The sequence below is a fragment of the Nyctereutes procyonoides genome, unplaced genomic scaffold (genome assembly GCF_905146905.1).
Source record: "Nyctereutes procyonoides isolate TBG_1078 unplaced genomic scaffold, NYPRO_anot_genome, whole genome shotgun sequence".
NCBI lineage: Eukaryota > Metazoa > Chordata > Mammalia > Carnivora > Canidae > Nyctereutes > Nyctereutes procyonoides.
In genome coordinates, this window is record NW_026575052.1 from 16,624,359 (window position 1) to 16,737,414 (window position 113,056).

General features: G+C 49.3%; 9 protein-coding genes and 1 pseudogene across 12 annotated transcripts in view; 5 read left to right on the forward strand and 5 right to left on the reverse strand.

Annotated features, from left to right (window-relative positions):
* Positions 1–675, forward strand: part of DCDC2B (doublecortin domain containing 2B) — a 5,239-nt gene extending 4,564 nt beyond the window's left edge. Inside the window, 2 exon segments of the mRNA XM_055331590.1 lie at positions 18–121; positions 377–675. Coding sequence (XP_055187565.1) covers positions 18–121; positions 377–475 — 203 coding nt within the window. The 3' untranslated portion in view covers positions 476–675.
* A 106-nt stretch (positions 676–781) lies between these two features.
* TMEM234 (transmembrane protein 234) lies at positions 782–6,418 on the reverse strand. 2 transcript variants are annotated; one of them, XM_055331588.1, is made up of 5 exons: positions 6,342–6,418; positions 5,901–6,052; positions 5,071–5,137; positions 1,733–1,825; positions 782–1,487 (listed from the first exon to the last, which is right to left on the reverse strand). In XM_055331588.1, the coding sequence occupies exons 1-5, from the start codon at positions 6,355–6,357 to the stop codon at positions 1,393–1,395; spliced, it is 423 nt and encodes a 140-aa protein (XP_055187563.1). In that variant the 5' UTR covers positions 6,358–6,418; the 3' UTR covers positions 782–1,392. The 2 variants fall into 2 exon arrangements, with proteins under 2 accessions (XP_055187563.1, XP_055187564.1); XM_055331589.1 differs by having other exon boundaries at positions 782–1,587; positions 6,342–6,404.
* On the forward strand, positions 6,416–14,588 carry EIF3I (eukaryotic translation initiation factor 3 subunit I). The gene is made up of 11 exons (XM_055331584.1): positions 6,416–6,479; positions 6,570–6,662; positions 7,990–8,077; positions 8,388–8,453; positions 9,516–9,665; positions 9,748–9,875; positions 12,910–13,020; positions 13,145–13,234; positions 13,537–13,610; positions 14,109–14,201; positions 14,359–14,588. Exons 1-11 carry the CDS (start codon positions 6,477–6,479, stop codon positions 14,438–14,440), a joined length of 978 nt encoding a protein of 325 aa, XP_055187559.1. The 5' UTR covers positions 6,416–6,476; the 3' UTR covers positions 14,441–14,588.
* A 16-nt stretch (positions 14,589–14,604) lies between these two features.
* Positions 14,605–20,948, reverse strand: LOC129514068 (myotubularin-related protein 9-like). The gene is given in 11 exon segments (XM_055332641.1): positions 14,605–15,306; positions 16,873–17,090; positions 17,173–17,314; positions 17,487–17,590; positions 17,592–17,649; positions 19,035–19,226; positions 19,668–19,854; positions 19,857–19,929; positions 20,047–20,112; positions 20,407–20,515; positions 20,694–20,948. Coding segments are annotated over 11 exon segments (1,356 nt in total). The 5' UTR covers positions 20,882–20,948; the 3' UTR covers positions 14,605–15,287.
* A 3,086-nt stretch (positions 20,949–24,034) lies between these two features.
* Positions 24,035–25,629, forward strand: FAM167B (family with sequence similarity 167 member B). Of its 2 annotated transcripts, none has more exons than XM_055332368.1 (2): positions 24,035–24,511; positions 25,171–25,629. In XM_055332368.1, exons 1-2 carry the CDS (start codon positions 24,251–24,253, stop codon positions 25,396–25,398), a joined length of 489 nt encoding a protein of 162 aa, XP_055188343.1. In that variant the 5' UTR covers positions 24,035–24,250; the 3' UTR covers positions 25,399–25,629. The 2 variants fall into 2 exon arrangements, with proteins under 2 accessions (XP_055188343.1, XP_055188342.1); XM_055332367.1 differs by having other exon boundaries at positions 24,036–24,511; positions 25,168–25,629.
* Positions 25,630–27,628: 1,999 nt separating this feature from the next.
* On the forward strand, positions 27,629–52,044 carry LCK (LCK proto-oncogene, Src family tyrosine kinase). The gene is made up of 13 exons (XM_055332061.1): positions 27,629–27,725; positions 43,126–43,235; positions 43,501–43,582; positions 43,777–43,867; positions 44,317–44,415; positions 44,544–44,647; positions 44,839–44,988; positions 45,285–45,437; positions 45,589–45,768; positions 47,921–47,997; positions 48,090–48,243; positions 48,325–48,456; positions 51,421–52,044. The coding sequence occupies exons 2-13, from the start codon at positions 43,131–43,133 to the stop codon at positions 51,621–51,623; spliced, it is 1,530 nt and encodes a 509-aa protein (XP_055188036.1). The 5' UTR covers positions 27,629–27,725; positions 43,126–43,130; the 3' UTR covers positions 51,624–52,044.
* LOC129514342 (U4 spliceosomal RNA) lies at positions 49,474–49,534 on the reverse strand (annotated as a pseudogene).
* Positions 52,045–56,593: 4,549 nt separating the features above from the next.
* Positions 56,594–90,013, forward strand: HDAC1 (histone deacetylase 1). Its single transcript, XM_055331975.1, has 14 exons — positions 56,594–56,737; positions 63,376–63,488; positions 75,623–75,740; positions 82,518–82,592; positions 83,945–84,083; positions 84,544–84,685; positions 85,715–85,807; positions 86,932–87,040; positions 87,123–87,263; positions 87,811–87,919; positions 88,014–88,144; positions 88,420–88,572; positions 89,086–89,134; positions 89,408–90,013. The coding sequence occupies exons 1-14, from the start codon at positions 56,689–56,691 to the stop codon at positions 89,433–89,435; spliced, it is 1,449 nt and encodes a 482-aa protein (XP_055187950.1). The 5' UTR covers positions 56,594–56,688; the 3' UTR covers positions 89,436–90,013.
* Positions 90,014–90,220: 207 nt separating this feature from the next.
* MARCKSL1 (MARCKS like 1) lies at positions 90,221–92,620 on the reverse strand. Its single transcript, XM_055331977.1, has 2 exons — positions 92,332–92,620; positions 90,221–91,493 (listed from the first exon to the last, which is right to left on the reverse strand). The coding sequence occupies exons 1-2, from the start codon at positions 92,416–92,418 to the stop codon at positions 90,984–90,986; spliced, it is 597 nt and encodes a 198-aa protein (XP_055187952.1). The 5' UTR covers positions 92,419–92,620; the 3' UTR covers positions 90,221–90,983.
* Positions 92,621–101,831: 9,211 nt separating this feature from the next.
* On the reverse strand, positions 101,832–105,399 carry LOC129513862 (uncharacterized). 2 transcript variants are annotated; one of them, XR_008665313.1, is made up of 4 exons: positions 105,297–105,399; positions 104,838–105,092; positions 104,505–104,589; positions 101,832–102,035 (listed from the first exon to the last, which is right to left on the reverse strand). XR_008665313.1 is itself a non-coding variant. In XM_055332247.1 (4 exons), the coding sequence occupies exons 1-3, from the start codon at positions 105,324–105,326 to the stop codon at positions 104,511–104,513; spliced, it is 384 nt and encodes a 127-aa protein (XP_055188222.1). In that variant the 5' UTR covers positions 105,327–105,399; the 3' UTR covers positions 101,832–102,035; positions 104,505–104,510. The 2 variants fall into 2 exon arrangements, 1 of the variants encoding a protein (XP_055188222.1); XM_055332247.1 differs by having other exon boundaries at positions 105,277–105,399.
* Positions 105,400–113,056: the final 7,657 nt, after the last annotated feature.

A 113,056-nucleotide genomic window follows, 5' to 3' on the forward strand; every position in this document is an offset into this window, starting at 1 on the left:
ACTGCCTCTTTCATCAGAAGTAAAGGGAGTGTATGAGGCTCCCCACCCAAGGAAGGAGACAGCAGGGGCCCAGGAAGTGGCAGATGACCAAGACACCTGCATAGAGGACCCCTTGGATCAGGTAAGCAGGAGCTGGAAGCAATATGTTGGTTCAGGAGTTCTGAGCTGGAATGGCAGCCCTGGGTCCCTGGAGAGTTCCCCGTTAGGACTGTGAGCAGATCTAACTCTGCAAGCCTGACCTTCTACCTTGTTAAATGAGAGGGCAGATCCAAATGTATAAATTCTCTTCCTTTCCTGGGGTCAGAAACTTCAGCTGAGGGCAGGAGGCGACAAGGGATGCTAATGTTCCTTCCGTATGGCCTTCCGCCTCCTCCAGAGGGCAGCGCAGATGGTGGATGAGGCCCTGTGCCCAGAAAAGCAGCCTGGGGCTGAGGCAGCAATCTCAGCCTGTCTTGGGATTCGGCAGCGCCAGTGAGGAACTGGAGTGGCCACTCAGCAGCCACCTTTCATCCTCCTCTCCAGCAGCCTGTTCCAGAGGACCCACAGCCTCCTCTGGGCTCACAGGATACTCTGTAGCCCCCTCAGCCCTGCCCCACTCTTCTGCTCCTAAACCTACAGCCCAGTCTTCTTTTCCTTCTGAGTAGAACAGCCCTACCCTTGGAAGCCATGTTCCTATGGGGTTCTCTGGCCAGAGACAGGAGGAGCCAACCAAGCTTGGGGGAGAAGCTATAAACTTGGGAGCAGGTCTGTCGCAATAAAAGAATACTTACTGTCCTCCATCTGTTTAGTGCAGATTTATTTGAGGCTACTACTCTCCCAGCACCGTGCCACTTGACTGAAGTGACCTGGTGGTGGGACCCCAGGCTGTCTATTTGATAGGGGCAGGCAGGTGAGGATTTCCACCCATCTCACAAGTGGAACAGGCAAGGCTCCTAGACTGTTCATCTCTACACCTGCCATTCTGGTGTACCTTCTTCCCCTCAGGTCCTCACCTCAGCCAGCCAAGGCCTCTGACAGCCCTAGAGACCTTCTGTTTGCATTTCTGGCTCAGGCTGCAGCTGGCCATCTCCATGCCGTCCATGGCCCCTGCTTCTGTGACAGTCTAGATCAGGCCATGATGACAGTGGCTGGCCTGGGGGCCCGATATGACAGCACAAAGAGAGCTGCTGGGGCAGAAAGGTTGCTGGGGAGGTATGAAGTCTCTCATGCTAAATCCTAGCAGTTGAACTGCAGTTCTCCTGTGTGAGCCACCATGAGGTAGCTAATGCACCCTAAGAGATGAGGGTGTTGAGGCTCAGAGGGGGAAGTGCTAGGTCCATCTGCTCACTGGCTGCACCTCACAGCTCAGGGAGTTCCTGGAGGTAGAAGGGCTGGAGGGTGGCATCGGCCCACTCACAGGGCAGATAGTTGCCCCTGGGTCTTGCTCACGGAGCTTGTGACGCAGAGTGCAATTCCTGTCACGGTGAGCACCATGCCTGTGAGTGCTCCTGGGAGAACGGGCAGAAATTGAGGGGCTGATTCCAGCTATGCTAGGAGGAGCTGGTGCAGGGCTGAGGGATCAGGGCAGAAGGGCTTTCCCCAGAATACCTGGAAGAAGGAAACTCTGATGGCTGTAAGGAAGCAGGAGAGCTGCAGAGGCAAGGGGAGGGATGGGAGCTGGCTTTGGGAAAGCACTAAGCAGGGTGGCAAGGCCCAAGTAGCAGCTTCCTGCACTTGCAGTGGCCTGACTTACCTTTTCCACCAATATCTTCTCCAAGGACCTTCCCAACAATCAGTGTGAAGACAATGGCCAGAGAGTTACTGATGGGCACAGCTAGGGTCAGATCTGAGTAGTTGGAATGAAAAAAAAATCTCTGAGTTGCCAAAAACTGTCTTTCTAGGCACAAAACACATTTTATCAAGACAGCCAGTTAAAAAAGAAAAGAAAAAAAAAGGCGGCAGGGGAGGGGGGAAATCTCATTTTCCAGATGAAATCACAGCACAGCTCAGGATTCAACCCAGGTTTCCTGAGTCTAAATTCAGTGCTCCCTCAACTCCAGCACAAAGACCTGAACTATAAGGTGATCTGGGAACACCCTGGTTTGCTGATAAGGAAGAGCTCCTGAGATCTCAAGGATGTGGAGACAGGCCCCAACACCAAAAGGACACAGTAGGATGAGTGCAACGGCACAGTCCCCCTTTATTAAGTGCCCACTGTGTGCTAAGTGCTCTGTGTACGCCTCTCCTTCAATCTTCATAGCACTGCGAGATGAGCATTATCACTTCACAGAGATAAGGGAAACAAAAGCTCAAAGAAGACACAGACACTGAGGCAAGTTGAGGACTTAAACCCCGGTTGACCTGATGCCAAAGCCTGTATCCTGACTGAACTGAATGGATATGGACAAACCAAACAGCAAGTGAAGCATACCTGATGGTTTCAGCTCAGGCTCAGGCCTTATGGAGTTAAAGGACAGAAATAAATGTCAGAAGCCGGGAGCCAAGGATAACTGGGTGGCTCAGTGGTTGAGCATCTGCCTTCTGCTCAGGGCGTGATCCTGGAGTCCCGGGATCGAGTCCCACATCAGGCTCCCTGTGAGGAGCCTGCTTCTCTCTCTGCCTGTCTCTGCCTTCTCTCTGCATGTCTCATGAATAAATAAAATCTTGAAGAAAAAAAAAAAAGAAGCAGAGACTCAGGTACCTGTTCAGGATGGGCCCCACAGGGCTGGGCCTTGGGTAGAGGACACAACGGTCCAGCATCTGTCCCCTAATTTTGAAGTTCCAAGGGACTGACACCCAATAAACAAACTTGAAAGGCTAAACCAGTCAATATTGTTACCTTAAAATGTGTTACATAGGAACATCTGGGTGGCTCAGAAGTTAAGTGTCTGCCTTCGACCCAGGACATGATCCTGCAGTCCCCGGATTGAATCCCACATCGGGCTCCCTGCATGGAGCCTGCTTCTCTCTCTGCCTGTGTCTCTATCTCTCTCTGTGTGTGTCTCTCATGAATAAATAAATAAAATCTTAAATAAAATGTGTTACATATAAGTTTTGTACACTTAAAACCTTTTAAGACAGGCGGGCACCTGGCTGAGCATGGTCAAGAGCATGTGACTCTTGACCACAGGGTTATGAGTTCAGGCCCCACGCTGGGCATAAAACTTACTTAAAAAAAAAAAAAAGAAAACTTTTTAAGAAAACAGATCTCAGGATGTGTGGGGGGCTCAGCGGTTGAACATCTGCCTTCAGCTCAGGGCGTAATCCTGGAGTTCCGGGATCAAGTCCCACATGGGGCTCCCTACGAGGAGCCTGCTTCTCCCTCTGCCTATGTCTCTGCCTTCTCGCTGTGTCTCTCATGAGAAATAAATAAAATCTTAAAAAAAAAAAAAAGAAGACAGATTTCACATTGTGTTCTTACTACACACACAGAGAGAGAGAGAGGAGAGAGAGAGAGAGAGAGAGAGAACGATACATCAGAAACTGACTTACTTGATTATAAGACTTATAACTGCCAGGCTGACTGCTCACATTGGCCCCTTAGCTCATTCCTTTCCAAGCATTCCTGGTTTATCTGCTTCTCCTCCCAAGAGTCCCCACCATGGTTGGCATTCCCCATCCAAGAAAATGACCACAACTCCTACCTACTCAGAGCTGCTGCTTCCCTGGGCTTACGCACCTTCCCAGGAATTCCATGACTGCTAAAGACTACTCTGCAACAGTAGATAGGAAAGGGGAGCGGCAGGGAGCAGTGGAAGAGCAAGGGTGGTGGAGTGAGACCGACCCAGGTTTCTCTGTGCAATCTTGGTTAGGTCCTTGTTCACTGGGCCCTACAATAGTGATAGCAAGGGGACAGCATCTCCATACCACAGGGCTGGTGTAAGATGAAACAGGGTAACGTGTCTAGCCCCTGGCTGAATATACACATCCTTGATCTAGTGACCGTTGCTGCTGATTATTACACGGGCAGATGCTAAAGAATAGAGGTAGGGCAGGTGATGACAAAACAGGACCCTAAGATTGCCATTTGCTCAAAACTTGGTAAAGGGCTAACCATAGTATAGGAAAAGGGTTCAGCATTCTTGGGCAGCAGGATGTGTGTGCCACAAGCTTTCAAACTTTCTTTTCTTTACTTTTTTTTTCAAACTTTATTTTTTTCAAGTTTTATTTAAGCAATCTCCACATCCAAAATGAAGCTTGAACTCATGACCCTGAGATCAAGAGTCACACGGTCTACTGACTGAGCCAGCCAGGCACCCCTCAAACTAATGCAGGGCTCGATCTGACAACCATGAGATCACAACCTGAGCCGAAACCAAGGGTGAGATGCTTAACCGACTATGCCACCCAGGTGCCTCTGTTTGCTTTTTTATTTTTAATTTTATTTTTAGGTAAACACTACACCCAAACTTACAATCCTGAGATCAGTAGCCACATGCTCCACTGAATGAGCCAGCTGGGTGCCCCTAAACATAACTTTTATGCACTGGGAAACCAAAAAATTCATTTGCTCTGCTCTGCAACATTTGTTGTATTTAGTAATCTGGAACCAAACTTGCAATATCTCTGAGGTATGGCTGTAAAATGGGTAAAACTAGTATAGAATCTAATGCAGTAGAAGACAGTCAACAATCAGTAGGAGAAAGGAAATATGTATTTATTGAGCTCCTACAGTGTTCACCAGGTATTCCGCTAGATGCTTCCCATACACTGAATTTAATCCTCTCAATGCTACAAAGACCATCATATAAAACCAATGCTCAAATAAGAGACTTGCTCAAGGTCAGCCAGGTAGCAACACAGTAGAAGCAAGAGTGTCACGGCCAGCCACTGGCATAGCAAAATGAACCTTCTCTCTTCCTCTGCTGCTGCACAAGACTGACAGGCTTCAAACTAACCCAAGTGCCCGGCAGCATACTCCTAATCAGCCCACTGTGCCCCAGCTGCTCAGAAAAGAGGGTGCAAAGAGGGAACCAGAGATGATAGGCTCTGCCTCACTCACGGAAGCAAGGTGTTTCAGGTGCCCTCCCCAAGTGACTCTTCCGGGTAGCCCCCACCACCGAGCATAGCAGTTCTAAGTCAGAGACCCACCTGTCGATGCCAAGGTGAGGTAGTAGAGAAGGGAGCCACACTGGTTGAGGAAAAAGGGCATCAAATACTGGAAACAGAAGAAATCTGCAGTCACTGTGATGCTTGATTGAGCAGCCCTGCCTTCTTTGAGCTTCTAAATATGTCCTTCCTTGGAGGAAGGGATAGCTATAAGGGTCCAGAGAGTGGTTAGCCTTCTGAAAAGGACCCTTCCAACAAGTTACTAACAAGTTACTGACTGAACTCCGTGCTTTTGCTTTGAAGGCTTCTCCCTCAGCCCATGCAAGTCCCTGAATGCCAATGTCACTCCCTCCAAGAAGCATTCCCGGAGGCCCCTACTCCAGCCTCCCTCCTGTGAACTCATGAAGCACTTAATCTGTACCTCTCTCATAGGCCTTAGCTCTATGCCGTGGTTGTGTCTATGTCTTGTCTTTCCCACTAGCCTAGACTGGCAGCACTGGAGTCAGAGGTAGTTCTCTGGATAGGGGTTATCAGAGGATAACCTTCCCTATCCTCCCTCCCCAGGGTCCATTTGAGCCCCAAGTCCTCCCTCAGTGAGGTCTGTTTGACAGATTACCATAATAAAATACTAGTCATCTCAACCATAGATTGAACCCTAATTATGTCCTAGACCCAATGTTAAGTGCTCTATGTGCCTCACCTCGTTGAATCCTCACAACTGCCCTCATAAGATGGTTACCACTATCATTTCCATTTTACAGATGATGAAACTGAGGCTCAAGGAGGACCTAGCGACTAAGCTGGTGGAGAGCCAGATTCTGCTCCAGACTTGGATCAGCTATGCACGAGAAAGGGGCCATTCAGAGACACACCTCAGTATTCAAGAAGAGGGTCTTCATCTCCTGCAGCAACTGCCGGGCCCACGTCCGCTCATGGACCTGCTGCAGGCGGGCGGAGGCCCGCTTCAGCAGCGGCTGTGTGCCACCCCACAGGGCGGCCACCAGCACCAGAGCCAGCACCTGCCCTGGAGGGAGATGCGAGTGACCCTCATCCCCGACAAAGGGCCACCCGCCGGGCCCAGCCCTTCTCGGGCCTCTTTTCCCCCGTCAGCCACCCCCACATCCCTCCCTCGCTCTCCGACGCCCCGGGTGCGACTGGTGGGTAGGAAAGGCCCCGGGAGGCGGGTGGATGGATCCGGCGGCCCGGAGATTGGGGATCGGGCGGAGGTCAAGTTCAGGGAGGGGAGGTGAAGCGGCAGAGGAACCCCGGGTAGGGTCTGGGAAGCCCCGAAAGGGGTGGGACCGCCTACCCACCAAGGGACGCCGCCATGGCAACGCCGCTCTGGCCCACTTCCGGGGGCGAAGGGGCGGAGACCCATAATCCGGAAGTGGCGCCAAAGCCTCTTCCGGTCCTACTCACGTTGCCGCTTCTCTCGCGTCAACGCCAGGATGGTGAGTTCTGAGTTGAGGTGCTAGTCTGGGGGTCTGGGACTGGGGCAGGGGCCGGTCCGGGGCGCTGACACTCCTGTCCTGTCCCCACAGAAGCCGATCCTGCTGCAGGGCCATGAACGATCCATTACGCAGATTAAGTACAACCGCGAGGGAGACCTCCTCTTCACGGTGGCCAAGGACCCTGTGAGCGCCGGCGGCCCGGCGGGACCCTGCGAGCGTGGGGGGCGTCGAGAGGGGGAGACTTCTTTCGGCCGCGGTGAGGGGTGGACAGGCCGTTTTTGCCGTGAGAGGGGAGCCAAAGAGCTCCCCATTCTGAGAAGTAGGGAGAGGCCATCCCTGGAGTAGGTGGGCGAGACATTATTCCGGGATAGAACGCAGTAGTTGGTAGGAGGAGGGAGTGGCCAGGAGGAAAAAAAAGCAAGAGACCAGAGTCAGACTATTCTTCCAGGGGAGGGGAGCAGGCCACCCCTAGAAGGGGAAAGCTGCTCCTTGGGCGGTGAGGGACAACAGAGGACTTCCTGGAGCTGTCCCGGGTCTCATTTCAGTAGGTCCTTGTGGGTGTCTTTCACTGAGTGCAAACAGCCCCTCACAGCAATGCCCTTTGAGGCACCTCCATATGGAAGATGTGTTAACTGTGAAGTGGCCAAAAGTGGGAGTTCAGAGGCCAGCAGACCTGATTTGAATCCTGACCCCTGCATCCAGTAGCAGTGTGACTTGGAGCGTGTCATTTAACCTTGATAAACTTGGTTTCCCTTTTTTTTTTTTTTATGAATTATGGGTACTAATAATTCTTCCCTTGTGAGAGTTGTCTTCAGGGTTAAATGAGGCTATTTGGGGAAGGAGTTTAGCACAGTAAATACCTCGTGTATGTTACTGGAGAATTGTTACTGTATTTTAAATTCCTTAGACATTATTTTTATTGAAGCCTCACAGCTACTCTTTGAAGAAGGCATTATTGTTGTGGCCATTTTACAGACAAGACAATATGCTCAGAAGAGAGAAGCACTGTATTTGAGAGTTTCAGGAAAGACCGGAATAATGGCCTGGAGATTTTGTTTGTTTTGTTTTAAGATTTTTTATTTTATTTGTTTATTCATGAGAGACACAGAGAGACAGAGACACAGGCAGAGGGAGAAGCAGGCTCCATGCAGGGAGCCTGATTGTGGGACTTGATCCCGGGTCTCCAGGATCACACCCTGGGCTGAAGGCAGGCGTTAAACCACTGAGCCACCCGGGGATCCCCAATGGAGATGTTTTTACAGGCCTCCTGACTCCCCTGCCACTTACCTGAAGGAAGGAGGAGAATCCAGGAATTGGTTTTTTTTTTTTGTTTGTTTGTTTTTGTTTTTGTTTTTTTACCAGCAGCCTACTGTTTCCCAAGAGATGAGCAGGAAAGGGGAGAATCTGGCCTGGTTAGAGGTTGCTGTGGTTCCTGGGGAACCTCTAAGTAGGAGACCATTGCTCTGCCTGGGATGTTTACTATGTGTCACACTGTCATTGACTCCTCCAGATTGTCAATGTGTGGTACTCCGTGAATGGTGAGAGGCTGGGCACTTACATGGGCCATAGTGGAGCTGTGTGGTGTGTAGACGCTGACTGTATCCTTGTCTGCTCTGAGTGTGGGATCCCAGGGTCTGCCAGCGATGGAGAGGTTGCCCATGTGGAGTTGGGAGTTTGGGGTGCTATTGTGGGTCTAGGGAATGATATCTCCCTCCTAATCCCTGGTCTTTTCACTGGTTGGGGGAATATTCAGGACAAGTTCAAGTTCTATATGAGAAGGTTAGAAAGTTCTGAGGTAAGAGAGGAAGAAAGGCTGTCTAGGGCTGAAGAGGGAGGTGATTCCGTTGGTTTTCCAAGAGGACAGGGGCTCAGGTGAACTCGATCATGTTTCTTTAACACCTTCTTCAGGGGATACCAAACATGTCCTTACCGGCTCAGCTGATAATAGCTGTCGTCTCTGGGACTGTGAAACAGGTAAGCCTGAATCATTTACTTTTCCATCAGACAGTGACGACCTACAGTGTATCTGTTGAGGTGAACAGGTTTTGGGGAAACAGATAATCCAGAGATGGCTCCTGTTCTAAGGAAAAGAAGACAAGAAAAGAAGCACTACAGTAAGATATAAGCCGTATTAGAGAAAGCACAAAGCACTGTGGAAGGCCAGAGGGGTGAGGGGGCAACTGACTGCCTGGAATGGGGAGGGGAGCCGGCAAGGTTTCCCAAGGTGAATGTCATACGAGCTGGGGCTTTACGGATGAAAAAGAGGTCATCACTTTGGCACATACTGGAATGAAAACATGGCAGGTGTCCTGTCCAAGTCATTTGATCTGATGGGAGCTTCTGCCTCTTGGGGAGTAAGAAATAGGAGAGAAGATGAGGCGGACTAGGGCAGAATAGGCTCCAGGCTCAGGAGCTTGAAGGTCGTGCCGTGAAGGTCCCTGAGCGTGGAGGTGCCGTGAAGGTGCCTGAGCAGTGGAGAGTATGTTTCATTTTAGCAAACTCAGGTAGCAGTGGGGAGTATTGGAAGACAGACCAAATACATGGGAGCCTATTAAGCTGCTCCGTTTAGTAAATATTTACTGGGCACCCAATTCTATGCCAGGTCTCTGCTGGGTTCCTTTTTTTTTTTTTTTTTTTTTTTTTTTAGCAAAGTGATAGAAGTTTATTAAGCAGAGATACGGAGATACAGAGGAAGCTCTCAGAAGTGAGAGGGGTCCCGACAAGGTTCCCCTCTCTGCTGGGTTCTGGGGACATGCAGAGAAATTAGAGCAGATCCTTGTTCTAGAGGAGTGCATTCTGAGCAGACATATGTATTGCAATTCACTATGAGCAGTGCCATAGGAACAGGATGTCTGGGGAGAGATGGTGGGGAGCAAGTTAAAAATCTTGAGCCAAAGCCTAGCAGTGAGGAGGAAGTAGGGGTGGGTTTTGGTCACTAGAGCAGGAGAAATAGTAGACAGGAGGATAGGCGTATGGAGAGTGTCCTCCCCTTGATGGCATTAGGCAAGGGGTAGCCCAAACTCTGCTTGTCTCCAGGGAAGCAGCTGGCCCTACTCAAGACCAATTCAGCTGTCCGGACGTGTGGCTTTGATTTTGGGGGCAACATCATCATGTTCTCCACAGACAAACAGATGGGCTACCAGTGCTTTGTGAGCTTCTTTGACCTGCGGGATCCAAGCCAAATTGGTGAGCCAGCACTAGGGCATTAGGACCAGGGTGAAGGGTGTGGCTCCAGAGCCCAAGGCCTGACATCTTCTACCCCACACAGACAACAATGAGCCCTACATGAAGATCCCTTGCAACGACTCCAAGATCACCAGTGCTGTTTGGGGACCCCTGGGGGAGTGCATCATCGCGGGTCATGAAGGCGGGGAGCTCAACCAGTATAGTGCCAAGGTGAGGAAGTGGGTGGAACCCAAGCCCACCAGAATGATTCCCTTCAAGAGTCAGGATAGCACAGTAGTGAAGAGCAAAGATTGGGTTCAAATACAGATTTTACTACTTTTTGGTTATGTGAACTTGGCCAAATTACTTCACTGAGCCTGTATATATATGCAAAATGTTCCGAGGATCAAATGACATAAGGCATTTTAAAAACTTGTCACAGAATACTCTGGATATATGGGTTGTTTTTTGTTTTAAGATTTTATTTATTTATTCATGAAAGACACAGATCAGCAGAGACATAAGCAGAGGGAGAAACAGGCTGCCTGCAGGGAGCCCAGTGTGGGACTTGATCCCAGGGCCCTGGGATCACAACCTGAGGCAAAAGCAGAGGCTCAGACACTGGGCCACCTAGGTGCCCCTACTCTGGATATGTTAATAGTGATCATAAATAAGCATTTTCCTGCCACCACTGAGTGCCAGGCCTTGTGTTGGGCTCTAAGGAAAAAGACCTGAATCAGACGTGGGCCCTGCCCCCAGGGAGACAGACTGGCAAACAGCTAGCATGAGTCAGGTTGGAAGTTGTGCCAACATAGAGGTCTCAGCCAATTACATTAAGTGCCCTCTGTCATAGAGAAGGTGGCACATACGTTAACCCGTGAAGAATAAATGGAGCTTTAAGCAAGAAGGGAAGGCCATTCCACAGGTGGGAAAAACAGTACACACAAAAGCGGAATTAAGGGAATTAGGGGATTGTTCAGGGAAGGGTCTGGGGTTTTTGGGACATGGCATTGGAGAAAGTGGATAGCAACTAGATTTTTTTTTTTTTTTTTTGAGTGTCAGGAGGTAAGGAACTGATTTTTCTGTAGGCAGTAGGGAATCTCTCTCTCTCTCTCTCTCTTTTTAAGGTTATTATTTGTTTGTTTGTTTGTTTGTTTGTTTGAGAGGCAGAGAGAGAATACAAGCAGGGTGGGGAGGAGCAGAGGGAGGGGGAAGCGGACTCCCCACGGAACAGGGAGCCCAACATGGGGCTTGAACCCAGGACCCTGAAATCATGATCTGAGCCAAAGGCAGATGCTTAACTGCCTGAGCCGTCCAGGTGTCCCAGTGGGGAATCTTTAAATGGTTATTGGTGATCAGATTTTCTCTTTATAAGGCTTTTGCAGGCTCAGTTCAGAGAATGGACCTGAATGAGGCCATAGCTTTCGGGATGTGGAGCACCTGACAGAGTCAAGAGATATTTAGGAGTGACTTGATGAGATGGGGAGTAAGGAAAGGGTCAAGCCTGGGCTGCCCTGGATTTCTCTTGGGTACCTGGGTTCCTGGACAATGCTGGCATGTACTATGATAAAGTTTAGTCGTTCAGCAAACACTGACTATAGTCCACCAGGCCCCAGACCTACCCACAGGCAGGTAATGGGAACCAAGGTCAAAGGCATACATAAAGCTTGTTGCCAGCAAATAGTGAAGCTGTTCTGTGTTGTTAGATAGGCCTGACTGCAAGACTCGTGCTTGTTCCCCAAAATACAGGAGCTGGATCTGACTCTACCATGTGTCCTCACTGATGGAGGAAAGCAAAAATACATCCTTCTCACACAATAGATAAAAATAATTCAAGGGGGACTCCTGGGTGGCTCAGTGGTTGAGCGTCTGCCTTTGGCTCGGGGCGTGATCCCAGAGTCCCAGGACCGAGTCCCACATCAGGCTCCTTGCATGGAGCCTGCTTCTCCTGTCACTACCTCTCTCTCTGCCTCTCTTGTATCTCCTGAATAAATAAAATCTTTAAAAAAAAATTTTTTTTTTTTCAGGAAAGGGACACTTGGCTGGCTTACTCAATAGAGCATGCGACTCTTGATTTCAGGGGTTTTAAGTTCAAGCCCCACAATGGGCACAGAGCTTACTTAAAAACAACAATAAAAGTAATTCAGGAAAGGAAAGGAAAGTTCTCTGAGGGCCCACTCTGTGTGAGGCACAGTGCTCACAAGGCCTTTTAATCATCTGACCAATGTCTGCAGAACATAGGCCAGGTTCCTGTCACAACAAAGTCAAATAAGACAGTCTCAGTATCCCTCTGGTGACCCGGGTGGTGTACTTTTAGTAATCTTGTTTTCTAGATAGAGAAATTGAGGCAGAGAGAGGTGCTTCTGAGGGCAGACTCTAAAGCTCTGCCCTTTGTACTCTACAGGCTAGCAGGTTGCTGAATGGGAAGGGAAGTAAGGAGATGAAACGGCCCTTTGAAAGATCTAAAAAAAAGTTAGACATGCAGCAGTACTGGTGGATTGTGGCTCCAAACTAGCTGGGAAGGGGGTGAGCACAGGCTCTCTACATCTTACATGTGGCAGGACCTCCAGCGAGTCATATCATCCCTATGAACCTTACTTTCTTCCTTTGAAAATGTCCTTTAAGGGGTGAGCCTGGGTGGCTCAGTCAGTTAAGCCTCTGCCTTCAGCTCAGGTCATGATCCGAAGGTCCTGGGATTGAACCCAGCAGCCGAGCAAGGAGCCTGTTTCTCCCTTTGCCTGCCGCTCCCTCTGCTTGTGCTCTCTCTGTCAAATAAATAAATAAAATCCTAAAAAAGGAAAAAGAAAAAGAAAATGTCCTTTAAAATACCCACTTCGTAGGATGGTTGTGAGGATGAAGTCAGCTGACTTCATTCATTATGTAGCACAATATTTGGCAAATGTGACTATTCACACAGTTCAGTGACTTATTTGTTAAAAGAAGGAGTGAATGAAGGATGTCTCTACCATTGCAATGTGCTGATTCATTAATAGGTCCGTAGATTTGTCACCATGAGCATGTGTTTTCCTAGATGAACTAGCTGTGTTTATGAAATGTGTATGCATGGGTGAGGTTTAGGATGTGGGCTTGGGGGCAGTGGCGGAGGTGAATGTTGGTTCAGGGGATACTTAGGACCACCCGACCCAGGCCTCCCCCCCCCCCACCGGCCCAGCCCAGACAGGGAGCAGTATAGAACAACCCTGGTGGAACAGTGGTGCTGGTGGAGTTCAGGCCACCCAGAGCCTCACTCTTCTGCTTTCCCCAGTCTGGAGAAGTACTGGTGAATGTTAAGGAGCACTCCCGGCAGATCAATGATATCCAGTTATCCAGGGACATGACCATGTTTGTCACTGCTTCCAAGGACAACACAGCTAAGGTGAGCCTGGGCAAGGAGTCTGGTGGGGCTGCTCCTACTCCCCTACAAAACTTTCAACTTGACCAACTTTCCCTCAAGGAAACTCCTTTTATAGATTCCCCTCCCCCCCATCTTCTCTTTCTAGCTCTTTGACTCCACAACTCTTGAACATCAGAAGACTTTCCGGACAGAACGTCCAGTCAACTCAGCTGCCCTCTCTCCCAACTATGACCATGTAAGGGAACCCCACCCAGGCTTCCTGCTGCAGCCTCAGAATACTTCCAAGATCTAAGTGTTCACCAAGCAATTGAGATAGGAACTCTTTGGGAAATAGTGTCAGGCAGAGAGGAGATTCCCAGAGCAATAAGAAGGCTGAATTCTTGGAAAGCCCCAGGGGGCAGGGTAGGAGGTGGCTGAAGTAGCTGTTTGGGTCCTGCCCTTAGCATCCTCTCAGTCTGATGTGGGGGCTAGGGGTGAAACACGGAAGATGGACTTGGCTGCCCTTTTGGGCTGTCTAGAGTTTCTTTTTCCCTTCAGGTGGTGCTGGGTGGTGGTCAGGAAGCCATGGATGTAACCACCACCTCCACCAGGATTGGCAAGTTTGAAGCCAGGTAAAGAGGGAGGGGGCTCTTCCACATTGAAACCCCACAGAGTGTCTTTCATGATGGACACAAACCATACTTGTGGAGACTTCCCTTATTTCCTTGCCTGCTAGGCGGTACACCCAGATTTTGGGCCTTCCTGGGACACGTGTATAATGTAGCAGTTATGAACATGACCTTGGGCTCACTCTGAGGTCCTGGACCCTTCCTCCTATTTATCTGTGCCTGGTTTCCTCCACTGTAAATGGAGACAACGATAATATACTTACCTTATAAAATTGTGCAGATCAAATGCATGAGTTACTACTTGTTGCCCAGTAAGGAAATGTTAGCTGGGTATGCAGGCAGACACTTGGGTCCAGTCTTTGCCTCCTCTTATTTTGTTCACATTTATTCCCCCTCATCCCCATTTCCCCACTTTCTTCTTTCCCTTTGGGGAGTGGTACGTCCATTGTGTTTTGAGAGGAGATGGAGAGTGACTTGTCCCTTCCCACCATCCCCTTCCAGGTTTTTCCACTTGGCCTTTGAAGAAGAGTTTGGAAGAGTCAAGGGTCACTTCGGACCCATCAACAGCGTTGCCTTCCATCCGGATGGCAAGAGGTAAGGAGGGCTTCGTGCAGGAAACTGATCTCAGCCCAGATCTGGCCTCTGGCCCTTTCCCGTGCCCTGCCCTCCCTCTCCCTTCCCCCTCCAGTGGGGCCAGCCCCCCCCCCAGAGGGGACACCTGACTGGTCCCTGGCTCTCTCTCCCTCTCCAGCTATAGCAGCGGCGGTGAAGATGGTTATGTCCGCATCCACTACTTCGACCCACAGTACTTTGAATTTGAGTTTGAGGCTTAAGAAGCTTGGATCTCCATCAGGACCAGGGGAAATTTCTGGGCCAGGGCTCACAAAGTTTTGGACTCTGAGAAGTAAATTAGTTTGGAAATAAGTGGTTTCTGGTCAGAAATTTTGTGGGGACTATTTCATTCATTTCCCTTCTTAGTGACACCCCAGAAAATGTATACTAGTCGTGGAGATCTTTATTATTTAGACCTTCTCCTGACACTATAAGATGCGTCAAACCTGGAGTTTCTGTATGTTTTAGATTAGGCTGGGTTGCAGACGCCCTGATCCAAGGTCCAATGGTGCTGAGGGACCCTGCAGGGTGGGGGGTGTCTCAGGAACATTTCAGCCATCATCCAAGGAGCCAGCACTTAAAGTTGGAGCTCAGAGGTTGTAACTGTTGGCTGACAGCCCTTTGTTTTCTCCTTATCTGTCACTATTTGCCACACCTTCTCCCATGCCACCTCTGAAGGTTCAGGCAGGCAGATCCAGTCCAGAAACAGGCCTGTGGAGGAGGACAGATGAAGCTGGGCAGAGGGGCTAGCTTCACAGGGGAGAAGGTGGGATTGGGGGTTACCTTGCCACAGTCGCAGGCTCTGGGGCTCCACAGAGGGCCAGATGGCCAAGGGATTTGGGATGTAGAGTGAGTTCCGGAGCTTCCGTTGCTCATTTGGCTGGTTGAGCCCAGACCACAAGGAGTGGGTTCAAGTCCTTACTTTACACAGGCATCTCTAGGGAGTGAGTTTCCAGACTCCGATTATGCCTTCTGGGATTCGGGACTGGGGACCCTGGTGAGTAGGGTGACAGCCATCTCCTGGGGCAGTGATGACCTGTCCTTTTCTCCTGCCAATGTTCTTGCCAGTCAGATACTGTACTGGGCACTGGAATAAAGTAAGACAAGACAAAGTCCTAGTTGTTCAGGAGTTAATTCCATTAGTTCTGCCTGGAAGTGTCAGGGAAGGCTGAGAATGTGCCAGTTGGGCAGAAACTCACCAGGTGTGCAAAAGCATAGGAATATTTAGGAGGAGAGACTACAGGGCCAAGACCAAGAAAGTGGGAACAGGCCCAACTGAATGTTGGTGGATTGTTTTTTTAGAGAGGACGCACACAAGCAGGGGATTGGGGCAAGAGGGAGAAGGAGAACAAGAGAATCAAGCAGGCTCTACTTCTGGCACAGACCCTGACATAGGGCTCAACACCGGGCTCCGTCTCATGAGCCTGAGATCATGACCCTAACATCAGGACGTGAGCTGAAGTCAAGAGTCAGATGCTTACTGACTGAGCCACCCATCAGTCTGTGTTTTTTAAACTGGTGGCAGAGCTAGAACAGGGAGGCAGCTGTTCCAACAGCCCAAATAGGAAGAAGAGTCTGGACTGGGGTTAGTAGGAGGGGCCTTTTACAGGAAAAGACATGGTAAGAAGGTTTCAGGAGAAAGGCTGTATATGAAGGATGGGTGGATGGGGGAGGTACATAAAGATAACAGGTTTTTTTGTTTTGTTTTGTTTTTTAATTAATGAGAGACACAGAGGCAGAGACACAGGCAGAGGGAGAGGCACACATGCAGGGAGCCCGATGTGGGACTTGATCCTGGGTCTCCAGGATCAGTCCCTGGGCTGAAGGTGGCGCTAAACCGCTGAGCCACCCAGGCCACCCAAGATAACCGTTTCTAACCTGGGTGACCCAGCAGTGGAGTCCGTGAAAAGTGTGTGTGTGTGTGTGTGTGTGTGTGTGTGTGTGTGTGTGTGCGCGCGCGCGCGCACGAGCACACGCACACAGGGCACATCAGACAACAAAAGGGAGGAGTGTGAGCCCTCCCTCCCCTCAGGCTGATGAGAGAAAGATGGCTTTGGGGGGCTTGGGAACATATCTAACAAGTCAACCAGATAACGACCACTGCATGTGTGCCCACTGCGCCCACTGTGCCAGGCCCTTCCCATCCTTTAACTCAGCTAATCCAATTCAGCCCCACCCCACAGAGATGGCTGTTACTGGAAGCCTTCTTGCTACTGACAGGAAACAGGTTTCCTGTGATCACCCAGCAGGTGAGTGATGGAGCTGGAAGTTAAGCCCAAACCACTGGACTCAGTTTTCAACCTCTATTCCATTGCTTCACTAGAATTAGCCCCGCAAAGTGGTGGAAAGCCCCAGAAATGATTTTGCAGCAACTTTCCCCTTCAGTCCTTATTTTTAAGCTGGAGTGTCCTTGGTCTTTGTTGTGGACAGAGTGGGTAGGTCTAAAGGATTGGCCTTGGACCCATCCAAATCTGGGTTTGCAGAAGTTCTGGGGAAAGGTGAGATTTGGAGGCAGGGGAGGAGAGAACACTCAAAAGTTTTTCCCAAAGAAAAACTCATCCAAAAGGGAAAGATGTCTTCTCGTGCTGACAGCAGGTACCTGACCCTGGCCTGTGCCTGGCCCCTGACCCACTTTGACTCCCCCCTCACTCACCTCTCCTTTCTGCTGTTGCAGAGGAAGGTGCCAAAAGGGGAGGCATAGGCGTGCTCAAACAGAGCCAACAGCAGCCCCTCCCAAAACTCCAGCAACAGCGGGAACTGGCAGCCCAGCTGCCACACACAGTGCAGGACGAGAAAGATGGGTGCCTCATGCTTGGGGCAGGTATGGGAGAAGGCCAAGGTGGCACAGTGCAGCTGGAAGGAGTGGCCGGCCTGGGGAGGGGGCAGAGTGATGGGCACAAGGAAGCAGTGTTTCTGGATGGAGGGGGAGGGCTGGGGCTCAGCGGCCAGTTACCTGAATCCATTCACGCTCCACCAGTTCCTGGAATCCAGCCATGGTCCGGCTCAAGGGGTTCAGGATGAGTTGGGCCAGCGAAGTCACAAACCGGGTGCTGTCCATGCTTTCAGTCCCATGCACCAGGATGCAGGCCCCTTCCCTGTGGGCCAGGGCTTATTAACAGTGGCCAGTCCTCCCCAGCCCAGGGTGCCCTGGCCAGGAATCAAATGGGCCCGTTTCTAGGCTGTATGTGCTTACTGAGACATGGCTATGTGCCCAGGGGTAGAGAGCCCTGCCTGTCCACCCTGTTCTCTGCCTCGGTGGGTGCTTACCTTTCCATGCCCTGGGCAGCTAGGCAGGTGGTGCTCAGTGCCTCCTTCACGTGTACCAGCCAGCGGCAGCCCTCTAGTCAACTGAGCCAGCTGTCCATGCTCTCTATCCAGGTCCCCAAAGGCTTCCACCAGGCACACAAAACTCTCCTGTAGGGGGCGACCCCTGCACAAGTGGGAATCTGGTCATCCCGTCCCCAACCAAGCTCTGGTGAGCACAGACCTGGGAACAAGTGCTCTAGACCAATGAAAGAGACAAAGAACCCTCAGAGGAACCCTTTGACAAAAGGGACACCGGACCCTTTGGGGGAGCCCACCTAAACTGATGGAAATGATTCAGTATCTTTGAGGATTTCCCAATCTGATGGAGGAGACCCAAGACCCCTTGGGGGAGACCTAGTCTATTAGGGGTGCCTGGGGAGTGGTGACACAACCCTCTCTGGATATAAGAGGAAGCCCCCAATTTGATGGAAATGTCACAGTACCCGTGAAGTGGCCCAATGTGATAGGAGCAGCATGGTACTACCTGGGGGAGTCCCATCTGACAAGAGAGACACAACACTTAGGATTCTGGTATCTCTCTTGCTTCCCAGGAACTGCTCCGCTCAGGATCACCACTGCAACCTCCTGCTGGAAAATCTAATGAAGGCTTTTCCAGGCCTGTTTAATAAAAGCCTTCAATGGCTCCCCTCTCTATCTCTTTACGAGACAGAGTCTAAGATCATAATCATGGCATTCAAGGCTTTTGCTCAGGTCCTGTCACCCCGTTAGCCCCATCTCTCTCTGCCTTTCACACTCGACACTTCCACCGTTCTGAAATACTTGTAGCTCCCCAAACAGGACAAATGACAAGGAGTTCTGCTCCTATACACCTGTAGTTCCTCCCTTCCATCTGGAATGTCCTTTTGCTCTCTGGCTAACTCCTCTTTCAGGTGTCAGCAAATGCCTCCAATTCTCAGGGAAACTTTCTTTGCACTGCCTACACACAAGAGAGGGGAGCCTGCTCTGTGCTGCTGCTCATCACACTGAATCCCAACTGCCTAATTACTACTGATCTCCCAACCATGTCTGGGATGGCCACCATCTCAGCCTCTGTGCTCAATCAACATAGGTTGAATTAAGGAATAAACAGTTATGTATTCTGGAAAGGGGAGCAGTCCTCTCTCCTCAAAGCACAAAAACTCCCTGAGGACCTCCTTCTAGTACTACCATCACCTGGATGGATACAGCTGTGTAGGTAGAGCCCCCAGGGGAGGGCTGGGTCCAATGGGGAGAAAAGGGTGTTTGGTGAGGTTGTTCTTAGAAATCAAATTTCAGTTTAATGTAAAGAGAGGCTTTTTCTTTCCAGACAGAATTGGGGTGCCGAGAGGAATGAGCTCTCAGTGGGCGGTGTGCAAGTGAGGACGCTCACCCGGTAGGATGGCTACCTGGAAATGCTTAACAGTCCCCAAGGTCTGTGGAGGACATTCCCAACTCCTACCCCCTCCCTGAGGAGTCCTGTAGGAGAGCCCCTAGGAGAAGATCTGAAGACCTCTCACCTCTGCAAGGGGCCAATGCAGCCGTTCCCAGCCAGGGCAGGCGCCTCTGGCCTGGGTGCCGCCGCCGGTCACACGGGCCTGTTTGGCGGCCTGAGCCCCGCGGGTGTCCAAGATGAAGCCCCGGGCCCCAGGGCCAGCGCCTGCAGCTCGCAGCAGCTCCTCGTCCTCAGCGCAGCACCTTTTCTGGGGACCAGTCAGGGGCTCGCTGGAACGTAGCAGAACCTGCGAACCGGGACGCCACTCCGGAAGCTGTAGCCACCTGGCCCTGGCTCGGGGATTTCGCTCTGGGAGCCCCGTGGTGGTGGTGGGGGGGGGGGTGGCCTAGACCCTCGGGCTGGTCTAGAGCTGGGGGGGGGGGCGGGCTGGAGCTAAAGGACCCTAGCGGCGGAACTCGCAAGGCGTGGGGCCCAGCTGGAGTGGGGTGTAGCGGGGGTAAAGCGACCCGAAGAGTAGAACGTGGGTGGGTCCAGGGTTGAGGAAGACGACTGGGCTCCAGGGACCCCACGGGCCGGGGGCGGGGCCCGAGGTGGATGGAGACTTCGAAGCCCGGCAGAGGGGCGGGGGCGGGGGGAGGGGAGGGCGCAGGGGGCGGGGCCCGTTGGAGGCCGGTTGGGGTTCGGCTAGAAAGGGCAGGAGCTCGGGCTACAGGCGCGCGACGAATTGGCCCGGCCGTGCAGGAAAGGGCCGAGAAGGGCCGCAGTTGGTCTTAGTAGCGGAGTCTGGGTGGGTGGGCTCACGGTTCGCTGGGGCGTGGTGGTGGCTGAGCACCGGGCAGCGGCCTCCCGGGCGGAAGCGGGAGCTGAGCGCCAGGGCCCGGTCCTTTACAGCGCGCCCACGATCACGGCGCGGGGGTAACTGGGGCACAAGCTGAAGTTCTCGTTCACCTCTCTCAGCCGCCACGCGTTGGTCTGCCGCGCAGGGAAAGGCGAAGGCCAGGTTAGGGCGGTCGGGGAGCGCCGGGGCCTCACGCCCCTTGCAGGTGCGGCGGCGCTCGCACGACCACAGGCCCGCGCGACCGCACCCACCTCGCGGGCTACTCGCTCGTAGCGTTCGGGTGGGTGGAAGTGCCAGGCGTCGCCCAATCTCAAGCCCTTGGGACGGTAGAAGAATGGAAAGGAAGTGATGACCGATTCCAAAGGCGACAGCGCCAGGGGAAGGAAGTCGGGGGATCCGGGCAAAGTCGGAATCGTCTCGCCCGCGCCCTCCCAGCCCTCCGCTCCGCAGCCCCTGCTCTGCACATCCTGCAGAGCACCCCGCGTCCCCTGCCATTAGCTGTGTTCCAGGGTAACACTGGATGCCGGGTCGCCTTGCGCAGTAGGCCTTGTTTACTCCCCTCCTAACGAAATAGGGGTAGCTTAAGGGCCTCGGGAGCGCGGCTTGCGTACCTCCATGGAGCGGGCGATGTCCAGCGTCGCTCCCAAGCCCTCTATGTCCAGCTGCAACACTCGCAGGTCCTTACAGCTCCACGTGATGGTGCCGAAGCCACCCGAGACCCTGGGGATAGACGGGCTTGAACTTAGTGTCCCCTGCCCCCCTACCAGGGGAGGAGAAACGAGTTTATTAGGATTGGACGTAATGCAAGGGGGCACCAGCTCCAACTGTGCTTGCCCTTCCCCCTCCCCCGCGGAGCAGAAAGCTCTGCAACTACGGGGACGCCCCCGCCACGTCTCACCGCTTCTCGATGGAGTCTACACTACTACGCAACAGCAGCAGCCACAGGTCTGAAGTGACCTGGGGCCCTGGCGACAGCAGCAGGTGGTGGCCGGTGACGCATAGCGCGCCACGCAGTGGGGGCGCCTCCGGACCCCGCAGGAGCTTGGCTTGGGCCTGGCCCGTACGGATCAGCTCCGAGAACTCCATTCCGCCTGTCGTGGGCCTGGAGCCCAGCAGGACAGACTCCAGGAGCGTCAGGCGGGGCGAGCGCGGGCTCGGGCTCCTAAAGGGACGGGAACTGGCTGGGCAGCTGGCGACGCCGGCTGGACAGCTGTTAAGGAGGCCCCTTGGAGGAAGTGATCGATCGATCGGTTTCACAGGAATGTTCCCCTCCTACTGCCAGCACCTCTGAGCCAGGACCCCGGGCCCGAACCTTTTTAAGGAAACCTCAATTTCATCCATCTGTGAAATGGGGAGAATAATCTTGCTTAAAGCCCTTTACCTCGTGCCTTGGTCGCAGGTGGCACTCAACATTTTTTTTTTAACAGGTGCTGGCACTCTCACTGACTTAAAAAAGAAAAATACCTTCTCTTCTTGTGTACCCTGGTAGAAGGGTGGAAAGGGTAGGTGTGAAACTGGGAACTATCTACTTCCTCCCCTTATAGCGGAGGCTGGGTGGGGGAAATCCCTTAGTCCACCTTAAGTGCAAGCAGCTATGTAGCTGGTGCCCCTCCCCCACCGCAGCTGGAAGTCCCTGCCTGAGGGCGCCCTCTACGGAGACCACTTCTGGCTTAGTCCTGCCCTCCAAAGCCCAGTCTCCTATCACTTCATCCTTCAACCAAATTTGAATGGCCCATACACTAAACTGGACACTGTATTTAGTGAGGGACCCAAGGATGATGGAGGAAGGTTCTGTTCACTAGACCAGAGTGTGGTCTGGCAAGAGATACAGCTAAACTGATAAATTTCAAGAGTTGCAAGGATTTACTAGAGGACTCATCCATTTATCCATCCATCCAATTATTCTTTCACTTTAAAAAAATTCTTTCATTTCTTAAACACTAATGCCTACATCGTGTTAAGTGTTGATTATCAAGAAGAATAAAAAAGGGATCCCTGGGTGGTGCAGCGGTTTGGCGCCTGCCTTTGGCCCAGGGCGCGATCCTGGAGACCCGGGATGGAATCCCACGTCGGGCTCGGGCTCCCGGTGCATGGAGCCTGCTTCTCCCTCTGCCTATGTCTCTGCCTCTCTCTCTTTCTCTCTCTGTGACTATCATAAATAAATAAAAATTTAAAAAAAAAAGAAGAAGAATAAAAAAGACCATACCTTTAAAGAGCCTTTTGGACCACTGGGTTCCAGGCTTGGTGTAGGTGCACATGTATGCAAAACCTTTTATTTTATTTTTTTTAAAGATTTTGATATTTATTCATAGAAATGAAGAGAGAGGGGCAGAGACACAGGCAGAGGGAGAAGCAGTCTCCATACAAAGAGCCTGACATGGGACTCGATCCAGGGTCTCCAGGATCATGCCCCGGGCTACAGGCGGCGCTAAACCGCTGCACCACCAGGGCTGCCCGAAAACCTTTTAAAACACACACACAGGGATCCCTGGGTGGCGCAGCGGTTTGGCGCTTGCCTTTGGCCCTGGGCGCGATCCTGGAGACTCGGGATCGAGTCCCATGTCGAGCTCCCTGCATGGAGCCTGCTTCTCCCTCTGCCAGTGTCTCTGCCTCTCTCTCTGTGTGTGTGTGACTATCATGAATAAATAAATAAATAATCTTTAAAAAAAAAAAAAAAACAACCACACACACACACAGAGGGACACCTGGGTGGCTCAGCGGTTGAGCGTCTACCTTCTTCGGCTCAGGGCCTGATCCCCGGGTCCTGGGATGGAGTCCCGCATCGGGCTCCCTGGGCTCCCTGCGAGGAGCCTGCTTCTCCCTTTGCCTCTGTCTCTGCCTCTCTCTTTGTGTGTCTCTCTTGAATAATAAACAAACAAACAACAACAACAAAAAACCATACACAAAGAAAAGAAATCAGGTGGATACCCATAGTATAAACATAAAATCGAAGTAGTCTGTGAAAAGAACTAGAGGTAAAAGAGTGTAAATTGTAAAAATCCAAACCAAATGGGCTGGGAGGGCAGCCCAGGTGGCGCAGCGGTTTAGCGCCGCCTGGAGCCCAGGGTGTGATCCTGGAGTCCCTGGATCGAGTCCCACATCAGGCTCCCTGCGTGGTGCCTGCTTCTCCCTCTGCCTGTCTCTGCCTCTGTGTGTGTGTCTCTATGAATAAATAAATAAAATCTTAAAAAAAAAAAAGGTCTGGGAATTCGTTAGAAATGTGCCCCAACCCACGTGTCTCTTTAAGCAAGTTTTTCAGGAGATTCTCTTGCACAAGAAAGTGTGAGAACCATTGGAAAGTACATAAAAAAGGACAAAACTAGGAGTACCTGGGTGGTTCAGTCAGTCAAATGTCTGCCTTTGGCTCAGGTCATGATACAAGGGTCCTGGGATAGAGCCCTCCCCTAAGCAGGGAGCCTGCTTCTGCTTCTCCCTCTCTCTTTGCTGTTTCCCCTGCTTGTGCTCTCTCTCAAATAAATAAATAAAATCTTAAAAAAAAATAGGCAAACTAATCTTCACTGTCAGAAATTGGGAGAGAAAAAAGAAAGAAGAAAGAAAGAAAAAAAGAAAGAAAGAAAAGAAAGAAAGAAAGAAAGAAAGAAAGAAAGAAAGAAAGAAAGAAAAAAGAAAGAAAGAAATTGGGAGAGTAGTCACAGACCAGGAGCACCTCCTGGATGCTGGTAATGCTCAGTTGTTCTATCTGGGTGCTGGGTACATAAGTGGGTTCAGTTGGGGAGAATTCAGCAAGGCTTGTCCTTAATTATGATGTGTGAAATTTTCTGCGTGTATATTATAGATCAATACAAAATTTAAAAAAGGGAACAGCTCTGGTTGAAGCCCTGGGAGGGGCAGGGATAGGCGGGTCTAGGAACCAGCCACAGCTCTGTCTTTATCACATACAGACCTCCTGAGAGATTTCCAAGGGAACCTAAAGTTCCTGAGGCTGAAATCATTGATCTGTCCCCATAGAATCAGTGACTTATCTAAGTGTCATGAGTGAGGAGAGAGGGCACCTCACCAAACTTCAATCCACTCCCACCCCCTTAACTTGGGTCTTGGGAAGAAGGCCAAGACTTTAGTGTGGATGATGCTTTTCTCATCCTGGAGCAACTTCCTTTCTGGGAACAGGGTGTCTCCTTCTGGGCAAAGACAATAAAATTCATCCAAGGGGCAGGAGGAGCCCTGCCCCTCCGCCATCCGGATGGGCATCACGTGGCTCCCCAGAGTTGCAGGCCAGGAAAATCCCAGCTCTTGCACACTCAGCCTTCCATACCCCTCTATTCGCCCTCCCTGACACACTCAGCCTCTCTGACCCACCTTGAACATTCACCATCACACACTCCCTGGAACAGCTCTGTCACTCTCAGCTCCTGCCACCACTCCCCAGCAATACTGCCAGCCTTTCCCAAATTCCCAGGGCTGCAGCCTTGCCCTGTCACCCACTCCAAACCCACCATGTCCCTGGGGCCACTGAAATTCCAGGCACTAGGTGAAGAAAATGAAGAGGATGAGGAGGAAGAGAGCCTGGACTCTGTGAAGGCGCTGACGGCCAAGCTGCAGCTGCAGACACGGCGGCCCTCATATCTGGAGTGGACAGCCCGAGTTCAGAGCCAGGCCTGGCGCAGGACCCAAACCAGACCTGGGCTGGGGGGCCCTGGGGCCCTCTGCGGATTCGACTCAATGGACTCTGCCCTTGAATGGCTCCGACGGGAGCTGGTGAGTTGGGTAGGGTGGGCAGTCATCCTTAGGACCCAAGAAACATGGGTTTGGGGAGGGCATGAGAATGGGCATCACCTCTAGCAACTGCCTACTCCTTGGCTTTCTCCTGGGGCTGAGGAGCCGTGAATGGACTCCTCCAGTGATTTATTCAGCGATACTTGCTGAAGCAGGATTCCATCCAATCTACCTACTACTGACTACTCCCGTGACTCTGGGGACAGAGCCCTGCCCTTTGGGGCCACGGGTCTTAAGTGGGGAAGGCATAGCCTCCCCTACTCTGGGAATGGCCGTACCTCAAAGTTGCAGGGAGGGACAAAATGACTCATTGACCACACTGTAGGCAGAATCTGAGGAAGCCAGCATTATGCAGGTGGCTCTTAACCCAACATGTGCAAACAAAAAAATGTCTAGGCTCCAAATTGGAGATTGCACTTAGTTGACCTGGGGTGGGGCACCGGACACCTGTGTTTGTGTAACAACTGCTCCTTAGCTTAGTTTGAGAGCCAGATCTGGACGTTGGGGAGGGCTCAAGCTGGGGCGATGGGGGGTGGGGAGGACACAGCCTGTGCAAAGACCCAGGGTGTTGACAGGAAGGGAAGACTGATGCGAGTGGCTGAGGACCCAGGCAGCCTCACGCCCCCTCTCTGCTGCAGCAGGAGATGCAGGCTCAGGACCGGCAGCTGGCCGGGCAGCTGCTACGCCTGCGCGCCCAGCTGCACCAGCTGAAGGTGGACCAAGCCTGTCACCTGCACCAAGAGCTGCTGGACGAGGCTGAGCTGGAGCTGGAGCTGGAGCCTGGGGCCGGCCTCGCCTTGGCCCCGCCGCTGCGGCACCTCGGCCTCACCCGCATGAACATCAGTGCCCGGCGCTTCACCCTCTGCTGAGGGGCACCTGCTTGCCTCCTGGGACCTCCTGGGAAGGGGGAAGGGAGGGGTTCCTCAAAGGTGCCAACACCTGGCAAGGGGTGGTGGGAGGGTTGCTAGGGGCGGGGCTCCCTCAGTTCTCTGGGAGCATAAAGCCCCAGCATCCTGTTACCCTTGCTGCCCTAGATTGGGGAGGGGAGGTTAGAGGAAGGGGAGAAACTCACAGACCTCCAAGCTCTTCAATAAAGGCCCTCTCTGTTTCCCAACAAGGTCTCTGCAGTCATTTATTCAGGCCCAAGGTCACTGTGTGTCATCTGTAGCTAGGGCCAGGACTTCCACTGTGGGAAAGAAGGCCTGGGTTGGGGGTAGAGATGAACAGATGAACCCCCATCTCTCCCCCAGCTCCAGCTCTGTCTCTCTATCTTATCAAGCTCAGAACTGGGCAAGAGCTTGAAATCCTGAATCACCCCTATGGAAGGTGACAGGTCAATGGGCAGCTGAAGAATGCAGGACCTAGTAGACCTGGGTTCAAAGCCAGCTCCACCTTGCATTTCTTTTCTTTTCGCTTTTTTTTTTTTTTAATTTATTTATTTGAGAGAGAGATAGAACAAGTAGGGTGGGGTGGAGGGAGAGGGAGAAGCAGACTCCCTCTGAACAGGGAGCTGGAGGTGGGGCTCAATCCCAGGATCCTGAGATCATGACCTGCCCTGAAGGCAGACGCCCACCCAGGCGCCCCTCCACCATGCATTTCTAGCAGACCTTGAGGATGTCCCTAAGCTTGCAGCTGTTTCTTTACCTCTAAACTGGAAATGCTATTTCTTACTCCACAAGTAGTTGGGGATGTCTGAAGTGGGACAACACTTAAACACTCAAAAAACATGAACTCTCTCTTGCTGATCCTTGCTTCCGCCAGTGGTATGAATGCTGTTGTGCTGAAGGCCAGAGACGGGCCTGTGCAGGGCTCTGGGTCACCGTAGGTTTTTTTTACAACATATCTCCTCAGCCTTTGTTTCTGTGTTACCCTCTTTGTCTGACTTTCCAGCTCAGGCTTCCTCTTCCCCCCACCCATTTCCTGTCTCCCCCTTCCCTCTGCAGCTGAGGTGTACACAGCATCAGCTTCCACCTCACAAACCCCAACAATGCTCTGTGGGCTCCCCTCCCCCAAACTTCTCGCTAAGTGTGGGCTCCAGCAGTGGTGACTGTGACACATTTATACTTTCCTATGGGTGGGGCCAAGGCCCAGCTCTTGTGCCTCATAGACACCGTCCAGAGTTCCTCATAACACTGATAACCTGGCACTTAACCTATAATGGGTGCCTGGCACTTAACCTATGATGGGTGCCACCCTCAGCTTGGCCCCAGGGGGAAGGGAGATTCTCAGCCTGCTTGCTGCTCCTGACAAGGCTTCTCTGTCCTGCCTCTAACAGAAAAGACCTGCCAGTCAGCGGCTGGCACCTGGGTGCCTGGGCAGGAGTGTTTGTCCGCCTTCCACCTGTTGCAGGAGATGGTGGCAGACCCTACATGTCTAACAGGGGCTGTGACCTTGCCTCTTCCTGAATTAGAAGTGTCGCCCTGATGAGTGGGTGTTAGCCTGTCCTCTGCCCCCAGCAGAAGCTGTTAATCTGTCATTCTAAAGATGAGGTGGTCTGGCCTGCTTGCTTAAACAGCTTGCTGTCCAGCCTTCTGTCTGTAAGAAGCTTACCCTCTGACTCTAGTAAAGTTGTTGTCCCTTGCCCTGAGATGGCATGACAGTTGCTAGGCAGCCATATTAGCCTGACATCTGACTGTAGCATAGGATGTTTGGCTCCCCAACTATTTAACAGGGCTAGTGTTCTCTCCTCTGACTTGGAAATGGGGTCACCTTTGCCATCTCTAGACTGCAATGAAACGTTCACTCAGCTCTCAGACTGTGACAGCCGTGCCGCTCGCCTTTCACTGAAAGCTAAGTGTGTGTCTGCTCACCCTTTGCTCACTGGGGTATAAAGACTGCCCTTGACTCTCTTGTCCAGGTGCTCCCTGGGGGGCAGGAGAGAGGTTCCATCAAGTGTCCTCTCTTCAGCTCCAAGTGCCACCCTCGGGAGGGCCTGGAGATGGTTAGGACCCCCAGGGGCCGAGGAGTGGGGGGCTCTAACAGCAGGAAGCTTGGGGTGCCGGAGGCTTGTGGTTGGGCTGCTGGGGCCCGGTTGGCTGCGGAGCCCTTAGGAGGAGGCAGGAAGTCAGGGTGGGACGTGGGCGCGCTAAGACAGGCGGTGGCCACCTTAGCAAGGGGAGCCAAAACCATGTGTAAGCAGCCAGGCCAAGCCAGGAGGACCATGTGAATGGGACCAGAGGGCTCCCGGGCCGGGCAGGTAAGGAACACTGGGAACAGGGGTCTCAGGGCTGTGCTGGGAGCCTGACAGTGGGGGCTACACCTGGGCATGGGCATGGGGCTGGGCTCCCTGGGCATCCAGCAGCCCTACAGGCTGGGGAATAGAAAAATCTTGCTAGAGGTCAGGTGGGCCTCATACAGTTCAGCTGGATCACCTCTTGCCCCTGCCACACCGTCAGTTACTGGTCCCTACCTCACTGGGAGCATTTTCTTAGAGATCTGGCACATGGACTGTCAGGTATTTTAAAAAGGCCTCAGAAATCCCTGAGTTCAAGGGCACCTGGGTGGCTCAGTTGGTTAAGCCTCTGCCTTCAGCTCAGGTCATCATCTCAGGGTCCTGGGATCGAACCCCACATTGGGCTCCTTTGTTCAGCAAGGAGTCTGCTTCCCCCTCTCCCTCTGCCCCTAACCCCACTCATGCTCACTCACTCTCTCTCTCAAATAAATAAATAAATAAATAAATAAATAAATAAATAAATAAAATATTGAAGAAAGAAAGAAAGAAAGAAATCCCTAAGTTCAGCCCCTGATCCGATGATGGGTGAACATCTTGAGGCCCAGAGAAGGCAAGACCTCCCTCCCCACAGTACTCAGCAAGGCAGTGGCAGGGCCAGTCTCTGGGAGAGGGTGGTGGCCTAGGCTAGTACTACCCCCCACCCATGGAGCAGGGTGATAGTCAGGCTTGAGTCAGGGGATCCAAGAATCCTGTTGATTGCTGGGGCAGACCCCAGGGACAGGAATCTTCTGAGAGAGACAGAGTGAGATTGAGAGAGAGAGAGAGAGAGAGAGAGAGAGGAATCCCTCGGAACATCCGGATGGACACGTGAGAAGTGATTTTAGCCTCAGTGACCAGCAGCGCTGGAGAGGCAGAGGTGTCTTTTTGGAAGCTGCTGGATACCTGAGGGTATGTTTATCATCTGGGATGGGCCTCCAGGGCGGAAGTGTCTGACTGGAGGTCAGGGAGTCAAGGACAGAGAATGGGAAGGGAAGAGCAGAGGAAGGGCTATTTTTATCCGAGACAGGGGTGCAGTTGGCCCTGGGCAGAGAACGTCTGCATTTCCATCTGGAAAGTTGCCATTCCTGCCCCTGCTGAGTGTCATGGGATGCCCACCCCCTTCCTCTGGTTTCACCCCCTACCCCCCACTGCATGTGTAGGACCAGTTGGTCCTGCTGATTGCTGCTTCAAACCCCTGGGAAGTGGAGACCCAGGAAGGCATAGTCAGCTACCTGCCCACCCCCTCACTTTCTTCTGAACCTTCAGTTTATGGGGGGCATCCCCATGTGAGCCAGACTTTCCAGGTTTCCCTCACCCTACCCTCCACCATTGGAATTTTTTTGACACATAGTTTCCACCTAGTCAGCAGCTATCCCAGCCTTTCTCTTGTCCCCAAGCCCAAGGCCGGTAGCCTTTTGTGGGGACTCTCCCTGTGCTTCAGAGGGGCTCATCTGCACCCTGGACTTGCACCCCTCTCATCCAGCATGTGCTGATAGATCACTCAGGGTCCCTAGCCTTCATGGCTCAGGGACAGAGGTTCTCCTCAAAGGGTTAAGGACCAAGTGATGGGCAAGAGAATAAGGTGAGGTTCTCAGAGAACAGCCTTCCCTCAGGTGATCTGGAAGACTCCCTGGAAGAGTCAACACAGTTCTGAGAAGGACAAAGGCCCATTTTGGAAAGCAGTTATGACATAGCCAAGGGCACTGTCCTTGGTTTCTGTTTCTTGAGAAGCAAGAGAATAGAGCAAGACCAAACACCAGACAGTTAATGGACATGGTGTAGTGCAAAGAACATGGGTTTCAGGGTTAGGCCAACCCAGATACAGTTTTGGTCCTGGCATTTTCCTGAACAATATTGACTTCATCCTCCAGACTCCCAACTCCAGATCACTAATCTGTGAAGAGGCAATAATAAATCTCTCCCTTACAGAATGCTTGTGGGGACCTGTGATATGCCCCGGGTTGTACCTGACACATTGTAGGTACTTAACAGAGGTTAGGTAGTCCCTCCCCTGTAAATAGTGCATCAAAGGGAAGACTGTTCACACCCAGAATTACACCTATTCAGCACCTTGGCTGGCCAGTGCACCACCATTCCCTCACACTTGTGGTGTGGCTTTGCAAATGAGCTTGTTTCCTGTGTTTAGTAGGAGTGAGAACTCTAAGCTGAGCCACAGAGTCTGCTCAGCATTAGATGAGAGTTCCCCACACACAACTTCACACTCACCCTATCCTAAACACGAGACATATGACCAGAAAATATATGTGTGCACGAATGGGCAGAGGCAGAAGCAGGTTCTATACACACAACATACACTGGATCTTACAAATCTATATACACCCCCACAGGTCGGTGACTTCAAGGCCAAGCTCAGTTCAGTGAAAGCAATGCTGAGGGGAGCTGGGGGTGGGGGTGGGATGGGGGCCGGGAGGACCAACATACCATCCAGAGAGGTGGCCTCCAATAACAAACTTTGGTGTTGGCTTTAATGTAGCTGGCGCTGCATTTCCAATGCTTGTTCTTTTTTTCTTTTTTTAAGATTTTATTAATTTATTTGAGAGAGAACGAGCAGGGAGGAGGGGCAGAGAGAGAGGGAGAGAGAGAGAAGTAGACTCCCCGCTGAGCAGTAAGCCTGGATCTGGGGCTTGATCCCAGGACTAGAGATCATGACCTGAGCCAAAGACAGATGCCCAACCGCCTGAGCCACCCAGGTGCCCTTCCAATGCTTGTTCTGAAGAATACCAGTTCCATGAGGCACCTAAAAGGGAATCATTCTGGGGCCAAATCAACATGACCTCAGCTACAGACTGGCCCATATTAACTTCTCAGTCCAAGTCGGCTTGTTAGCACTCTGAGAGTTCCCCCAGAGAAGGGGCCTGATCCATTCTGTCTAACTTAGCGTTTCCCAAACTACTTTGGACATAGAACCCTTTTTTTCCTGGATGACCCATTCCACGCCTACCTTTGAGACAAGGAGAAGAATGGAAGGGTAGGCTATGCAGTGAATCCTCCTCAAATGGTTGTGTCTCTTGGCAGAGTTTCTGCGTTGGCGGTGCTTTGTTGTTTTTTGTTTTTCAATTACAAAATTAGCACATGGCTGTCGTTAAAAACTCAAACAGTACAGAGGCATAAAAAGAAATATAAAAAAAAAAAAAACCAGCCCCCTCTGATTTCACTTCTGGGATGTGTTCACTGAGAACGATTTGGTGTGCATTCTTCCAGATTTTCCTATGAACAGCTGCTGAAAAGGGTAGTGGTTCAAAGCTTAGTCTCTGGAGGCAAGTAGACCAAGGTTCAGCTCACTACTCCACCACTTATTTGTTTGTTATGAGGCCTCAGACAAATAGCTTCACGCTGTTTGTGCCTCAGTTTTTGCATGTGTAAAATGGGTATAATAATAGCCTTTACGTCACATCGTAGGATTATAATGAGAATTACATGAAAACATGCAAATAAAAGCTTAGCACAGAACCTGGCTTAAAAGAATCCCTTATAAGAAAAAAAAAAAAGAATCCCATATATATATATATATTTTTTTTTTAAATGCAAATAGGCTTCTATTCTACATTCTGTTTTGTAACTTGCTTGCCATATTTTTTGTTTTTTTGGTTTTTAGCTTGCCATGTTATGTCTGGGATATCTTTCCAGGTCAATATATGGATATCGACCTCATTTTCAGTGATTTTAGCTAAATGTCAACTTGGTAAATGGGTAGTGGTGGTGATTTTGCAATGCTACTTCCTGACAAGTATTGCTGTTTTGTGTTGCCAGTGTCCTGAGCCATAGACATTACCAATCACTGAGCTGAAGATAGGCCTATGGCCTCCTATGAAAATGGAGTGACCTGCTAGAGGGGCACTCACTCACCTCTGTCAGAGAGAGCAGGGCTAAATGGACAGGAACTTCTCTATCTGCTCACCTCTGTGTCCCCAGCACTAGATCAGAGCCTGGTACATAGAGGTACCCATTAAATTTTTGTCAGTAGACTGGCCAGTTAAGAAAATTGTGCCTCTTCCAACCCACTAACAGAGGTCTAAGCCCAAAGTTCTGTCTCACACTGCAGCATTTCCCAAAATATCCTGTGTACTTCTGATGTGGAGTCATTTTAGGGGGTAATGAATGTGAATTAACATATGATATTATGTGTTTTTTATAATGTATATTGATTTCTATCTATGGCTGGTAATACTGGTTTTCCATTTTTACTAGTGAAGTTTCCATTTTAGGTAAATATATTAAAGGTGAAAAGGTGGTTTGTGGAAGTGCCCAAAATCACAAAGGAAAATGAAATGAGGGCACCTGAGTGGCTCAGTGATTGATCGTCTGCCTTTGGCTCAGATCATGAACCTGGGGTCCTGGGATCAAGTCCCACATCAGGCTCCCCACGTGAGGAGCCTACTTCTTCTTTTGTCTATGCCTCTGCCTCTCTCTCTCTCTGTCTCTCATGAATAAATAAAAATAAAATATTTTTAAAAAAGAAAATGAAATGAAAATGAAAATGATTGATAATAGCTAATGTTAGGATTTAGACTGGAAAATGGGGATCCCTGGGTGGCGCAGCGGTTTTGCGCCTGCCTTTGGCCCAGGGCGCAATCCTGGAGATCTGGTATCGAATCCCACGTTGGGCTCCCGGTGCATGGAGCTTGCTTCTCCCTCTGCCTCTGTCTCTGCGCCTCTCTCTCTCTCTCTCTCTGTGACTATCATAAATTAAATAAATAAATAAATAAATAAATAAATAAATAAATAAATAAATAAAAATTAAAAAAAAACAAAACGCTAGACTGGAAAATGTTCAAGCCTGGTGTAATGACATGCTCGTGCTAGCCTCAATAACAATTAGAGTTGACCTTTAAACAATAGTGGGGTTTGTGTTCTGACCGCATGTAGCTGAAAATCCACATATAACCTTTGACTGCCCAGAAGCTTTAACTACAGTTGATCCTTGATCAACGTGAGGGTTTAGAGGTGTTGACTATCAATGGGGTCAAAAATCCACGTATAACTTTGATTCCCCCCAAAATTTTACTAATAGCATACTATTACCAGAGCCTTATTCATAATGTAAATAGTTGTTTAACAAATATTTTGTATATGTCTTATATACTATATCCTTACAGTAGAGTAAGCTAGAGAAAAGAAAATGTTAAGAAAATCATGGGGGAGGCACCTGGGTGGCTCAGTGATTGAGCGCATGCCTTCCACTCAGGGTGTGATCCCCAGGTCCTGGGATTGAGTCCCACATTGGAGTCCCCACAGGGAGCCTGCTTATCCCTCTGCCTATGTCTCTGTCCCTCTCTCTATGTCTCTCGTGAATAAATACATAAAATCGTAAAAAAAAAATCATGAGGAAAGGGCACCCGGGTGGCTCAGTCGGTAAGATGTCTGCCTTTGGCTCAGGCAGTCATCCTGGGGTCCTGGAATTGAGCCTCATGTCAGGCTCCCTGTTCAGCAGGGAGCCTGCTTCTCCCTCTCCTCCCTGCTTGTGCTCTCTCTCACTATCTCTGTCTGTCTCTCCCTCTCTCTCTTTCAAATAAATAAATAGAATCTTAAAAAAAAAAAAAAAAGGGATGCCTGGGTGACTCAGCAGTTGAGCATCTGCCTTTGGATCTGAGCGTGATCCCGGATGCAGGGATCAAGTCCGCATTGGGCTCCCTGCAAGGAGCCTGCTTCTCCCTCTGCCTATGTCTCTGCCTTTCTCTCTGTGTCTCTCATGAATAAACAAATAAAATCTTTTTTTAAATTATAAAAAAAAGAAAGAAAAGAAAAGAAAATCATGACGAAGATGAAGTATTTGGCTGGCTCAGTCAGTAGAGCACGTGCTCTTGATCTTGGGGTTATAGGTTCAAGCCCCATGTTGGGTGTAGAAATTACATAAAAACAAAATCTTTAAAAAAAAAAAGAAAAGAAAAAAGGAAAGACAAAGAAAATCACGAGGAAGAAAAAATGTATTCATAGTACTCTACCGTAAAATATCCAGTATAAGAGGAGCCACACAGTGGAAACTTGTGTTATTCAAGTGTCAACCGTATTCACATTTATTTAGTTTTACTATGTGCCGAGCACATGATAAGCACTTTATGGGATCATCTGTATCTCACATGTAATGCTTACAACAGCCCTACACACAGGTCCCACTTTAATTCCCATTTTGCTGATGAAGAAATAGAGAGGCTCCAAAAGGTTTAGTAACCTGCCCAGAGGCCCTCTGCCAGTGAGTGACTAGGCTTTGGGATTGACTGTGCATCCCTATGACATGGATACGGTAAGCTGAGACTCTATGACCTGCAGACTCCCAAAGACTAATAAAACAGCATGGTTTGTCAAGTAAGTAAGGCTCCAGGCAGCCCAGGTGGCCCAGCGGTTAGCGCCGCCTTCGGCCCAGGACCTGATCCTGGAGACCCAGAATGGAGTCCCATGTCAGGCTCCCTGCGTGGAGCCTGCTTCTCCCTCTTCCTGTGTCTGCCTCTCTCTCTCTCTCTCTCTCATGAATAAATAAATAAAATCTTAAAAAAAAAAAGTAAGCTCCGTCCATCCTGATAAAACCCTTATGTCACAAAATGTGCACAGAGGTACACAGGGAGTGGACTTGCTGAAAGGGATTTCTAGGTACGTACAAGTTACTAGTTGGTGGGCCTCTACCAAAAATAGCAACTTTATTTTTTTTTAATTTTATTTATTTATTCAAGAGAGACAAAGAGAGGCAGAGAGAGGCAGAGACACAGGCAGAGGAGAAGCATGCTCCCCACGGGGAGCCTGACGTGGCACTTGATCCCAGGATCTCGGGATCATGACCTGAACCAAAGGCAGACCACTGAGCCACCCAGGCACCCAAATACCAGCTTTGGTATATAGAATCATTGCTCTGTAGCCCATATTTATGGCAATAATTAATAGAATCAGTCTTATGGTCAAGCCACTTCCAGCTCTTGCTTGCATTTAAGAGAAACTTATCTTTTTGTTCTTTATGGATAAGAAACAAAGGGTATTATATCACAAAGGAACACATGAAAAAGGAGGGAACTCAGGACACATCCTTCTTTTGTTTTATTTTATTTTATTTTTAAAGATTTTATTTATTTATTCATGAGATACACACAGAGAGAGGAAGAGACATATAGGCAGAGGGAGAAGTAGGCTCCCCATAGGGAGCCCGATTTGGGACTCAATCCCGGTACCAGGATCACATCCTGAGCCAAAGGCAGATGCTCAACTGCTGAGCCACCCAAGTGTCCCTATTTTATTTTATTTTTAAAGATTTTATTCATTTATTCATGAGAGACACACACAGAGAGGCAGAGCCATAGGCAGAGGGAGAAGCAGGCTCTCTGTGGGGAGCCAGATTTGGGACTTGATCCTAGGATCCAGGGATCAGGACCAGAGCCAAAGGTGGATGCTCAATCATTGAGCCACCCAGGCACCCTCTTTTAACCATTAGAAATTATTTACCATGCCCACCAATCTTGATTCTTGAGTACTGGTGGTGAAGGAACTGGGTGGGCCTCTATAGCCAAGGCTTTACATTGAATATATACAACTTTGCTAATAACCAAATCTCGGCCAAAGAAAAAGGCCAAGAAAGTGTTTTAAATGATTCCTGACAGATTTTGCCACAAAGTGGCCCAGAGAACCACAATGGTCTGCCATAATATAGCCACTTGACTAAGAAACCCCGGCAAGAAACCTGCACACATTATGGACAGAATGTTCAATACGTGAATAGGTTTATAGTGTAGGGAAGGAAAAATGTTGCGCCCCCCCCTTTTTAAGGGGACAGAACACATTCTAGGCCCAGCCAGGTGAGATAATGTCTATGGAGTTGATAAAAGTAAATGGGTTGGCAAAAATCAGAACTCATGATGATATGATTCCTAAACAGGTCTGGGTTCAGACAATCCAGTCCAGGAGCTGCACATAGCATGGGATTTTTGGTCAGTTCTACACAGTGAACAGGGCCACTCTTGTGTTTGGTGCTATGCTGAAGGGCATGAAGGGGTGGGGAGTGAGGTCTCCTCCACTCTCCAAGTTTGAAATCCCAGGGAGGAGTGGTTCTTTATAATTGGCACAGAGTACTCTGTGGACCATGGGCAGCTTTGAATTTGACCAAGAACAGTATAGACCCTGGTCAGAGGAGGTCTAGATCTATAAAATTCCTGCTATTGACCTTGAATTCTGAGTTAGGAGAAGAGAACGTCCTGTTTCAGTCACCCCAGAATCTGCCCTCGTTGCTGGTTCTGAGAACCCTGTAGATTCTCTGGATCTGCTTTTTCTTCCTTTCAAACAATGAGCATTAACTAATTTTTAAAATATTTTATTTATCTATTTGAGAGAGAGTGAGAGAGAATGAGTAGTGAGGATGGGCATAGGGAAAGGGAGAAGCAGACTCCCCGCTGAGCAGGGAGCCTACCCACAGGGCTTGATCCCAGGACCCCGAGATCATGACCTAAGCCGTTTGAGCCACTCAGACGGCCCTGACAATGAGACATTTATATTAAGCTTTATTTTTGATTTTCTTTTTACTGACCTCATTTATTAACCTGGTTAGATCATTTTGGCTTCCCAATAATCTCTGTCAAACTAAGACCCGAAGGAGGGGACCCACATTTTGTATAGATAGATGTATCAGTACATGACCTCACAATTATATAGGGACAGGCACAAACCATACATAGTCTCATTCTGTTACACATCCATCTACACTCACAGCCTGGGACAAATCCATAGGTATGCACACAAAAGCAGGATGCTCACTGAATCATGTGCCTTCATATACACGAGCTGCTTTCACCAGTCAGGTACACTTAGAAACATGCATTCCAGGTGGAAGGAGAATTTTCTTGGAGAAAAAGGCCTTTGTCAACAGCACAATGATCAAATTTTTGATGAAGAGTGCTCCCTACCCTGCCTCCCTGCCCTGTTTCCTCCAAGACCTCTCAGGATCCTCCACCCTCCTCTTTTAGACTTCCCAGGGAGTGAAGAGTAGAGGAGAAAACCCCCCCAAAAAGGAGGCAGGGACCTGATTTGTGTTGTGCTGCTGCCTAGAGCCCTCCTGTGCGGCTGGGAAAATCATGTAAACTCTCTGATCTTTAAAACAAGGCTGGTAAAGTACTCTTGTGTTTCTAAACTCTTCCCTCTCAGACTCCATGGCCCTTTCTCTGTTGTACTCCCTACCCCTCTTGGTCATGGGTCCCATGATTTTGAAGTTTTTGCCTTCTAAACTATTTCACTTAGGTACTCATTTTCATGTTTTCTCTCTTTCTTTTTAAATATTTTATTTATTTATTTGACAGAGAGAAAGGGAGACAGCAAGCACAAGCAGGGGGAGCCAGGCAGAGGGTGATGGAGAAGCAGGCTCCCCACTGAGCAGGGAGCCTGATGCAGGGCTCAATCCCAGGACCCTGGAATCATGACCCAAGCTGAAGGCAGATCCTTAACTGACTGAGCACTCAAGGGCCCCTCATTTTCATGTTTCCTTTTTTTTTAATTTTTTTTTATTTATTTATGATAGTCACACACAGAGAGAGAGAGAGGCAGAGACATAGGCAGAGGGAGAAGCAGGCTCCATGCACCGGGAGCCCGACGTGGGATTCGATCCCGGGTCTCCAGGATCGCGCCCTGGGCCAAAGGCAGGCGCTAAATCGCTGTGCCACCCAGTGATCCCTATTTTCATGTTTCCTAATTCAAATTTTAATCAGAGACTTCATCAAGTATGCACTGAAGAAACAATAATATAATTTGTCAAACCTTCACAAATGATAGTATAATTTTCCTTCAGGTTTTGCAATACTGAAATAACCTGGTGCCTCCCAGGAGCATGGAGCGTCCAGTAGCTGGGAGCCATTGAGCAAAATCATCTCTGGTATTGGCGGAGCCTAGGGTCTCATGACTACTGCCAGGCCCTACACTCTACAACTCACGCTTTTGTAGAGGGCAGGATACATCCACTCCCTGCAGTTGGACAGCTCCAGGAACACACAGCAAGCCACAGAGGAAACACTAGGGGTCAGATTCCCAGAAGAGTTAGAGTTCCTTTTGGCTTAATCAAGGCACAGCTTGACATTTTCCTCATTCCTGGCTCTAGTCTTTAGGGACATCAGGTCTTCTCTGGTAGGCCCAGACATAGGTCCAGGACATAGGTCTTGTCTTCATGCTGTCCTGGTTCCTGGCTCTATGCCTTGGGGTTCTTCCCTGTGCGGTCCCCCAGCCCCCTGCCCCCGCATGACCCAGTACCAGCTTCCAGCCCTGTGATCTGCAGCCTAGCTTCCTTCCAGCACTTTCCCTGGCCTCTCCTCACTGCTGTATTCATATTCATTCCGTTACCTCAACTCTAAACTTTTCTCATCTCTCTCTTACTCTTTGCTGCAACCTTTGAGAATGTTAGCCTGGAAGGGACTTTACAGATCTAAGTCCAATTCCATCTAATGTTGGCATTCTCTCTGCAGTACCACCAGTCTGTGATCTTCCAAGGCCCACTTGAGTGTCACAAACAGGATGCTCAAGGCCTCACTAGATAGTTCATCTTAGGCTGCTTCCAGATTGTTATCAGTGCTTCTCTGGAGGCTTTTGCTGCTCATTAGTCCCTAGCCATAATAAAATTAGCTGTCAAAAAGCCATTTGCAGGGGATCCCTGGGTGGCTCAGCGGTTTAGCACCGGCTTTTGGCCCAGGGCGCGATCCTGGAATCCTGGGATCGAATCCCATGTCAGGCTCCCGGCATGGAGCCTGCTTCTCCCTCCTCCTGTGTCTCTGCCTCTCTATGTTTATCATAAATAAATAAATCTTTTTTTTTTTAAAGCCATTTGCAGGGGTGCCTGGGTGGCTCAGTCAGTTAAGCGACCTATTTTTTTTTCTTTTCTTTTTTTTTTTTTTTTTTAAGCGTCCTATTCTTGATTTCGGCTCAGGTCATGATCTCAGGGTCCTGGGATTGAGCCCCAAGCCATGCTCCACCCTGAGCAAAGAGTTGGCTTGTCCCTCTCCTTCTGCTCCTCCCTTGCTCACTCTCTCTCTCTCCCTGTCTCAAATAAGTAAATAAATAAATAGATTAAAATCTTTAAAAAAATAAGCCACTTGCAGCCATAAATGGCTGGTTGAGCAGGATTTCTCAAATGTCTTTCCCCCACACTCCAGGATTCTTAACAGTAGGGAGGAGAGTGAATTGTACCCTTTTCCTTGAAAGTCTCTTGATTTGGCCTAAAATTCCATCTGTGGGCACCCTGGGTGGCTCAGCGGTTTGGCGCCGCCTTCCGCCCAGGGCCTGATCCTGGAGATCCTGGATCAACACCCACGTTGGGCTCCCTACATGGAGCCTGCTTCTCTCCCTCTGCCTGTGTCTCTGCCTCTCTCTCTCTCTCTCTCTCTGTCTCTCGTGAATAAATAAATAAAATCTTAAAAAATGATAAAAAATAAAATTCCATCCGTGTATATTTTGCATTTTCCTCCATAATAGATCTATGCTTAACTATATGAATAAGGTCAGATAACATTCATGTTCTGGGAAGATGCACTCCCATGACTCCTGGTACTCATGAAGGCTTCTGAGTATTTCAGTTTAAGAAACATGAGTTTCAAGGGTGCCTGGCTGGTCCAGTGGTTGAGTGTCTGCCTTTGCCTCAGGGCGTGATCCCCAGGTCCTAGAATCAAGTCCAACATCAGGCTCCCTGCACAGAACCTGTTTCTCCCTCTGCCTATGTTTCTGCCTCTCTCTGTGTGTCTCTCATGAATAAATAAATAAAATCTTTTAAAAAATTAAGAAACATGAGTTTCTACCAAGAAGGATTATTTACCAATCCCATTCTTCCACCCTCCAAAGTAGGTGCTGGGAGGATGGAATGAGCAGTGGTGGAAGTCTTTCTAAGCTCTAAACTAAGCTAATGGGATGCCTGGGTGGCTCAGCGGTTGAGCGTCTCTGCCTCTGGCTCAGGGTGTGATCCCAGAGTCCCGGGATCGAGCCCCACATCGGGCTCCCTGCATGGAGCCTGCTTCTCCCTCTGCCTGTGTCTCTGCCTCTCTCTGTGTATCTCTCATGAATAAATAAATAAAATCTTTTTATTTTTTTTATTTTTATTATTATTATTTTTTATGATAGGCACACAGAGAGAGAGAGAGAGAGAGAGAGAGAGAGAGAGGCAGAGACACAGGCAGAGGGAGAAGCAGGCTCCATACACCGGGAGCCTGACGTGGGATTTGATCCCGGGTCTCCAGGATCGCGCCCTGGGCCAAAGGCAGGCGCCAAACCGCTGTGCCACCCAGGGATCCCAATAAAATCTTTTTAAAAATTTAACTAAGCTAACATTTGTGTAAACTTATGAAAAAGGGATGATCATCCCCATTAGACAGGAAAGGAAAAGGAAGAACAATTTCAGCAAAGCCATACAGTAAGTATCAGAATAGGGGTTAGAACTTAGGTCTCTCTGACTCTGAGGCCTGTCCTTGAGTCTTTTTTCTTTCTTAAGATATAATTGACATGTGTCCTTCAGTCCTGCAAACCAAAATATCTCCACTACTCCCCAGTTTCACTTGATCCCAGCATGGATTAGCTTCTCTGACTTTGTTCTGTCCCAAATAGGTTGTGTGAGTTTAACTTTTTAAAAGATTTATTTATTTTACAAAGAAAGCATGCCTAAGCCAAGGGAGGGACAGAAAGAGAGAGAATTCTAAGCTGGTTCCCTACTGAGCGCAGAGCCCTAGGGCAGGCGTGGGGGAGCCTTGATCTCAGGACCCTGAGACCATGATGTGAGCTGAAACCAAGAATCAGATATTCAATTGACTAAGCAATTCAGGCATCCCATATGAGTTTATTTATTTTAAGATATATTTAATTTTTTTAAAAAAATTATTTAATTCAGCTCAGGTCAGGATCCCAGGGTCCTGGGATCAAGCCCCACATGGGGTTCCCTGCTCAGCAGGGAACCTGCTTCTCCCTCTCACTCTGCCCCTCCCTGCATCAAATAAATAAATAAAATCTTCAAAAAAAAAACCCCAATATTTATTTATTAATTCATTTGAGAGATTGGGGGAGGAAGAGAAGGAGAGAAAGAAAAAACTCAAGCACACTGTGCTGAGTGGGGAGCCCGACACAAGGCTCAATCTCATAACAGCAAGGTTTTGGACCTAAACCAAAACCAAATGTCAGTTGCTCAACTGATTGCACCACCCAGGCCTCCTTAAAGCAGCCCTCTTTGGGCCTCCATTTGCTCATCTAAAATCAGAAGTTAGGGGACACCTGGGTGGCTCAGCAGTTGAGCATCTGCCTTCGGCTCAGAGCGTGATCCTGGAGTCTTGGGATTGAATCTCACATGGGGCTCCTTGCATGGAGCCTGCTTCTCCCTCTGCCTATGTCTCTGCCTCTCTCATGAATAAATAAAATCTTAAAAAAAAAAAAAAAAAGAAACACTTCTGTTCTGGATGAACCCCCTCCCATCTCATTAAAGGGATGGGAAAATCAGTGGGACTGACCTATAAATCAGTCTAGTCACAGCACTCAGTGCTAAGGGGACGACTGTGCCTGTGTTGTAGGAGCAGGGTATTTGGAGGGCTTCACAGAACAGGTAATATTTGAGCTGAGCCTTAAAGGTTGAGTTAGTTCAGTAGGCGGACAAGAAAACATTCAAGGCAAGGGAACCACGTGTGCAAAGGCATGGAGTAAGAAAATAGTATGGGGTGTTTGGGAAAGGCAAGGGTAGCTCAGAATAAAGGCTCTGTGAGTGTGTGTGAGTGTATGCATGTGTGTGTAGCAGAATTGAGTGTGGAGGTAGATTTGGTCTTGATATTAAAGCCTCCTGTGTTGGGACGCCTCAGTGGCTCAGCAGTTGAGTGTCTGCCTTTGGCCCAGGGCGTGATCCTGGAGTCCTGGGATCGAGTCTTACATCAGGCTCCCTGCATGGACCCTGCTTCTCCCTCTGCCTGTGTCTCTGCCTCTCTCTCTGTCTCTCATGAATAAATAAAATCTATAAAAAATAAATAAAGGTTTGTGGGGGAATGCCTGTGTGGCTCTGTCGATTGAGCGGCCGACTCTCGGTTTCAGCACCGGTGTTGATCTCAGGGTTGTGGGGTTGAGCCCTGGAGGGCTCTGAGCTTGGTAGGGAGTCTACTTGGGATTCTTGCCTCTCCTTCTCTGCCACCTGGGTGCGAGCTCTCTCTCCAGAATGAATAAATAGATCCTTATTTTTTATTATTTTATTTTTAAAGATTTTATTTACTTGTTTATGAGCATGTGCACACAGGAAAGAGAGCATGATTGGGAGAGGGCAGAGGGAGAAGAGACTCCCCGCTAAGCAGGGAGCCCAAGCGGGCATGGGGGGAGGTGGGTGGGTGCTCCATCCCAGAACCCCAAGATCAAGACCTAAGCCGAAGGCAGAAACTTAACCGAGTCACCGAGGCACCCCAATAATTTTTAGGGGTCATGGGGCACCTGGGTGGCTCTGTCGATTAGGCATCTAACTCTTGATCTTGGCTCCAGTCTTGATCTCATGGTGGTGTTTAAGGCTCACGTTGGAGCCATTGGAACTGTGCCTAGCGTGGAGCCTACTTAAAAAGGGGGTCTTGAATGGTAAATTGAATTGTATCTGAGGACTAGTGCTTTCCAAGAAGTCCGGAGGAGCAGCCCTAGGGCAGGAGGGGTCTCAGGACTCCTAGGGGCTTCACAATGACATCTCCACTCTGTTTCAGGCAGAACAGTCTCATTTTTACCTGCCTTATCTGTGAGGTTCTGCTTGATTTTCAGCTGACAGAAAGTTTCCACTGCTTAAGCAAACAAATAAAAAAGTTATGGCCAATAGCATCACTGAAGGGTTTTCAGCTGGTGAGAATGAGAACTCTCTGAAGGAAACTTGTTCTGGGGGAGGCTGGGGCCTGACCTCTGACATTACAGAGCAGGAACCTCTTACTCTGCTTCCTTGGCCAGAGAGGGGAGTTGTAATTAGCAGGTAGGGCACACACACTTCTCTGGTAGGGGAGTACCAAATTTAGGGCTCCCCCAGAGCCTGGGGAAGTGTGTGTGATCTCTAGTAGGTAGTCCTCCAACGTGGGGGATGGGAGGAGAGAGAGGGGTGGGGGAGAGGCAGGAAGTGGGCAACTAGGCTAACAAAGGTATCTGTGGCGGTTTGCCCATCCCAGGTGGGAGGGCGGGGCCTAGGGTTCAGTGGGGGCCCATGTGTGACTTTACTTGTGGCCTGGGGGTTCAGAGGGAGCAACAGTAGGGAGCTCCCACTGACCCAGCCTGGCCCTGCACCACCAGACCCATTTCAGCTTTTCTGTGGCTGGTGAATGGGGGTTGGGAGGCCTGACAATCTCAGGTACTTCTGGAAATTCCCAGGGCAGGTCTTAGGATGTCTGATGTTGGGGACGTAGATCTTGGGGGAGCCCCTTCAGCCCCCTCTCCATTCGCCCAGGGACCATGGGCTGTAGCTGCAGCTCAAACCCTGAAGATGACTGGATGGAAAACATCGATGTATGTGAAAACTGCCATTACCCCATAGTCCCACTGGATGGCAAGGCCACGGTAAGAGGCAAGATGGGGGACTTGGTGAGGGAGATGGGTGGAGTATACCAGCCAGGAGAAAGAAATGGATCATCACTGAAAAAAGAGTGGCCCTCTGACCATGGAAAACAGAAAGGAAAGGAGGGCCAGATAGGAGAAGGGACTCTCCAAAGTAGTTGGCAAATGCAGGGAGAAGATCCAGGCAAGCTGGAGAAGTGGGAAGGGGAGCTAGGATCTGACTCAGGTCTCTTGCTCTCTGACCCCACTTTTGAACCTCACCCCACAGCTGCCCATGCGGAATGGCTCTGACGTGCGGGATCCACTGGTTATCTACGAAGGCTCCAATCCCCCAGCCTCACCACTGCAAGGTGACCTCACAACCAGAAGGGCCTGAAAGTTAAGGGCCAGGGATAGATCCTTGGCTGTCCACCTCCATCTCCGTATCCACTCTCTATCCTGTCTTGCCTCTCTTGCCCCCGGTCTCTGCTGCCCTGGAACTCCTAAACTCTGTACTGCCAGCACAGTCCAAGCTAGTTCTCCCTGACATCTCCTGTCTTTCCAGACAACCTGGTTATCGCTCTGCACAGCTATGAGCCCTCTCACGATGGAGACTTGGGTTTCGAGAAGGGTGAACAGCTCCGTATCCTGGAGCGGTGAGTGCACCCTCCGCACGACCATCCTTGCCCGACGGGAGCATGGGACCGAGCAGTGATTCCCCAGGACTGCGGTCCCTGGGACGGAGCAGTGATTCCCAGGACCGCGCTCCCTGGGAGAGGGAGCAGGGATCCCCGGTACCGCGGTCGCTGGGGGGGGGGGGCAGCCGGGATCCCCGGTACCGCGGTCCCTGGGGGGGGCTGGGATCCCCGGTACCGCGATCTCTGGGGAGGGAGCCGGGATCCCCGGTACCGCGGTCTCTGGGAGGGAGCCGGGATCCCCGGTACCGCGGTCCCTGACGGGCTTGCAGAGGGCGCCTTTGGGACAAAATGGGAGGCTCCAGAGTGCTGAGCTGGAGGGTGGGGTGGCATGGCATAACTGGGGGCTCTGAAGGTTTCCAGCCGAATCCAAGGCCAAGCCGACCCCACTGACTGCCTCTGTCGCACAGGAACGGTGAGTGGTGGAAGGCGCAGTCCTTGACCACGGGCCAGGAAGGCTTCATCCCTTTCAATTTCGTGGCCAAAGCGAACAGCCTGGAGCCCGAACCGTAAGTGGGCACTCCTCGCGGCGCAGGGTGGGAGCAGAGGTGGGGGGCTAGGCTGGCGGTGGATGCTTGAGGGCGATGGAGGAGGAACAGGCCAAACAGACGACGGCCTTCGCTTCTGCCCTGTGCAGCTGGTTCTTCAAGAACCTGAGCCGCAAGGACGCGGAACGGCAGCTCCTGGCGCCCGGGAACACTCACGGCTCCTTCCTGATTCGGGAGAGCGAGAGCACCGCGGGTGAGCGGCGGGGCGGGGCCTCGGGGCCTCGGGGGCGGGGCCTCGGGGCGGGGCCTCGGGGCGGGGCCGCGGCGCCGAGGTGCCGAGGTGGGGGCCAGGCGGTCCCAGGGAAGGGACGCGGGCCAGGGTCTCCCCTCGCAGGAAGCTACCTTCCCCCGCTCTTGCATTCGTTCACCCATTCTTTCGTCCAGGATCGTTTTCATTGTCTGTGCGGGACTTCGACCAGAACCAGGGAGAGGTGGTGAAACATTACAAGATCCGTAACCTGGACAAAGGCGGCTTCTACATCTCCCCTCGCATCACTTTTCCTGACCTGCACGAGCTGGTCCGCTATTACACCAGTGAGCGCCAGCGGGAGCCCCTCACACGTGCCCCTGAGGCTCTTTCACCCGTGCCCTACCAGCCTGCCTTCCCTAAGCCCCTCTCAGGGTACCCTCCACCCATCTCCGTATGCTTCTTCGTTACTCGCAGTGGGTGAGCTGCCTGCGGTACCGATAGCCCGGGTGTCGGGTGACAGCCCCACACACCCCCTCCCAGTCCATTTCCCCTGGGGACGGGGACTTGGCCCAGTGGGGACTGATGGGGACACCCGAGTCCACCGTATTGACGGCCCTAACCCCCTCGCTTGTGCTCGCAGATTCTTCGGACGGGCTGTGTACACGGTTGAGTCGCCCCTGCCAGACCCAGAAGCCCCAGAAGCCTTGGTGGGAGGATGAGTGGGAGGTTCCCAGGGAGACGCTGAAGCTGGTGGAGCGGCTAGGGGCCGGCCAGTTCGGGGAGGTGTGGATGGGTGAGTGAGGCCCTCCGGGGCTGCCGGGAAGAGGGGATGGGGACGCGTCCGCTGAGGTCGTGAGAGGCCTGAGACAACGTCCTGATTCTGGCAGCCACCTGGCTCTGGGTGCTAGGGCTCCGAGTGATTCCCCAATCCCTCCCCGCCTCAGGGTACTACAACGGGCACACAAAGGTGGCAGTGAAGAGCCTGAAGCAGGGCAGCATGTCCCCTGACGCCTTCCTGGCCGAGGCTAATCTCATGAAGCAGCTGCAGCACCAGAGGCTGGTCCGGCTCTATGCGGTGGTCACCCAGGAGCCCATCTACATCATCACGGAATACATGGAGAACGGTGGGTGCCGCCACTGTGATCGACCGCTGGGGGGCGTTGTCATCCCCTCTGCCGCTGATAGAAGATGGAGGAGATCTACCTTTTGGCCTGGTTTGGCACCAAGAGTTCTAGTTTTCCCGGGCCCCTAAAGACTCACCACCACACCAGGGATGGGAAGAGGAGAGGGTGTGGTGTCGGAGCCTGTCTGGGAGCCCAGGGTAGGGTGGCAGGCTCTGGAATAGCTTTCACTTCTCATCTTCCCTGATCTGGAGTCTTGTTTGCCTTTTTCAAAGCCCTACCTTGATCTTGGGATGCTTGATTTCAAATGAGTGGATCTCTTGCCACGTTTCTTTATTCCTTTTGACCCTGACTCTTGGGAGGCCAGATCTGCCTCAAATCTCTTTTTCAGTTCTAGGTGGGCTCCTTGCCCTCCCTTGGGCAGATTGAGAGTCCCTAAGAAGATGGATAGAAGTTTCTAGGCCTTGCTTTGTCACTGATTTGCTGTGTGACACAGGCCAAGTCTGTCCCATTACTGGTGCTCATTTTCCCCAATTATAACATCAGAAATCTAGAACGGTCCCGTTCTAGAAAGAATTCAGATTAGTCATTAAGGACTCTAGAATCTGACTGCCTGTGTTAGAATCTTGCCTTCACAATTGTGTGGCCTTGGGCCAATCACTTCACTGCTCTCTGCTATGGTTTCTTCATCTGTGAAATGGTGATAATAGTACTGTAGTAACTTTCTCATAGGGTCTTCGTGAGGATGAAAGAGTCAGTGTCTATAGAGCAGTTAAAATAATGTCTTCAATATATTAACTGCTCAGTAAGTTTGTTCTTGTCATCTGGTTCTGATTTTTTGGGGGGTATAAGATCTGTCCCTCTTTCAGAAAGGGAAAAAAAGCTCTAATTGGCTAATGGATTCTGGGAGTAGCAAAAGGTTTTACCATGTGGGCCAACTTCAGTTGGTAGCTGTTTGGAGTTCTTTGTTGAGGATGCTGAGGCTCATTGGAAATGAGTGCTGGGATTGATCAGAAGCATCTGCCATGGCCCCAATGCAGGAATGGCAGTACATGCCCACATATTGCCTGTGTCTGAGGGACCATTTTATCTTTGGCAACTAATTCAGCACTTGTAGTGGGGATACTTAGGCTAATGCCTTTACACAGGGTTTTTTTTTTTTTTTTAGATTTTATTTATTTACTCATGAGAGACACACAGAGAGAGGCAGAGACAGAAGCAGGCTCCATGCAAGGAGCCCGATGTGCAACTTGATCCTGGGACTCCAGGATCACACCCTGGGCCAAAGGCAGGCAGGCACTAAACCGCTGAGCCACCCAGGCGTCCCTACACAGGGTTCTAACCTCTTGAGAAGGGCTAGCAGTCACTAGCTCCATTCTAGCAACTCCCATTCCTGGTCTTCTCTCCTAGTCATCCTCTGCTACCAGATGTGGCCTCCCAGGTCCCCAGGCATCTCTTTCCATACTCCATTCAATACACTCAGCACACATTTATCACTGCTTACTTTGGGCTGGGCACTTTTAGTATGAATGGACAAAATAAGGTTCCAGATTTCAGGAAAAGTTCATTTTAGTTATGTGGCACAAACCCCAGGAAAACCAGAGTCTTTGTACAGGAAAAAATTCCAGCATGCCATGGGGAATGTAGATTATGATGCAATTTATTAGACCTGGTAACATCTAGAGAAGCTTCATAGAGGAATAATCTAGCTGGGCCATGAAAGAAAGAAAAGTAGAATTTTTAGCAGGCAGAGATGGGACAAAGAAACTTGGGGTGAGAGCCCAGTGGTGTATGTGGAAAAAAAAAAAATCTCAAAATTGTCTAGGGTGGGTTAAGAGGCAGGAGTGGGGGAATGAGAAGAAACTACAATATGGCCTATGCAGGGCTTTGGACACCTGGCTAAGGAGTTTGGGCTCTACCGTATTGGTGACAAGAAGCTTACAGACTTCTCCAAGCATGCTCCATCCTAGTCCCCAGGAAAAGACTTTATATATCCTGGGCATCCTCACCCTAAATGTACCCTTCTCCATTCTCACCCCTTATTATTCTTTCTTCCACTTGTCAGAGAGCTTCTAGATAGCCAGTTAGGGGAGGAGGGTCTGAGAGCTTTCTGCTAAGGGCAGCTTGAGTCAGCAACTTTTGCTTTCATTTGCAGGGAGCCTGGTGGATTTCCTCAAGACCCCCCCAGGCATCAAGCTGACTATCAACAAACTCTTGGACATGGCAGCCCAAGTAAGCAGATTGGGGAGGGGCTGGGCATGTGCATAGCCCACTGGGGTGAGGATGTCTGGCCCAGGACTGCTGACCTCTTACCTGGCCTGCAGATTGCAGAGGGCATGGCATTCATTGAAGAGCGGAATTATATCCACCGTGACCTGAGGGCTGCCAATATCCTGGTGTCTGACACCCTGAGCTGCAAGATCGCAGACTTTGGCCTGGCACGCCTTATCGAGGACAACGAGTACACAGCAAGGGAGGGTAGGTGTGGGATATAAGGGAAGTCTGGGGGCTGTAGGGTCTGGCCAAGCAGACCCAGGTGACCTCATTGCCTCCCTGCAGGAGCCAAGTTTCCCATTAAGTGGACAGCACCAGAAGCCATTAACTACGGGACATTCACCATCAAGTCGGACGTGTGGTCTTTTGGGATCCTGCTGACAGAGATTGTCACCCATGGCCGCATCCCTTACCCAGGTCAGGGCCAAGGGCAGGAACTGAAAGAGTGATGGGGAAGAGCAGCAAATCCATGTCTGTCTACTCACTTCATCTGTCCCTGATTCAGATTCTGAATCTTTCTAGCTGCTTTTCCTGTATTCACGCAGGACTCCAGCATGCCCAGTCAGGTGCTACATTTCCCAGGGCTGGCTTCCATCTCTGTCTCAAATTCCTTCCTCCTTCAATAATCCCAGCTCTTTACTTTTGACATGGGCAGCCTAGGATGGTAGAAGAGGATCTGGCTAGGGAGGCAAAAGGCCTGCCTTTATTACCAGATCTGCCACTGATGCTAACTTTCTGTTGGGTTTGATCAGATCACTCTTTCTTTCCCCATCTGTAAATTATGAGATTAGAACAGTACCTGGTCCATACAAAGCACTCAAGAGTGTTAGGGTTTATTATGATTATTTTTAAAAGATTTATTTATTTCAGAGAAAGAAAGAGAGCAGGGTTGGAGGGGAGAGGGAGAAGGAGAGAGAATCTCAAGTAGACTCCCCTCTGAGCATGGGGCTCAATCTCGTGACCCTGAGATCATGGCCTGTGCCAAAATCAAGAGTCAGACACTTCACAGACTGAGCCACCCAGGTGCCCCTAGGTTTTATTATTAATCATCACTTTGGGCAAGTGACTTTACCTCTCTGAGCCCCAGTTTCCTGATATGAACAAACAAGACTGTGAAAGATCTTGACTTCTAGTGGGTACTCACTAAACACTGACTTGCTTTCCCTCTGAAACTCACCATCTAAAGAATGTGAGAGACATATAAACTAATTCCTACCCTCTCCTATCCCTTCCTCCAGTCTCTGGACAGAGTCCTTTACCCCTGAATTCAGCCCAGATGGATGGAATTTTTTGAAAGGAACTTCTAGGATACTCTAGGGAAAGGAAATAGGACACAAAGACAGAGTAGAGAGGTTATGGAGCAGATTTGCAGAAGCTTCCCACATCCCCAGAGCAGTGTATATAGAACTTTGCTCCTAGGAAGGTAACGGCACCTTAGCAATAATCGCACCTCGGATAAACCTCATTGGCTACGATACTGCCACTGCGCAAAGCTAGGTAAAGGTACTTTAGAACCAGGTGAGAGCCTTAAGGCCTTCTCTGCCTGAGATTGGCCCCACCACAGAGTTCAAGGGCAGCACAAGGACTAGAACTTTAGTCAGCCTGCCAAGGGTCATTACTGCTCCTCTACTGTGCCCATAGAGGTAAACCCATAAAGAATCTCTCTGTTAGGAAAAAAAAAAAAGCATGGAGCACCTAGCTGGTTTAGTCAGTATTACATGCAACTTGTGATCCCATTGGTCATAGTTCAAGCCCCACATTGGGCATGGAGCCCACTTAAAATTAATAATAATTTAAAAAAAAAAAGAAAGCATTGAAAGCATGATGATAATTGGCAACTGACAAATGGCTTCAGGGTCAGAGAGACAATGGGGAATAAAGGGGACCTGGGTGAACTTGCCTCTGTTCAGAAGATGGTTGCTACTTAAAAAAAAAAAAAAAAAAAGGTTGCTACTAAGATATAGATAGGAACCTCCAAAATAGATATTTTCTTTTTTAAGAGAAGCCAAAACTTGGAATTTTAGGAAAATTTGCCTATATCCAAGTATTGATGATTGATTCAAATTATTTAAAGACATTGAAGAGGGGGGCATTTGGGTGGCTCAGTTGATTAAGTGTTCAACTCTTTTTTTTTAATTTTTATTTATTTATGATAGTCACAGAGAGAGAGAGAGAGAGAGAGAGAGGCGCAGAGACATAGGCAGAGGGAGAAGCAGGCTCCATGCATTGGGAGCCTGATGTGGGATTCGATCCTGGGTCTCCAGGATCGCGCCCTGGGCCAAAAGCAGGCGCCAAACCGCTGCGCCACCCAGGGATCCCAAGTGTTCAACTCTTGATCTCAGCTCAGGTCTTGATCTTGGGTCTTGGGTTCAAGCCCTGCATTGGGCTCCATGCTGGGTATGGAGCCTACTTAGAATAAATAGATAGATAGATGATAGATAGATAACACTATAGGGGTCAAACCAAAGTATGTCTATGGGCTATATTTAGTTTGGGTGCAGACTATGACTTTGCACCCTTGACTCTAGCCACGGGCATTTAGTTCCCTTGTCTGTGTCCTCTAATATCCTGATTTTAAGGGATATCCCGAAATTATTTAATCTGGGTCATGAAGGTGCCTGGTGAATCTACCTTATGCAGGGTCTGCTCTGCTGGGGTCCAGGACCCATCTGGCTTCTTGATGCAGCATCTCATGTGCCTAGTCCCCAAACCCAAGAAGCTTCACCACTGTGCTGTCTGTGGCTCCCATACTGCCCTGAGCCCTGACCACCTCATCTTTCCCACCAAATCATAATAATCACAGATATTTTTCATGAAGCATCTCCTCTCCAGCCACTATACTTGGTGCCATATATGTACTGTCTCATTCAATTTTCGTAACAGCCGTATAAGGTTGGAGATACTGTTTAATCCATTTTCCAGATGAGAAAACTGAGGCTCAAAGAGGAGACATGGCTTACCCAAGGTCTCACAGTGAACATATAGGTGTTATTGATTGCTTGAGCCATAGCAGACACTCCAGTGGCATGACTGACATTTGGCAGGTACCTGAAGTATATGGTCTTACTTTTTTTTTTTTTAACATTTTATTTATTTATTCATGAAAGACACAGAGAGAGGCAGAGACATAGGCAGAGGGAGAAGCAGGCTCCCTGAGAGGAGCCCAATGTGGGACTCGATCCCAGGACCCCAGGATCACGACCTGAGCTGAACCACTAAGCCACCCAGGTGCCCTAGCATATGGTCTTACTACTGATGAAGACCAAGATCCTTTTGGATTGGTGCTCACGTGGTACCAGTTAAATATTCTGAGCATCACCCCTGCTGTGGGTTTCCAAAGCCTGGACCCTTGATACTGTTTCTGAACCCATCAACCTCTAGGGATGACCAATCCTGAGGTGATTCAGAACCTGGAACGAGGCTACCGCATGGTGCGACCTGACAACTGTCCAGAGGAGCTATACCAACTCATGATGCTGTGTTGGAAGGAGCGCCCAGAGGATCGGCCCACCTTTGACTACCTGCGTAGTGTGCTGGAGGACTTCTTCACAGCCACAGAGGGCCAGTACCAGCCCCAGCCCTGAGAGACTTAGGGGCCTGGACCCTTCCCTCCATCTAGCAAACCTGGTTGGGGGAGAATCAGTTCTTGTGTCATACCCATGTAGCCTATGCACATCTGGACTCTGTGTGTGAATTCCACTCACGGGTGGCACGTACACTTCTTGTGTCTTATACAGGGGTTCTATAGTTGTATGGGCTTTGCACGTGTCCTATAGATGTGTTGCATGTGTATATATGTCTTGGACACCTGTTCAAGTTTTCCCCTTATGGGCCCTTCTACTTCCTAAGACCACCAGAGAGAAGAGAGACACCTGTGATTGACACCAGCTTCTGCCCGCCCCCTTTTCCCTTTCCATCAAGAAGTTCCTTGAGGCTGGGGCCTTATCTGATACCTCTGTGTGCTCCTCCTTGGTGCCTGGCACACATTAGGAGCTCAATAAATGACTCTGTTGATGAGGACTGTACATCTCTCAGTTCTCCACTCCCATCTCCTCTTCCTTGGGAGGGGGGAGTAGGGGTTCAGAAGACGGAAAATAAGTCACCATGAATTGGGGTGAAAGATGGGATGAGGGGAGAATGTCTGAACTTTTTCCAGTTCTGCTGATTTGGGGTTCCAAAAGGAAACTTCTATAGTTTCCTGAATGGGTTCTTTGAACTCCTTCATACCCCTACCCCAAAGGATTAAGGGTGACCTTTTCAGAATCTCCTAAGGAATGGGTGTGTCCCAGGATCCTCCCCTCTCATTATGTAAGGGCAATAGCATTTTTTACAGCTACTGATTCTGGGGCTATATTTGTACTCAGGTATGTTTTGATTCGCCTTCAAGATGTTTTTAAATATTTTAAAGTAATCTCTACTCCCAGTGTGGGGCTCAAACCCACAATCGTGAGATCAAGAGTCACATACTCTAATGACTTAGAGAGCCAGGTGACCCTAAGATGTGTAGTTAGTTTTGTTTTGTTTTGTTTTGAGAGCGGAGGAGAGAACAAGCAGAGGGAGGGACAGAGGGAGAGGGAGAAACAGACTCCCCACTCAGCAGGGAGCCTGATGCTGGTCTCATTCCCAAGACTCTGAGATCATGACCTGAGCCATAGGCAGATGCTTAACCAACTGACCGCCCCCAAGATGTTTTTAAACATTGAATTAATCCATTCTTTGGCAAATACTTATTTGTGATATATTTATTTATTTGAGAGAGAGGGCAAGTGCAGGGGAAGGGAGAAGGAGAGGTCATCTCAAGCAGACTCCATGCTGAGTGCAGAGCCTGACATGAGGCTTCATGCCAGGACCTCCCTGAGGTCACAAACTGAGCCAAAACCAAAAGTCAGACGCTTAACCAACTGTGCCACCCAGGCATGCCTTGGCAAATATTTATTGAACATCTACCATGTGTTAGGGATGGTTCTGGGTTCATAAAATATATAATAGATTAAAAAAAATCTCTGTCCTTATGGAGCTTACATACAATAGGACAGACAATAAATGTAGTTAGGGAATACAGACAATAAATGTTACAGAGAAGTAAATGATACAGTACACAACAAGGTGCTGAGTGCTAAGGGGAAAATAAAGCAGGGTAAGGGGAATTAGGAATGTCGTATTTGGGGGAGGTTTGCAATTTTAAGCAGGGTGGTCTGGGAAGGTCTTATTGAGAAGGTGACTTAAGCAAATATTTGAATGAGATGAAGGAGCAAGCCACGTGGTATGGGGGAGGAGAGGCCAGGCCTGAGGGAACCGCCTGAGGCAGAGCTCCTTTGGCAGCACAGAGACATAAGGTCTTGATGGGGGGCCTAAGGGGTAGAGATCCTGTGGTGCCTTGTGGCCTTTGCAGAAACCATTTCAAGAAGACTTTGTGGAGATTTTTGCAGAGCCATGACAAGACCCGACTTACTTTTCTTAAGCCTTTTTTTTTTTTTTTTTTTTTTGAAAGAAGAAGAGAGCATGTGCTGGCACAGGAGTGGGGCAGGGGTGGAGGGCGAGGGAGAATCTTTTTTTTTTTTTAAGATTTTATTTATTCATAGAGATGCAGAGAGAGAGAGAGAGAGAGAGAGAGAGAGAGAGAGAGAGAGGCAGAGACACAGGCAGAGGGATAAGCAGCCTCCATGCAGAGAGCGTAACGTGGGACTCGATCCAAGGTGTCCAGATCATGCCCTGGGCTGCAGGCGGCGCTAAACCGCTGCGCCACCGGGGCTGCCCGGGAGAGAGAATCTTAAGGCTCCCCGCCCAACGCAGAGGCCGACACAGGGCTCTATCTCACAATCCTGAGATCATGACCTGATCAGAAATCGAGTCAAAAGCTTAACGGACAGAGCCACCCAGGCACCCTATGACCTGACTTTGATTTTATTTTATTATTATTTTTTAAGGATTTTATTTACTTATTTACTCATGAGAGGCGGAGAGAGAGACAGAGAGGCAGAGACACAAGCAGAGGGAGAAGCAGGCTCTCGACGTGGGACTCGATCCCAGGTCTCCAGGATCACACCCCAGGCTGCAGGTGGCATTAAACCACTGCGCCAGGGGGGCTGCCCCCTTGACTTACATTTTAAAACAATACCTCTTATTACCGTCTTGAATGTGAACAGAGTGAGTTAGCAGTCAATTTATAAAACTGGGGAGATTTTGGATAAAACTACAGGTTTCTGTCTTATCTTGGAAAAAAAGTCTTGAAGATTTGGTTTCATTGGGCTTACCTGTCCTCATGGAGCTGATTAGTGGCCACCACCTTCACGTAGGGCTTAAGCTCTTCCTTTGCCAGGGTCTTCTTTTGCTAGAGTCCCTTTTCCAAACAGTTGAAACTGAGTGTCAGTGGTTATCATCATGCTTGCACTGTTGTTCTCATAATGAAGAGGAAAATGAAATGTTTTTCACCTCTATTTCCAATAAAAAGTGAGAAAATGAAAGGTACCTGCAGATGGCAGTGTGTTTGAGGAAAGATGGGGGAAAGTCATTTTGCTTTATGAAAGTGAAAAGAATCCAATTTTAGAAATATGCAAAGCACCTGAATCAAACTAATATAAATCCACTTATTTTTACACCACCTGCCTCACCTCTATAAGGATCTGAGGTTCTGATTCTTGTTCTGCATTTTATAAAATGCTGCCACACCCATGACCTCATCTGATCCCCACCCTCTTCTTCTTTTGGATACCTTGTGCAGCATAGAGTTAGTGAACTTTGAATTCTTATCCTCTGCATTTTACAAAGAGGTAAGTGAGGGCCAGAAAGGTTCTAGCCAGGAAGCAGCAACACAGAGCTGGAAAAAGGGATTCCCTGGCTCTTTAGCTGTTTTTTCTTTCTCTCTCTCTCTCTCCCCCCCCCTCCTTCTCTCTCCCTCCCTCTCTCTTCCTTTAGCTGTTTCTATAAATCTTAAATTTTCTGTTACTTTTATTTTTTTAAGATTTTATTTATTTATTCATGAGAGACACACAGAGAGAGGCAGAGACATAGGCAGAGGGAAAAGCAGGCTCCCTGCGCAGAGCTGGATGCAGGACTTGATTCCAGGACCTGGGGATCACCACCTGAGCCAAAGGCAGATGCTCAACCACTGAGCCACCCAGGCGCCCCTCTTCTATTACTTTTATAATTAGTGGCCCAAATGCAGTTCTCAAATGAGGAACACAAGTGTCTAAGTGCCCAAGCACTCTTTAAATTGTACAGGCATAGGGTTACCTGGGTGACTCAGTTGGTTAAACATCCAACGCTTGATCTCAGTTCAGGTCTTCATCTCAGGATCATGAGTTCAAGCCTCCAGATGGGCTCCACTCTGGGTGTGGAGCCTACTTAATAAATAAATAAATTGTAGAGGCATAAAAATGTATCTTATCAACTATAGGACCATGAGTTTGTAACTTAATTGGCACACAAATAGTAAGTACTCACTAAATATTAATACTGTTGTATTTTATTATTTTAATAGCCCATCACAGTGCTTTTCAGTTTTTCAGATTTCAATAATGAACAGTTGATGATTGATAAATAAGTTCAGTGGTCCTCAAAGTTAGGGTGGGGGCAATTTTACACTCCTGTCTTGCCCTGGAAACAGTTATGCAATGTCTGGAAACAATTTTGGTGACCACAGCTGGGGGTGGGAGTGGAGGGTGCTATTGTCATCTAATGAGTAAAGGCCAAAGATGCTGCTAAACATCCTACACAATGCACAAGAGAGCCCCTTACAGTAAGGAATTATCCAGTTCCAAATGTCAATAGCTTCAGTAGGTTCAGAAACCCTGCCCTAGTATAAGGGGACAATCAGTGTCCTCCTGTGTAAAGGCACTCTTCAGTGCTTGCGGGTGACAGCATCAGGGAGGCCCGCTTTGGAAGTAAGAAAGGCTGGATTCCGCCCCTTCCCTACAGTGTCTCCAGTGCACAGCAGGCATTTAGAAAATCTGTACTAGTGAAAGGTGAATTTAATTCCTAATTGTGTGACTCTGCGCAAGTCACAAAGGTCTGAAGTTCATTATCCTTATCCATAAAACGGGAATAAAAAGCCTCTTCCAAAGCTTTTGTGAGCAATCGTTGAGATAAACGTGGGTAAAGGGGTTGCACAGCACTTGGTCCACAGCAGCTTTCTTTCCTTTGTCAAGTTGATTTCTCCCTCTTCCAAACTCAGGCTCAAAGCCAGGTTCAGCCCGGTCCTTAGCTGAGTGACCTTGTGCAAGTCACTTTCCTCCCCGCAGGCTTCAGTTGATTCTCTATAAAACGACAAAGTTGGTTTCTGGTCTCCCAGCGCACTTCCAACACCGAAACGGGACGGCGAAGTGTACGGATCCGTTTTCTTCCCCCGGGACTAATGGTACGGTCCCCGGGCAGCTCCCCCACCCCCCTGTCGCAGACCTTGGTACAGGCCCAGGGGGCCCTCGGCTGCCTCTCAGGGCTGCCCTTGCCCCCTGCCGAGTTCCGGGCCGTCCCTGCGCGAGCTGATTGGCTGGAGCCGTGCCCGGGCTGCGCGGCTATAGGTGAGCCCGGGAGGGGACGGGCGGAGCGGGCGGGAGGCCCGCCCCCTCCCCCCCTGGGTCGGACGCCGAGCGGAGCCGCGGGCGGGAGGCCGGACGGACCGACTGACGGGAGGGACGGGAGGCGAGCAAGATGGCGCAGACTCAGGGCACCAGGAGGAAAGTCTGTTACTACTACGACGGTGAGCACCGTGCGCGCGGCGGGGGCGGGGCCGGGCCGGGGCCGGGCCGGGGCCGGGAGAGGGAGGCTGAGGAGATGCGAGTGGGGAGGCTGGGAGAGGCTGAGGCGTTGGGGAAAGCGTGAGAAGTGGAGGCTGCGAGGAGGACGAGGCTGAGAGAGGAGGCTCAGAGGGAAGAGGCTGAGAGGAAAGAGGTCGAGGCTGAGGGAGGAGGCTCAGGAAAGAGGGCAGGGGGAGGGAGGAGGCAGGGGGAGGAGGCTGAGAGCAGGAGGTGGAGGCTGAGGGAGGAGGCTCAGAGGAAAGGAAAGGAAGTCGAGGCTGAGGGAAGAGACTGAGGCCGAGTGGGGGTCTTCTGAGGAAGCCTGCGGTAACTTGGCTGGAGGGGGGTGGTTCTCAGGAAGCCTGATGGAGAGAGTTTGAGTGGGACCCCAGGAGAGGAGGCTGAGTCTGAGGGCGAGGCAGGATCTGGTGGAGAAGGGTGCAAGGATGTGTTTTCCTGCCGAGAATACAGAAGTCTTCCTCTGCCCCTTTGCTTCCTCATCCTTTTTGGTGAGAGTCCTGCAAGAGTCCCCACCTCCTGTCACCAGCCTCTCCCCCGCCCCCTCCGTCTCTCAGCTGGGCCTACACTTTGCTGCTGGAAATGGGGCCCCTGGGCTTGGAAGGAGAAAGATACAACCTGTTAAAACAGACTTTTTCATGTAACAGAAGCCTGTGGAATGGCTTACTCTGTACTAGGGACATTTAGGTGCTGAGGCGGTGGGGCTGATCAGGTCACTTCTCATCTTCCTCTCAGCCTGGATGGGAAGATAGATGGACAGTGACACAGAATTGCCTTCCAGGATCATGCTGGGATAAAGGAGAGCTCAGAGTGTTTGGGGAGCACAGAGGAGAGGCACCCAACTGAGACTGCCCACTTGGGGCAGGAGGTGCCATCTCAGTTAGGACCTGAAGAACAGGAGTTAATAGCCGAACCCAGGGAAGGCAAAGAGGATCGTAAATTTAGAAGAGAGAGGACAGCATTTTTTTTTTTTTAAGGACAGCATTTTTGAAAGACCACAGGTGTGTGTACAGTATAGGTTTGAGGGCAGAGTGTAGGAGGTCAGGGAATAGGGTGGAGGGAAAAGTTGAAAGTCATGAGGCTGGAGAAGTAATCGGAGACTAGATCCTGAAGGGCTGGACACACTGGCTTACGGAAGTTGGACTTTATTCTGAGTGCACTTGTGAATCATTGAAGTTTTGTGCAAGGTTAGTGACATCATCAGATTTATACCTTAGACCTATCACTCTGAGAAAGAAATTAAGTTTATGAATGTAGGGGTAAGGAAAAAGGTAAGGATCCCAAACTCCTGGGTTGGGCAGTTTAATGTGTTTGGAGAAGGCTATATCAGTTGATAACTTTGGGTTTTGTATTTCTACTCTAAAAAATACTTACTGAGGGATACCCCTAATGGGGGATATCCGCTTAGAGGTATCCAGTAGGCAATTGGCTATTCAGGTCTGCAGTTTATTTTTTATTTTTTTTAAATATTTTATTTATTTATTTATTTATTTATTTATTTATTTATTTATTTATTTATGAGAGACAGAGAGAGAGAGGCAGAGACATAGGCAGAAGGAGATGCAGGCTCTCCTACAGGGAGCCTGATGTGGGACTCCATCCCAGGACTCTGGATATCAGGGCCTGAACTGAAGGCAGACGCTCAACCACGGAGCCACCCAAGCATCCCAGGTCTGCAGTTTAGAAGATAGAAATGAGAAGGTAGAGATTTTTGGTAGTTATCAGCATACAGATGGTAATTTTAGTTACAGAAGAGGATGTGATCATGGGGATCCCTGGGTGGCTCAGCGGTTTGGCGCCTGCCTTCAGCCCAGGGTGTGATCCTTGGAGACCCGGCATCGAGTCCCACATCAGGCTCCCTGCATGGAGCCTGCTTCTCCCTTTGCCTGTCTCTGCCTCTCTCTCTCTCTCTGTGGGTCTCTCATGAATAAATAAATAAATCTTAAAAAAAAAAAAAAGAGGATGTGATCACCCAAGAAGTTTTTTTTTTTTTTTTTTTAATATTTTACTTATTTATTCATGAGAGACCCAGACATAGGCAGAGGTAGAAGCAGGCTCCCTGCGCGGAGTCTGATGCGGAACTTGATTCCAGGACCCCAGAATCACAACCTGAACTGAAGGCAGATGCTCAACCACTTAGCTGCCCAGGTGTCCCTCACCAGAGAAGTTGTATACAACGTGGAAAGAAAAGAGGATCCCGGGTGAAATTCTAAGGAAGTGGACTGAGGAAAAGTCTAGTGTATTCTTTATGCTCTGTACTCTTCTGTCCTAGTGCTTGTCACTGTGTATTGGAATTGCCTGTTTACTTGTTCATTCTTCTTAGATGGTAATCTCCTTAGGGAATGGGATCGTGTCTTATCTAGCTCTGTATGCTCAGCCCCCAGAACAGTGCCTCTTTCATAGTGGGCTCTCAATAAATACTTGCTGATTAAATTGTACAGAGGGAATGTAAATGAACCAGAAAGTCTTTTCTTTGTTGTTTTTAAGTAGCTCCACTCTCAGCATGGAGCCCACCATGAGGCTGGAACTCACTACGGTGAGTCAGATACTTAACCAGCTGAGCCACCCAGGCACCTCATGAACCAGAAGTCTTTGTTACAGTAGCCAAAAGAAGGAGGGAGTGGCCAGGTGTTGGCAAGAACTATTTCTTATGCAGGTTTGCAGTGAAACTAGATTGCAGTAGATTGGAGAATGAATGGATGGGTGAAGAGAAGACGTCAGATTGAACCCTTTTCAAAGGAAGTTTGGTTGAGGCAGAGAGAAAGAGTTGTTTATAAAGAGGGACATTAAAAAAAAAAAGGGACATAGTGGCTAAGGGTTGAGCATATTCAAAATCCAAATGGAGGGGTGCCTGGGTGGCTCAGTGGTTGAGCATCTGCTTTTGGCTCAGGTCATGAACCTGAGCTGTTAAGTAGCTGTTGTGAAAGAGGGAGCTGAGGAAATAAGTTTGGAAGAGTCCTTCCATTACTGCTGGGCAGCAGTGAGGGTCCGTTCAAGGCTGGAGCCTTTGACTTTGTAGCCATATGAGTTTGCACAGTTTTGTGATCTCTACACCATTAGTTTAAAATGAGAAAAAGTAGAAAGACCTTAGTTTTTAGACGAAGGAGAGTTACTTTTTGAGAAACCATTTGTGAGTTTTACAGAGGTGAGCATGGGACTCAGAAGCTTTGCAGTATTGGGCAAGTTACTTTACCTTTGTAGGCCTCAGGTCACTCCTATAAAACCAAAAAACCTTGAGGGGCACCTGTGTGGCTCAGTTGGTTAAGTGTCTGCTTTTGGCTCATGTCATGATCCCAGTATCCTGGGATTGAGCCCCTCATTGGGCTCCCTGCTCTGTGGGGAGTCTGCTCCTCCCTCTTCCTCAGCCTCCCCCCACCATCTCTTTCTCTCTCTCTCTCAAAAAAAATAAATATAAATTTAAAAAAAAAACCCTGAAAAACATTGAGAAGAGTGGGAAAAGCTCTCTAACTATAAAGGTAGTATCTAAATAAAAAGGACTATTTCTTTTAAAAAGTCTCTCAGCAACTGGATTAAAAGCTGTTAAGAAAAGGATGGTGCCTCTGGGCCCCACGTCAGGTACTCCCCTAGCCTTCTAGATAAGCTATCTTAGTTCTCCAAGTCTAAGCCTTGGCTGAATTCAGGTTTGATAGGCAGGGGACTTGCTGGGGATTAAGGCCCTGGGTAAGCCAGGAATCAGTTACATAACAGTATTGGTCATGTTACTATCCATCTTCAAATTGGGTCTGCATCTGGATGTCTCCACCAATCCCTAGGGAACCTGTTCTACCAATCGCCATGGCTGATAAGGTGGTCTGAGGGTCCCTGGAAACAAAATTTTCCACGTGCCTTCTCTGCTACTTCATCTCAAAGTCTGTGTCTATATGGGACAAGGGTCCCAATTGACTGCCACCAAATACTATACTCTGGCTTTTGTCTCTTTCAGCACAGTTCTTGCCCTCACAGGCCTTACTAAGATTAACAGAATAGGGTAAAAGGATGTTAATAAAAACTAAGGGAATTTGAATAAAGCATGGGCTTTTAGTCAAAGATAGCGTATCAATATTGGTTCATTAATTGTAGCAAATGTTTTATCATGTAGAATGCTGATAATAGGGGAAACTGGGGTGTCTGAGAACTCTCTCTACTATCTTTGCAATTTTTTTTATAAATCTAAAATTGTTCTAAAAAATAAAATATATTAAAAAGACAGGTAAGAGGGCAACCTGGGTGGCTCAGCAGTTTGGCGCCGCCTTCAGCCCAGGGTGCAATCCTGGAGACCCAGGATCGAGTCCCGTGTCGGGCTCCCTGCATGGAGCCTGCTTCTCCCTCTGCCTGTGTCTCTGCCTCTCTCTCTGTGTCTCTCATGAATAAATAAAATCTTAAAAAAAAAAAAAAAAAAAGACAGGTAAGAGAGTGAGATCCTAAACATCTAGCTGTTTAGAATTTTTCCATTGTCCCTGGCCATGTATATGGCAAAGAGAATTGGGAGTGTGGTTTGGATGCTATTGGTGACATTCCCCACAGTGCATTAGTCGGTGGAATAAGCCTGTTACTGACACCACCCAACCATGATGCATAAGAGGTTGAGACCTTTTTATTGGTGCTCAAAAATCTGCCTCAATCTGATGGACTTCTAAGTAGGGATCCTTGGGTGTGCAATTCACTTCATTCTTGTTTGTTTTTGTTTTTTTGTTGTTTCTTTTTTCTTTTTTTTTTTTTTTTAAGTAAGCTCTGGGTCCAAGGTGGGGCTCAGACTCATGGCTCTGAGATCAAGAGTTACATGCTCTAGTGGCTGAGCCAGCTGGGCACCCCCACTTGATTTTTGGAATATTTGTGCCAGGAACTTTGTGCCAAGGAGTTTCACAGAGCTCCCTAGATTAAGGGCAAACTGAAGTAGGTACTTGGGAAACCCAATGCAACTTTTTAGGGTACTAGATTTGGAGTCAGAAGAGTTGACCCCTGCCTGCATCATTTGTTGTGTGATCTTAAATAGGCACTTAACTTCTCTGAGTCATTCAGTTCAATTCCTTGAATCTTTATTCAGCCTTTATGATGTACAGAATGCATTTGTCCTGGCATTCAAGGAGCTTCCAATCTTATGTATATAAATAGATAAAGTAATTCAGATACAAAACAAAATTTATTAAGTGATGTATACAAATTGCATGGAGAGGAAATGGCCATTTATTTTAATTTTAATTTTTTTATATTTAATCAGGAATATGTTTGGCACTTAAGCTGGGCTTTGTAGTATGAGGGTCATCAGAAAAGGAAGGACATTCTGGGTCAAAGGAACAGTCTTAACAAAGACTACTTGGGTGTGAAGGTGAATGCCATATTCAGGATGCTGATAATCATCCAGTGTGTTTAGAACAGAGATTAGCAGATTTTCTGTAAAGGGCCAGATAATATTTTTGGCCTCTGTGCTATATGGGTGGGTCTCTGTGGCAACTGTTTACTCAACTCTGCTATTATAATGTGAAAGCAGCCATAGACAATATTTAAGCTAATGGGCTTGGCTGTGTTCCAATAAAATTTTATTTACAAAAAAACAGGCAGCTAGTTGTATTTGGCCCAAGGGCCATAGTTTGCCTTTTCCGTTTAGAGTCGAGAGCTGGGAGAGGGAGAGAGCGGGAGAGGGAGTGTTGTGAGTTGAATGCCAGGCTAGTGAAGTTGTTCTTTATCCTGTAGAAGATGGGGAGTCATTAAGGGTTTTTGAGCAGGGGAATGGTCTTATTAAAGCTGTGTGTTAGAAAAATAACTGGTCAGTGTGGCAGATAGTTTTGAGTTGAAGACAGAGGAACCAATTAGAAGTCTATTGCTATAGAGGAAGCTAGAGATGATAAGAGTTTAGTTTTCTTATCTATACAATGGGAATAATACTCCTGTTTTACCAGGTTATTGTGAGGATCCATTAATTTTTTTTAAGATTTTATTTATTTATTCATAGACACAGAGAGAGAGAGGCAAAGACACAGGCAGAGGGAGAAGCAGGCTCTGTGCAGGGAGCCTCATGTGGGACTCGATCCTGGGTCTCCAGGATCACACCCCAGGCTGCAGGCTGCGCCAAACCGCTGCACCACCAGGGCTGCCACTGAGGATCCATTAAGAAAGTAAATGTAAATGTGCTTTAACCCCATAAAGTGTTTTAATATGAAAGAGGTGAACTGTGACTTATAATAATTCTGAATAGTAATGGTTATTTTTCTGTTGTGGGAGTGAATTCTTTGCAGATACGGTGAGGTGAATCACCTCGTTGCCTGCTATTCTCCAGTAGCTTTGGAATGAACCGTTTTTACACTGTGTAGTGCCTGTCGGCTAGGCTTATATCTTTAAGTGCTGGACTCACCAGAGTCCCCTGCTTTTTTTGTTTGTTATTCCTGTTTTGTTTTATTTTTATTTTGCTTTTTTTGTTTGTTTTATTTTTATTTTGGAGTTAACTCTTCCTCAAGGTGGGTGAGAATCTTGGGGACTAGAACAAAAGAGAAAGAATTTGATTAGGAGATGGTTATAAAAATTCCTGGATTCTCCTGGGAGTGTATGTCTAACTGTGTCACTGAAACTGTCACTCTTTCTTCTTCAGGGGATGTTGGAAATTACTATTATGGACAAGGCCACCCAATGAAGCCTCACCGAATCCGTATGACTCACAATTTGCTACTTAACTATGGTCTCTACCGAAAAATGGAAATCTATGTGAGTTACTGGGACCCCCACCACTCCCTAACCCCATCAGCTCTAGTTATGTTATCTCATTTTCTCAACTACTCATTCATCAGATGTGTCGAATGGGCTGTTATGTGGCAGACATTGATAGAGATTTCTGTTTTTAAAGGGTTCACTCCAGTGCTGGAGACTGACAGGTACACAAATAAATTGTACTACAGTCTGAGAACGCACAATTAAATAATGTACAAGATACAGAGATAATGAAAAGTGAAGGAGGAAGGGAGCCTTGGAATGTTTCCTGGAGGTACTATCTGAGCAGAATTTTAAATATTGAATAGAATTTAGCCAGGAGTTCAGGAGGGGACTGACATTCTAGACCAAGGGAAGAGTGTAAACAAAAAGGCAAAGAGGTGAGAACAGTATGGTGTGTTTGGGGAAACTATGAGTAGTTTCTAGGTAGTGCTATAGTGTAAAGGTCTCACGGGTGTGAGTAAAGGGACCTACAGTTGGAGAGGTCAGCAAGGATTGGATATGCTGTACTATGTAATAAGCAACTCTGATGGGCCAAGATTAAAAAAAAAAAAAATTCAATGCCTAAAAAAAGAGCAATTGGGACTATGTTGAGCTAGACAAGTCCCTAATGACTAGAGAGCATAGTCTCTAAACTGCTTGACTCAGTTCCGTCTTATTTTTGCCCACCTACCAGTTTTTATTTTATTTATTTTTTAAAGATTTTATTTATTTGAGAGAGAGCACGAGCAGATGGAGAGGGATGCCTCCACTGGTGGTGCCCCCACCATCAGTTTTTAAAGAGAAAATAGGGATCCATATTATTCTGTAATGTGGGGCCTGATCTCAAGACCTTGAGATTGTATTCTGAGCTGAAACTGAGAGTTGGACAGTTAATTGATTATGCCACCCAGGTGCTCCAAAGATTTTTTTTTAAGTAATCTCCACACCCAGTGTGGGGCTGGAACTTCAACCCCAAGATGGTGAGTTGCATGCTCTACTGACTGAGCCAGCCAGGCATCCCCAAGTAATGGATTTTAAATCAAGGAGAGATAAAACAGGTATGCATTTTATTTTTATTTATTCTTAAAATATTTTATTTATTTATTGGGGGGGCGGGTTGCAGCTGGGTGGCTCAGTCGGTTAGGTGTCTACCTTCGGCTTAGGTCATGATCTCACTCAGGATTCTGGGATCGAGCCCCACATGAGGCTCCCTGCTTCTCCCTCTGAGCCTACTTGTGCTTTCTCTCTCTGTCAAATACATTAAAAAAATGAATTAAATTTCAAAAAATAGAGTTAGTGGGTGGGAGGAAAAGGGAGAGAGAATTTGAAGCAGACCGCACTGAGTGCAGAGCCACACATGGGGCTTGATCCTGCAACCGTGAGACTATGACTTGAGCTGAAACCAAGAGTTGGATGCTTAAACCGACTGAGCCACCCAGGTGCTAAGTAATCTGCCCGGTATGGGGTGAAAACTCTCAGCCTCGAGATCAAGAGTCACATGCTCCACCAACTGAGCCAGTCAGGAGCCTCCAGGCATGCATTTTAGTAGGGAAGCCAGTTAGGCTGTTGCAAAGGTCCAAATGAGAAAATAAAGAAGGGCTGGGGCCTATGTTGCCTTATGGTTAGAGCCTAAGAGTCTGTGGTTAAAGTCTGTGCCGGCAGCTTAAGTAACCTAGCAACTGCAGTATCCTTCCTCACCATTCCAGAGACTGAAAGGAGATGAGTCTTCTGTCTCAGATGGCCCTGTTATGTCCCTAGAGCCACTGGAGGCAGCTGGGGAAGCAAGGAGGGAAGGTAGAGGAGCAGGCAGATGTGGGACCAGAGACCTTTGTCAGGTGTGAAAGGCATCTGAGAATGAAAAACATAAAAGGTAGCAGACAGAGGTTTTGAGGGACTCTAGGGAGTAGACTAGCATTTAGATAAAAAGAGGATACCTGAATGTGGAATAGCGAGCGCCGAGACCTTCCAGAGTTCCCTCTTACACATCTATACCTTGCTAATCTGGCTCTAGCTTGCCTCCTTTTCTGTCACTCCCTTCTCAGAACCCTCAGATCAGATTCTGCCTCTTTCTATCCCATCCTGCCCAGTCATATTTTACTCATCTTCAAAAGTTACCTCAAGCTCTCTTTCTCTCTTTCATTCAGTGTGTGTATATTTATTTATTTATTTATTTATTTATTTATTTATTTATTTATTTATTTATTTATTTATTTATGAATGATAGTCACACAGAGAGAGAGAGAGAGAGGCAGAGAGACACAGGCAGAGGGAGAAGCAGGCTCCATGCACTGGGAGCCCGACGTGGGACTCGATCCCGGGTCTCCAGGATCGCGCCCTGGGCCAAAGGCAGGCGCTAAACCGCTGCGCCACCCAGGAATCCCCTCATTCAGTATGTTTTTGTTGAATACTTGTCATATCCCAGGGACTATATTAAACTCCATGAGTGATACTGAAGTATTAAAAAACGGATCCTATCTTCAAGTAAAGAAAAATAAATGAACATTTATTGAAGATTGCTTGGGTGGTAGGCCAGGGCTACCTGTTATTTCATATAATCCTTATAGCAACCTTAATTTATAGCTAAAGAAACAAGGTCAGAGAAGATGATTGACATGAACCTAAGACTCCAACCCATATCTTTTTGGTTCCAGAGTCTTTATGTGTCCATTTGTCCTCCTCCTACTCCCTCATCCTAAGATATATATATTTTTTAAGTAGACTCCACATCTAGTGTGGAGCCCAGTGTGGGGCTTGAATTCAAAACCCTGAGATCAGGGCAGCCTGGGTGGCTCAGTGGTTTAGCGCCGCCTTCAGCCCAGGACATGATCCTGGAGACCTGGGATTGAGTCCCACATTGGGCTCCCTGCATGGAGCCTGCTTCTCTCTCTGCCTCTCTCTCTGTATCTCTCATGAATAAATAAATAAAATCTTAAAAAAAAAAAAAAAAAAACCCTGAGATCATGACCTGAGCTGAGATCAAGAGTCAGATGCCTAACCAACTAAGCCACCAGGCAACCCGCCCTAAGCAATATTTTTTTTTCCTAAGCAATATTTTAACAAGAAGTCTAGAAGTAGATGGTCTCAGAATTTTTTGATGATATCATCAGAGACCCAGGCTTATTCTCTCCTGCTCAGTCATCCTTAGCTTATTTGATTGTTTTTGTTTGTTTGTTTTAAAGATTTTTTATTTACTCATGAGAGCCAGAGAGAGAGAGAGAGAGAGAGAGAAAGAGGTAGAGACATAGGCAGAGGGAGAGGCAGGTTCCCCACAGGGAGCCCAATGTGGAGACTTGATCCCAGGATTCGGAGATTCATGATCATTTGTAAAGGCAGATGCTCAACCACTGAGCCACCCCAGGTGCCCCTGATTTTTTTTTTTAAGTTTTATTTATTTTGTGTGTGTGTGTGTGTGTGTGTGTGTGTGTGTATGTAGAGAGAGTGCACGCATGCACGTGTGCAAGTGGGGGGAAGGGAAAGGCAAAGGGAGAGGGAGAGAGAATAAAACAAAACAACCTGCTGAGTACCGTGGAACCTGATGCGGGGCTGATCTTGTGACCCATGAAATTATGACCTGAGCTGAAATAAAGAGGTAAACACTTAACTGACTGCGCCACCCAGATGCCCCAGCTTATTTGATTTTATCCTTTTGTTTTTTGCCTTGAAATCCCATGATGGGTGTCTCAGCTCCAAGTGTTAAGAGTCTGTACAACAGAATACAAAGAAGAAGGGAAGTGGTGGCAAATGGATCATTTTCCACTATCCCCATCCCACACTGTCTTCTTTATTAGAGAGGAAAACCCTTCCTAGAAGTTTCCTAACAGATTTCCCCTTAAATCTCACTGGGTCATTTGCCATCCTTAGATCATTCACCAGCAATTGGCTTAGACTAATCACATTTGATTCCTTTGGCTGAGTGCATTAACACCCAACCAAATTGAGATCTGTTAACAAGAAGAGAGAAAATGGTTCTTTGGGAAGCATCTAACAGTGGTTATTGTAGTGATAATACCACCTCTTGGCAAGACGCCTGGGTGGCTCAGTGGTTGAACATCTGCCTTCAGCCCAGGGTGTGATCCTGGAGTTCTGGGATCAAGTACTGCATCAGGCTCTCTGCATGGAGCCTGCTTCTCTCTCTGCCTATGTCTCTGCCTTCTCTCTGTGTCTCTCATGAATGAATAAATAAAATCTTTAAAAAAAATAATACCTTGGCAATTTCTTTATCTGTAGGTATTATTGTAAACTTCTAAAGTGAAATTCCAGTATACTCTCTTAAATCTTTAAACTGGTTCTATTTAGAGATCCCTGGGTGGCACAGAGGTTTGGCGCCTGCCTTTGGCCCAGGGCGCGATCCTGGAGACCCGGGATCGAATCCCATGTCGGGCTCCCGGTGCATGGAGCCTGCTTCTCCCTCTGCCTGTGTCTCTGCCTCTCTCTCTCTCTCTCTCTCTCTCTCTCTCTCTCTCTGTGACTATCATAAATAAATAAGTAAAAATTTATAAAAAAAATAAATAAAACTTTAAAAAAAATAAAAAAATAAAAAAAATAAACTGGTTCTATTTAATGTGATCTGTTTCCTTCTCTTGAGTATGAATCTTTGATCCTCTTCCCCCAACAGTGTTTCTGTGCATTCATTCTATCTTCTCCTTTCTCTGGGCTGTGATCCTAATATTCCTTTCCCAAAACACAGATAGCTATTTTAATATCTTTCCTAAAATTGATGGCTTTTGAGAGTCAGACCTGGAAGAAGCTCCGTAGATTTCTTATAGAAGTGCTGTATTCTGGGGCACCTGGCTGCCTCAGTCAGTAGAGCATGGGACTGTTGATCTCAGGGTTGTAAGTTTGAGCCCTATGTTGAATGTGGAGATTACTTAAAAATCAAATCTTAAAAAAAAAAAGAAGTTGTTGTATTCTGTCTCTATACCTGAAGGAGACATATTGAAGTCTTTCACACAGTTGGTCCCTCCCCCAATTCTGCCTCCACACATCTAATTAATCTCTCCCAGAATCTATATCCTCATTTTTCATCCAGGAACCCTCCTATTTACATAATCAACAATTCTGCTCTCTTTCTTGCCTTGGATGCTAATTTTGTATATTCCCAGGCTTCTTATTCATCGCCTTCTGTTCTTTTGTGCTTTTTTTAAAAAATGTTTTTATACAATATTGAGTAGATATGAAAGAATTTTTATAAAATATGTGGAAGGTATAAAGAATCACAATACAATTAATACCATCTAGTTTAAGCAAACAAACATTGCCATGACTGCTAAAGCCCCTATATACCCTTCCCTGATCCTCTTTGCTCTCTTCTTCCCCAGAGTTAATCTCTGCCCTGTATTTAGGGTGTGTTATTTCCTTGCCTTTTTTTTTTTTTAAGATTTTATTTATTTATTTTTAACTTTTTTTTTTTTTTAGATTTTATTTATTTATTTATTCATAGAGACAGAGAGAGAGAGAGAGAGGCAGAGACCCAGGCAGAGGGAGAAGCAGGCTCCCCATTCAGGGAACCCGACGTGGGACTCGATCCTGGGTCTCCAGGATTATACCTTGGGCTGTAGGCGGCGCTAAACCGCTGCGCCACTGGGACTGCCCTAAAGATCTTATTTATTTATTCATGAGAGACACAGAGAGAGAGAGGCAGAGATATAGGCAAAGGGAGAAGGAAGCTCCCTGTGGGGAGCCCAATGCGGGATTCGATCCCAGGACTCTGGGATCATGCCTGGAGTCAAAGGCAGACGCTCAACCGCTGAGCCACCCAGGTCTCCCTATTTCCTAGCTTTTTAAAGATAATTTTACCAGTATATATTCTTAAACAATACATGTTCTAGTTTTACATGTTTGAATGTTATGTGAATGGAGTCATACAGTACTGATTATGTGACCTACCTTTTTTGCTCAACATGTTCTTGAGAATCATACATGTTGATGCACACAGCTGGATTTATTTTCACTGTATTTCATTGAAAGAATATACTACAGGACGTATGTACATATTTACCCTTATTAGGGAGTCAAAATGGTTTCCAGTTGCCAGCAATGTAGAAGAATTGCAGTTGCTTTAAGTCTTTGCCAACACTTGATTTTGTCATATTTAATTTTTTTGTCAGTTTAGCTTAACGTGAAATGATATTTTAACTATTTTTTTTTATTTATGTTTTCCTTGATTTCAACCTAGGGAGAGTAAGGATCTTTTTGTATGTTTATTGACCATTCAAGTTTCCTTATCCAAGTCCCTTTTCAAGCCTTTTACCCATTTTCCTACCTGATTGTCTGTTTTTGTTTTAATTGGACCTTGGATATACAGAATTGAGATAAATGTTATCCTTGGCTCATAAGCATCAAAGGAAGGTCATTTTTGGTCTTTTGAAAATATATATCTGGGATGCCTGGGTGGCTCAGGGCATGATCCTGGAGTCCCGGGATTGAGCCCCACATCAGGCTCCCTGCATGGAGCCTGCTTCTCCTTCTGCCTGTATCTCTGCTTTCTCTCTGTGTCTCTCATGAATAAATAAACAAAATCTTAAAAAAAAAAAAAAGAAAAAAAGTAAAGAATATATTTTACTGCTTATTCAATATTTTAATGGGTGTTGAGACATCAATATTCCTACACCCTGATCACCTCTAAATTTTGTTTATTATTTCTGACTTTTAAAAAAATGTTTATCCTGTGTGTATGCCTAAACAATATATAGTAATTATTTACTTATTTTTGAACTTTTAAAAAAAGGTGTCCTACATGTAATCTTTTTTTTTTTTTTTTTTTTTTTTTTTTTTTAAGTTTCTTTATTTAGGGATGCCTGGGTGGCTCAGCAATTGAGCATCTGCCTTTGGCTTAGGGTGTGATACCAGGATCTGGGATCCAGTCCTGCATTGGGCTCCCTCTGAGCAGCCTATACTCCCTCTGCCTATGTCTCTGTCTCTCTCGAATAAATAAATATATCTTTTATTTAAAAAGTTTATTTATTTTTAATAATCTCCACACCCAACATAGGGCTCAAACTCATGACTCTCTGATCAAAAGTTACATGCTCTTCTGGGGGAACCGGGATGGCTTAGTTGGATAAGTGTCTGATGTCAGCTCAAGTCATGAACTCAAGGTCCTGGGCTCTGAGTGCAGGGAAGAGTCTGCTTCCCCTCTCCTTTCCCTTTGCTCCTCCCCTGACTTCTCTCTCAAATAACTAAATAAAATCTTAAAAAAGCAAGCAAGCAAGTAAGCTGCATACTCTTCCAACTGAGCCAGCCAGGTGCCTCTTGTGACTTTTTTTTTTATCTCACAATATTATGTTAGTAAAATCCAACTACCTTGCTGCATGTAGCTATAGTTTTTCAATTTTTCTCTGCTGAAAAATATTTTGTCATTATTGTCATTATCTTTCAATTTATCCATTCTCCCATGATCTTAATTTGTATTTCACTTTTTAATGTTAGGAACCGTGCTTTGGATATTCTTGTACATATCTCTTAGTGCATGTATGCAAAAGTTTCTTTTGACTGTTTTTCTGGTACTAGAACTGCTGGACTGTAGGGTATGTGAATAACAAATGCTACGTTGCTTTTCATTGTAGTCAAATGAATTTATACTCCCACTGGCAATGTATAAGTGATAGCTTGAGAGGTGTCTGGCTGGCTTAGTCAGTGAAGTGTATGACTCTCAATCCCAAGGGTGAGTTTTTTCCCTTACCAATTTGTAGTAGTACTTTATTTTAGTAGAGGTAGTCCAGTGTCAGTTTATTGCTCTAAATATCTTTTTTTTTTTAAGATTATTTATTTGAGAGAAAGAGAGAGTACACGGCAGGAAGGAGCAGAGGGAGAGAAAGAATCTTTAAGCAAACTGCTGAGAATGGAGCCCAGTGTGGGTCTGGATCCCACAACCCCCTGAGATCACTACCTGAGTCAAAGCTAAGAGATGCTTAACCAACTGTGCTACCTAGGCGCCCTGCTCTAAATATCTTCTACTCTGGTTTTGTCTTTTCACTCTATCTTAATGAACAGAAATTACTGATTTTAATATAGTCATATTTATTAATTGTTTCCGTTATAAGTGCATTTGTGTCTCTAGAAATCCTTCCCTTGGGGCACCTGACTAGTTTAGTCAGAAGAGCATGCAACTCTTTATCTCCAGATCGTGAGTTTGAGCCCCATGTTAGCTGTGAAGATTACTAAAAAAGAGAGAAAGAAAGAAAAGAGAAAAGAAAGAAAGAAAGAAAGAAAGAAAAGAGAAAAGAAAATAAAATCCTCAACCCTTAGGGTCTTCTCCTAAGTTCATCCTTTAAAAGCTTTATGGGGGGATGCCTGGGTGGCTCAGCGATTGAGCATCTGCCTTTGGCTCAGGGCATGATCCTGGCGCTCCAGGATCAAGTCCCACATCAGGCTCCCTGCAGGGAGCCTGCTTCTCCCTCTGCCTGTTTTTTTATCTGCTTGCTTCTCACAGAGAGCCTGATGTGGGACTCGATCCCAGAACCCCGGGATCACGCCCTGAGCCAAAGACAGACGCTCAAACGCTAAGCCACCCATGTGTCCCGCAAGTCACTTTTTTTTTTTTTTAAAGAACAAAGTGGAAGGACTTGTGCTACTAGGTATCAAGAAGGAACCGAAGAACCATTATAATTAAGCCACTCGGTATTGGCATATGGGGTAATAAACAGACCAAGTCAACAGAACACAGAGCCCAGAAACAGACCCATACACACTGCTTGGCATAAAGCTGGTGCTTACTAAGTATTTGTGGAATGAATGAACAAATATGGACCTCTCATACATAAAAGAGCTGGCACTTAGATCAATGGGGAAACAACAGACTTTTCAGTAAATCAGCTAGGACAATACAAGGGAAAAATTTCAGTGGATTCCTACCTCAAACCATATTGACAAATCAATTCTAAATATAGTAAATACATATACGTGAAAGCAAACCTATAAAGCTTTTATCTTTTTAAACTGTTTTTATTTTTTAAGTAAACTCTATGCCCAACATGGAACCTGAACTCACGACCCCAAGACCAAGAGCCACATGCTCTACTGACAGAGTCAGCTAGGCGCCCCCCCATAAAGCCTTTTTTTTAAAAAAAAATATTTTATTTATTTATTCATGAGAGACACAGAAAGAGGCAGAGACACAGCAGAGAGAGAAGCAGGTTCCTCACAGGGAACCCAATGTGGGACTCAATCCTGAGACAGGGATCATGCCCTGAGCCAAAGGCAGATGCTCAACCGCTGAGCCACCCAGGCATTCCCCCTATAAAGCTTTTAATTTTTTAAAAGATTTTATTTATTTATTCATGAGAGACACAGAGAGAGAGAGAGGCAGAGACACAGGCAGAGGGAAAAGCAGGCTCCACGCAGGGAGTCCGACGTGGGACTCGATCCCGGGTCCCCAGGATCAGGCTCTGGACTGAAGGCGGCGCTAAACCGCTGAGCCACCCAGGCTGCCCTTAATTAAGTCTTTTAAAATGTCTTCTATAAACACTTCTTTTAACTTTGTTATTGTAAAATATAATACATGTACAGAAGTGTATAAAACAAATGTGCAATTTAACAAATATACAGTAAACATGCATGTAAACAACAATTAGTGCAAGAAGTAGAACATTGACAGTACTTCAGAACCTTGCCTTTGTCCTTTCCTTATCACAGCTTCTTTTGCTGCAGAATATAACCAGAATCCTGACTTTTCTATTAATTGCTGCTCACTCATCATTTAATTACCTAAATATGTATTCCTAAACAGTATAGTTCAATTTTGCCAAACTTTATATAAGGGGAATTATACGATATCTCTTTATTGTAGTTTGTTCATATTAATTGTTTTGTAGTATTTTATTGTAAAGTATACCACAGTTTATCCATTCAACTGTTGATGAATAGTTGAGATTTTGACTATCAGTCTAAAGTTTTATAAATTTCTCCTTATAGCGCAGCCAGGGTGGCTCAGTGGTTTAAGCACTGCCTTCAGCCCAGGGCCTGATCCTGGGGACCTGGGATCAAGTCCCACGTCGGACTCCCTGCGTGGAGCCTGCTGCTCCCTCTGCCTGTGTCTCTGCCTCTCTCTCTCTCTGTGTCTCTCATGAATAAACAAAAAAAAATCTTTAAAAAAAAAAACCTTAAAAAATAATAAAAGTAAAAATAAAATTTTATACTTAGATTTATTTGCATATAGAAATGTTATGCATTTTTTTAATTAATCATATATCCAAGTTATCTGTAAATCTTTTTCTGCTATTTGTTGTTTCTATTAGCTCTCACTCTTAGTGCTTTGTTTCCTTGCATGTTTTGTGATTTTTGGCTGTGTGGTCACATTTCTTGGAACTTTGTGGCCTGGGATGAAGATAGGTTCTTAGAGCAAGATTTGTTTTTACTTCATAAAAGGGGCAGCTTTTGAAATGGGCTTTGTCCTTGTTGAATGTAGTAGATGAGGAATGCAAAATTAAGGGTGGCTTCTGTCTTGAGCAACTGGGTGGATGGTAGTGAGGATGGGAACACTGGGAAAGAAGAGCATAGGAGAAATAAGGTGCTGGATGCAGTCAAGATTATGGAGTACCTATAATGAAGGGGATAGGCAGTGGATTGAAATGGAAGTCAAAGAGGGTGGAATTAAGGATTACATTTAGTTTTGCAGCCTGAGTGGACGTTGGTGTCATTAACAAAAATAGTAAAAGAGAAGTCTGGAAGTGAAGTTAAATTTGAATGCCTTTGGGCTCTCTATAAGTTGTTAGATCCAGTTGAATTTGAAGTGCCGCTAGGATTCACAAGTGGGGCTGGCTGAGAAGCTGTTGGAATTGTGAATCTGGAGCTCAGAGCAGAAAGCAAGATGGAGTGAGTCTGGGCAGGTATCTATGTAGAAGGGATAATCAAAGCTCTGTCCGCAACATTGCTGTGAGGGTAAAAGGCTTAATATAGAAAAAGCAATTTAGTATTTGGGGCCATGTCTTGCTGCTTTCACTATGACTGTGTTCTATAGAACAGTATCCATCTTTTATTCTTACATTCCTCCTTATATTAAGTGAGGATTAAACAAGAGTCAGGTAGTGCCTGCAGCCAGACCTCTGGGTTCCTAGTCAATTTTCCAGCGGTGTAACCTTGGACAAATTACTTAACTTCCCTGGGGGCAAAGTGAGGTTAATAATAGTATGGAGTTTAAGAAGTTGTGGTAAGGATCACAAAATAGCATACAATGCCTGACTTAGGGTAAACAATGTTAGATATGTATTGAAAATGCTTTATGGGGTCCCTGGGTGACCTCAGCGGTTTAGCACCTGCCTTTGGCCCAGGGCATGGTCCTGGAGTCTCAGGATCAAGTCCCACATCAGGCTCCCTGCATGGAGTCTGCTTCTGCCTCTGCCTGTCTCTGCCTTTCTTTCTCTCTCTGTGTCACTCATAAATAAATAAATGAAATCTTAAAAAAAAAAAGAAAGAAAATGTTTTTTATAAACTAGAAAGGTATTGGTAGCTAGAAAAGAAAAGCAGAGGGTCATCTTAGAAGAAGACCTACCTTTAAGAGATGGGAGGAAGAAAAGAGGTTTTTAAAAAGGGAAAGATGAAAAAATAAAAATAAAAAAGGGAAAGATGAATCAGAATGTTAGGATAACATTCTGGAAATTACCATGTCAAGGAAGTTTCAATGGGGAGGGTACAATCAGAATTGTTGGTGTGATGGTGATTTATAAAAGATTTCATATTTCAATTATTATTAGTCACCCTTTTTCCTCAAACTCTTAGAGCCATTTGGCCCATAACTATGTATTGTATTATTTGGAATTAAAAAGAATGAAGAGTTTGTAAAGCACTTCACAGTTTACAAAGAGATTCAACATCTCATCCAATTCTCGTGATCCCTGTGAGGTAGAAGTTGTTCCTGTTTAGTAAATGAGAAAATTGAGGCTCACTAGATAGACTTATCTAAGCAACAGAGCTTGAGTTGCAGTCAGGGTCTTCTGATACTGAATCTCATTTGATAATCTTATGTGCCTAATTAGACTGTAAATTTCCTGAGGCTTTAATCTAATCAGTGTCTTTGTTTGTTTGTTTTTTTCCCTCCCCTCACCTTTACAGCACCTAGCTCAGTGCTAGGCTGATACAGGTGTTCAGAGTAGACTGGGTGAAGACTGGCCACGGTCAGGAATAACACGTCCTTTCTCCCCTCTGCCCTCTAGCGCCCTCACAAAGCCAATGCCGAGGAGATGACCAAGTACCACAGTGATGACTACATTAAATTCTTGCGCTCCATCCGCCCAGATAACATGTCTGAGTACAGTAAGCAGATGCAGAGATGTAAGTCCATTCTGTTCCCTCCTTACTCTCAAGGCCCCAGTCAGGTCTGCCTTTGATTTTTTTTTTTTTTTAAGATTTTATTTATTTATTTGTGAGAGAGCGAATGAGTGAGCATGAGCTGTCAGGAGGGACAGAGGCAGAAGGAGAAGCAGACTTCGCTGAGCAGGGAACTGGATGTAGGCTTACTCCCAGGACCCTGAGATCATGACCTGAGCCAAAGGCAGACACTTGACCAATTGAGCCACCCAGGTGCCCCTGGATCTACCTTTGAATTGTAGAAGTCTACCCTGTCTTCCCTAGTATCTCCTATTCAGCTGACGCTTAATTTCCCCTGCCTCTGAAGGATGCCAAAGTGCTGCTTTTTTCTCAAGTCTGGTTTTCCTTGTATCTTGATTATAAGGAATAGAGTTTGATCTTTGTCTAGTTAGATTCACAATACTATGCCAAGGAAACTGTAAATGTTGTTATGGAAAAAGCACTGATGTGGTAGAGAGACATAGGAGATAGAAGCCCCAGCTCTGACACTTAACTGACCAGGCAAGTCACTTTCCCTCAGATTTCTGTAAAATGGACTGGGTGTCATCCCATACAAGTTTAACTGTTCTCATTTTTGTGAGTGTTAATTGAAAATTGAGTGGCCACTTAGACTCTAGATGATATGTTGTTTTTTTTTTTAAGATTTATTTATTTATTCATTCAGAGAGAGCGAAGAGAGAGGCAGAGACACAGGCAGAGGGAGAAGCAGGCTCCATGCAGGAAGCCCGATGTGGGACTCGATCCTGGGTCTCCAGGATCACACCCGAGGCTGCAGGCGGTGCTAAACCGCTGCACCACCGGGGCTGCTGCTGATGTGATCTTTGAGTTGAAGTGATTTTGCTCCTGCTTCCTGAGACTTGAAGCTCAGAACAGGTGGCATCTCAGAAGCTACACTCGGTTTATAGGAATCATGGGGATTGTTTCAGCTAAGGGAGAAAATGTGTTGAAATTCGGGAGAAAAACTGTTATGTGACTTCTCCCTTGTGTTATATTAGAAATTTTCTCTCAGCACCTGATATCTCATATAATAAAACAATGAAGCAACATTGTCCAGAAGAAATTTTTTTTTTCCAGTAGTTTTGGTCAGCTTATAACAGCTTATTTTGAAATATCAGCAAATCTTTTTTTTTTCTTCACATAACAACACTTTATTGAACTTGTAATATCAGCAAATCTGTGGCACTTGTTGCTACTGGCCACAAGGTAGTCTGATTCCCAAGGCAGAAAGTTTATTTGTTACAATAATTGTGTAGTTGTAATGATTACAGAGCCACAGAGACTTTTTTTAAAGCATCAAGCTTCTTTACCACCTACAACAATACTGTCCCCTCTTTTTTTTTTTTTTTTTTTAAGATTTTATTTATTTATTCATGAGAGACACAGAGAGAGAAGGAGAGGCAGAGACACAGGCAGAGGGAGAAGCAGGCTCCATGCAGGAAGCCTGATGTGGGACTCCATCCCCAGACCCGGGATTATGCCCCAAGCTGAAGGCAGACACTTAACCGCTGAGCCACCCAGGCATCCCAGTACTGTCCCCTCTAAGTGCAGTATTTGCTCTTTGAATTGACAAGATCTTATTTGCTTTCAAGATGAGACAAATTCCTTCCTTTGCTCTGGATGGCTTTAGGGCTTCTCATAACCTATTTAGGCCACTGATCAGGCTCCACTGTCAGCAGAGAGGATTCTCATTAGAGAAGGAGCTTGGTGTTGAAGAGAGAAAATGAGCTTTGATGTCGTGGTTTGAATTCTTTAGCTCTACTACTTAGCTGCTGTGTGTTCTTAAGCAAGCACCTAGCCTCTCTGAGCCTATTTTCTTTTCTTTATTTAGTTTTTAAAGATTTTTTTATTTAAGAGAGAGTGTGCTTATGTAGGGGTAGAGGCAGAGGGAGATGGAGAGTGAATCTCATGCAGACTGTGCTGCTGAGCCCAGAGCCCGATATAGGGCCTGATCTCATGATCCTGAGATCATGACACAAGCCCAAACCAAGAGCCAGGTGCTAAACTGACTGTACCATCCAGGCACACTTGTTTTCTTTTCTTTAAAAGAAAGACAGGGGCACATGGGTGGGTGGCTCAGTCATTTAAGTGTCTGTCTTTGGCTTAGGTCCCTGAGTTGGGCTCCAGCCCTGAGTTGGGCTTCTTGCTCAGTGGGGAGTCTGCTTGTCCTTCTCCTTCTCCCTCTGCCCCCTACCTCACACATGCTCTCTCTCAATTAAATAAATAAAATCTTTTTTTTTTTTTTTTTTAAAGGAAGGGACACCTGGGTGGTTCAGTGGTTGAGCATCTGCCTTTGGGTCAGGGTGTGATCCCAGGGTCCTGGGATCCAGTTCCTCATCAGGTTCCCCATGGGGAACTTGCTTCTCCCTCTGCCTATGTCTCTGTCTCTCTCTCTGTGTCTCTCATGAATAAATAAATAAAATCCTGAAAAAAAGAAAGACAGTAATGACTATTTCATAGTGGAGGTTGGGGGGATATAAGTGAGAGCACGGACTGTCAATGAATAGTAACTTTTGCTCTGATGACATATTACTTTCATTATTTTCAAATCTGTCAAAGCAGACATAAAATATTAGGCCCTGAGGAATGCCCAGGTTTGGGTCTGGCTCCCAGTTTGCTCCAGTTTTCCTGAAACTAGCATTCTAAGGTTGTGTATTAAAAGATTAGGTCTGGGGACGGCTGGGTGGTTCAGTGGTTGGGCGTCTGCCTTCAGCTCAGCGCATGATCCTGGAGTCCTGGGATCGAGTCCCACATTGAGCTCCCTACAAGGAGCCTGCTTCTCCCTCTGCCTGTGTCTCTCCCTCTCTGTGTGTGTCTCTCATGAATAAATAAATAAATAAATAAAATTGAGTCCCTCCCACAAATAAGTAAGTAGATAGATAGATCGATCGATCGATCGATCTGGGGGGCACCTGGGTGGCTCAGTGGGTTAAGCGTCTGCCTTTAGCTCAGGTCATGATCCTGGAGTCCCGGGATCAAGCTTCACGCCGGGGTCCCTGCTTAGTGGGGAATCTGCTTCTCTCTCCCTCTGCCCCTCCCCCTGCTCTTTCTCTCTCTTGCTTGCTCTCTCTCAAATAAATAAATAAAATCTTTTAAAAAAAAATTAGGTCTGGGATTTTCTATCATTGAGGATGGATTTGGAAGGATGAAACTCTCTAAGGACTTTAAGGCACCTTACTGACTTGATCCATAGGGTTATAGAAAGATGTCATTTAGTGAAGTGCTGTATAACCAGGGGTATCTACAGAGACAATAACAGGGATGTGAGAGCCAAGCTCTTTTATTATATTACCAATATCTAACCTAGCAAGGTATATGTGTAATAAGACTAAAAGTAAGTTAGGTTTCCTTGCTCTTGGCTAGAATGTAATAGACATTTTGTGGTCATTTTGAGACCTTGAGAATCTTGATCAGAAGTTCTGACCTAGGACGCTTGGGTGGCTTAGTGGTTGAGCATCTGCCTTTGGCTCAGGTCATGATCCCAGGGTCCTGGGATTGAGTCCTACATTGGGCTCCCCGCGGGGAGCCTGCTTCTCCCTCTGCCTATTATCTCAGTCTCTCTATCTCTCATGAATAAAGAAATAAAATCTTTAAAAAAAAAAGTTCTGACCTAATATTTTAATTAGTTAAAATGGGACCATGATGTACAGTGAGCTCCCTGACAGCCTGGCTCGATCTGCCCATTTGCACTTGGTCCCCTATCAGCCAGCCTTTGCCTGCCAGGGAGCTCATGGCCTGTTGGGCTCAGGCCTTCTTAAAAATAGTAATAAATAAATAAAATGGGTTCAAACATCAATAAATGCAGTTTTGGGTTTTTTGGCCAGATAGTTTATCAGAATGTGAAACATGGTGGAAAAATGATAAAGGGGAATTATGGTGGTAGAATTTAGAGATATTGTTGTCTATTTTATAGATACATAAACTGAAGTGAAATGACTTTCCCAGAATCACCCAGCAAGGTAGTGGTAGAATGGAGAATGGAATGTTTCCACACAAAAGTATAAAAAGTAATAGAATGAACATCCAACTACCCACTCCCAGCCTAATAAAGAAAACATTACCAATATAGTTGAAGCACCCTTGGTCGCCTCCCCTTGATCACACACCCTTCTCTCTTACCCTCCACTCCCCGCCCCCCATTATAGCACCACAGTGGTACAAGCCCTCTCCTGAAGTCCCTGTTAATCCCATGCATCTCTTTCTGCAGTGTGCTTTTTACCGCCTTCCCCATCTCCCTCTGCTCTCCCATCTCTCACCCACTGTTGCTCCCTTCATTCTAACACCAGCCTAAGAGTAAGAAACATATTTGTAGTGGGAAGAGAGAAACCCATAGAAAAGTCCTCCCTAATTTCACAGATGAGCACAAGTGAGGGTCTTCAGTCCCTTCCCCCCTTTCCATCTCCAGTCACACAGCTTGTTGAGCTGAGAATAATGGGCTGGCTCTTTGAGCCACATGTTGGTTTGGGGCCTGAAGGAAAATATTTTTTTCTCCTATCTAAACCATTTCCTGGGCCATCTGGCTGGCCTAGTCCATAGAGTACGCAACTCTCAGTCTGAGAGTCGTGAGTTCCAGCCTCATGTTGGGTATAGAGCTTACTTAAAAATAATAATAAAGGGACGCCTGGGTGGCTCAGCAGTTTAGCGCCTGCCTTCGGCCCAGGGAATGATCCTGGAATCCCAGGATCGAGTCCCACGTCAGTCTCCCTGCATGGAGCCTGCTTCTCCCTCTACCTGTGTCTCTGCCTCTTTCTTTCTCTCTTTCTCTCTGTGTCTCTCATGAATAAATAAATAAAATATTTTAAAAAATAATAATAATAATAAAAATAAAACGTAAATAAAACAACCATTTCCTCCCATGGTGGCTCCATATCCCAGATGGGAGTATAAGCAAAACTCTGGAAACCTAGGCAGGCCAAACCCAATGAAGGAGGAAGCAGCTGGAAGGGGCAGTCGGTTGCCAGTGGATAAGGATACTGGCCCCAGGGACCAAAGTTCTTATTGACACAGCCTCCTGGTGCTCAACTGGGGAGTGAGGGTGATAGCTACCAACTACTGCTCACCCCCTTCTGCAGGCCACACTTCCCCAGAGCGCTTGTCTTGGCAGGGAGCCCTCTCAGTCTAGGCCAGTGCCAGAGTGGGTAGCGTGTGTAGTTACTGCAGACTGAGCTTCAGCCGTCTCAGTGGGTTACCACAGTCTGAGCTGGGCTCTGCTACCCTCCTCCTAGGGCTCCTCCTTGCTCTATGTGGGGAACCCCAGTTGACAGCAAGTGCAATAGGAAGGCCAGAGCAAGGGATAAGGGTCTAGCCTACCCTGCCTGTAATTTCCTGTGTATCATTCATGTCTCAATAGTTTCCTTTTTTTTTGGTTGTTTTTTTAAAGATTTTGTTTATGTGAGAGAGACTGCTTGAGGAGAGTGGACTGAGGGGGAGAGAGAGGGAGAGAATCTTGAGCAGCCTCTGTGCTGAGCCTCAGAGCCTCATCTGGCCCTGAGGTGAAACCAAGAGTCGGATGCTCAACTGACTGAGCCCCCCAGGCACCCCTCATAGCTTCCTTTTCTAGGAGAGGAGACTCGGAGCCCTGAGGTTCCTCCCTAGCTCTGTGACTCTACAGCCCTCAGGTGTGCTTCCTTTCCTGCCTCTCAGCTTCTCGGTTCATTTGCATCACTGTTTGCATGTGTTTCCTCATTATGTGTTAGTTTGGACTTTTGCCCCTTTAGGCCGGAAATAACTTGACTCCAGTTGTTACTTGGGTGTAGTAGCAAGAGCCCTGGACTTGGGAGTCGAGACACCTGGACTCTCATTCTGGCTCTGCCACTGCCTCCTTATGTAACTATGGGCAGGTCGCTTAATTCTCTGGATCTGTTTGTTCCTCTGGACAGCGGGGTTGATGTGTCTTGTCCAACTCATGGGGTTGTGATGAGGATCAAATGAGATTGTATATGAAATTATTGGGGAGAAGGCCTGAGTATATTTTCATGGGCTTTTAGGGCAGGCAGACCAATGTTTAAGATCGCCTCTGCTATTTATTAGGAGTTCACGTCTCTGAGCTGGTTTCCTCATTTATAAAATAGGACCAAATCTCACCTTAGAAGGTTGTGCGAGGTATCTAAAGCCTTTAGCACAGTGTCTGGCACATTGTTAAGCATTCAGTGGATGATAGTTATATAGGTCTCAGTTTTTCTCTGCCTTGTTAGTCAGCTGGAGTGAGATCTGAACCAACCCAGGAATAAGTAGCTCAATTTTCTCCCTCGAGGAAAGAGCTAACATTTTCCAAGTACTTACTTGCTGTATTCTTCCCCAGTAAGACTTCTGTTAATCTTCTCAACATTTAGGTGAGGCAGATATCATGGTTGCTACTTAAAGGTAATGAGCCAAAGCTCTGAGAAGTTAAATGACTTGATCCAGTCACAGAATCAGTAAGTAGGGCAGCCCTGGTGGCTCAGCGGTTTAGTGCTGCCTTCGGCCCAGGGTGTGACCCTGGAGACCTGGGATTGAGTCCCACATCGGGCTCCTTTCATGGAGCCTGCTTCTCCCTCTGCCTGTGTCTCTGCCTCTCTCTCTGTGTCTCTCATGAATAAATAAATAAAGTCTTAAAAAAAAAAAAAAGAATCAGTAAGTAGAGCCTGAACTAGACCAAGCCTTCTGAATCCAAATTCTGTGGGTTCCCCCCGCCCTATAGGCTCATATGTGTAAACAAAAACTAAAGGAATTGTGGAAACTAACCTTTCCCTTATGTCTTTCAAGTCAACGTCGGTGAGGACTGTCCAGTATTTGATGGCCTGTTTGAATTCTGTCAGTTATCTACTGGTGGCTCTGTGGGTAAGGAATATACCTCCCTCCTCACGGGCTGTGCTGGGTTGTACTAGTGAGGCCTGCCTTTTAGGCCGCTGTCCCAGTGGGGCTGATCTGGGACCCTTTAAATGGTCCTATGAGTTTTTACCTTACGTCTTTAAAATATCCTTCTGGTTCAGTCCAAGCCTAGGTTCAGTCTCTGACATGGTACTGACAGGTGTCCTTGACTGTCCTCTCCTATCAAGAGATCTTAAATACTGGAATTCCCTGCGGACCTCATGGGGTTGTGAAGATGCTGTACATAGAAGCAATTTGCAGACTGCAAAGTGCTATAAAAATGGGAAGTGTCACCATCTGTGTCTTACAAAAGACCATAGTAATTACCTTTAGAGGTCAGAAATAGTCCCCACATATCTCCCACTTCCATTATTAACTTCTAGATTACCTCTATGATTACTCTAAACCCTTTCTTAACAAATATTTATTTTCCTATGATCCTTATTTCCTCTCCTCTCCCCTTTGGCTCCCAATATAATCTCAGAGAGAACAAAGATGTGCACAGGAAAAAGTTGCCCACAATCACGCTGTCCACAGATAATCGCTATTACCATTTAGGTGTTTATATATCCATTCTTTTTTCTGTGTGTATATATGTGGATAAAACATATACATCTGTATTTTGCAAAAATGTGTCACATGTGTATAGTTTTGTGTCTGCATCTTTTACTTAGTAAATCTTTAAAATTTCTTTAGTTCTAGTAGACTATAGCATGATTTCTAGTGGCTACATGATTATTCCATGTTATGGACCAACTTTGTTGGTCAGTCCCCTCTTGTTGGATCACTTGACTTGTTCCATGTTTTTATTGCTGTTAGAATTACACTGCCACAAATGCACCTGATTACACAAGTGTCTATTTCTCTAGCTTCTGGGGCCAGTTTGTACTTGGAGCTTCTGATACCTTCAGTCAGTATCTTCATCATTTTTTGACCATGAACCCCAGTAATAAATACATTTACACGCAGTTGAGGTTCTGCATGCACATTCTTGCTCAGAAGCCAGTTTCACAGAAGAGCATTTACCTTTACTGTTATTTTATCCTAGTCTGTTTTGTTTAGTACACACATACTAATCATGACCCATTAAACCAATTTTAAGGTTTACTGATGGGTTACCACCCTCAGTTTGGAAAAAAGTTGTTTAGAGTAGCCAGGGTCATATTTACTCTCTGTTGGAATAGGGAAGGAGGGAGAGGACTGGCCTCTGGATCGTACAGTCCAGTTGTCTGATAGGTCCTACCTCTCACTGGTTCTCTGGGCTTCTTGGGGAAAGGGAGAAGATGGTTTGCTAACAGTCTTGTGTTTGCTCTCATACCCAGCGAGTGCTGTGAAATTGAATAAGCAGCAGACAGACATCGCTGTGAATTGGGCCGGGGGGCTGCACCATGCAAAGAAGTCTGAGGCATCTGGCTTCTGTTACGTCAATGATATCGTCTTGGCCATCCTGGAACTGCTAAAGTATGCCTGCCTGGCCTTGTCTCTTGGAGGAGCACCTTAGGCCAGGTTCCCACTTCCCTCTCCCCATGGGCTTGCCTCCCTAGTTTACTTTTCCTAGCAGTGTGTTGGCTAGGATTGTGTTCAGTGAGTGTCTCTGGCCATCCTCTCCTTGACGGGGTCCTGGTTTGATCTGAGCCCACGGCAAGATCAGGGGCAGGCGCTGCTCAGATCCTGCCTCCAAAGTGTCCCTGTGTGGCTGGAGTTGACCCTGGCTGTAGAGTAGGAAGATCGGACTTGGTCGGCTTGGTCAGGCCTCTGGAGACACCCTGCCGCTCTTCCACCTTCCTTCAGCCAGTTTCCACGTCTCTGGTGCTTAGAGATACCTGAGGGAGGCAGCCAGCCCGGTAAGCTGGGACCTGGCGCCCTTGGCGCGTCCCATTCCCAGAGAGCCCCCAGACCCCTGACCCCCTTCTGATCCTAGGTATCACCAGAGGGTGCTGTATATTGACATTGATATTCACCACGGCGATGGCGTGGAAGAGGCCTTCTATACCACAGACCGGGTCATGACTGTGTCCTTTCATAAATACGGAGAGTACTTCCCAGGAACTGGGGACCTACGGGTGAGAACTCCCTTCAGGGGCCTACCAGCTCACCCTCAGCTGCCAGCTCTAACTCTCCTATCTCATGTCACCAGAAACCACTCCTGCCTCTTTAGCCATTCAGGACATCATACCCCAGCCTAGGGTACCTGCCCTGATCGCCTTCCTTCCTTATTCTGGAGGAAGAGAGGGATAGGGCTCTCATGAGAGGTCCCTCCTGGCCATAGCTAAGTTACGTTACACTACTCAGATGTCCCATAGGACTTGAATTTTAGGCTAGAAACATCAGGTTCACTCCAGTGGGCTAGGAATTGGGATTCTTATGGACCATCTCAAGGGTTCTTAACCTTTCCCCTTGATCATCTGACTGCAAGCTATGGACTCTGTCCTCAAGAAAGTATAGGAAACCTTTTGTGTCTGATAGTGAATAGTTAATAACAGACACCTCCCCTTACAGAAGCCCATCAGTAGATCTCAGGATAAGAGTCCTTGGAAGCCAACTCATCAAACTCTTGTATCTGCTTCTATTATCATGAATATGAAACAAGCCCTTTTCCATGTAGCCCTCTGGTGAAAGAGTGGCACTAGTTCATTTGTTTGCTGTGGCAAGCACTAGAGTAAGTGGGTATTTCCTTTTTTTTTTTCTTTCTTTCTTTTTTTTTAAGTGGGCATTTCCAATTCTAAAGAACTCTTCTGCCTTCTCTGGGGAGGAAAAGGTTGTCCCAGGGTGAGTGTTAGTTCTGTGACCCAGCCAACCAGCAGCTCTAACCCAATCCAAAGGTGAGGTCTTGTGCTATGGGGTAGGGTATTCCATCTCTGGCTCCATAAATAGTTCTCAGCCTGGGCGCAGGCTCAGTGGTGTGTCCAGAGGTGTGAGCCTGTGTGAGGGATGGTATTAGCCAAGATGCCCCTGTTCTGTCCCTGGCTCATCTCCTGGGCCCCACCTGTCTCTCTCAGAACCACTGCCTCTTTCCTTAGCCTTCCAGTCCCCATCTTGAACTTCTTCCTAGCTTCATCTTTCACTATTACTTTAATGTCCTTCTTGATTAGGATATTGGGGCTGGCAAAGGCAAGTATTATGCTGTTAACTACCCGCTCCGAGATGGGATCGATGACGAGTCCTATGAGGCCATTTTCAAGCCGGTAAGTGGCTTATCCACCACCCGGGCTGCAATCAGACTTAGTCTGAGGGAGGGGTAGCAAAGTACCTCCAGCATACCTAGGGACTTCTCCCCCAACCCCGAGAAGCTGGTTGGGAAATGAGATGTGTTTTGACCCTGGATTGTATGCTGTGTGGTCAGCTAGGGGAATGAAATTCATGCAAATATTTATTGATGCCTTCTGTAGGTCAGGCCCTCTGTTGGATACAAGAATATCTAAGACATGAATCATACCCTTGAAGACCTCACAGTCTACATTGCGGGAGGCAGGCATATACACGACAGCGTGTGGTCATTACTGTTTTTGCAAGATGAACAGAAGGGTGGGAGACAAATGGCTGCCTGGGCTGGGGGGAGGGTAGTCAGAGATGACTTCACAGAGGTGGTGATATTTGAGCTGGACTTTGAAAAATGAGTTGCCTATGTAAAGGAGGTGGAGGCTGGAGAGCAGGGGTGGCATTCAGCAGGGGGAACAGCACCAGCAGAAGTACAGAGGTGCCAGTATGTAGCTGCATCTAGACTAGTTCAAATATGGGAGGACCATTGAAGGATGTGATGGGAAACATATGTTGGGGTCAGGATTTCAAAGGGGGCCTTGAATGCTGAGCTGAGGAGTTAAATCTTTGTCTATAAGCCACAAGGAACCATTACTGGCTTATTAACCTAATAGGGTCAGGTAGTGAAGTGCTTCTTATATGCCTTATAGTAAGGGTAGCAGCGAAGCCCAACATATGGTCTTTGTCCTAGGTGATATCAAAATCTTGTCAGAATGAGAAAGATGAAAGTGAGTGCCCCCTCACAATATGAGGCACAGAGTCTGTAGGACTGAAGGCAGATGCAGCTAGTCAGAAGTGGCACTGGAGCTTGGGCAGTGAAGGAAGGGAAAGATGAGGCTGTTCCAGGTTCAGCATTACTAGAGCTAGAAAGATCTTGGAGAGCCTTTCAAATTGGAAAATTGAAATCCCAGACTGATGCTCCCTACCACCCAGCATGAGGGAGAGTGGAAAGGTAGGAGTAAATGATGCCAAAGTACTGCACCCACCCTTTGCAGCCCCAAACATCACATAACCTCTTCAAGCTGGTGGTTACTGGGATGTGTCCTTTTAGGTCATGTCCAAAGTGATGGAGATGTTCCAGCCCAGTGCGGTGGTCTTACAGTGTGGCTCTGACTCCCTGTCTGGGGATCGGTTAGGTTGCTTCAATCTCACGATCAAAGGTGAGGCCAGGTAGCATAGGGATGGGTGGGCAGGGTCCTGCTGGGTGCTCCTGTAATCCAACAAACCCTTTCTTCCCCGAAGGGCACGCCAAGTGTGTGGAGTTTGTGAAGAGCTTCAACCTGCCTATGCTGATGCTGGGAGGAGGCGGCTACACCATCCGTAATGTGGCCCGCTGCTGGACATATGAAACAGCTGTGGCCCTGGACACAGAAATCCCGAATGGTGAGAGCTCCAGGGCCAAGCCAGGCTGGGCTGGGCACAGTTGAAGCTTGTGTTTCCTCAAGTTCACAAGCCCTTTCCCACTAGCTGTGTGGCCTCCCCTCTTCTGATGCTAGTCATCAATTAATTCTCCTGCCTATCCTCTTGTGATAGTCAGACCACCAGTTTTTCCTGAGTCCTTTCTTGACCCTGTCCTCTCTCCCTCCTGCTTCTGGTCTAGACAGAATTATCAGTGGTTATTTATAGCTTTGGAATTTCTACTCTGTAGGGGATCTGGGATAGTCAGTGAGGAAATGCTCCCAATGGGCATTGCCTAAATTTTTCCAAATTGGGCTTGTGCCTCTTCTCATTGTGTGTATGTTGGAGGGTGACACTGGAGAACAGCATTAAAAAGATTGAAACCCCACTAAGTACCCAAGTCTCACCATCTCAGAGGCATTCTTCTGTGTTAGATGGTTGGGCTGACAGGTCCAGATAAACCTACAAATGCTTTTTTCTTGGGGTCCTGTGGCAGCCAGGTCTCTTGACCCCTATCTCCTGCCCCAATTAGAGCTTCCGTACAATGACTACTTTGAATACTTTGGACCAGATTTCAAACTTCACATCAGTCCTTCCAATATGACCAACCAGAATACCAATGAATACCTGGAGAAAATCAAGTGAGTATATCCCCATGCACCCCCTGATTGAACATTCCAGGCTCTGGTTTGTCCCTAACCAGAGCCCAGCCACCCTCTCTACCATTGGCCATAGACAGCGACTGTTTGAGAACCTGAGAATGCTGCCCCACGCACCTGGGGTCCAAATGCAGGTGATTCCTGAGGATGCCATTCCAGAGGAGAGTGGCGACGAGGACGAAGAAGACCCTGACAAGCGCATCTCTAGTAAGACCCAGATCCGGGGGCGGTACCTTCCCGTTCAGTAGGTAGCTCTGGCTTCTCACCCCTGTTCTTGGTTCCATGTTCCTCCTAAGCTACTCATCTGTTGAGAAACCCATGTTCTAGTTCTTGGGACAATTTAGGGAGTCTGAGTTTCCTTCCCCTCTTAGTCACCCCTTCCCTTGGTGTCTCTTGGAGGACATACAGGGAAGCACTGGGCACAGACCTTGAGGTAAAGCTGATCTCCTGCTGTCTCACTTACATTTCCCATTGCCTCCCAGTCTGTTCATCTGACAAACGAATTGCCTGTGAGGAAGAGTTCTCGGACTCTGATGAGGAGGGAGAAGGTGGTCGTAAGAACTCTTCCAACTTCAAAAAAGCCAAGAGAGTCAAAACTGAGGACGAAAAAGAGAAAGACCCAGAAGAGAAGAAAGGTGGGTATGGGTCATGCCCAGTCTTGGGTCTTGAGCCCCAGGCCCCAGAGGAGGATGAATGTATGTAGGGCTCTAGGAGGGAGCTGACTCAGGCCCTGCCTTCTGTTGGGGTTCTGCCTCCACCCCCAGAAACGGCAGGACCCACAAAGGAATGAAATTCAATTTGTTATCTGTACTGGCCGGTTGAGCCCTGCCGGGCTCCAGAGCCAGAGACATGCCTGGTCTCCCCATGGTCAGGAGTGTGGCTCTCACACACCACCCAAGCCCCTTTCCCAGCGCTTTACCCCAGGTTCCCAGGGGGCTGCCCCCGCCCACGGGGTTCAGGCACTAGCAGGCTGGGAAACCGGTCCAACCTGTTTGTTCTCTGCAGGGCTCAAGGGGAGGGCCTGGGATGGGCTTTTCTCTTTTGTATGTCCAGTGAGCTGTGTTGGGGAAGGGGTTTCAGCCTAAGTGAAGATTCCATGGGTCTTTCTGGAGGGGAGCCTTGGCCATCCCTGCACTCTTATGTTCTAGAAGTCACAGAAGAGGAGAAAACCAAGGAGGAGAAGCAAGAAGCCAAAGGGTGAGGAAGGAGCTGTCGGCCATCTCCCTGGCATTGGAGCACCAGCCCCTTTGTCCGCCCTGCCGAGGGAGGCGCAGGGACAGCTGGTGCAGCTTACAAAGACCTCTTTCAGGGACCAGTCTGTCCGTCTCTGCAGTTCTAGGCAGAGCTAGGAAGCCCCAGCCCTCGGCAGTCACCTGGGCAGCTGGGGTCCTATAGAAGTCATTGTCCCCGTATTTTTGCCTCAAGGCCTCTGGGGCACTTATCTCATGCCAGTCTCTGCTCTCTCCACAGGGTCAAGGAGGAGGTCAAGTTGGCCTGAGCAGACCTCTCCAGTTCTGGTTTCCTGCCAAGTTCCCCACCTTTCTCCCACAACCCCTCAGATTTTATATTTTCTACTTCTCTGTGTATTTATATAAAAATATATTAAATATAAATATCCCCAGGGACTAGACAGGAACCAGGGCCCTGAGCCTAGGGCACACATTATGAGTGAGCTTTTCTAGTGGCTGCCTCGCCACCCATCCTTCCCCAGTTCTTAATTTTGAACCATAAAGGGTACCGGTTCTGGAAGGCATGCTTTTAGGCAGCCACAGGACAAAATCCAGAAATGCCAAGTGCCTGCTTAGTAGCTTTGGAAAGCTGCCCTCATTGAGCATTCTAGGAGTGGCTGGGTCTTCTGGGACCCCCCCCCCCAATCAGGCTCCTTAAGGTAACATCAGCCATTTTTAGATTGGTTCTCTTATCATACCTTCCCACTGGCCCCATGTGAGCCAAGAAACTCACTGCCTGCCCTCTATCCTTGCCCAGTTCTGCAGGTGGAGATTGATAAGTATCCTTTTTTGAGATACTATTTTAATTTTCGTGAGAATCTTTGTAATAAAATGGTACATTTCTACATCCTCCTGAGCTTATCTCCTGGCAGTATCCCTGGGTTGATTTCAACTCCACTTCCCTGCCCTCTGGTGTCCAGGAGAATCTGGGCAACTCCATGAACAAGGCAACAACCCCACAAACTTAACCTTCACCCTAATCCCTCCCACAAGGGTTGAGGTTAACCGATCTTCTCACCCTACCCCCAGAAGACCACTCATTAAAAAGCACTACTAAAGGGACGACATTTATTCCTTTTCCAAATGTTACAGTAAAACCAGGTGGAAGAGAATGGTTTTAGCAGTTAGAAAAAAAAAAAAAGTACAAATCTGGGGTTTGGCCATTAAAAGTTATTTACAACAATGGGAGGGGGAAAAAAAAGACAACAAGAAGTTGTTTCACATTACAGACCTCCCCCCCACCCCAAAGCCTAATACTTGCTTACCAAGTCAAAAAAGAGACACAGTCGATTCACAAGCTGGAGGTTTGAACTTGAGTAAGACATTTATAAAAACCTAGACAGGGGCAGTGTCCTCCCCAGCCCAGGTGCCACTAGGCACAGCACAAGAGACTAAAAACTCAACAGAGGGGAAGGCTGGACACTCGGGTTTGGGAGTGTAGGCACCCCACATCTGGCTCAGGGATTTGGGGAGTAAACAAAACCTACTTGGAAAAGAACTGGGGAAGAAAACCAGCAATTGCCTTCTGCAGGGGTAGGGGCAGGAGAGGTAGGGCCAGGGGCAGGAGCATATTTCACATCACTAACCTAACTCGGGAAACTGCAAGGGACCATCTTCAGCTGGCCTTAAGAGGAAGGCCAGATGGATGATGGGAGAATCCACAGGAGGGAAAAGGAGAGGGAACGTGGCTGGGAGGGGGCAACAGCCCCTTCCTTTCTGGGCACAGGAAGGCAGCCAGGGCACCAGGTCCAGGGAGTGACCTCACAAGGACAGCACAGTTTTTGCAGCTTAGAGATCACCCACCTGCCCCCACCCAGCTACTCATTCTGCTCGGCGGCAGGTGTAGGGCCACTCTCCGGCCCCGAGGGAGTGGACGGCTCTGCAGCCTGGGGCCCTGCCTCTTCTTCTGTGTCTCCCTTGGAGGCAGCACTAGCCTCTGCCCCCTTGGCCTGGGGCTCCTGGCTCTCAGGGGTGGCGGCAGCCTTCCCTTCCTGGGCTGTGCCTTCCTCGCTGCAGGCACCGATCTCGCCCTGCTCCTGCTCTTCCTCTGTGGGTGAGGAGGCAGAGGAATCACCCCCACCCTCCTTCCGATTTCTCTTGAAGGACAGACCACTCAATTTGAAAGGCTTCTTGAAAGAGAATTTCTTCTTCTTCTTGGGGGTCTCCTTGGCGGGGGCATCCCCCTTGACCTCAGCGCCCTGGCTAGGGGGTGCTGGCTCGATGGCATCGCCAGTGGCCCCGGCTGCCTCCTCTGTTCCGTTCACGGGGGGCGACTCCCCTTCACCCTTGGGGGATAAGTCTCCATTGCTTTTCACGTGGCCATTCTCCTGCAGGGCAGAGGAGACAGCAATGAGGCCCGGGGCTCTACCCCTCCTCCCCCCACCCGCCCCTGACCCCTTCCAGGCAATAGGATCCCGACTCTTCTGCAACCCGGGAGGCTGCTTGTGGCCTCACCCCCACCAGGATCCCGTCAAACATCTCCCTCCTGCCCTCACGAGCGCGCGGGGGCCGACCGCGCAGAAGCCACGGCCGGCAGGAGGCGCTGGGGTCCCGTGGCCCCCCACCCACCTCCCCCGGGGCGCGCTCTCCATTCGGCGCAGACCCGCTCGCGGCCGCCGATTCCCGGCGGGCGGGCGAGCCCTGCAAGCCGACATCGGGCGGGAAGCCGCCCCGGGGCGCTCTTCTCCGCACCTGGACGGCCCATTTTCCCAGCCTCCCGCTTTGTGTAAACGGGCCCCCCACCCACCTCGGGCTCTCCCCACATCTCGACTCCCCACTAAAAAAAGGGCTGTGAGCCACCGAGGTCGGGTCTGCGGGAGGAGTGCCCTCCCCCCCCCCGGGCACCCGCCCCGCGGCCCCTGGGCGCCCCCTTGGCGCGGCCCGCCAGCGCCTTTGTTCCCCGCGCGGCACTCGGGGCGGCCGGGGGGCAGCGCCGGGGGCCGGGACCGCAAACAAAGAAGGCGGCGGGGCCAGGCCGGCGCCCCCTCCCCGCCCCTCCCCTCGCTTCGCCCGCGGGGGCTGCGGCGCCGAGAACAAAGGGACCGGGCGGGGGAGGGGGCGCCGCGTGTCCCGGGCCGGACAAAGCGCGCGGCCCCGGCCCAGGGCCCCAGAGGGGGCGAGGTGCGGGAGGAGGGGGCCAGGTCGGGCCGTGCCGAGCGCACCCACCTGTCCGTTGGCCTTAGCAGGGGAAGCGCCTGCTGCCTCCTCGGCGGTCACGTCGCCCCGGGGAGCCTTGGAGCTCTGGCTGCCCATGATGGGGGGGGTCTGCTGGGGGGCGCCCGGGGCGGCCCCGGGCTCGCGCCGCAGGGGATAGTTCGGCCGGGTCGGCCTGGCCGGCGGAGGGGTGGGGCTCGCGCCTGAGGGGGAGGGGTATGGGGGGAACCGAGCTGCACCCCCTCTCGGCGCCCGACCCGCTAGCTACGCCCGCCACCGCTCCGCTCCGCGCCAGAATGCCGCCCGCCGCCCGCCGAGCCGCCTTATATATGCGCCCCAGCTCGGGGCGGGGCCGGACATTTAAATGAGCGCCCAATCGAGGAGCGGAGGCGGGCTCAGGTCCCGGGCCCCACTTGCGCAGTGGGCGACGCTGGCGGTCTGATACCCCCAGCCCGCTCTCCTATCCGGGGCGGGTGGGGGCCAACGCGGAAGGGGGGAGGCGGGTCGTTAAGCGAGCTGGGTAGAGGACGTGCTCCCAGAGGAAAGGGAGAGCAATCGTTCCCTCCTCTCACCGCCCACCCCCCCAGGGTGGACGCCCCCGCACCTGGAGTGGCCCCGGACGCCTCGGTCCTGCACTGACAGCCCCTGTCAGTCTCCCCCTAGAACTCCTGGAAGGGCTCACATGCCCAGACTCGTCAGAGGGCTGGTCCAGAGTTACGCTCCGGAGAATGTGGTCATAGAAGCCGCTGGGCCCCGCGCCGGGATCTGCGCCCCCTCAGGCCTGGACACCGTCACGGGTCCCACCCACGTCCCCGCCTGCCTGCCCGGGTCAGCCTGGGGGGTCCGGCCCGCCGCGGAGGCACTCTGGTCAGGCTGGTGAGGCCCGGCCCCCAGCTCTCCTCCCAATCCCCTGGCAGCGGGTCACACCAAACCCCCACTGACAAGCTCACCCTCCTGCTCCCCGGCCCTCAGCCCCCCTCGGGGCGGTCCTGCGATCTACAAGGGCATTTCCATCCCCTGTGACAGCTGAAGAGTCTGAGGCTCAGAGACGTTGACATAACCTGTCTGACTTGTCAGATGCTCTCCCCCTACATCTGCTCCCCCACATTAAGGCAGAGGAAATCCAGGAGGGAATTCAACAAAACCTCAAACATTCCAGTAGAGGGATGAGACCTCACCGAGGCTCCTGGGACAGCCTGTTGAGGACAACCCCCAAGGCTACCCAGCGCAGCCTTCCTGCCCAGCCTGAGTGGAGGGGAGCCTGGACGCAGGGACCAGGAGCTGGTGGCTGGAGACCCTCCAGCTCCGGTCCCCTGCCTCTGCCTCTTCCCCTTCCCCTTCCCCTTGTGTGGACAGGCCTGTGGAAACTCCAGAGTCCTGACTGGCCCCGGATGTGCGTGTCCGGTTGCCCTCAGCCTCCAGGAGGAAGGGGATAGGGGCTGGAGGAAGGAAAGTGTTGCAAAAGCAAGGCTATGTCCTGGACAGCTCAGCACCTCCCTCCCTCCTTCCTTCCCTCCTACGGGTAAGGCCTCCTGGGAGGCCTGAGGCTGTGAGGTGTGGAGACACCCCAGGGCCTGAGAAATCAGGAACTCCCCACAGATCGGACCACAGAGGAGTGGAGGAGGGCTGAGCTGGCACTGACACTCAGCACCCACTCCCCCCTTACTCTGAGGCTCCAGAAGGCTCTCAGCTTCATTAACCCCTCCTCTCATTTTCCAGACTGGGACACTGAAGTTCAGAAAGGGAAACAGACATATCCAAGGGCACACAGCAGATGCCAGTAACTGAGGTGAGAAATGGTTCGGAAAGACCTGCTCAATTGAGGTGGGGGCTCTGAGGTAGCCCCTGGAAAAATTCTCCTTTGACATCGGGGACTGCCAGGTCAGAGTGGGAGGTACAAAGAACCAGCTCTGGGATAGGAGGGGCACCACGCCCCACTGCTGCTCACTGACAGAACAGAGCCTTCACCCACTGCCACTGAGCGATGGGCTCCGTGACCTGCATCTCTGTCTCGACCACAATAGGGAACCCACAATGCTGCCAGGCGCTGCCCGCACCGGCTGGCAGGGCTCAGATGGAGAGTGTGTGACTCCTGGAGGGCTCGGGGTCAGAGGTTAAGAGCAGATCCCAAGGCCCTGGATTTCCAGGCTCTGCACTGTGGGTTGACAGGCAAATCTCTGGAGGAGAGAGGAACATCTGAACTCAAGGACCCTGAGTTCCCAGAGCCCCTGGGGGAGCCTGGGCCACAGGGAGCTCTGCCTCTCCCACCAGGTGTTCCTGGAGGCTGGGGAAGGTTCGTCTGGGAGCTCAGGCCCTCAGGAAATCCAGGTCCCCCAGAATCTGGCTTCTGGAAGAGGGAAGAGGCTTCGGATGCTGTGAGAGTGAGGGGGGTGGTACAGCAGCCCCCACGGCCTCCTCCGTCCACACTGTGGCTCCTTCCTCCCCAGCTGCTGCCAGCGCAGACAATGCACCCATTGTTCCATGGTCTCCAGGGGCCTGTGTGCAACTGTGTGTGTCTGTTTCCCTCTGTGTGGGACTGTGTATTGCTCTGTATCTGTCTGTGTGTGAGAGACTTTGTGACTCTGTGTGTGTGTGTGTGTGTGTGTGTGTGACCAGGTGTGCACGTTTGTGCTTGTGTGAGTCTGTATCTTTGTGTGTGTTCAGGGCGAGAGAGGCTTGCTGACTCTTGGTGTCTCTGAGATTTTCTAGGTGTGTGCCTGTCTGTCCTTGAGATTGTGTATTGGTGACTGTGTCTCTGTGTGACTGGGCATATAACCATGAGTGTGTGCGGCTGTGGGAGACAATCTCGATGAGCATGTATGATAAATTAGCTATTTGGTGTTTGGTGTGAGTGTCCCCGTAGGCAACTGTGTGTGCACCCGTGGGTTCTGATGCTGTGATGGTCAGAACCTATGAGGTATGGAGCAGCAGGGAAAGGAGGATGGGAAGGACAGGATAACTCAGGAATGGACACGGGAAGGAAGCAGCTGGAGAGACTAGAACCCCATATTTTGACCGGCCTGTAGCTGTCCCCGTTCTCAGGTGAAGCCTCAGCCCCTGGCTCTGGCCTGAGATGCCTCTAGCTTTCCTGGATGGAAGGGAATGAGTTTCCTTGGCAGGAAGCCCAGGACCTCAGGAGAGCCACAGGGTGGGGCTGAAGGTGGGAGGCAGGCAGAGAAGAACATGACCCCATAAAGGAGGGTTGGGTGCACTTTGAGGTCTCCGACTGGGCCCTGTGGTGGGGATCAGATTAGATGCCAGGTGAGGTATGAATGGGCAAGAACTAGTCAGATGGGGGCCAGGCCTTCCTAGCAGGGGGACCCCCAGCAGAGGACTAGCACCTGGAACAGGGAAGAGACATCAGAGAATGGCTGGATCCCAAGGAGACCTCAGTAGTGCTGGTGTGGCACCGCCCAGATTTTAGCTCCTGTCGCCCCCACCCCATCTCCTCCTGGGGAGCATCAGCTGGACCTAGAGACCTTAGTTTTGTCTCCCCCTGCTCTGTAACGGTGAGCTAGTCCTTTCTTCTTGGGCCTGTTTGCTGGTGAGTGACAGGCTGGGCTCCATGATTCATACTCACAAAGACTAGAGTATTCCTCCTCCTGCTCACTAGTGGTGGAGCACCAGCTGTGAGTCATGCAGGGCCCCTGCCCTCAGGGGTTTCCCATCTAGGGAAAGAGCCTGGCAGTGCCTTAAGGGGAGAAGAAGAGCCACACCAGGACCTGCCAAGGGGCCTGCAGGCTGCATGAAGGAGGGCCATATGCATGGGCCGGGGATGGAGTTTAGAGCAGTACAAAATGGGAACAGACATGTGTTTGTGTGAGGGCAGGGGTGGAGGGACAGGCCTAACCTGGAGCAGGGTTTGGAAATAAGATCCCTAGGACTCCAGGACCAGCTGGCTGCACGGTTGGGAGGGAGTAGGGAGACGAAGTGACAATGTTGTCACCTGCATCTCTGTTATGGGTGACAGCTGGTCAAGTGGATCCTTTCGAGACAGGAAAACAGAGGGAAAGAGAACTTGGTGGGAGGGGGTGCTTGCTGAATTGAGCCTTGCTGAGTCTGAGGTGCCCAGGGAACACTGGGGAGCCCATCCAGGAGGCAGTGCATAGACATGCCATCAGATCATGTTTCCTGAGCCACAGGCCAGGGCCCAAAGTCTGGCTAGTGACCTTATAGGGACAACAGACAGTAGGTTTTAAGTCAGAACTGACCCCAGGAAATCTGGGCCTCTGGATGATGCTAGATAAAGATAAGTGTTGCTGAGCGGTGCATGAGGTCACCCAGGAAGCACCAGGCCAGTGAGGAGCCCTACCGTTGGAGAGGCAGGCAGCAGTACAGGGCTCCAGGGAAGGAGTCTGGGAGGGAGCCAGAGGGGAGGCACAGGAGGGGACCCCAGAGTACAGAATCATGGAGATCCTTGACCACCTGGGAGAGTTTTGAAGAGGCGGGAATGACCACCAAAAACAATAATCACAGTTCCTAGCATTGCTTACTTGCACACGGTTGAATGCCAAGCCCTGTGCCAACTGCTTTCTGTACCTTACCTCGTGAGCTGGTGAAATATGTCCCCTCGTTCCTTCCCATTCACAGAGGAGGGAATGAGCCCTGAGCCCCGTGAGGCGGGGTGTTTCTGCGAGCCAGCAGCAGAGGAGGGCAGCACCAGCAGAAAGTGGTTTTCAGGATCTCTGAGGAGCAGAAGAGTATGGCCAGAGTTTGGCCAGAGGCATTCCCAAAGGGTTCAGATGCTCCCAGTTATGAGCAGCACGCAGGGTGTCAGCAGGGAGAGGCCCCGGGGGCCACGGGCTCAGGACCCCAGGCCCTCGACTCCCTGGGATCCTGGGTACGCAGGGGTTCTGGTTTGGTTGTCAGCAGCACCCAGGGCCATAGCCTCCCTGCCAATCATGGGCCTTGAACCTGGGCCTGGATACTGGGGCACCTTAGGGCTCTTCATAGGACCCACCATCCAACTGGTCACCAAATCACAGGCACAGGGATTCCATAGGTTCCCTTTTAAGATTTGAGGCTGCTCAGTGCTCTTATTTCTTCCTTTTCTCCCTCTTCCCTTGGTCTCTGAGTGAACATGTGTGTGTGTGTGTGTGTGTGTGTGTGCGCGCGCGCGCGCGCAAACGCATGTATGTGGGGGTGGGGTGGAGTGGTTGTGTAACCTGGCCAAGGCCCAGTCACTAACAGAGCTGTCTCTCTGGGGCTCGATTTCCCCAATAACCAAGAGATGTGTCATCGGCTCACCTGCCTATCTTCCCTAGGCTCGATGAGGTCACCAGAAACTCAACCCGTTCCACACTGGTGGCTTGAGCCTCTCCCTTCCCCCTTCCCTCCCCGCTTCCAAACTTTCAGTTTCTGTTCGGATCCTGGGTGCCACAGTGGAAGACGCAGCCAAACCGGTGGAATGTGGATTGCTTACAACTTTCCAACCAAAATCCCCCCCCCCCCCCCCCCGGGAAAGTCCCTTTAAAAGGGAAACTGAAACCCTGTCTTGGTCCACTCCCCAGGCCCACCTCATCCTCTCCAAGCTATTCAGATCCCTCACTCCTCCCATTCAGCCTCTCCCTCAAATGATCTGGACCCACCTTGCAGCTTTGGGACCCCGGACAAGTCCCTCCCCTCGCTGGGCCTCCCAATGCACACCCCGTAAAATGAGGACACTGGGTACCGCTTGAGGCAGCAGCAAGGGTGCGGCGAGGTATTTCTGTGTTGAGGCAATCGTAGTCATGAAGTATCGTGTCCTCGCTGTGTGGCTGTAGGGCCTCTCGGAGCCTCAGTGTCCTCATCTGTAAAGTGGGAATGATCATAGCCAGGTCTGGGGTAATTGTGAGGTAAATGAGCTAATGCCAGCAAGTGAAGCCCTTAAATCCACCACCTGAGGCTCAGAGCACACGGGAGCATCCAGCAACACTCACTGGTATGACTGAGTGAAATGCTGCGCAAGAACGTGGTGCCAACTTGGCACTCAACGGTGTGCCCATTCTCTTCTTGACCTGGGGAGAGGAGGCAGGGGGGCAGGAGCTCCCTGAGACAACCCAGTGTCCCTTCTATCAACACTCTTCGGGGACAGGTGGTAGAAGGACTGACCAGGCTGCTCTAAGGATGCTGAATTATTCAGAGGGAAATTTATTTGACTCAATCAATTCCTTCCATGATAAAGGAATCTGCATCTTCCCAGAACCCTAAGGATTCCCTCCGTCTCTTGCAACCCCCGAGTGTCCCACTGGGACCTCCTCTTAGTGACTATTCCTAGAAAGACATGCTAGGAAGCTTGCCTCCTATACACTTCATCTGTCTGTCCCCTCCTAACCCCTTCTCAAACTCTCCTTCCCTCCCACCTGCACAGAGGCCCCTGATATCCTGGTGACACCCCTGCCCACACCCCTCCCCCCTAGCGCTCCAGGGCGTACCTCACAGGGACCAAGCTCCCAGCCTCATTTTCCTGATTTTTCTCTGGCTCCCAGAACCTCAACTCTACTGGCTTATCAGTGCCTCAGAGTGTTGAGTGTGTGTGACCTCAGGGCTTTTGAACGTACTCTTCCCTCTGCCTAGAATGCCTCTCTCCACTTCTCTATTTGTTGAATTTCTACTCTTTTCTTAAAACCTAGATCAAACAAAAACAAAACAAAACAAAACAAAACAAAAACCCCAGATCAAACCTCTCCTGAGAACTTCCAGGTTTGCAGGAGGAAGGGAGGCTCTCCCCATCACATACTCTATATCTCTGAGCATAAGGTTCCCACTACTCTGTTGCCCAAGCCAGGAATCTGCTCCCCACCCTCCCAGCTCAGCTCATCATCCCCTCTCCTCCACGTCCACAACTGCAGCCCTTCTCACCTGTGCCCAAGGCCCGCAGCACAGCCGCCTTCACACTTGTCTGTCTGCCCCACGTCCAGCGCTTCCAGCTGCTCTCCTCTGCCTTGGGGTCACTTTCCAATAGAGGGTGCTCAATGAATATTTACTAGCTGATGGAGTAAATGTGCCAAGAAAGGCACAAAGGAGTGAAAGGAATGTCAAATCAAACACGTCCCCTTGGGCAGCCGGGGTGGCTTGGCAGTTTAGCGCCGCCTTAGACCCAGGGCATGATCTTGGAGACCCGGGATCGAATCCCACGTCGGGCTCCCTGCATGGAGCCTGCTTCTCCCTCTGCCTCTGCCTCTGCCTCTGTCTCTGCCTCTGTCTCTCTCTCTCTCTCTCTGTCTCTCATGAATAAATTAAAAAAAAAAAAAAAACAAACCATGTCCCCTTGGCTTTAGACCTTGCTGTGGCTTCCTACTGCCCTCGGGATGTCTGCACCCTACATCGAAGGTCTTGGCCATCTGGCACCCATGGCACACTCTGGACTGTCCACCATGCTATAACCTTGCTCTCTTTTCTGCCGTTATACAGGCAGTCCCTCTGCCTGGACTGTCCCTCCCTGCCAGGTAGAAGGGAAACACTGGGTTGATGCAATCACCCAAGCTAGACATTATGGGGTCCTGAACTAAAGGTCCAGAGCAGCAGCCAACACCAGCATTTCCCGAGCTGGGGCCTGTTCTTAGGGCTGAGGCTTACATGCATAGCTTTGGAGTTAATGCTTGAGATGCCCATCAGAGCCCCATGGAGATAGCAGGTTTGCAGTTAATGAGTCTGTGAGCCTGGACTTAAGAGTTTGGGGTGTCCCAAATTGGAATGGGACTGGATGGGATTCACCAGAAAAGGAGTGACTCAAGAAGACAGCTCCAGGCGGGGCTCACCAACATTAAGACTCTGGGAGCAGAGCTAGCAGGGGCACCCAGCCGATGGTCATTGGGAAAGGGAGCAGTCCAGGAGCAGGGGGCCCTGAAGGCCGAGGGAAGCAACGGTTTCCAATGGGAATGAGTGATATACCATGTCAAATGCTGCTGGAAGGTGGAGGAGGGCGGAGGGAGAGAGGTATGGACAGTGTGCAGGGGGCAGAAGGGGCAGGACTCAGGGAAGGACCAGGGACTAAGGGAGGGAGTGCGTCAGGAGGGAGGACAGGGGATGGTGCTGAGGGTCCAGCCTAGCGAATGGGTAGATGGAGGCACCAGGCCACACACAGAAGCCTTAGAGGAGGAGAGGTGGGCACATGTGGAGACGGAGAAGTCAGTTTGGGACAGGTTGAGGTGAGGTGACTTTGGGATGCCATTAGGATCAATGGGTCTAGAGAGCAATCTGTGCTGGAGAGGAAGATCTCACTCTATTTCTCTCTCTGTACGTGTGTGTGTGTGTGTGTGTGTGTGAGAAAGTTTATATGCTGATGACTGAAGTCTCTGTCCCTAGCCTAGATCTCTCCAGAATTCCGGCTACCCTTGGAGATTATCCTGGATGACCCACAAGGACATACAAAACAGGAAAACAAGCCCTGGTGGACTAGAAGGGACAGAGCTGTTGGTGAGAAAACCAGAGAGACTCGTCCAGATGAAAGCAATAGTGTCGGGGGGGCGGGGGGAGAAAGTGATAATGGCTGGGACAAGGTGAGGGTGGAGGGCAAGGGGCTGGAGGTGGAAGGGAGATGGTTCTAGGAGTCTGCTCCTGTGGGGAGCTGGAGTGGGACTGCCTTGTCGTTACCTGTTTGTGTGACTGAGTCCCCCATAAAGGGCATGGGATGGACCATACGTGGGTCTCATGGGATGCAGAAGGGGGCTGCTGTTGACCACTGAGTGGATGAGTTAAGGTAAGAGCCCAAAGACTCCATCCTCCAGCCATCAGCACCCTCTGTCAGACCTTTGCAGGGAGGCTTGGACAGGATCCACTCCTGGTCTCAGTCCCAGGTAGACGCTGGCAGAGTGTGTAAGGGGGAGCATAGAACAGGTGCCCTGAGGCCTTGGACTTGGTTGACCACCAGAGGCTACTCATTGCCCACCAGCATGGTCCCTGAGAACCTGGGGAGGGCTCTAGGCCTGGAGTTGCCATGAAGGGACCATGTCTCCCCCTTACTTTAAGCCTGTCCATGGTTCCCCATCTCCTCCTGGAGAGCATCCAACTCCTTGTTTTAGCAGTCAAGGTCTTTGAAGCGCCAGGCTCAGTTAGCCTCACTTCAGGCAGAGGCCCTTGACTGCCAGTCTCACGATTCCCTCGGCAGGATGACCATTTCTGCCCGTAAATGACTGCTGCCCAGTCGGCCTGGAGTGCTATTCCCTCTATGTGCCTACCCAGTGACTGCGTAACCATTAAGATTTAGCTCAAGGAACCCCTCCTGAAGTCTTTCCTGGCCCACCAGAGGACTCACTGTGCCCCCCAAAAACTAATGTCACCCTGATGTGGCACTTTACTGAACTGGCATGTCTCTGTTTTTCTCCTGCTGTGATACTGTGAGAGTCTGGAGAACAGGAGCCAGGTCTGGTTCATCCATTCTCTCCCATTGAAAGGGCTCGATGAGGGCAGTGGAAGGGTCAGGAGTGACAGCAGAAGATGCCACCGACCCCCAGCCCTGCGGGTTCAGTCTATCTCAGCGGGTGTGAATGGGGAGAATTGAAAGGATCACCCCCAAAGTAGAGAGAGCCAGAGAGGTGAAAACTGCTTTATTTGGGCAGTAAAGGGGCAGAAACATGGAGATCCCAGGGAGGAGAGCAAAGGTAGAGAATCTTCACCCACAGAGAGGGATACAGGATTTTGCAGGGCTCCCAGGACATTTTCCTGCTCGTCCTGTCTTGGCACGAGTCAGCCTCGGGACGTCATGTGATGAACCTGAAGCCCAGCTCCTGAAATCCCTGGAAAACAGAACTCCATGACATCCCCTGGAACCCTGAGGCGGCAGGTGTGTCACTGGGCATCCAGCACTGCCTGGGGTCACACGCAGCTCTGCCACCAACTAGCTAGGTGTCCCTGGGCAAGTTGCATAATGGCTCTGAGCCTCAGTGTCCTCTGAGGGGAAAAGAAATAACTGTGGTAGCCACCTTGAGTAGGTTTATGATACATCTTTTTTTTTAAGATTTTATTTATTTATTCATGAGAAAGAGAGAGAGAGAGAGAGAGAGAGAGAGAGAGGCAGAGACACAGGCAGAGGGAGAAGCAGGTTCCATGCAGGGAGCCTGACGTGGGACTCGATCCCAAGACTCCAACATCACACCCTGGGCCGAAGGCAGGCACTAAACCGCTGAGCCGCCCAGGGATCCCCGGTTTATGATAAATCTTAAAAAAGAAAATGCAGGGAATCCCTGGGTGGCTCAGTGGTTTAGCGCTGCCTTCAGCCTAGGGAGTAATCCTGGAGTCCTGGGATCGAGTCCCACATCGGGCTCCTTGGGTGGAGCCTGCTTCTCCCTCTGCGTGTGTCTGCCTCTCTCTCTCTCTGTGTCTCTCATGAATAAATAAAAATTTTAAAAAATCTTTAAAAAGAAAATGCACGCAAAATTTTAGCACAGTACCCGGCAGAGAGTAAATGGGCAATAAATATCTGTTGTCACGATTATTACTATTTCGTCAGGAGACCTGTGCTCGAGTCCCAGTTCTGCCCCCTCCTCTTCTCTGGGCCTGCCTGAGTTTCTGTCTATGAAATGGGCGCTGAAGGACTGAATGACAAAATACATGTAGCAGAAGCTTCGAAGATGAGTGATTGCTCTGCCCCTCCCAGGTACAGCCCGGGGCGGGGGTGGGGGGCGGCAGGGGGGTTATGCCTCCCACTCTTGTCAGGTCTTTCCTGGGCCTCTCTGTCCAGGCAGGACTCCTCTGCCTCCAAGGCAGAGTGAGAGGAAGGACTGTGGTTAGGGAGCATGAAGGCCTTCCTGCCGGCTACAGGATGCTAGCCCGGGAAGGAGCCAGAGGTCATGGGACTGAGGCCGCTGGGGGGAGGGTCGGCTTCCAAGGGAATGGCTGGGCCAGGCTAGTTAGGCCAGAGCAGGCCAGGGGGTGAATCAGCTCAGCAGTGACCTCACTTCCGGAGACCCTGGAGGGGCCCTGTTTAAACCTGCCTTAGGATTCCCAAGATCACAGAGACAACAAACAGAGCCGGCAACAGGGATACAACAGGGCAGACAGCTGGAGGCAACTAGTCCTGTGCTGTTCCCTCCACTCAGAACACTCTTTCCAGGGTCTGGAGTGGCTGACCCTTCATCCTTCAAGCCTTGATTGAGAGTTCCCTCCTCAGACAGGACCTAACCAAACCATTCATTCATGCAACATTTACTGAGCCTCGATTATGAGTCAGGTATTGTTCTAGACAAGACAGATTCCCTGCTCACTCCATATAAAGCAGCGCCTGGCCTACCTTGTTCTTCTCAAACCCAGGGCATTGTTTATCCCTTCTTTTTATTGTTTCTCTAACCAGAATGTAAGCCCCATGAGGGCAGAGAATTCAATGTCAGCTCAATCACTCAGAGTATAAACCTAGCATAAACGAAAACAGGCCCTTGATCCTTGATAAGTAATTGTTGAATAAATAAACGGACATAGAGATCAGAGATAGATGCACACCCAGAGAAACACAGCCATGCTCCGAGGCGGAGGCAGACATTCAGAGAAGCACAGAGGGTGACTGTCAGTACTGTGCCCTCAAGGCCACCAGGGCTTCCTTTCTCTCAGGTCATTCAGCTGGGTTGCTAGGCAGGAGCCTTGTTTGGAACTCTATTATACTTTATTATAATTTTTTATTTTTAAGATTTTGATTTATTTGTTTGAGAGAGTGAGAGATAGTGGGAGAGAGAGAGAGAGAACACAAGGCGGGGCAGGTGGGGCAGGTGGGGCAAGGGACACGCAGGCTCCTGGCTAAGCAAGGAACCTGATGCAGGGCTCCATCCCAGGACGCCGCCCGCAGCACCACCTGAGCGGAAGGCAGAGGCTTCACCCACCGACCCATCCAGGCGCCCTATTATTATTATTATTTTAAAGTAATTTCTATGGTCAACGGGGGGCTCAAATTCAGGACCCTGAGATCAAAAGTTGCATACTCTACCGACAGAGCTCGCCGGCACCCCTCTATTTTACTTTTTTAGGTGCCTTCTGATGAACAGAAATTTTAATATAGTCAAATCTGTCAATCTTGTAAAAAGTGTGGTGGTCAGAGAAAGGAAGGGATGAGTAATCCCGCAGAGTCGCCCGTACCCTCCAGGTCCTGGAGCCCGGGAGGCAGCGGCTGGGGAAGCTCCGCGGACGTTGGCGCCTCGCCCTGCCCCGCCCACCCCGCCAGGCCCCGCCCCCGGAACCCCGCCCCGCCGGCCGCACCCTCCTTTGGCCCCGCCCCTCACCGGCTCTCACGGGCGCAGGGGAGCTAGATGCCTCTTCCTCTTGCCCAGGAATTGGTAGTTAATATTCTGCCATCGGTGCTTCCACCTGGAGGGGGGTAAAGTCGGGCCGACAGGGTGGGGGCAAGGCTCCGCCCCCCCCGGCGACGCCCATTCCTCCTGGCCCCGCCCCTCCGCTCCGCTCTCAGCGGCGCCCCGCCCTCCCCGCCGGGTTCCGCCCCCTGCTCCCGCTCCCAGGCCCCGTCAGGCCCGGGCTACCCAACCCCTGACCGGCCCTCCGCCTCAGGCCCCGCCCCGCCCCGGGCCCCGCCCCCGGGCCCCGCCCTGCGCGCTCACGTGAGGCGCGGGCGCGCGCCGTAGCAGCTGGGCCAGCGCGCCGAGGGCACGTCTGCCAGCCCGGTGGCCCCCGGCAGCAGCAGCAGGTTGCGCGTCGGCCAGCGCCAGGCGGCGCCCGGCGGGCGGCGGCGCTGCGGGCTCAGCCAGTAGTCGCCCAGGCTGCGGCGGGAGGCGGGCGCCGGCAGGGCCGGGCCGCGGCAGCCCCAGAAACACAGCTCCTGGTCCAGGCGGTGTGGGGGCGGGGCCCGGGGCCGCCTGCGGGGGAGACGCGGCAGCCGTCACCCCGAGCTCCGCGGGCGGGCCCGGCCTGCGTCGGAGGCCCTGGGGGCCGGGGGACCGGAGGGCCTGGAGGACCGCGTCGGGGCGCTCGGCCGGCGCCTCCTCCCCCCGCTGCTGGAGGCCCTTTGTCCCGCCGGCGCCCTCCCCGGGGCCCCCTCACCGGGACAGAAGAAAATTCACCACGAAGTGGGCAGTCTCGGTGAAGAGCATGGCGTCGGCCCGCCCGGCCGGCCTCGGCCTCTTAAATACCCGCCGGGGTGGAGGGGGAGGCCTGAAAGCCCATACTCCCCCCGGGACGCCCGTTTTTAGCAGGAGGCATCAGCGGGCGGAGCGGGGCGGGGGCGGCACCAGCCCCTCGGGCGGGTGGGCGGGTGGGTCTGGGCGGTGGTCGGACTTCACCCGCCGCCTTGGTGGGAGGCGGCCAGGCCCCGGATTTCCAAGGTCTCCTGAGACACTCCCTACTGCCCCCCCCCCCCGCCCCCAGGACCTAGGACGGGCAGCAAGATCAGCTGCCGGCTAGATAGACTTTCCCCATCCCACCCCGGGGCGCCAGCCTCTGCTTACAGGCCGACCCCGATGGCATCCTCAGGCAGGACCCACACCTCCAAAGGCGGGCCTGCTCCCAGGCTTAGGATCCCCCACCTCTGCCTCCCAAGGCCCTTTCAAGAGCTTTGCCCCTTGCTCCAGGGCACTTTCAAACGTTAGGCGGAGGGCCCCTCAGCCACCTCTAGTTCAGGACAGGAGTTCTCACCTGGAGACATTCTATGAATGAACTTCTCAGGATCCAGGACCCCCTAGACTGTCTCAAAGTTCCAAATACATATATATTTCTGGGAAGAGTTTAGAAAGGATCCCTGACAGCAAACCCTCCTCACCACCCCCAACAAAGAAAAAGTTAGAAGCCCTTGATCTGGTCTATAACACCCTCTTGGGAGAAGGGGAAACAGGTTCAGAGAGTGGCAGAGAGAAGCCAAAAGTAAAACCCAGGCTTCATACTGCTCTGCCCACCCCTACAGAGGTGCCCTTGTTCTGATCAGAGCATGGGGTTCAGGGCTCAGAGCCCAGGCTGGGACCTGCTCCCCGACCCCCTGGGGATCCAGTGGAACGTGCTGGCCCAGCTCTCTTTCCCACACTGCCAGTTTGGGCTATTTCCCCCCCAGTGACTCACACTGGCTGCTGGGGAGAGTGGGCAGCTGTTCCGAGCCCCCAGGGCCTACTACAGGCCCTGACTTGTCCCCCAATTTTGCAGCCATATTTGGGGATTTAATTTCCTGTTTTCCCCTCCTTAGGGACTCTCCCTCCCCTCATCCCTTCCTCTTTTCTCTGTCTCCATCCAACCTCTCCCTCCCTGATGGCTCCTTCCCAGCAGCAAACAAACAGGCTCTAGTCTTTCCTATCTTTGAAAAAGAAGAAAGCCTCCTTCAACCCCATGTCCTTCTCCAGCTCCCCTTCACAGCCAACATTCTTGAAAGAGTTGTGTACACACGCTGTTTCCACTTCCTCACTCAGCCCCTGCAATCTGGCTTCCTCCCCCACCATTCCACAGGAACAGCTCTGCTCCTCAAGGTCACCACTGACCTCCTCCTTGCTAAATCCCAGGGATGGTCGCGAGTCTTTATCTGACTTGACCCTTTAGCAGTGGCTGACTTTCATACAAATACTCCCTCCCACGTGAAATACTTTTGTGTCCTTGTTTTTCTGGACACTGTGCACTCTTGATTTCCTTGCCATCTTACTGGCTGCTGCCATATGGCAAATTTCTCATCCTTTGCTCACTGCCTAATCATGTCCCAAGGAAATCTCATTGGTTCCTTGCCTTGGGTGTCTACCTCTGTCAGAGACTCACTTCTCTCTTTCAGCCCTGGTCTGTCTTCTCTGCCCTATACCTGTCTCCTCACCCCTCCCTCCCCGGATGTCCCACCTCAGAGGAAACATGCCCCACACCTGCCCTTCCTCCCATGTTCCCTAGCTTGGCCATTTTCTCAGCTGCCAGAACCAAAAATCTGGGTTTTGTTGTAGGCTCTTCTCTGTCGTTTCATATTCAAGCAGCTATGAAATCCTGTCCTCTCCAGGATATTTTATTTTTTAAAAGATTCATTCGTTCATTCATTCATTCATTCATTCATATATTTATTTGAGAGAGAATGAGAGAGAGCCTGAGCAGGATGAGGGGCAGAGGGAGAGGGAGAAGCAGGGTCCCTGCTGGACAGGGAGCCGACAGGGGCTCAATCCCAGGACCCTGAAATCATGACCTGAGCTAGAGGCAGACACTTAACTGACTGAGCCACCCCAGGACATTTAAAAAATCCCATAGCTTCTGTCCATTCCCACTGCTAATGCATGCCTGGTCCAAGGCCCCTCACCTTTCACCCAAGGGGGCTGCAGCAGCCTCCTGCCATGGTTCCCTGCTGCCACTCTCTATCCCTTATGTGGTCTATTCCCGCAAAGCAGCCAGGGTTGTCTTTCCAAAACATGAGTTTGCCCCTCTGCACAGTGTCTTTAGCACTAAGAGCACCCTTGGCACCTACCAACCCCAGTGCCAGGGACATTTCCTCCCCCCTTCCTTGCCTCAGCTGCATTGTCCTTAGGGGAACCATTCTGGACCTCCTCGCTGGCTCTGCTGGTTCCTTCTCCTCGCAGCACTGCGGCCGCTCCTCTGTGGACCTATCACGCAGTCACTAGCTAGTCTAATTTGCAGACACTCTACCAACTCCTGAGCCCTGCCATTCTATCTAGGCCCCTGGGATGTCAGGATGAATATGACACAGCCTGTGCCCTCAGTGAGTCCACAGCGTAAGGGGGAAGGCAGACATGCATCAGGGATCACCGGGCACACAGTGGATCAAGAAGGTGCTACGAGAGGGGAAGCACAGGTGGTCAGAGGACCTGTGTCAATTGGTAGAGGCCTGAAGGGTAAGTGGGCTTGGGAGGGAGGCTGTTCTGGGCAGAAGGAACAGCATGCCTGGAAAAGCAGGTGGAAGAATGTGATGTGAATCATTGAGGGGTGTCTGGTGCGGCTGGATAAATGATGTAAAGAAACCACAGATGAGTCTTAAATAGGAAAATGGTATGGCTGGGTTTGTGATCTTTATTTTTCTTTTTTTAAAGATTTTATTTATTTATTCATGAGAGACACACACACACACACAGAGGCTGAGACACAGGCAGAGGGAGAAGCAGGCCCCATGCAGGGAACCCAACATGGGACTTGATCCTGGGTCTCCAGGATCACACCCTGGGTTGAAGGCAGTGCTTAAACCGCTGAGACACCTGGGCTGCCCTGGGTTTGTGATCTTGATAAATAACTGGTGGGAGGCATCAAGCCAGGAAGGAAACAGGGAGTTAGGTTAGGGGCTTGCTTGGGCAATGATGGGCCCCTGATTCAGGGTGGTGGTGGGGGAACTGGAGCAGACTGGACTGCTGTTGCCTGGACAGAAGTGAGGGCAGAGACAGGCAATGAGAACGTTTTTGGTGGCTCCATGCCTGAAGATGGGTGGGGAGATGCCAGCGGGCACTGGGACACCCCTATACCTGGGGCGTCCAACCTACTCAGTGTCTGGCTGCCTGATGTCTACCTGTGGGGTTTCCTCCATCCTTTTCCATAGAAGAGCAGATGGAGGCCCATGAAGACTGCTGAGAAGGCCTAGGAGGAGGCAGAGGGAGCAGAAGGGGAAGTTGGGTCAGAGTCCGGATGTGACGGGGTTTCAGGGAAAATGGCATCTGGGGTTTCCTCAGAGTCTGGAAATTCCACTGTTTCTGGCTCCACCTTGAGATGCTCCCCGCCCCCCATTCTAAGATGCTCAAACTTGGGAGCTTAGTCCTCTCTATGTTCTTGTGGGGCTGTGAGTCTGTATCTGAAGGGCCACATCCACTGACGGATCCCCAGGACCCAACAGTCCCTAATGTCAGTGTGCGTCTCCTGTGAGCTGGCCCAGTGCCCATGACCAGCACGATCCCATGCGGTCCTCACACTCACCCTGGAGGCAGGTAGCTGATTTATCCCCATTGGAAGATGAGACTTCCAGGGCTTAAGGAACTTGCTAAAATTCCCACAGCTAAGACAGGCAGAACGAGGATTTGAACAGGGTTTGACTGACATCAGAGACTGCTTTTAACTTGTGCTATATTAAGCTCGTCGACCCTCTGGTTGATTGGCTCAGTAAGGAAAGGAGGCTTTGTGGGGTATTTGCTTGTGGTTGGGGTGGCTGCCCCCCCTCATATCAAGCAACAGGAAAGGGTAGTACTGACGTCAATTGTTGCCATGACGATACAGCAACCTTTTCCCTGCCATCTCCATGGTAACCCGGGGGGTCCATCTGTACTTCGCCCCCTCCTTCTAAAAGGGGGTCCTTTAGGGAGGGGCTAGCTAATAAGGTGTCTGAGAGGCAAGTCAGGGGAAGCCGTGATTTGAGTATGCCCCTTTCTCCAGGTCCATCCCTATTCCGTGGGCCCAGAGAATCAGCTTGGGATCTGGGGGTCCTGCTTGGGGTCTGGGGACCACTTTATCTTGGAGGGTGAGGGAGGCAGCTCTTCCTTTCCCACCTGGGGATTCCCCTGGAAATGCCCCCCAGCCAAGTTCCTAAGCTCAGGAGCAGAACTGCTGGGAAGTTGGCAGAGGGAGGCGAGAGGGATTCCCCAACCCGCTCCAAGGCTGGGCATCACCCAGGCCCAGGGCTCGCGACTGGCTGGCTCTCTACTGCCCCTTGAAGCCAGAGGTAGGAGCAGCAGCTTCTCTTGTTTAAGTGCTGGCTGTGCCAGAGACTCCTGCCTGGTGCTGTACGCCACAAAAGCCTCCTGCAGGCGTCATTAACCCCATTTTACAGATTTGGAAATGGAGACTCAGAGAGGCGAAGTAACTAGTCCAAGTTTGCATAGCCAGTGAATGGCAGAGACAGGACTCAAATCTCAGACCAGAGTTGAGGCCAGTGACTTTTCTGTGGGGGGTAGGGGAGGAAGAAACAGAGAATAAGATGGAAAAGGAAAGAAAAAATAAGAGAGCAAAGTAGCTCGAGTTGGGGTCTGTCATGTTCCCTGTCTCCTAGAGAATAAAGCTCAAATTCATGGCCTCCTTGGTCCAGCTTTTCTTTTGTTAACTCATCCCCAGATCCCCTGAATTCTGAGCTCTGCGAGGGCCAGGGATCTGTGAGAGTCAAGCCTGGGTTCTCAGTACCCGGTGCAGCCCAGAGAGGGAGGTGTTGGCAGAAGGTGACTGAACGGACTTCCTGGAATTTGCCTCCACTTTCCAGTCTCCAGGGCTTTGCCCATGAGGTGCTCTCCACCTGGTGGAGCTAACTAGCCCCAGGGTCTGACCCATCTAGGCAAGGTGTGTGTCTGAAATCTTTGCGTTACTGGTTACCCACGCATATGGGGGAGGGCTGGCAGTTAAGTCTTTAAGTCTTGTCTTTTCTTTCCCTTTCTTTTTTAGAGATTTTTATTTATTTTAGAGAGAATGAAAGAGAGAGAGTGAGCAGTAGGGTGGGGTGGAGGGGAAGCACGGAGCCCGATGTGGGGCTTGATCTCACAACCAGAGATCATGACCTGAGCCAAAACCAAGAGTCAGACACCCAGTTCAATAGACTGAGTCACCCAGGTGCCCTCTCTCTCTTTGTAAAATTAATATGTGTGTATGTATGTAAGCTCTAAACCCAGTGTCGGGCTTGAACTTACCCGACATCAAGAGTCTCACTCTCCTCCAACTGAGCAAGCCAGCCAGGTAGCACTTTTTTTTTTTTTTTTTTTTAAATCAGTGAAGAAGGGACTTGCTTGAGTGAGGTCTCTGGCCTGCTAGGCTGTATGAGTTCCATGAGGGCCAATGCCTGTGTCCTTCACATTTTCCGCTGAATTCCCAGTGCCCTGCACAGGCCTGGCTGGTGGACTTGTATCGACTGAGGCTGCAACAGGGCCCAAACTAGAACCCAGTGGCCTGACTGTCCAAGGATCTCCATTTACATGGAATAGAGTTGTTACCCTGGCTCCTGCCTCTCTCTCTCTCTCTGCCCAGGCTTCTTTTCCTCCCAGGCATACCTAGTGTTGACATAAGCTATCTCTGCTCCTGGAATGTTTTTTCTCCATCACTGCCCATTATTTTCTGGTGATGCTGTCAATCACCTGGCCAGGCTTCTACCTCAAGGGTAGGTTCTGCTGGTCCAGCTGGATCAGTTACAGTCTCACATTTCCCTGACTACAGTAATTGGCCAAAAGACTTTGCATGCCACTTATGAAGGGCCAATTGCTTCCCTTGCCAAGGTCAGGTAAACTGAGACAGGGAGAAAGCACCTCTTCCTTCCACGAGCAGATCTTCAAACTGCCTCAGCTATGATCACTGCCCAGAGCAGATAATCATGGACAGATGGGCAGTCTTGGTGGGCCCAGCGACCACCCTAGTTCCTAACTTATTCCTTTAATGTTCCTTTATGTATCTGGAAAGCTTATATCCTTCCCAGCCACTTGAGACGACCAATTCCTTTTTGGCATAAGCCAACTTTAGTTGCTTACTAAGGAGATACCTTATCAGTACAGAGGCCGATATTTTTTTCTCTCTAAATTTAACAGTGGTCTTCTAAGAAGGGAGGTTACTGTTTGCAGGGAAGAAGGCCCTTTTCTGTGGGGTAGTGGCATGGGTTCTGCTGAGTAGGGCCTGCCTGGATGCAGTTCAGTGGGGATAGAAACAGCCGGATTACTCCACTTAATGGAGTGAAATGAGAACCCTAGGGGCTCTCTAGGAATTAAGGGTGGAGAAAGAGAGGAGTAAAGAGGAGAAAGAAGCCAGCATTGTGGCCTGAAGCCAGGTATTCTCCTGGTGGGTAAAAGGGAGAGGGAGGCATAGGAGAGCTTTCAAGAACTAGGACGTTTGAAGGACCAGGCACCAGATGGTCAAGTCTAAAGTCCTCACTTCGAAGTAGACCCTTTTTGGGCAAATATCTTTTTTTTTTTTTTATAGTGTATTTTTAAAATTTTACTTTTTTAAAGTTTTAATTAAAAAAAAAAAAACAAAAAAAAACCAAAAAAAAAAAAAACCAAAAAAACAAAAAAAAAGTTTTAATTTAAATTCCAGTTAACATGGTGCAATATTAGTTTCAAATGTACAATATAGTGACATCCTCTACTCTTTTAATAAGTCTCCTACATTTGGGAACTGCCTGGGAGAGAATTTGTACGGCAGTTGAGAATGATGGTTCTTTGGGAAGTTGAGAATGGTGGTCCTTTGGGGTGACTGGGATTCTGAAGTATTCTAGGGAGGGCTGGGAATTCTACCACACGTGGCTTAGGGGTGTTAAGTCATCTGTATTTAGATTTCAGGGAACAGGAGACTGAGCTGACCTCTGGGTCATATACTTTTGGTATATACTGGTACATATACTTTTTTCTAATATTAAAATAATACAAGCTCATTAAAGCAAAATTGAAAAGTGGAAAATACTTGTTCAGCTAAATGCTATACTTCCAGGCAGCCTTGGCTCATGGATAGATTTTAGAGTATTAAATCTGAGGACACTGATGAGTGTGCTAGACTCTCAACTATCATCTGGGGGAACCTGGGCAAGTCTCTCAAGCCTCAGTTCCCTCAACTCTATATAAAATAGGAATGAGGGGCAGCCTGGGTGGCTCAGCAGTTTAGCACTGCCTTCAGCCCAGGGTGTGATCCTGGAGACCAGGGATTGAGTCCCATGTCGGGCTTCCTGCATGGAGCCTGCTTCTCCCTCTGCCTGTGTCTCTGCCCCTCTCTCTCTCTGTGTGTCTTTCATGAATAAATAAAATCTAAAAAAAAAAAAAACGAATGAGAAATCAAGGTTTTTTTCCCAGTCTTCTTTTGGTCCTACCACTCCCAGAAGAAATCAAGGCTCTAGAAGGCCTGGGAGGCCGCTAATCCCTCCAACAAAGCCAGAGGTGCCTGGGGTCACAGAAAAGCAGGTAACAAAACCTAACTCCATCTCGGGAGC

What these genes read in the sequence shown, in the direction of transcription:
- TMEM234 (XM_055331588.1), bottom strand. An exon ending in CCCTCTTCTTGAATACTGAG is followed by an intron (nt 5,138 to 5,900) that starts GTGTGTCTCTGA and finishes TTCTGTTTCCAG; the next exon opens with TATTTGATGCCCTTTTTCCT. An exon ending in AGAAGATATTGGTGGAAAAG is followed by an intron (nt 1,488 to 1,732) that starts GTAAGTCAGGCC and finishes CCGTTCTCCCAG; the next exon opens with GAGCACTCACAGGCATGGTG.
- EIF3I (XM_055331584.1), top strand. An exon ending in TCTCTCCCAACTATGACCAT is followed by an intron (nt 13,235 to 13,536) that starts GTAAGGGAACCC and finishes TTTTCCCTTCAG; the next exon opens with GTGGTGCTGGGTGGTGGTCA. An exon ending in ATTGGCAAGTTTGAAGCCAG is followed by an intron (nt 13,611 to 14,108) that starts GTAAAGAGGGAG and finishes ATCCCCTTCCAG; the next exon opens with GTTTTTCCACTTGGCCTTTG.
- FAM167B (XM_055332367.1), top strand. Translation starts at nt 24,251, where the DNA reads ATGTCCCTGGGGCCACTGAAATTCCAGGCACTAGGTGAAGAAAATGAA. An exon ending in AATGGCTCCGACGGGAGCTG is followed by an intron (nt 24,512 to 25,167) that starts GTGAGTTGGGTA and finishes TCTCTGCTGCAG; the next exon opens with CAGGAGATGCAGGCTCAGGA.
- LCK (XM_055332061.1), top strand. Translation starts at nt 43,131, where the DNA reads ATGGGCTGTAGCTGCAGCTCAAACCCTGAAGATGACTGGATGGAAAAC. An exon ending in AACAGCCTGGAGCCCGAACC is followed by an intron (nt 44,416 to 44,543) that starts GTAAGTGGGCAC and finishes TGCCCTGTGCAG; the next exon opens with CTGGTTCTTCAAGAACCTGA. An exon ending in GGAGAGCGAGAGCACCGCGG is followed by an intron (nt 44,648 to 44,838) that starts GTGAGCGGCGGG and finishes TCTTTCGTCCAG; the next exon opens with GATCGTTTTCATTGTCTGTG.
- HDAC1 (XM_055331975.1), top strand. Translation starts at nt 56,689, where the DNA reads ATGGCGCAGACTCAGGGCACCAGGAGGAAAGTCTGTTACTACTACGAC. An exon ending in ATCTACTGGTGGCTCTGTGG is followed by an intron (nt 82,593 to 83,944) that starts GTAAGGAATATA and finishes TCTCATACCCAG; the next exon opens with CGAGTGCTGTGAAATTGAAT. An exon ending in AGACCCAGAAGAGAAGAAAG is followed by an intron (nt 88,573 to 89,085) that starts GTGGGTATGGGT and finishes CTTATGTTCTAG; the next exon opens with AAGTCACAGAAGAGGAGAAA.
- MARCKSL1 (XM_055331977.1), bottom strand. Translation starts at nt 92,418, where the DNA reads ATGGGCAGCCAGAGCTCCAAGGCTCCCCGGGGCGACGTGACCGCCGAG. An exon ending in CTGCTAAGGCCAACGGACAG is followed by an intron (nt 91,494 to 92,331) that starts GTGGGTGCGCTC and finishes TCTGCCCTGCAG; the next exon opens with GAGAATGGCCACGTGAAAAG.
- LOC129513862 (XM_055332247.1), bottom strand. Translation starts at nt 105,326, where the DNA reads ATGCTCTTCACCGAGACTGCCCACTTCGTGGTGAATTTTCTTCTGTCC. An exon ending in GTGAATTTTCTTCTGTCCCG is followed by an intron (nt 105,093 to 105,276) that starts GTGAGGGGGCCC and finishes TCTCCCCCGCAG; the next exon opens with GCGGCCCCGGGCCCCGCCCC. An exon ending in GGCGCGCGCCCGCGCCTCAC is followed by an intron (nt 104,590 to 104,837) that starts GTGAGCGCGCAG and finishes ACCCCCCTCCAG; the next exon opens with GTGGAAGCACCGATGGCAGA.